The 124,163-nt window shown below is 46.9% G+C and overlaps 4 protein-coding genes across 9 annotated transcripts; 3 read left to right on the top strand and 1 right to left on the bottom strand.

The window, feature by feature from the left end:
• Positions 1-13,032: 13,032 nt before the first annotated feature.
• Positions 13,033-59,402, bottom strand: LOC130204752 (rho GTPase-activating protein 6-like). Of its 2 annotated transcripts, none has more exons than XM_056431699.1 (14): positions 58,899-59,402; positions 24,576-24,735; positions 22,107-22,178; positions 19,669-19,817; positions 19,396-19,524; positions 19,120-19,315; positions 18,937-18,992; positions 18,130-18,280; positions 17,874-18,022; positions 17,447-17,626; positions 16,623-16,714; positions 16,283-16,533; positions 16,096-16,179; positions 13,033-15,672 (listed from the first exon to the last, which is right to left on the bottom strand). In XM_056431699.1, exons 1-14 carry the CDS (start codon positions 59,391-59,393, stop codon positions 15,155-15,157), a joined length of 2,682 nt encoding a protein of 893 aa, XP_056287674.1. In that variant the 5' UTR covers positions 59,394-59,402; the 3' UTR covers positions 13,033-15,154. The 2 variants fall into 2 exon arrangements, with proteins under 2 accessions (XP_056287674.1, XP_056287675.1); XM_056431700.1 differs by lacking the exon at positions 58,899-59,402 and adding an exon at positions 37,874-38,370.
• Positions 58,946-69,789, top strand: LOC130204753 (male-specific lethal 3 homolog). 3 transcript variants are annotated; one of them, XM_056431702.1, is made up of 14 exons: positions 58,946-59,026; positions 63,924-64,006; positions 64,182-64,277; positions 64,624-64,718; positions 64,806-64,903; positions 65,093-65,221; positions 65,326-65,483; positions 65,574-65,732; positions 65,828-66,063; positions 66,192-66,281; positions 66,647-66,756; positions 66,980-67,079; positions 67,238-67,322; positions 69,407-69,789. In XM_056431702.1, coding segments are annotated over exons 3-14 (1,362 nt in total). In that variant the 5' UTR covers positions 58,946-59,026; positions 63,924-64,006; positions 64,182-64,275; the 3' UTR covers positions 69,507-69,789. The 3 variants fall into 3 exon arrangements, with proteins under 3 accessions (XP_056287677.1, XP_056287676.1, XP_056287678.1); XM_056431701.1 differs by lacking the exon at positions 58,946-59,026 and adding an exon at positions 62,400-62,625; XM_056431703.1 differs by lacking the exon at positions 58,946-59,026 and adding an exon at positions 63,571-63,644.
• A 687-nt stretch (positions 69,790-70,476) lies between these two features.
• On the top strand, positions 70,477-112,676 carry LOC130204751 (FERM and PDZ domain-containing protein 4-like). Of its 2 annotated transcripts, none has more exons than XM_056431697.1 (16): positions 70,477-71,756; positions 95,004-95,126; positions 98,616-98,767; positions 98,950-99,052; positions 99,433-99,478; positions 100,085-100,189; positions 100,423-100,530; positions 101,678-101,809; positions 102,717-102,836; positions 103,250-103,386; positions 103,866-103,992; positions 105,451-105,540; positions 105,627-105,809; positions 105,934-106,066; positions 106,459-107,469; positions 108,159-112,676. In XM_056431697.1, exons 1-16 carry the CDS (start codon positions 71,509-71,511, stop codon positions 111,368-111,370), a joined length of 6,030 nt encoding a protein of 2,009 aa, XP_056287672.1. In that variant the 5' UTR covers positions 70,477-71,508; the 3' UTR covers positions 111,371-112,676. The 2 variants fall into 2 exon arrangements, with proteins under 2 accessions (XP_056287672.1, XP_056287673.1); XM_056431698.1 differs by lacking the exon at positions 70,477-71,756 and adding an exon at positions 86,262-86,325.
• Positions 112,677-113,123: 447 nt separating this feature from the next.
• Positions 113,124-116,103, top strand: LOC130204515 (uncharacterized). Of its 2 annotated transcripts, XM_056431297.1 has the most exons (6): positions 113,126-113,291; positions 113,574-113,678; positions 113,866-113,996; positions 114,090-114,251; positions 114,467-114,693; positions 115,405-116,103. In XM_056431297.1, exons 1-6 carry the CDS (start codon positions 113,225-113,227, stop codon positions 115,505-115,507), a joined length of 795 nt encoding a protein of 264 aa, XP_056287272.1. In that variant the 5' UTR covers positions 113,126-113,224; the 3' UTR covers positions 115,508-116,103. The 2 variants fall into 2 exon arrangements, with proteins under 2 accessions (XP_056287271.1, XP_056287272.1); XM_056431296.1 differs by having other exon boundaries at positions 113,124-113,291; positions 113,866-114,251.
• The last annotated feature ends 8,060 nt before the right edge of the window (positions 116,104-124,163 follow it).

Consider the following 124,163-nt stretch of genomic DNA (forward strand, 5'->3'; position numbering starts at 1 on the left):
TGCCTGTGGTCCATGGACCGATGCGTCGGTGACCTATTTGCTCCTATTAGTGCAACATGTCTCCGTTTATTGTATTACGATGAAAACGTTTGAATGCAGTGCCACCATATCGAGTAATTACCCTGAAAGCCTTGAAGGTTTTCACAAAGAGATCGTTGTATTCCAAAGCCGCACATCTTTACTCATAAATTTCCTTTTTAAACTCCAAGGCCATAAACAGAAAAGGATAACTTTGTTAAAAAGAAGTCAAAATGCTTTCAGGCGGTTTAGAAAATAACACGGGCGTCGGCCATGTTGTTTGTCATCTGATTTAGTAAATCTGGTGCCGATAGAAACGTGTCCCGTGGCGCTCGTTGAGCGTAAGTTTGTGATGACATGTCATCAAAGAGCACCTTGTTCCAGTTATTATATTATATTATACGCAATGCGTCCGCCCCGGCTATTCCAACCGTATGAAAATAAATAAAAAGAGGGGCCTTATGTTTTGTTTAACCCTTGTGTTGCCTTCGGGTCATTTTGACCCGATTCAATGTTTAATGTCGGTGTTCTTTCGGGAGTCAACAAACAAACACAAAGTACCTCACACTTAAACTTGGAAAACAATATTAATTCTAATAATTTTCTGGAGATTTTAATAGCTGGGGTCATATTGACCTCAAGGGTAAAATATGTTAGTAAATATAAAGGTAACAGGAGGGTTAAACATTGAATCGGGTCATATTGACCCGAAGGCGACAGGAGGGTGAAACATTGAATCGGGTCAAATTGACCCGAAGGCAACACAAGGGTTAAAAGGCATCGGCAGCATCGCACCCCTCGTCGGCCCCGGTTGTGTTTGTTCACCACGTACTGCCGTTTCATCCTGGTCACATGACATCTATTGCTTCTGTCCATCCGGGGAGAGCCATCCTCCTCCGTTGCTCTCCTGAAGGTTTCTTTCCCCCATTTCCCTGTGGAATTTTTTGTTTCTCTATTTTTTGGGGAGTTTTTCCTGATCCGATGTGAGGTCAAAGGTCAGGGATGTCGTATGCGTACAGATTGTAAAGCCCGCTGAAGCAAATTCGTAATTTTTTAAAAACATTTTAAATCCGATGTGCCGGAACACAGACGCCGGCCCACACACAGAAGACGGTCGCTGTGCTCTCGGTTCCCTCCAGACTAAATCCAGATATTCTAATCGTAAGTGAAGGACTCGGAGGACACTCAAAGACCTACGAGCGTCCCCGTACCTCATTAGATACGGGAGTGAACACTTGCAAGGCTCTGTTTTTTTAAAGGGCCACATCCTACTGCTTCCTCCTTGGAGCTTGCGCAGTGATTTAATTAAGTCCACTGGCTTTTCGAAAGGGCAACTGCTAGAACCAACACAATTAATAAAATGGATGACTCCTCTGCTCTCTGTTGCTCTTTGTTCCCCTTTTCCTCATTTCCGTGCCTCGGAGCAATCCCCCCCCCCCCACCTCCCGACTTGGTTTGCATTTAGAAAAAGTCAAATCTGGCTTCTCCCCAGTAATTATTCATAAACTTTAAGTACAAGGTAAACCGAACATGAAGAAAACCGCGAGTGGAGTTCTGGCAAAACGTCTCTTTTTGTGGAAGAATCATTCGTATGCAAGAGGCAAATGTCCACAAAAAAATTTCTTAACGATGCAACACAAATCATTTTTATTTGCTCGTTTGAGCGGCTCTACGTCCGTTGGCTCGACGACGGGCGACGGCGTAAGTGCCGGGCGTGTCGATGTGTCTCCGGCACAGCCGCGGTCCTCCGGGAGTCGACGTATCCGTCTCGAATGTCAGCGTTAAACTGACGACGTCGCTTCTGAAAACGGTCGCCCCTCTTCGGGATTCGTGTCTCTAAAGCGGAGGGTTATTAGCACGCCGGCTGCGGATCGTCGACGGCTCGGGGGTCCCATAGGACAGTTCAAAGTGTATTGAGGTTAATTAGCACGATTACGACCTAGACTAAAGCAAACTGCTCATAATATAAGATGTGTGAGTTATTCATAACTTGTTAATTTAAGTCAAACAATACAGTTATGATTCCTCTAAAGTAGAGTTTGACTGACATTGTGCTAATAATATTATATTTTGGGGATTTATATTGCTAAATTATATTTGTTGTACTGTATCATAAAAAAAGAACCATATCAAGATCAAATCTGGATCTGATGAAAATGATAGATTACAAGCCAGTCTCTCTTTGATTAAAAAAAAATTAAAAAGGTTTATCTCGTCCATCTTCTGTTGTCCCTATTAGACGTGAATTATTTCACCTTTATTTTCTTCTTGGGCAAAACAATAAACCGAACCTCCTCGTGTCGTATCGGGTGTTTTGAGGATACACTGGCCACGCGGTCCTCAGGAGAAGGTCGGCGTCGAGAGAGAGGCTCGATTTTTTTTCTGCGTGTGTGGTCAGTTATTAACACAAACTGACCACACGTACATTATGTTATTCGTGTTCTGGTCCATTTCATCATCTGGTTTGTGAGTCGATGTGCTGCACATGTGTGGCGCTGTTGACACACATGCTGGGAGGATTATTAGTCTCCCAACCTCGCACCGTAAACCAACATCTGTCTTCCATTTTGTGTCTTCAATTTTGCATCTCCTCTCACCTGCACTCTCGCAGCATGCACAGTACACATGGCAGCGCCTGTGTGTGTGTGTGTGTGTGTTTTACATCGTAGTGCATGAGGAGGTCACTTGTGTTCTCCATTTTGAATTTCCAATTCATTATTTAAAACGACAGCAGCCGTTTCCTCCTTTGAGCTCGTTAATCGGTCCTCGGGAGGTTTCTGAACGCGAGCTGCAGGATTAGTTCAGGTGGCAGCAGCTCCTCTTCCTCCTCCTCTTCCTCCTCCCGCCGCCCCGCTGGGTCCACACAGGGAGCCAACACACCGACATCCACGCTACTGGAGGCCCAGCTGCAGGGAAGGTGGAAGGGGGGGGGGGGGGTAGACTCCGCGGGGTAGAGCGCCAAACCGATTACTGCTCCGGCTCCGGTTCTCGGGAGACACGACTAAAGACAGCCAAAGTCACGCCGGAGTAGCTTCTATATTTACAGATATAATGCTTTTTTTTAAATCGTAACTGCAACTGGTTTACTTCCTTTGATTTATCCCGACATCCAACATTTTGTTTTCTGTTGCAGGTCAACAAAACAAAAAAGGAATTCGGTTGCCACGGCACAAAATAGCATTTCTATATTTGCTTTATCGTCCACCTCTAAATTCCCAATTGAGATGACGTTGAGAGCTTCTCCCATGAAACGCGGACCGCAGCATCCACTTCCCCTCATGTATATTGCAGCTTCTCTGATTCCTGTGCTGTATTTCTACATCTGTAAGGGACTATATTTTTACTCTCACCAAGCAGGTCCTCCGAACAATGCAGCCCGCGGCTCTTAGGAGGCATTAAGGTCTGTCAGATGAATCGGGAAGAAGAAAAAAAAACACACGCTAGGAGAGGGAATGAAAAGCTCTCGAAAGCCACATGAAAACTTAAACACTTTTTCTTTTTCTTCTTCTTCCTCTTTTCATGCGGTGAGCGCCGCTGGCATTGAACCGATCACTCGAAGGTCTCTCTTCGCGTGCGCACAATGCTCCTATTTCCGTTTGTTGCTCGTCTGACTTCAGATCGGCGAGAAGCCGAAGCGCCGTCGCCCCCGTTGACGGTCAAAGTCTGAGCGCAGTTTAGAAGTTGGCGTCGAATGAAAGGATTTTTTCCCCCGGTTTTTTTGGCGCTCGGGGCGCGTGAAAACCAGTGAATGTGCACGGCGGTATGAATAAGTTAAAGATTGGAGTTCACTTTTCTCACATTGATGCCTCGGAGAAATGTCATACCCCTCCTCCCTGTAGAAGGCACTCCAAGTAAATTGATTTCCAAGTCTACTCGTGTGTAAACTGTGCACTTGGAGATCAAAATCAAGCATCACTGTCACATTATTCTCCACCTATCTTCACTTTTGTGCTTGAAAACATCATGTCAGGTTGGATGGTGTCTCACCTGCTTTTTTCCGACTCAGTGGACTTCATGAGGTGGTTAATCTTTTTTGGTCCTGTGCTGTTTTAAGTGCTGCAATTACATATTTGGCCTATTAAACCTGCTGGAAGTTCACGTTGGTCACTTCTTTGTGTATATATTTTGTTTCCTCTGTATATTTAGTATTTTAGTACACTATCAGTATTTAATATTGTTGTGTTTTTTGGGGATTTTTTATTTGTATTAATGCTTTAATGTGCACCCGCTGCGGGACTAATAAAGGAATATCTAATCTAATTTAAAGTTTGTCCTATACCCAATTTTTTTTAGTAAACCACAAAAAAAAGTCGCACCGCTGCAGATGGAAGACGAAACGAGGTAATTCACACACCGTGTTATAATAGTGAGAACGCGTGAGACACATCAAACCTCTTCTACCCGTTAAACCCCTTTGTGTTTTTCTTTTAAAGCTCCATAAACTGAAGGATGTTTACAATGGAACTGATCCGAACGGGCCTTCCTTGAACTCAACGTTCCCACCATAAGCATGAAGCTGTTGAATCCCGAATCCTTTGAAATACTGAGAATATCTCTCAAAACATTCTAACAGGTCATTCAAAGTGCAACTTATTGAAACTTGTCCTAAAATTACTTCCAGGACAAAGTTAGCTCAAAGTCCTCTGGCGAGCGTTGATTTAATGAGCTTATATTTGGTGCGGATATGGAAATGTCTTGGACCGATGTTGCAACCCGCTGCAGTTTCTGCCGGGCATGCAGATCCGGTACCACGTCGCAACGGGCCGTTCCCACCGCTAATGAAGATGTGTACGTGCCACCGGTGAGAGAGGCGTGCCCGTTTGAAGCAAATGCATAACTTTTGTAAATGTGCAACTGATGTTCAGATCTGTCTGGAGAGAGGCAAAAAAACATCTGTTTGTTCCCCTATTGGACCCCGAGGATAGCGCAGAGGATCTCATGCGAAGCGTTATTCCTCAAACGCTTACAATCTGTGAAACATGAAAGGGGAAAATGTCTGAATGAAAGGTAAAACCTTTTAATTATACCTTCAGTGATCAGACACACGCCCATGAAGACATAGGATAATCCTTTTTTTTTTTGGGACTGATCATAATATAGGGTTTTAGATCTTTGGGCAAGACTCAAATAGACACACACACACACACACACACACAGTTAGTCACTTTTTCCACTGGATTTCCAGGAGCCTCTGGCTGTCTTAAGCAGTTAACTATTCACGAACAATCTTCAACAACTTTCCAGGAGGAATATTCTGTCGGAACATGTAGATTCATGAGGGGAATACCCAACCCGTCACCTCCGGACCGTTGGTCAGGACCCTTTGGCGTCACTTATTAATCCACTGGGCTTTTTAAAGTATGTGCCCATGAGCCAATGTCACTCCATAACAGAGGCATGTCCGCTTTGTCATCGTCAGCATACGTCCTCACTGAGCCAGCAGCATAGCTGTAGCCACCTTATGGTCTGGTGTATTGTATCAGAACTCAAAGTAAGCAAAATATATGATCCATAACAGTCGACTTCATGGCCTAGAAAGGAAAAAAAGACTTTTCTGTAATTCTATCCGTGAACGTTTCTCTCGGCACGTATAATTTAAGTAAATAAAAGCTCGAACTATCGCAGGAAAACACAAATTTGCATGGAAGTGCGCCCTGTGTGGGAGTCCAGGAAGATTGTATCGGATTCTTTGGCACTTCAAACAGATACAGAGAGACGGCTGCGATCCGGAGAGGCCTGGATGCTGACGCAGTCGTTTCTGACTCGGTGAAAGACCACAGATGTGGGTCGACACGCCCCGTTTCAAAAAGCCCCAACGCTGGATATTTCCACTCACTGAGGACACAGGAAGAATTTCAACTGGACTACTTCAGGCAAATCCTGAAACAGTAAAGGAGCAGGATTTGATCTAACATTGATCGTACGTCTTTTCCTTCGATGCCGAAGGGGAATAAATAATGCAGGAGTGTTCTTATAATGCTCTTATGGTATTACAAGCTAGGTTTTTTCTAAAAGCAACCTGGTGTAAGGAGAAAAGTATACCTCCACTGAATGGGCCTTCTGCAAACGGGGTTTTCATGCAGTCGGACGATATTCTTCAATCGGCTTTGCTTTGCTGGCGTTCATCATCCGAGGACCAAACGCCTTGCTCAGGAACGTGGCAACGGATATTTAAAAAGTCTGATTATAAACATTAAATCCTTATAAGCTGCATTTCAGGTATGACTGCAGACTGCAGATGTATAACTCCTCGGGCATTTTAGAATAGCCATCATGGGGATTGCGGTCTTATTTTCACGTGAAACCTAAAACAAAAAACTTTTTGGACATAAATCTCGCCCTGCAAGTTCATCCGAGAGGTTTTCGCCTGTTGATGACACACTTTGCTAAGTCAAAAGATCACTAAAGTAATTAGGGTTCATCTTATGGGGACGTAGTTGTTGATCTATTTCCAAACTGTTGGAATGATAGAGAGAATGACCAATTTCGCTTACCACTATCGAGGCTAAAAATAAAAGCAGGCTAATTACAGGCTTCTGCGGCTTCCTTTGGCCGACGGTTGAGTAATTCATGAGGATTCATTTTCTTCTCTTCAGTGAGAAACCTGGAGGAAGACACTTTAATTAAAAGGAAAAGTGGAGGATGGCAAAGATGGAAAAGGTGGAGAAAGGACGACACACAGTGATGCAATGTAATATGAATATTCCCACTGCGTATGGCATCTCTGCACTTTTCTGTCACTCATTTCCTGCTGTAAAAAATGGAAGCCCGCTCATATTGCACTCGATGTACGAATCCGTGAAATGCTTTTCTCACAAACTTTTTTTTCAGTACAGGCACGTACATTTTTGTGCAATTTCCTGACGCTTCGTAAACACCAGGCCTTCTGACTGCGAGACAATGAAAATGTCGGTAAGTTTCCCCTTCCGAAGAAAAGCAACAGGGCAGTGCACTTCCCCCTGGAAAGCCGGCGGTGAATCCGGCAGCCATGTGCGGGAATGTTTGGTGATGCTGGATTTATTCCCTGATATGCTGGGCCCGGCGAGTGGGAGGAATGGGATGACACGGAGGTGGAAGGTGCAGGAATGGAGGATAAGCACAAGTCATGTGTGTTACGGAATGACTATTTTGGACTCTTTCTGATGACGGCTGCGTATGTTGAAGGTGCCATCACTCCGAGACCAAGGAAATGAAGGGGGGAGGAAGGAGGTGTAGAGGAGCATCAGAAGTGACAGCCGGCTTCTCATATCCTGTGATTACAGCTCCCCCCCCCCCCCCCTCGTGACATATTTTAAAAGCAGATATACAACATTCGAAGAAGACATGTTGCTCCTTTTCCTGTTGAAGTCTCGTATCTTGCCTGTTAGTATGGAGCTATTCTTGACGTTAAGGACCCCTTGTGACCTGACTGCGTCAAATAACATCACCATGTGGCGTAATATTGCAATAAATCAAATTCAATGCACCAGTCTGAGTTGTCCAAGTATGTGAAACTTGAGAGAAAAACCAAACAGTGGGTCTATAGTGGTTGAGAAAGAAAGTGAAAACCCGAATGTCAAAAATTTTAAACCAAATACCCAACGGATCATTTTTTTGAGCTCTACCCCTCACAACATCTCCAATGTGTCACTGCTGTTTTGGAGCCATAAACACACCTGCAGCTTCCTCACCTCACCTGAAGTGTGTCAGTCTATCCAGGAAATAAAAGAGCAAAATCTCTCTCCACATCAAGCCCGCCGAACACTCACACAACAAACTTTTCCGGCGTTGAATCAATATTTCACAAAATCTCCAGTGCAGAGGGCCTTCACCAAACAATAGGATCCTGACCTGCATTATTCATCCCTCGATTGTTCTCTCCTCTCTGACTCGGACACGCCGGGGAATTCAACTCCCCCAAACAAAACTTTCAGATGAGAAAACCTCTCAAAACATCTGCCCCCCCATCCTCTGATCTCTGTGGTATTTTGAGTACCCTTCCTAATAATGTTAAAACCACGTTGAATAATGCATCGCTGATTCATTCATGTAAAGCAAACCAAAATCAATAGGATTTTTTTTTTAATCTCCTCAAACAAATCCAATCGTATCAAAAATGGGTAAAAATCCATCTCAGAGATACAGAGCTATATTTAGTAGTCCAATCATCATTAAATCTAACTTTGGGGATCCAATCAGCGTAACTCAGTTCTTACAAAACGGCTGAAATACTGGCAGCAGATTTGTAATGAACTTGACATTAAATGCTTCATGGCTTTTAGTTGCTTTCCGCTAATGTCTTTTCATAATGTGTAATTAGGCACGGACTTTAAATAATGTGTGCGTGCAAAGGCTCCTAACAGAGGAGACGAGGATAGCGGCCTCAATCAGTGTATTATCTCCGGTCCAGACCGGTACCAAAGCCGGCGATCTAATGGGCTCTGAATTAGACGTGGAGCTGATTGCACATTAATTAGAAGTGAAAGAGGGCGATGGGATGTCGATCCACACATCCAAAGGGACTTTAGAAGAGCGCGGGGAGATTTTGTAAATGCAAAGATGTGTCAGGAGGTGTTTTCCCCTTTAAGTTCCGTTGACTCACCCCGTCTCACAATGCTTATTGTACAAGTGAGGTCCGATCACCATCAATTAAAGCACATTATTCCTTGACTGAAGACCTGTCCTTTTCTTCTCCGTCCCAGCCTCCTTGCAAAGCCACCACAGCATGAGCACCACCTGGTGGTGAGACGTCGACACGTGTTGCCATGAGGACTCAAACCAGCTCGGCAACCGCTCTCCGGGGCTGATCCGTTAAAAGCCCTCTTGGAAAATCAGTTCAACGAGATTTTCAAAAGGGCCCTTTTGGAGACTCCAAAAGAAATATCTCTCTGCCTGACAACAGACCAAAAATAAATGTTCTAGAAATTCTCCTGCAAACACAGCCGAAGATAGATTCCGGTAAAAGTGCAATTTTAGGTTAATCAATGAAGACTGTTCATTTGCACCTCTACACATTTTAACGCAGATTTAACTGACTCATTTGAAACCCCCAGAAGCCAACTCCTCATCTGCAATTTATAAACCAAGTGCTTTTATGAATGAGTCACCGGGCAGATTTGACAGGATACAGAGTGAAATTACAGTTGTCGAGGCCGGCAGTGTAATGTCCTTCACATCTGGCTTCCGGCATGCTCCGCCCACATCCTGAGGGTGTGCTAGAGGTAGCACGCCTACTCGACTAGCAGCTGGGACTATGCAGTTTGGGGCTTTTTCATTGGTGGTCTCGGATCTCACTGAGGCTCAGCCAATGGCAGACTCTCAATATGTTTGACGTCCAAAGAAGGCCCGTTTCAACTTTCTGATTGCCTGGTATATTTAATAAATCCTCTCGAATCACGAGTCTGCAAGCGCTGAGGGAGGTTGGTCCGACTGGCGTACCGGAAGGAACGTATGCAACATTTCTTCTTTTCTTTGGCATCGTGCAAAAGCGATGATCAGAATCAACGGCAAAAGAATCATTTGCATGACGAGACCAACGCCGTCAACCGTGAAGCGTGACCTCCTTCGGGATCTGGCGGACTGCAATCAACAAAGTGACATATTCTGGCCCCTTTATGAGGTATATCCACACATGCAGGCCCTGTAGGAGTTAAGTCATAGCACAGTTATTTTTTTATAGTTACGTGTTTGCCATTTGTGTTTTTCTGTCATCTTGATTCATCTGAACGTTTGTAAAAAAAAAAAAATGACATTTGATTGTTATCAATAGATCATCGTTATTTTAAAGTGGGGATCATTTCATTCATTTTAGGTTTCAGTGGCACTCTCAGTGGCACTCCACCAATGAGGTCGTAGTTCGGGTCCCATTTGGTATTTTGCTTTGTTTTAGCGACTGTGTTATCTACAGTAGATCAGACGTACATGACATTAAGTTGACATGTTTTTGTGAGAGCCATTTTGTTTGTTTTTGTTTTGTTGGACCTCCCACCACTAGGTGGCGGAGGGTCGCTGTCAATTAGGTCAGAGGCCAATATAATCGGGAGGCGCACTAGGGCCAGGTGTTGAGAACACACAATGTGTGACGACAAATATGATCTTTTTTCATTCTTTGGGAAAGACACATGAGTTTGGACAGGAACGTATCTTTTGCTTCATGTTGGAAGACGTACAACTTTAGAAATAAATAACCTTTCACATTAAAAACTGGACATTGCATCTGTTTATTGCACACGTCGAAACAAAACCTCCGAGCAACCATGGTGACCTTTATTTGATAGGCAACGCGGTCACGACAGTTTTCTTAAATGTTACACTTCAATGTGCATATAAGAAAGTACCCAATACACACTTTTGCTCCAATTAGGTGTTTGTCTATTTGTGCCTGTGGATTTCTCCCGAGTGTGTATCAAGACACCCGAGTGTGTATCAAGACGTATAACTGAAGTGCAAAACAACCTTTTTGCCCCGCGGTGTCCTGCCTATTAACAAATCACAGGTAAAAAACAATCATGAAAGTAACCTTCTGACATGTATTATGGGATGGGATTGGGGATCAGTGTTGAATACGTTGTGGGGAGATAAAAGTATTGCAAGATGGTTTAGTTTTTTATGGTCATTGAGAACATTTCTACTGAACTACACTATAAAAGCAAACCATATTACCCACAATCCTCTATCAATAAGAGCAGAGCACATTTTGTTTACTGACATGCACGCCTAACTCCCTCCAGGAGTGGGGCTGAACTATTGTCCTGGTAATGACAAGTGTCTCTCCGTGGATGAGTTCATGCATACCTATTGGGCGCATGTACCTTTTTTTTTCTGGCGAATTGCCTTTTTCAGCTCGGCGCCAACTCGTCTCCGGGCCAAGTCATTAGCCGCTTAAATAAGGCGGTTTTGTTTTGCCGTCATGGTCCGCAAATTTCTATTTAAAATCCAGGCTCCCGTCCAGAAAGCTGACAAAAAGGAAGAAGCGCACTCTGAGTATCTTAAACAAAGTGCCTCGGCGCTTTCACTGATCACAATTCATCAGAACCTCCTTGAGCACAACATGACATGCTCGTTTACGTACATCACTGGCACGCGGCACATGGCTTTAATCGGTGTTGTGAGTGATGGACGCTGGAGGGGGGGGGGGGGGTTCCTCTCTGGCTTGGGTAGAAAAGGGTAGCTGACGGAAGAAAAAGGGAAGAATAATGAAACTAATTCAAAAGTCCTGCGCTCTTTCTGTGCACCGCCTGTATCTCATCGTGACATCCAAGAAACGATTCGAATTACTTTCCGAAGTTTCCCACACCTGATCAGAACTCTGATAAGCTGCTCGCAGAGGAACGGCTAAATTGCCTTTTTTTATTCTCATTATCCCCCTCAACCCCCTTCCCCTCGTGCACATCATCTCTATTTCAATTATTAGCTCACTCCCATCTGCCAGTCTCGCAAACTCTCAAGTCCCTGTCCGCCCGCCATCAGGGAGTCGACACCCAAAACGCTCATCCATTACCTTCCTCAATGTGTCTAATGGTCTGCTAGCAGCTAATTCCACTTCTCTGGGGGGTCTGTAAGGGGATTTAATGCGCTATCAGGCAGCGCTGAGAAGAATTGAAACCAAAAGCCATGAAATCTTTTTAATCTGCCTCTTTTTATGTCCCCCATTCTCTTTTCCTTTTAACTCTCCCTCACCGAACGTATTGCTTTAAAAAAACAAAAACTTTGATCACGTCTTACCTGTATTTGTCGCTTCCATAACTAGTTTTGTTTCAGTCGTGATGGCATGAAAAAATGAGGCCTTGATCTCGAAGCTTCGTATCTGCGTCAGAAAGATATTCGTGGCTCTCTACTGACCTCTAGTGGTATGATTGGGTAGTTACACTCAACACATCACATGTTATCTGAGCTTTAAAATATTCCTGGAATTTTTTTTCTTCTCCAGCACGACACACACATTTGATTAAAGACATATGCTCAAGGACTGAAAACAGATACTCCAGTGAGCTGCCAAAAAATCAACACATCCTGTGCAGGACCACCTCCGCAGCTACAGGAGGGTTCTCGGCTTGCAGTTTCCCCGAGTGCCCCTCCAGGACTGTGACATCATTATTCCACGGGAGGCTCTATTAGTAGGAATCTGATTTATGGTTGAAATATGTCCTTTCCTATCCAGGAGTCAAAAAGGACCAGTCCGAGACTAGTTGACTTGCTTTTGGCCCGAGACCTGCGTGTACTTTTCGGCCTCTTTTCTCTCGTTTCTTTCTGGAGATGACTCATCTGACAATGTTGACATTTTCCCGTTCCATACTATTCTTTACCCCAGACGTGTATTTTTTTATGAAGGGCTTTGTGCACTGTCGATTTCTGAAGGTGAAACTGCCTGCGTCACTTCCAGTCGAGTGACTTGCAGCTGAAGCCAGAGACCCCGCCTTCAAGTCTTATAGGGTCAAGAATGACATCACACACACACACACACACGCATCAGGCTTACATTGCTTTTGTCCCCGATCCTAAGGAGCCCTTTATCTCCTCGTCTACCTCCTCCCTCCTAACGATCAGCAGTCTCTATGCGTCGCTCTGATCTTTCCTTGGAGCCAGACGTGGCCAAAATAACGGAGACGAGAGGCACACATGCTGTACAGAAGGGAGTCTTTGAACTCATGAGGCTGGAAATAAAAATACTTCTTCAATCCATAACGTAAAGAACGGCCGGCCGGACTCTCGGTCGTCACGGAGGTCGGAGAAGAAGGAAAAAAAGTACTCAACTGGCGACCTCCGTCTTAAAAAGCTCTAAAAAAGTGGGGAAACGTAAGTTTAAAATAAGATTAAAAATGAGTCTACAGATTAAAAAAACACGGGGCATGTTAATCTAACAGTTCAATATCGTTATCGGGGTTAAAACACATAATGGAGGTGTGCGGTTCAGTTGTGTGTGGATGTGATTTTGTTGGATATCACCTACCGTACAATAACAATATATAATTGTATATATATATAACGTGATGCGGTGTATGCCGTCGTTTACCCAAAGCATTGACTTCAACAGTGTCAACTGTATCATATTTAATTTCACCATATTGAAGATGACACGCGGTACAAAAGCAATTACCAGACATTCCATTACAACGTGGACCCAGTAAACCCCAGAGAAAAAAATATCCACAATAGAACACCATGGGGCTAAGTTTCTCTTAGTTTCATAGTGAGGTCATCAAGACACACATGGTCTTGGTTTTGGGGAGACGAAGCGAGGACCATTCGGTATTTTCTCTTTTTTTTCTTCTTTTTTTCACTCTTTGAATAAAAATTGCTTATACTGTATTTATATATTACAACACTCAACAGAAAACAAAGTAATACAAAGAAATTACAAAAATATGAACCTTGAGCAACGCGGGGAGAACCAACTTTTAAGAGCAAGACCTAGAGAAAGTTGTATTTCCTCACGAGGGTTTACAGATTTTCACGAAAACAAAAAGGTGCATATAATCTCGAGCTAATTGTTTCGGATGGATCCCGTGGAGACGGTGAAGTGTGTGTGAAGCAGCAGCAGCATGCACACGGTCTGACGATAGATGGCGCCGCGAGCACTCGCCTCTCACGCCGGAGGCCTCGGTACAAAAAGACAAAGAAGACATCGAAAAATCGACATAATGCTGACGTGGCTTTGAATATCGGACCGTAATGTTGAGAAAATGTGAAATATTTGCCAGCAAATACCCACTTGACTGACATGTGAGAGTGTTTGGACTGGTGGGTTGTAAGGCGTATGCAAAAAAGTTCAAGTTTATTTTTTTTCTTTTCCTCCAATTAGCCCAAATACTGGAATTTAAACGAGAGAAAATAAGTGAGCAAACCTTCTTTTGATCACTGCAGCGTCATTTCATCTTTTTGAGTTCGATTCCTCAGAAATAGCCGTAAACCTTTTTGTTTTAGTCGGGCTCAGGCGGGACTTCCTGTCGAGCGTGAGAGGCGTAACAACGCGGGTCAGTCGGAGAGTCGCCGGTGTGAATGTCGTGCTGTTATCGCGCCGCTGTATCGGGTTCGTGTTTACACTGAACCTGGGAAATGTAGTTCCAGACTGTAGTTCATACTTTGTTATGATCTAACCAGATGTAATGACACATTCAAATAAGTCTCAGTGAAACCAAATGGACGGAATTTTGCTATGTGCAATCTTTGCGATATGAAAAACATTTTGTACCGGTTTCTCTAAATTCTTCACCTCTCCTTTCAGAAAGGATTTTTAACAGCCCGGGTTTCTCAGAAGTCCTATTTGGCATACATCGGACCCGAACACTGGTTCTTATTTGTACACTTTGTTTGCACATGCTGACGTTTAACACATTTAGATATTTATTGCATGGGCTTAATCTTTCTTGAAGATATATAATGCTGACTTTCCACACTGCGAATGTCACATGAGACTTTGGCACATTGTTCCTGCCGTGCGGCGGCAGCTGGCAAGAGCACAAATTTAGCAAACTTACAGCCAAGTGCTTTATAATCGGGTCGAAGCATTTTTGCCATACGTGAAATACTCTACATTCGATTTGAAAGACAATTCATTTTGACTGGCAGTTAAAGGGCTGGCTTACTTTCAGCAGATTGGCAATTTGTATATTTTTATACGTCAATTTACATATATATCGTTATACGTTGGCATATGTACATAATACGTAATCTGACGGTAAAGTAATCCAACATTTGATCTTTTTAGTGGCTGAACTGCAATACCGGTACGAACACTTACAGCAATTACTAATGGGTCCATGTCTGTACGGTGAACCGTTATGGAAGTATAACAAACTACAGAAACAAAGGGTTTCCTATTGTTCTCCATTGAGATATGAAGACTGAAGTCACTGTGAATAGAAAACAAGGGGCGTGTTGGGAGAGGATCGTTTTGAGGTATTTCTGGTGGGCATCAAATCAAAAACATAATGGGCAAAAAAAACACAAAAGCGACATCCATTTTAAACAAGAAATACTATCGTGGCTCTTGGATGTACAAGTCCGTATAAGGCAGCAGCTGCACACAAACAACAACAACGCCGAGATGCAGGCGAAGCACGGAGGAGGGTTCGTGGAGGGGATGACATCCGGCCACGGATTGATAGGCGGAGCTGGGAGAACTTGTGTTTGATCGAAGCCGTCAGAATCTCTGAGATCACACCAGCGTCTCAGGCAGAGCGTCGGCGTTGTCCGAGGACAGCAGCTGCCAGATCTGCCACCGGTCCCTCTGCCAGTCCCGCCACTCCGAGCCCTGCGGCGCCATTTGGCTCTCTGTCGTCGCCGCCGAGTCACTCGGCCTGCCGGGCTCCGGAGGGGCCGCCGGCGGCGAACTCTGCGAACTCGCCAGCCGATGGTGGGCGCCGTAAGGGGGCGGGCAGCGGCTGTCGTTGAGCGCCGCGGGGCCACCGTCGCTCGGCCCGCCGTGAGGTCGGGGGGTCGGGCTCGCCGCGTGTCCGCACGCTCGACGGCGGCCCCGCGTGCTGTTGGGGGGCGGCGGCGCCGGCTCCGCGTGTGGGCCGGCGCACACCCTGGTGACCGGCGGGTGGGCCCTGCACTCGCCGGTGGCCGTCTGAGTCCGTTTGGGCATCGCCTGCTGCCTGCCGTCGCCATGGAGCCCGTCGAGTCCTTCCTGCGAGCTGCGGGAGCTTCCCTCTGACATGTTGCCATGGGAACCTGGAAACGGAGCATCAACGACATCAGCGGTTTTAATTGTAGTTCGGTGAACACGCGGCACGACTTTGTCCTTGAAGAAATGTTTTACAAAGAAGTGCTCTGATTGACGCACCTTTGGGCAGGCCTTAATGTGTCTCCGATGGAAAGATAAAGAAACACAGCATTCCTAAATGCTCTTTTGTTTTTGTTGCATGAGAAAATATGCCGACAAACTTCTTGGAATGATTTCGGCTGAACACAATTAATTTCTGCAGAAGTTTCCATCGCGCGTGGGAATCAGTTGCCATAGAAACGACCCTCGTCGTTTAACAGTCGCTGGGTGACGCGGTGCGCAAGCTCACGCAGCTCAAAGCGAATCGGAAGTGCTAATAAACGGCACTCGCTGCACCGGCTCCAAGCAAAAAGAAAAAAAGGTCGGTTTACCCGTGTGTGCGTAGTCCTTGAGGGTCGGTTTCAGCGTGGTGTGCCACGTGCCCCAAATGTTGGCGTGCTCCTCTGAAATAGCGTCTGATGAAAAGAAGAAGAGCAACAACAACAACAAATAGTCAGCTTCATCGCGCACAGTCGGCGAAATAAACGCGAGGTCGGAGTCCGTGGGTCCGATGGTCACCTTTGCTGCCCCAGGTGTCGCCCCCGGGCTCGCCGCCCCAGCGAGCCACCTGCCCCACCAGGGTGAACTGTTCCGGGACGCAGAAGAGCGGCCCGCCGCCGGGGCTTCCCGGTTCCCCTCGCCGCTCGCTCATGACCGGGGAGTTGTTGTCGTAAGGGGACACCTCGCCGCTGGACACCTTGTTGGAGTCGCTGGAGGAGCGGCGCTCGCTCGGGGAGAAGGGCTCCTCCGACGGCCGCAGGTCGGGACTCCTGCAGGGCGGACGGCAGAAGAAGATGGCGAAGACGTTGAGAGGAGGCTAACGTGTGTGTGTGTGTGTGTGTGTGTGTGTGAAACTCACTGTGAGGCTTTTCTTCTCAGGAGGTAGTCGACCACATCTGGATCCGTCTCCACCAGATTCATCAAAACCTCGTTCTGCAGGTCAGGAGGCACCTAAGAAGACGAGAACTATTAACAAAAAACGATTTGAGTGAAATAAATTAATCTCTAATTCGTGCTCTACTCCAAAGCCTGTTTTAGATCACGCCGACACATTTACAACAGTTATTTTCCAAAAAGGAAACACCAATCTTTTTCCCCCCCAATAACATAAATTGCATTAGCCCGTACTTGATTTCTAGGAAATAAAACGTACTAGAAATGTGAATCCAACTTCTTATAACCATCATTTCCTGCTCATTAAAATGATGACGAGGACACGGTGTCATCAGCGAGTTTACGAAACAACGTTCGGAGGCCATTCGCAGAACCTGAGCTTCCTAAAAATATGTTTTTACTCGCCAAGAAGTCAGTTCCAATTCACTACCGGCGGTTAATAACTCTCCGTGGGCTTACTGCGGGAATGTGAGCCTCGGTTAAACGGCGGCGGCAGAACTAACAAAACATCACGGTTTAAGGTTTCGGACCGGCAGCGTTTGAGCGAACGGGTACCTCCTCGAGCCCTGAATTATTGCGCTTTTATTTTGAAAATATTAAGCATCGAACATGGCAAACGAAAAGTCCTTGACCGTTATGCCCGGGGGTTTGCTTTCTTCTTAAAGCCACTCGCAAGAATTCAGGCTTGACCGAAAACGCATCTCGTCACCTGTCATCTCGCCCTTTTCTATTTCCTCTCTTCCTTTATTGACCCCGTTGCTGTGTCTTCTTTTAGGAAACACGACTGACCATGAAGAGGGTTTGGGAGCTGGCGATCATCCTCTGCAGCACGGCGATGACGGCCGTGCTCTCCTCGGCCCGGGCCGAGCTCTGGACGCTGAACTCCTTGTCCGAGCTCTTCTGCTTGTGCAGCAGGTTGGGGCCGAAGATGGTGGCGAGGTTCAGGGAGGTCATCTTGTTCCCCGTGATCTGTCGCCGGGCGGAGAAAAAAAACACACACACAAAAAACAAAACAAAACGGTTTGTGCAGCCGCGTGAATGCGAGATCGGCCCGCTGAGACATTCCCTCTCCTCTAGTTCCCACTTCCATCTCCCAGGCCACGATGTCACTTCCTGTGTCTACTATCACAGATTCAAAAGCAACAGTGTTCATAAGCCGTTTACATGTTCCCTCTTTTTATTAAAAAAAAAATTTGATTAAAAAAATGCCACTCACCTCCTCTCTGTGTTTGTCCTGCCTGTCGTGGGCGTGGTCAGCAACGTTGGACAGAAACTCCAGGAGGCGGTGGAGAGTGTCGCTGTTGCATGCTGGGAGCAGGTCGACCAGCAGCTGAGTGGCGTGCTGCTGCTCATCTGGATCCAGCACTGCAGACGCACATGAGCATGGATTGGTTTGAAGAAGAGAAGAAAAAACTACGGAGAATAGAGAGGGTATGTATATATATTTTTATTAAAGGGAGAATGCCGCTCACATGTGGTGTTGATGAAGGCCGTGTAGAGCTCCTTGGTGAGCAGCGGGTCGGGCATGTCCCTGAGGAACTCCTTCAGCAGAGCGGCCACGTCGTGAACGCTGGACTCCTCGTCCAGCTGGACGGCGACGCCGCGGTCGAACTCGTCGCGCAGCTGCAGCCGGGTCAGAAAGAATGGAGGAGGGAGGAAGACGGGGATTCAGAAACATACTCCACACACAGCAATGCGCAGTAGATTCTGGGTAGCGCACACACCAACGTCCTGTTGGTCCTCCAAGTGACCTGGTCGACTCAAACCAGTTGAACCGCACGCATCTTAATCTCAGATCTGACTCTTTTGGATGATATCCAGGGATATATAGGAGTCGTCTGCTCAGCACTTATATATGTGGCAGCTGTGGGGGTGGAGTCGCCAATTTGGCCTCGGCTGCTGGCTGGTTGTTAATCAGTCAGCTGCTGGCAATCAGTCAGCAGCCGACGCTGCACCTATAAAAGTGCAGCAGAGCTGGAGTTTGGGGAGAGTGAGCAGAGGTGCGGTCTGCTGGAGAGAAAATAATGTTGCCCAGTATCTCAAGTGTGTCTGGTAATCCTTGGTGCTTTGGGGGGAAACCCACGGGATGGCCCAAGAGATAAAATATATCTATATATATATTTTATATATATATTGTTGTTCCAAGTGTAAGGGAGATGTGAGGGAGATAATAAATATATATATATATATAAATTTTTTTTTTTTTGCTTGAATGCCCAACACAGCATTAGGTTCACATCTGTCCTATTAGATGAAAATCAGCCAAATGAGCTCCTCACCTGTCGGACTCTCTTCTTGGAGCTTCCCACTCTAAAGATCCCCACTGTCTGCAAACCTGAGTAGAGAAAGTGGGGGAAGACAACCTCAAAACCAGCACACAATAGCTGTCTCGAGCACCCGTCGTAGTCACCTATGGAAGATGACATATGTTTCTGACCACAGGGGGTGGAGTGGGCGCTCACCGTATTTCTCAATGTGCTGACAGCAGCTGTCCACCACCCGGGGCACCTGGCGGTAGATGGGGTTGAGGCTCAGCCGTTTGTCCCGGTGCTTCTCATTCTTATTCGGCGTCTCGAGCGGCAGAGAGAGCTGCAGGGCCTCGAGCAGGCGGGACTGGTTGTCGTCCAGGTCCGTGATGGAGTCCACCGACATGGCGCCCTGCGAGTCAATCGTGCGTTTTTTTCCGTTCAGACGGGGCTCGCGCCGGGGTTCAAAAGTATACGTTTCGTTCGTCTCACCCTGCGGCGCGCTCGGGGCGGCGCCTCGGGCGTGTTGGGCGACGTCGACTCGTTGGCCGTCTCCGATGTGGAACTCAAAGAGGAGTTGCTGCTCGATAACTCCTTCGTCGAGGGCCGCTTGGTGGCAAACTGCAAAACAGGTGATCCAAGAGTTCGATTGTCGGTGTGATGCGTCTTAATCTATAGAGTTTGAGATGTGTGTCCTTTTTAAAAAATGCTTGAAACAAAACGTGAACATGAAACCCCGGGGCGAGGACGATTAAACCGGCGGACCTGCAGAATGGACGAGACGAGGTCGGAGGAGTCTTTGTGCTCCTCGCGCTGCGGCGGGTCCTGGCGATAACCGTCCTGACGCTGCCTGTGCGTTCTGTCATTGGCGATGACCTGGGAGAGCACTATGCTGAAGGCTTGAGAGATGCATTCTGGGGGAGAGAGAGGAAAAAAAGGGAATGAGGGTCAGAAAGGAGAATAAATATAACTGCATTAAATTGAAGTGAGAAGAAGGGAAAACGAGACTATTTAGATACGTCCAAAAACAGCTCTTGGACCATCAAACACAAATCCATTTAAACACATTACTTCTGTTGGAAAGCGTGACCGTGACAGACCACTAATTCTAGTGCTTTTTAACCAAAATAACACGACCCCCGATCGCTCGCTCCCCGCAGGCGACGGCGACGCTCTCGGTTTCTAGAGCACGCGTGTCTGGAAATCGGTTATTTTGTTCCACTTCCACTCGTTTAGATTTGTTTTCTTTTCGAGTAGAATGCCGTTTTAGTTTTGGCTCGGAGTTGCGACAGACGGGTCCTCAATTGAGTTTGAACTCAAATCTGGCGAAACCGTTGCAATGAACTCGATAAACGTGTGCGAGTGCTTGGAAGATACGCTTTGAGAGAGGAACGGTGTCCTGTGTCATCGCAGGCCACATACATATTAAATCATACAGAATCCCAGCAGCTGAGAATAAACCTATCCAGCTGTTCACAGTGTGTGTGTGTGAGAGAGAGAAAGCGAGATGCATTCCACAACCACAAGTGGGGGGCTGTGCTCATGAACAACATGACCGCTAAGGCTGTGACAACGAATTTGTTCTGCAGCCTCAAAGTGTTAACAGGCTTATGTAACCCACACACACACGTACACAATCTGGATCACATCACGTACAGTACTTTTCCAGAGTAATGCAAAGCTCTTCGCGGCGCATCCACTGCCAGACCACATGTCAGATTTTCGTAAATCTACATTGTCCAGGCCTACAGCATCACTGACCGTGTTTACATGCATTCGAATAACTGGCTTAGACGGACTGAAATCGAATGATCCGTTTCATGTAAACACCTTTGTTCGACTATGTGCGGTCCGACTACGATCCGATTAACACCCCTGGATAACTCCATCCGATCCGGTTGATAATTCGACTATCGCGGCATGTCACGGTGAATTGGATTAGGAACTGGACTTTGCGTTTTTGCGCATGCTCGAGATCCCTCCTCCCTCCCTCCCTCCCAGGTCGTGACCCGGAAGTCGAAAGAGACGATAAGTTATCACTGCCGGGAGCCTGGCCGGCAGAAAACAAACAAACAACGCCAATAGCTCCATTTGCATTCGCTGTACTCCTATTAACATCATGCAAGAATAGTAGAGGGATGTAGCTTCACCTCGCTCTCTGTTCGCCATCTTTCTCGAAATGTTGATGTTGTTGTTGGTAGTGGTGAAGAGGTCAAGTGGAAATGGCTGCATCACCACGAGTTGTAATGAAAACAGCGCCACCTATCGTATCGGATATGACATGCTTTCGGCCAATGATTCGAATTACTCACTGCCATGTATATTGGGATAATAGCAGATCCCCCAAAAGATAGCATAGTCTGACTAAAGCAAGATTCAAATTATACCATCATGTAAACGCACTGAGTCTCTCTCTCTTTATTTTTTTAAAGAAGTTTTTCTTATTCATGTCCACGCAGTGTGTTTGGATGTGTTGTAAATGCATGCGGAAATTCACTAAAGTATAGAGAGACCAGTTCGTCGATCTTAACGTTGACTGACAATCGATTACAATCTGAGGCATGAAAAGAAAGATTATACATTACATCTTATTTGCAAACACAGTTTGACTGAGGTCTGGTCACAGCAGCTCAGATTAGTCAGCATGCTTCTCTCTCTCGGTGTGTCTTGCAGAGGAAAAGCTTAGCGCCCGCTTCCCAGTGAAGAGCAGGGCTTTGTATTCAAGGAATATTCGAGAATTTTGAAATGTAAGTCAATCTTCAACCACGTGTAGATCAGAACCACCTGCTTCGGAGGGGTGGAGCCAGGCGACCTGCTACGTATGTGTACGTTCAATCCACTGGTTCTGATTGGCCAATACACGTTTTCTCGTAGAAAGAAGTACATAATTTCCAAAGAAAAACGTCCAATTTTAATAACCCGCTGATGTATTTGTTGCTGGGATCAGCACTCATTTGACAAGAAAAGCCCAAATAAAAGTTTCTTCCAGCTCCTCTTTGACTGATATTCTCGTCCTGCCAAATATGCTTCGCTCGCTGCTCCTCAGAGCCGGTCCCCTTACAAGGAGTCCCTCCACTTACGCTAAATATAAACCGTCAAAGCCCGGTAAACAGAAAGCGTGTTTTCATAACCTCGCCATCCACCTGCCCCCGAGGGTTCGGAGCCCACCGCCGGGGGGAGCGTTCAAATAACTCGGCCTATACCTTTGTCTTTGCTCTTCTCTTTCGCCAGCGAGTCCAACTTCCTCCTCAGCGACTTTTTCCTCTTCTGTCCATCTGCACGCGGGAAAGAAGAAAAAACAAGAAAGTAAATCACCTCGGAAAAAACAAACTGTTTCCCTATCGGCCGCATCTCATCTCGCCGATTGTGTCTAATAAGCTTACGTTAGGAATGCGGGAGATAAATTAGCCACAGAGGGTGATGGGAGGGGGGGGGCTCAATGAACTCAAGACGGGTTGAGGCACGTTATTAGCCGGGCAGGAAAAACAAAAACTATTAAATCACTCGTTTGTTTATCCACGCTGGCTAATATACGTGTGAGGACTTTCCCCCTTTGTGTGTTTGTGTGTGTGTGCGAATGCTTCACATCCGTGCTCTGAAAGGAGGGAAGCCGCTTGTCAGCTGTCGACATGATGGATGTCTCCTGAACTCGCCGACTGACGGGGAAACTCTGGAAACCGTGGCAACTCTAAAGTCTCCCGAGCGCTCGTCCCGGGCCGGGATGTCGGAATCGTGAAAACCCTCCGCGGCTTTTATTCACGCCGTTCCTTCGCTCCCTCTGCTGTCGAGGTTGTTGTTACCTTTGCATTGAAAATGCGGAAGGTTATGTTTTGATCGCCGTGTATTTATTTGTATGCGTGTTATTCGCTTAAGTAAAAAAGTATTAAACCGAATCGCATGAAATTTGGTGGGATGATTGGTTATTATCCGGGGACCATTTGATTCGATTTTGGGAACGATCGGGTCAAAGGTCAAGGTCATGAAAAGGTCAACATCTTCTTTTTACCATAGCGCGGTCAATTTATATCCAATTGGCATGCAACTAATGCCAAAATGTTCATAACTCAATGCCCAATCTTGTGATATGCGAAGGTATGCGCTCTACCGAGTGCCCGTTCTAGTTGTTTATGTTTAAGTTTGTCGGGGGGGCAACCCCGCTTTTGTCTCCCGGTTCCGTGACCTCGGTTTGAACCCTTTCGGCTGCATCAAATAAGTCACTTGAGGCGTTCAGGAAATTTCATCCGGACCCCAAACAACACACCGCGGTGGTCGCCCCCGGTTACGTCAGCGAGCGGCTTCGGTTTCCCCTGCGTGTGTGTGTGTGTCCCGACCGGCTCTGACGGATCTGGACAAGTTGAGCAAGTGCCGGCGTTCTTTGATTATCAAATCATCGCCACCGCGGTGATGTACGAGAAATGTACGTGTCCTTTTAAGACTCTCGGGGAGAAAAAGATCGTAGGGTGTATGACGAAGGAGAGGGGGTGGGGAGAAAGAAAGCAGATGTTGTGATGGAGAGGGAAGGCGGCGCGAGAGAGACGGGAGAAGCAGAGATAGGAAATGGTTTTGATTTTTTTGTGTGGGACAAGACTCCCAAAAGCCGTACGGAAATCCCCCCCCGAACCTCCGAAACCTTCCCGGTCTCACTCCAACACACCGGTTGCGCAACGGAACCAATCTGCGTCTTTGCCGCGTCGGTGCGCCATCATGCCATCCGTCTTTGTCTCTCTCTCTTTTTTTTTACTCGGTTCCATCAATCTGCTTCTCCTTCTTCGGAGAAAACACTAGAAATGTGACCCGTGGGCACTGGGATGAATATGAGAAACAGCAGGGCCCCAGAAAAAAAAGCCCACATTAGCGGCGCTGAAGTAGCGCACGCACAAAAAACTCTTACACACGAGTTGAAATATTTCCCGAGCTTGCGCATGGGGGCTGTTCGGGGCTCTGGAATTCATAAGCAATGCAGACAAGTACGCATTAAATCACGGGAGGGAGAGGTTTAACCTTCAGCAGGAATGCAAGGACCTGGTTAATCCTACGGCAGCCACTCATGTACAGTGCGGGGGGGGGGGGAAATAATGCTGCACATGTGCACAATGTGCATCCGTGCACATGGAGTCTCGAGCTCAAAGAGAAGTTCTGGTTTAATAAAACGTCGGGTCTCATTTTTGGCAATTATGAGAACAGGACTTTGAAGCCAAAGTATTTGCTGAAGTCTGTAAAACGCAACCCGATGACTAATAAAGTCTCGTGGGGCATGAAACAAGTGTTGCTTGTAAAACGAGTCAACTTTTTGAGCCAGATTTTCAAAATCATTGGATCCAAACCTGGGGGTCAGGACCCCCCAAGGGGTCGAAGAGATGGACAGGAATGGACAGCATGGTTTTTTCCTTGACTTTTATCTCCTAATCTGACTAATTGGATCATTTTACCTCCTCAGAAAAATATATATTTCTATAAATTAATTGGAGTGAGGAAAAAATACTTTTCGACAAACGAAGCAAAGAACGGTTGAAACAAATAACCGCGGAAAAACAACGTTTAATTTGGAGCTAAAGTGAGAGGAGAACATGGATGTGGTCACATGTCCAGCAGGTTCTCTCATCCACAACGCCCCGATCCCACCCGTTTGGAACCAACCAGCATTGCAGATTGGATAAAGGCATAACTCTCACCTTTTGGCATGGTAATCTGACACCCCAGGTCATAGTCCTGGTGTAAACGGGTGTAGGCTACTTCCTGCAGCCTGGCCCTCTCCAACTCCGACAGGCTCTGGATGGCAACCGGCGCCAGACGTACGCTCCGCCCCGACAGGCTGCTCCAGGTGAAATCACCCTGAGGAGAAAGGTGGGGGGGGTGAACACAAATGTTAGCCTATCCGAACATAAAACATATGAGTAAAGTGTATTCTATGACCCCCCCTCCCCCCCCCCCCCCGACTGTTTTCCATCTTAAGAAACGTCTTGTTTGCAAACAAAATATAGTTTTTTTTTCATTCATCTTCAGTTGCACACTGAGATTCCCCGGACCCGACGCATGTGAAGCTGAGCCGACCCTTGGCCTCTGCATTCTTTGAGTAATAAAAATTTAAAAAAGAACCGATTTTGATATGATTCTCATAGATGGTGAGAGTAGATTATATTAGATGACATAAAAGATAAAGAGCCCACGTGAAAAGCAGTGCGTAACATGGGCCCAACGTATAAAGCTGAAGTACACAGAGAGAGAGAGAGAGAGAGAGAGACGGAGACGAAGAAGAAAAGAAAAAGGAGCAAGTGAGGACATGAAGTGGCCTCGCGCTGATGGATTTGCCATGCGCTTTTTCCACACACGTAACGCCGTTGAGAATGCATTTGTGGAAGAGGAGGCGAGGGCACGAGGAGGCCGGAGCGTATAGAAAGCAGCTCGAGTCGACAAGCTCGTTTTTCTTCCTCGAGACAGGTTCACGCGGCCGCCTTCGTCTTCAATCCGCCATCACGGAGAGAGAGAGAGAGAGAAAGAGAGAGAGCGCTTTGGCTCTGATGAACATTTGAGTCGTCTGAGTCTCCGGTCATGCATTCCTCTGCGTCTACCGAGAAGAGAGGTCAGGGAGAGGGAGAGGTTAAGAAAGAGGGGGGGGGGGGCAGACCACTGCAATTCATCTAATGCCGTGTCCAGACAGACGGCTTACAAGTGCACTCTAATGTGTCTGTGTTTAAACACACGGTCTCTACTCTCCGCTCCTCGCTGTGTATCTTTAAGAAAACGATAGAATTTCATCACGTCGCTCTCTTGATTGTTTGTCCTTCGCGGATTCTAGAAGAAGAAGATCGAAAAAATTGGGGATTCTCCATCGACACACTTTCTGATAGAGCATTTCACACAGCTGTTTGTGTGTAATTCCTTATCGCTGGGCGAGGGGAAACCCTTTCCCCACGCCGCTTGACCTCACACACAGCTCGAGGGGGCGCACACACACACACACACGCCGCAAAAGCAAAGACAAACAGTTGGAAAAGTGAAATGGGAGGCCCCTCTGCGGTCGAGCTGGTTCTGCCCAGCAGGCTTTCTGAAGGGGATGGATGAGCTTCGGTTCTTGAGTGTGAACCGATGAAACGCCCGTGGCTTTCTATCTGTGGCGAACAACGCAGATCAGTTGTGTTCCAACAACATTAACTCTTCATCGAAGAGCCTGTACTTTAACCCTCATTCGTGAACTTCCTCGCTCAGGGTGGTGACCCACTCCCAATCCAGAGAACCATTGGCCTCATTGGAGGAACAGACTCTCATACACCCCCAGTTCATGTTGAAGGTCCCCCCCCCCCCCCCATGGATGCGCCTTGGAAATCCTGTCCAAAAAAAAGTGCCGTAGGCCGACGCCCACTGTATAGTAGTTTGACTTTGTTCCTACGCGGACACGGCGCTCACTTCGGACATTAAGTCATCTGATGGCTCGTAGCATAGATAGAAAAGCTCCCATGAGCCCTAAATACATCATGAATTAAATGCTTTATTTGCAGCATACTTACACTTCCAAATGACATTCAAGAGGTGGAATCCAGACTTTCTTTGGGTTAAAAGTAGACAAATCTTGAGTCTTAAAATGCTGTCTCTAAAATTCCCACAGGTTGCTAAAAACTCCCGTGTCCCCATATAAAATTGATTAGCTATTAAAGTGGATGAGAACTTAGAAACCAAAGAAAAAAAGGCCCTGTCGAAAAGAGTGACATAAAAAGCAAAGTTTTAGAAATAAATATGATGGAGAGTGATCGGAAAGTTACGAGATTTCAGCTTTGAGTAAACCCTCCTTCCTTTTCACATAATCACGTCACCTAATAAGCAAAAATCTCAAGATTTGAGATTAATTTCCCTCATCATCACCCCCCCCCCCTGTAAGAAAGCTGCTCACATCCAATAACAGCCATCTCATCGGGAGGTCGTTATCTCACCCTTGAGATAATGAGAGTCGGCTACAAGTAAAAAGAAAGAAAGCTCATTTTGCTGGAGTTAATGAGTGATGGCGTTGTCGTGACCAATCTCCTAATATTATTCTCAAACCCATCGTGGTTAATGAGATCACATGTGCAACATACAACCAAAGCATCCGTTACCCGGGACCTCGGGGTGACGTGGACGTTTAGCGAGACGTGACACTGTTTGAATGGCCTCTATAGAGACGGATCTGCCATGCAGCTCCTGTCACGATCCTCGAACTCCCGTTTGTCTGCAAAATACAGTCAGTTGCTATGCCTTTGCATAACTGCCATCATTTGTTTGCCGCTGTATTTATTAGAGCTGTCGAACCCCCCACAGATGTTGTTTGCTGGCCTGGCGGAGCAGATCTAATCAGATAATACCAACTTTAACAAATGGTACTGACGGCCAGTTTGCTTCACTTAATGCAATTTTTGCATGGGCTGAAATAAACCTCTCATAAATCAGGAATCTGCTTTGCAGGAGGTGGAAGAATGCAAAAAGAGTTCATCAAAGGCAAACAGCTCGGAGAGAGGTGTCGTAAAGCAGTTATTACATGTTTAAATAAATGGCCAATAAGGGGGGGGGGGGCTCGGCGCTAATATTACCCGTGCATGTTGTGTAGGTGGAACGGCATGTGTGGCTTCTATCATGGGATTCAGGGCGTTGTGATTGTCGTCGGCGCTTCTGCTTCTGGCAGACGTTAAAAAAAAAGTGGAAAGATGAATGTTGACCGGTCTGGTGCAGTTGGATGACTAATGCCGCTTGGACATACAGGGCACTGCAGCATGTGGTTTCTGTTCTATTTTAGACAACTGGGTGAGGGGGGGGGACAATGGCGCAAAAGGAATATGTCAGTTTCTGTGGCAACGCGGCGTATACAGTCAAAAAAATCAAAAGGGCCAGGAAGTGAGAGGAATATTACCATGGTAACGCACCTGGGACACGCACACAAGCAGTGGGGCACGTGTCGCTGTGCTGCACCGCGAGAATCCATCTCGATGTGATGTGAATAGCGTCACGGAGACGGAGAAAAAAGCCTCTTGGGGAACAGTAAGAGAAAATGTGATTGACCTCTGTGGATCTTCAGAGTCCTCCGCGACTTATTGACGGCGCCGCGTGATGATGTCATCGCAAAGAACACGGCGACCACGCTCACTCTTCCATGTAGATATCAGTGTGGCCATTATTGCTCTCACAGAACTGTGTGTGTGTGTGTGTGTCATCTGATGAGTCCTCAAACGAATATATATGCAGACACACACGCGGTGCCTTCAAGCGCTGTTGGAAAACACGCCTACTCCAAATCCTCTTTAAAGAAAGAAGAATCTCCCGTAGAGCCTTTAATCTACCGGCTTGAGAAGAACGGGGTGAAAAAGGTCAAGATGAGTCTCGACCCCGGCAGAAACCACGTAGGACAAACGCCGAGGCGGAAATAACCCGGTTTAACGGGTTTCATGGTGAGCCTTGTTTTTAATTTAATTTTCCGTTACACTGCCACAGTTGTGTTGACGTCAAGCAGTCCATTGCATCAATCTGACTCTCTCGCTTCTGTTCGACCCTTTTTTTTTTTTACGAATGGAAACGCCTCAACGGCTTTCATACGGATTGCCATGGAGACAGCCCCCCCCCCCCCCGATGACCCCCTGACTTTTCACCAACACAAAGCCTTTCGCACATTCGGTGAAATATTCCGACGTCTCACTGACGGATCCTGCCGACCGATGATAACGGATCTGCCAGCCGGGAGGGAAGAAGAAGAAAAAAACGCATTTACCGATGTGTGTGTGTGTGTGTGTGTGTGTGTACACGTAGTTAAATCATGCCGGCTTTGTATAAACTGCGTGACGTGTCTGGTGATATTCGAGGAAAAGGTAGCGGAGGCCCAGGAAGAGGTCCCCTTGGGGGGGGATGCAGACGCCAAAGGAAGTTTCCAAAAATTCTTCACGTCCCTCTTTTCCTGGGGTTTGTTTTCGTTCCCTTTTGCGTTGCAGCTGGCTTTAAATGGCCCTCGAGCAGAGTTTCTGTCCCACAACACTGATCCAGAGGAATGCGCTGGTATTTTTCAACACTTTTTTTCTTTCTTTTTCTCCTTCTTTTTGTATTTTACAGGTTGGAGCTTCATGCATCCGTGTAATAGATTGCTTTCGCTGACCTGGAACCGCCTTAAGGTTCACACATGCTTGTAATTAGTGACCACCCTCAGTTGTCAGTGTGTGTGTGTGTGTGTGTGTAAGAGTGTTTGTACATCTGCGTATTTGTATCTGCCACCCAGCGATGATTAATAGTCCTTCCCCCACCTGTTTTGGGTTTTTCCCCTACACCGCCTGAGGGGGAAATAACCTCAGAATTTTTATGGATCTGTTTTCCACACACAGGTTACATTACCCGATGCGAAGGTAATTCAGCGATATCAGGCTTATCATTGGTTGTGACATGTGAGGCTATGGGAGGGCATGTTGATGGAGTAATGTGTGTGTGTGTGTGAGAGTCAAATGAGATGCAGTGGTTGTAAATGCAATTATCATACCATCCATTCCAATGCAAAGGAAAGGGCAGATTCAGACTGGCTGCGTGTCAATGCAGCCGTCACACCAATAATATATCCGCTAGTGCTGGAATTATTCATCTGTGCAGTAAAATACATATTCAATCAATTCAAAGAAAATGATTGATGCTATAATGAGTTAGGGTACACGCTGTATGGGAATTAATTCAAGTATGTATGTTATGCTCACATGAATTACATAATGATTACTGGAATAAGAATGCATAAAATCAGTAGAGAAAAAAGTGCACTTGTCAGTTGTGTCTTTCCCAGCATGCAGCGGGGGACGTTTCCATCTGACTTGAAGTGGTGATTAATATGTTTATTTATTTTTTCCCGAAAAATAAACCGAAAGGCAAAATGATGTTTTTGCGTTGGCTTCTTGTGTCGACGCCCGCACGTATAACACGTTACATCACAGCTGTCCCAACAATGGGCAGTTTGATTTTTAGTTCAAATGATATCGTAAATAAATATAATATTACATGTTTTGACTTGACTTTTTGTACGCCCATGACATAGCTCACGCTGGTTCTTCTGGTCACAATGAGGTCAACTTGTCCATCAGGGAACGCCCGGGTGAGGAAGAGGAGAGCACAGCTGTGTTTAACACGCAGGTAATTGGTCCTCAGCCCTACTTTGCCTTGCAGACCGTTGGTTTGCCTACCCGGCGTGTTGGGAAACCTTCACATATGCTTCATCTGTTCTCTGCACTTTCCTCCTCCGTCTCCAAGACGACACCACGGAGCCTCAGCTGAAGAGGTGGATGCAGGACGCGCTGGAAAATACATCATTTGACATCAAGTAGCAGTGAAACTAAATATTGTTTGTGATTGCTTTTGGGTTCAATGAATTAGCCATTCATATAAATACAATGTATAATTCCCCTCTAACAGATCACAAGACCCAATTCCACACAATGTGCTCTGTGTTGGCGTCATAAACTGCTGGGCCGATGTGTCCTCCGGCGTTTCGTTGGACACACAGACACACACACACACACACACAAATCAAGCCTTATTATTCCACTGTATACAACTCTAAGTCTACCAGGCTGTAGCCAGCTGAGCTAATGAAGCTGGTTAATCATCGTTAATCCAGTATGGAGAGTAAGGGCACTCTAGCTGATGAAGGTCACAACTCAGCGGGAGCCTAACCACTGCCAAGCAGAACGGAGCGGATGACAAAGGCCGGCGTTAAAGCCCTCAGAGGTGGAGACGCCTCCAGCTGGGGAAATGGAGGAAGGGAAAACAAGCGGGGGTTTCGTTCTCCATTTATAGTGATGATGGCTATCGGTGGGTGTATTCATCTCTTCATCAATCAGTGTTTAATTCAGATACTGACTTCAGCTGGAGAAATTGCCGACTTATTTGGGAAAAGACCTGAAAAGTGGTTATCTGGTGATGGTTATCAGCTCCGGCCAATCGGGGAATAACACCCGGGGAAGACTCATGCTACCCCGTCCAGATCCCACCACTCTCCACACAGGCAGCCTGCAGGAATCCACCAACAAACACAAAACAAAAGTCTCAATAGCTTCCACTCGTGCATGTGTCTAATTACTGTATCATGACCTTTTGAGACCTTGGGTTGACCTCCACAAGATTATTTTCATCATTAATATATATATATAATATTATATATATAAATATATTTTAAATAATATATTATATATATTCCTATTATTATTACTTGTGTCACATATTATTATATGTATATATTATAATAATATTAATATATGAATTAATATATATACTGTATATTTGGAATAGAATTGTTGAATTCTCGGTCCCTCCATTACCACAGATTGCCGGTCAAGACTAATGTGGTGTGTTTGTGTGTGAGCACTCTCTCTGTCAATCAGTCCAAATGTCTGCGTAAGTATCCCTGTGAGCATTACTTTCCCATCCAACCTAGGTCAGCACCCGTGAGAACAGACACACACACACACAGGCTGCAGAAGAAGAAAAAACACTCCCAGAGAAATATTGTGCCACTCCATTAGATCCCGGAATGTGAAATAGATTTCCGACGTCAGAACCGGCCTCGGTGCCAAAAAGGCCGCGGATGTACAGCGAGAGCGAGACTTGTGATGCGACTCGGCTTCTCTCGTTCCCCTCGAGCGCGAAGAGCGGAGAATTTTTAAAAAAACTTGCATTTGCCATCACAGTTCCCTGAGGTTCCACCCGTCACGCCGATACCCGCCCCCCCCAGCTTTGTGCTGCGACTTCCTGCAGCCCGGACAAGACTCGTGACACCCTGACGACGCCGGGTGAGAGAGAGAGAGAGAGGGGGGGGGGGGGTTATTAAGTGTGACTTTAAAGCAAGCAAAAGACCAAAAGAATGTTTCCAAGATGTCTTCGAAGATGTCCCGAAAGCAGAAAGAACTCATTCATTTCCAATTTCCATGCAACTGGTGTCATTCGTCTCTCGTTTCTGAAACAGCTGAACGTGTCGAATTTCTCATGATTTCACACGTTGAAGTTTCAGTCAAAGGGCAGTTTTGCAACCACAGACCGGGACTCCTCCTCCTCCTCTTCCTCTTCCTCATCCTCCTTGCCCAAGACGATTTCCTCACCGTCAGATGAGTTGCTCCCCTCTTCTCTCTTTTTGAGGAAGCGGGGGTTATAAACTGCCATTTCTCCGATAAGCGCCGTCACCGAGCCACTTCAGGGGCCTTCGAGAACCGGAGAGCTCCGGTTTCCTCTAGCGGTTCCAGAGACACGTTGGTTAGATTAATTACCAACACCCACAGTGAAGGAGTTTAACTGTTTCTCATTATCCGATTGTCATGAACACCTATTACAACCGATCAGAAGCTGGAGTACGTTGACTTAACACATTTCAAATGAATGTAAGCGAGTGCAAGATAAGACGTTGATCCTATTAGGGAATAGTACGTTTAATTTTTACCCCAGTGGCGAGAACATGAGCCAAGTAGAGCACATTCCCTCTCTCTCTCTCTCTCCTCTGTGTGTGTGTGTTTTTCTTCCACCATATCCATGTAACACAGCGGGATCAGAGCAAAGTCTCCATAAGACTCTTTATTTTCCACATGGGTGCAAGACAACCCCCCCCCCAGAGTTAATCCCGCGCGGTAGTTAAAGAGCGGGGATTAGAACCTGCTGGTCCGCTCCTCAGAATCCGCATGATGTTGACGATGAAGATGACCGAAGAGCTGGAGGCGGAGCCCCGGTCGCTTTTCGCGGGGCACATGGCAGATTTCAGTCCAGGAAGTTTTTTTTGCCAAGTGTGACTTCCTGGAGACCCGCGCCATTGCCCCACAATGCTTTGTTCTCTCCAGCACGGTGGATGTGACACTGTGTGTGTGTGTGTGTGTGTGTGTGTGTGTGTGTGTGTGTGTGTGTGTGTGTGTGTGTGTGTGTGTGTGTGTGTGTGTGTGTGTGTGTGTGTGTGTGTGTGTGTGTGTGTGTGTGTGTGTGTGTGTGTGTGTGTGTGTGTGTGCGTGCGTGCGTGCGTGCGTGCGTGGCGGGTCAGTCGGGTCAGCTGGTCTATTATTGACCGCCGACCTGCCAAACACACCCGGCTTCTTGAAACGGTCGAAACGTGTGTGTGTGTGTGTGTGTGTGTGCTCCAGTAAAGAACACTATAATTAAGTGTTAACAATACACGAACGACGAGGTGCAGAGCACTTTAAACACCGGCTGATTAACACGGCAAACTACTTATCGCCTTCCCGCTGGCACTGCGGCGCGAGAAGAAATCAAAACTCAAACAAAGTCCAGTTTTTTCTTTTCTTTTCTCACCGGGTTCCTGTTCAGCGGAGGCCGGATGACTCGGGGAGCGTTTTGGGGAAACTGGATTCCACAAAGCCCCGCGCCCGCCGCAAGGATCTAATCAGGTTCCAGCACTGAAACGTGATGACAGCCGGACGGCGAAGCCCTCGGACCGTGAAACATCTCTTTCCAGGAACTCCTTGTCACCGTTTTCCCAAGCAGTGGACAAAATATTTAAAACCTAACCCTAATCTATCAGATATACCGGGGTTTGTAAAAATATTTTTCACAAAATATAAATCCATCAGTGGAAAACAAAAGCAAAAAAAGTCCCGCTTCACTTTGAGACAATTCCACTTGCGGACGCCAAGTTTCAGTCATGAGCTGTGGGCAAAGGACACAGATGTTTCCCACCTGTTGTGTGGAGTAAACAACAAACACTGCCTCGTGATCACTGACGCCACTTCGAGGGAAACCAGCAACACATTTTCAAACTGAAATTTAAAAAAAATAGGAGACGCTGGCGCTCTGAAACGAATGCTGCCGACTTCCTTCGTTCAGCACGACGTTGACCTTGGACGGAGTCGTTCATCCGGTCATCCGCCAACCTGCAGGTCCTCATCTTACTCATCACTTCACTGACAAACAAGTGTGTCTAATTCATATCTTTGACGTTGCAAAGCCTCCAATGAAAAGGTGCACGGTACAAATGTCCGTGAGCCTTTTTAAAGGCCTTTCGCTGCACATGCGAAGCTCTCCGCCGCTTTCTGAGAGGAGAGGGATAGCCTCAGTTTCAACGAGCCCGCGTTCGTGTATCGTCACCGAGGCGATGTGCTCGATGTGAATGGATAAAGTACAAAACATAAAGCCGTTGGCGCTGGTTTCACGTCGAGCCAATTTCAGCTCTCCTGCTATTGAGAAAATGGTCAGGACGAGAGAGAGGAGTGGAGGGACAAAATAATAGAATAGTTTAAATGGAGTGCAACACGAGTGTGTGTGTGTGGGGGGGGGCGCACGTGTGTGTGTGCGCGTGCGCTGCCACAACAGTCTTGTTGATCCTCACATTCCAGTGGCAGCCTTGAGAGCAGCTAATCCGGTCTTAGTCAAAAGGACCCTTTGAACTCGTGTCACACACACACACAGGCTAATTTAAATGCGTGGACACACACATTAAAAACGGGTTTGTCCCGCGTGCAAATATGTGCATAGCCAGCACATGAGCGCACGTTCACGCCGCAGGCGTAAACAGTGGGTCCAGTGAACCGTGTGTGTGTGTGTGTGTGTCACAGAAAAGCAGTGTTATTTCAGGCTCCATCTGTGTTGTTCCTGGTCTGACTTTGGATGTTTCCGTCATCTGGGCTCTTGACCTTTCCTGGTTGTCTGTCCGTCAGCCCGCTCGCGCTCATCTCGATTCCATCGGTGCGTCCGAGTGTTTTGGTTCCGCTCTCGGGCGCAGAACAAAATACCCCGACGATACTTTTTATTAAAAGCCGCGCGCTAATTTTAACTCGGTCGGCGACTCGTTCGCGCCGGCTCGTCGTGAATAACTTGAGGTGCCTTGAAACCCTCGAAGGTGCACCGAGTCAGCGACGGCCTGCATCTCAAATGACCTCCGCCGCCTCATCTTAGAACTCTTCTGGGGACACCACACAGTCGGTGAGCTTTTAGACAAACGGTATAACTCATGTTCCAAACGGACAGGTCAAATTTAAATTCAAGAGCATATTTTAGCATCTAGTTCTGCTTGCATGTGTCACGATTTCCCCACCTTCATAGTTAAATTCATCCGGCTTGCATGCTTCATGAACTCTCCTGTCCTTCCAGATCCTGTCCTCCTCACCTCGTTAGTCCCTCATTCCCTTCACCTGGTCCTCACGCCCTTCTCAGCTGCAGCCCATCCCCTCATTAGTCCCTCACTATTTAGCTTCTCACTTCCACTTGTTCTCTGCCACATTGTCTTGTGTGTCACCGCCAAACTCTCCAGCGAATTCAGAAGTACTAGTTCTGATCTGCCTGTTACGACCCTGTTTGCCTGTTAACCCGACGTAAGATTGGGGGGGGGGCGTCAACTTAACAACTTAACAAACTTGACATCATGACCTCGCGGCGTTCAGTCGGGAACACTTTCTAACCTTTTCTTGATCCCGCTGGCCGACTCCATGAAGTAATGAGGAAGCCGGGGCTCCGGCTGTAAATCAGACTCCTTAAAGCGTCACATATTTCTGCTCGGGGCCCGGAGACAGACGGCTGTCTCTGGTAGCACCATCTTCCCCTTTTTTTTGTTGCGAAGACAGCGGATCAGATCGGTGCCAGAACTCCCAAGCCCCCCCCCCCCCCCCCCGGCTGCTCTCCGCTCAGCCCCTCGGTCCATCTCCATAAAAAGACAAGTCGCACGCGGGGAAGGGCGGACTTTGACTCTTTCGCTGTTGATGATAAAACAAGTGCCCCCCCACCACCACCACCACCGACGGGGTCGAGAAAGAAGAAGAGAAGGGAGAGAAAAAAAACGAAGCGAAGGGCGCCGTTGTCATGACGAGCCAGAAGTGGCGGCTGTGGAACGCGGTACTTCCACTTGAGAAAAGTGGCACAAGGAGAAGGAAAAAAAAAACATGGCGGGCCGCGACAAGGGGTCCACGACACCCTGCGAACATCACGAAATAGGCTGGGAGCGGAAGACAGCGGATCTAAAAGAGACGTCCCCCCCCCCCCCACATATTGGACCATTCGGTATCTGTGTGCATTCCAGTAACTGTACTCCTGTGGACTAAACATCCACTCCTGTGGACTAAACATCCACTCCTGCTAAGTTCTCCGTCTGGGTCAGGGTGTGCTTCGGGAAACCTTGTGGTCAACGTCAAGAAACTCGCTGTGCTGATGACTAAGAAGCCGCGTGGACGGTTGATGCTCTCTGCCCACACACACACACACACACACACACAGCTGTTCATTACAGATGCCGAGCAATGGCAGCCGATACTTTACGTATTTTGGATAAATCAATGATTTTAAAAAATGTGATTTGCCGTGTGACTAAAAGCCTTCGTGGGTTTCTTTTCGGCCGGGGCTGTTTGCACTGGGAGTGGCAGGGGAGCAAAATAAACACACCTACTGCGACAGAACAAGGTCACAGACACACACACCAGCAGGTAAGAACAAAAGGCCTCTTCTCACTCAGTGTAGAGAGAGAAGAATTAGTGAAAACAATGGAAGAACAATTGGAGCCAAAGATGGTGGAGAGGAGGGGGAGGGGGATTCGGTGCTTGTCTAAACAGGTACCTGCGCTCATGCTGACAGGGAGGGGGGGGGGGGGGGGCTCTGCTTGCTCAGTGATGAGAGACGGAGGTTTTTTGCCCGAGGTTGAGATGTTTGCTGTGTCTCTAATCAAATCGCAGAGCAACGACGGCAACTTTGCAACCGAGTAATTGATAAGTCGGTTTCTCTATTTTCCAAGCAATGCCTGCCTCGCCTTAAATATTGTATTAATCTAGCTTTTAATTAAAGCTTCTAAGAGGAACTTTTTCAGTTTGTGTTGACTTTGGCGACCCCTGTGGTCAAAGGTGGTAGTGTTTAAGCCCCGGAGTTTCTTGTAGAAGAAGTTTAAAGGTTCCTCACAGCAGCGTCACGTCCAATCAAATTTCCCATCTTGAAAACCATAAGTAGGAATTGCCAACATGTATTTATTGTGGTCACCAAGACAACACAAACCAATAAAGAGTCCATAAATATTGAAGATTAAACGCGCACTGTGGTGGCGAACAGTTTGGCAGAGCGCTAAAGCCGCCGTCACCAAACCCAGACCACAACACGCTGCCCAGCCACAGACAATTGTATTGTTTTCCAATCAGCCCTCGCAGCTTTACGAGGGCTCCCAGCCGCAGGAGCATCGCTCGTAAAGAGGAGACGAGACCGCTGGAGCAGTCGGCAGAGGATTCCTCACCGAGTAGAAGGGGGAAAGAGATGGAAACACAAGGGAGATTAAAGAAAAAGAATATGAGCGCGTGTGGATGATTAAAATCTGCGTCCACGAGACAAACCAATCCGATTCCCACATTGGAATGAAGCTGAAATAGCCAAATAACAAGCCGTAAAGAAATGAGGGTTTCGTTTCGAAGGTTCTCATCGGTCCTCGCGGCCTTGACCCTCATGTGTGTGTTTTGCCCTCATGTGGCAGCACCGAGCCCTGAGGTGTAGAGTGTCGGAACACAACACGTGCTGACCTGCAGAAGGCCCAATGTGTCTTCTTCACAGAGCTGATCCCGGAGCGAGCAGCGCGCTCCTCAACCCGGGGCAACATGTGTGGTCTATACATCACATGTCACCGAAAGCGTTCCATCACAGGATAAAAGGACACCCATTTCTTCAGTCACTGAAAGTTTTATCATATTAAAAAGTGTTTCCCTAACAAATGCCAAATCAAAAATAATCCTAAAATGCACCCACGTTTTTTTTTGTTGATTTAATACAGAAAAAAACTATGCGGAATTATGCATAGTATCAGTCACGCAGGGAGACAAAGATATGCTTTTTAATTTGCACATGCAAAAAAAAAAAATCATCACGATCATCTTCATGCAGGAAATAAACAGCTGCTCTTGTCTCATTCCACAATCACGCACCGCGCGTACACGTTGGACTGGTTCTCTCAGACAAGAGAAGATGTGAGCCCTCAGGTCGCCTTATCAGCGCGCGCCCGAGTCGGTCCAATGAATGTATGGCCAATAAACGGAGTACTTACGAGGTAGGAATTGTGCCTTTCGAGGAACACGGAGTCTCCCATAGTCCTGAATAAGTATCCACATATAGTAAACACCGCAAAGTGTAGATGCAGAAAATGATATCCCGTTAGAAGAAAAAAAAGTCCCTCCCCTCCGCTCCAAAAAAAAAAGTGTGCGCGCTTCGGAGCGGAGAAAACAATAGTCTCCACGAATCCCTCGCGCCTTCTCCCCTCTGATATACGTGCAAGACGGGCAGACACCTTGGACTTTATTTTCACTGCAAGTCGCCGCAGCTTTTTACGAGTTGATGTCTTGACGCCAGTCAGAAGCGCGTGTCAGAAAAGCCCCCGTGCCAGGAAGGACACCGTCGTGCGTAATGCGTAACGGGTCCATACTGCGCGCTCCGTGCACTCTGCGAACACAGATGCTGAGCCAAGAGACAGAGAGAGCGATGTGGACAGTAAGTGCAGGGCTTCCGGTCAAGATTTTCAAAATAAAACACGCTTCAGTCAGGGTTATTTCCCCCCCCACAAATATGAGAAAGAAGGATACAAACTATCTATTGCATTGTCATGAACAATTATGTTGATATGAGTACAATAACATGTGTGTTTGCTATAGGAAAACAGTATGAAGAGTATATATATATATGTACGTATATATATGTGTGTATATGTATGTATACATGTATGTTAATGTATGTCTATATGTGTGTGTATATATATGTATATATATATATATGGTGTACACATGTTATTCTGCAAGTCATAACTGGATTAAAGTAATGATAAAATAATGAATTACGTCTCCTTGTATTCTGGACAACTTCTTGTAGAATTTTAAATCCATCAAGACAAAGATTGAATAACAATTAAAGATTGCCATATGAATAACGGGGGTTTTGAGTCTTTTTTTACTACCATTCTCACTGGAAATATCCATAAATGCATCACGCTCTAGCTGAAAACAAATCCATTTATCTTAGCATGTGGAAAGTTGATATTTTGGAGATACGAGTTTTCTACCAGCTGTGACAAATAGCCTGCCTTATAGGCCTAATGACTGTAGCAAATAAATCACAGCGGAGAGAATTTACTGGCCGCAGAACCCAAAACTGTGATCGCTTGCTTCAATTGTAAAAGAAGAAGAAGAAAAAAAGAGAGAAATCTTTTATTTATGAGCATTCCCCATTTTGAAAGAAAGCTCTTAAGAGCGACCATGAAAGGGCCAGTCCACCACGGGAAGATTCAAAACAGGAGGGGGAGGCTTGTCGGGGGTTGTGTAACACTTAATGTGAAACCGGCGTTAGTCAATCCAAGCTGATAAAAAAATGCCAAAAACAAAACGGGCATAGTGGCCAAGGAATATAATCTGACCACACACACACACACACAGGGACAGTTAATGGAAAGCATTTGCTTTGCTCTGCAAACCACATTATTTTCTTATTTTAATAAACAGAATACGTGTGAATGGGTTGAGGGAGGAGGAGACCGTGAGTTCCTCCCTGATCAGATTGGGCCTTAGCCATTCAAAGAATGGCTTCTCTCCGAGACCCGGAGATAACAGGCGGCGGCGCAGAGGGGGGGTGGGGGTCTCACACAGTCGTCAGCCCTGCATGGTTACAGGACACCTGTCGGGTTGGGCGGCTGCTTATCAGATCACATTCTCTTGAGGATGTGCCAACACACACAAAAAAGAAGATATCATTGGATAAAATTTAATTGGGACAGAAGGTGGAGTCCCGCAATTATTTAAGCAGCTGTGTGTGTGTGTGTGGTGTGTGTGTTTCTTATTTGTGAACTATTCTGAACCCGAGAGTCGTATCCAGTCAAGTTCGGAGGTCCTCTTCGTTGGATTTACGCGGTAATAATGACGCACGTCTTGTGCTCAATCGAGAGCTTGAATTTCCTTTTGCTTTGTTTGGATTTTAAATTTACTGGCAAAAATATGGACGTCAGCCCAGTGTCTTTGACGAAATAATCCCGACCTCAGGTCCACTTAATAACATATTCATTGTGTTTTCTGGCTGATTATGTCGTCGTCTTCATCACGTGGGGTTTTAGAAATGACTCCATCCATACAAGCTCAGTGGCGGTTATGGTTTCATCCGTGCACCGTGATCTTTTCTGACTCGGTCAAATGGATGACTATATATTCTATATCCATATTTATAAATATACTTTCAAAATGAAGCACAGCTGCTTCAAAAGCGGCTTCAACCACACACACACATTGATTTCCCGTCACCTCGACCGTTTCTCGTTGCTTCGGTAGACGACGCGAGGCATCCTGAGGAACGCCGAGGGTTCGCGACTGTCTCATTGGCCCATTTTTACTACTTGATCGCTCTAAACAAATCATTTAAACAGCGGTTGTATCGGGCTGTGTTGTCACGAGCTTTTTGAGAGGGTTGATCCCGACAGCTGTGACCGTCGTGAGCAGTTTCCACCGCACTTCTGTGACTCTTCATCAGTGTTAGAACCTTTAGAAATAGCTAAATTACATAATTGGCCAATACAGTCATTTGAAGTGTTCTGTCAATGTTGATAAAAGTAAGTTATTGGGGATAATGTGCAGAGAAGAGGGGGAGGGGGACCTCAAGACGAACATGTTCCCCCTTCAAAACACAGTCGTGAGGTTAGAAGCTGTGTTTTATGGACCTGTAGGCGGAGCCAATTGTCTCCTAAAATTTCAAAGCACGCTCGGGGGATTTTCCGCTGTTGGAATTTGGCTCGGAGGTTCTTTTGTAACGCCTCGTTGTATCTCGTCGACGTGGAAGAGGAGCCCGCTCGGAGTTCACGCAGGTTGAGACTCACCGATGTTGTTTTACAGGGGGAACTCGCGAGGCCGGCGCATAAATCCAGAGCTGCACGGCCGAAGGAGACGCCAATAAGGGAGCAAGCGCCCTCCTTCCACAAGACCTGAAAGTGTTCTGTGGAAGCCGATCCAGTGAGGTGCCTCCATCTGTTCAATGAAACACCCCGATTGCATCGAATACGGCAAAAAAAGAGCGTCTCAACCAGAGGGGGTCAGGAATTGAGTCTCGCTATCGTCAGCCAGGAAGGTTATCCTCGATATAGAGTCGACGGCGGTCACCTCGCGTGTGTTTTGACGTCACCTGACCCGTATAATCGATTAAATGAAGCGAAAATAGTCGACATAAGCTTCGGGAATCAATCAAATGTGCTAAAAAAAATGAAAAAATTGCCGTGCATCTTTTTGCGCCTTTCGTCTGGCTTCCACGATAATCATGACTAAATACGTCGGCGTGATGCGATGTTTTTGGAGTTTTCTTCTGAGCGAGGTATGTAATATGTGATCGTAATCAGATGCAGCTGCTCAAACAAAACAACAACGACAATCGCACCGCTGATTTTTTTTAAAGGGCAAAAGAGCATCACTGTGTTTGCATCCCCTCTTCTTGCATCCGTTGAACTTTGACCTCGATTTTCACAATGCAGAATGAGAGAAGGGGGGAGTGGGGGAGAATGGTTAAAAAACTGGGCACACATAAACGAATTTACAGCAGGAGCTGCACAAAGCAGCTCTGGGGGATGACCTCAGAACAAGGGAATGTGAGTGTGTGTGTGTAAAAAAGGACAGAGAGAGAAAGAAAGCCGGTGCTTCACTCCTTCACTTGGGAGGTAAATACAGAAGACACACACGCGCAAACAAATATATGAAGGAATGATGTCTTGTCAAGGGTCTTGGACCACAGCCGGCCTCCAGAGACGGCGGTCGTGCAGCGGGGGGGAATGTCTTTTTAGAGGAACTGATCACTCAACATCCACCGGCGCACACACACTGACACACACTGACACACACACACTTGACAGACACACACAACGTGACGACAGTGTGCGTCTGGATTCAATCTTGGCGCTTCTATCAACAGGCCAACCCAGTTGTCCTAAATCTCCATACTCTGTCCTGAGGGCCAATCGACAGAGAGCGAGGGGGGGGGGGGGGTGTGTGAGTGAAGGATTCTGGGTACTAGAGCAGTGCCGCTGCATGGCCTTTGTCTTCCATCGGGCCGAGCTCGAGGCGGCGGGCGGGTCGGGGGCTGCCCGGCGCTGACCTGAGGCGTACGACATCGAGAAAATACAGAGACGTATTGGTTTTTTTGCAAAAAAGAGACGTCCGCGATGTCGAACATGTCAAAGTAGAGAGAGCTTCACTTTTCTGCTTGCAATTTGAAAGGAAGCCACTTTCCCGGAATCGGGTTTTCACTTGAAGAGAAAGGAGGCAGACGACCTCCCTGTGTAAAACATGATATTTGGACTTTGCTCCCCGACATGCTTTCTGGGGATTTTAAGTCATTCCTGTGTGCGTCTGCAATATCGGTTCTCGATGTCGTCGATATCATCTGGAGTCGCGTCGGATCAAAGACCCAGAGACCGCCCGCGGTGTTGTCGCAAACACCGTGGCACGTAGAATTTATTCAAATCTGCTTTGAGAAATCTCCCCCTTGAGGAACCTCTGGGCACCGAAATGAATTTAATTATCTCACAACATGTAGATTGAACTCAATTGGTGGTATATATATATATATATGTGTGTTTGGCGAAAGAAAAAAGAGGAAGACTGGGCAAGTCCCTCACAGTTTGTTATTGTCGTTGTTTGCTCCCTCCGTCACACTCTCCTACCACGAGGGACCGTTTGCTGTCATGTGTCAACATTCATTCTCTCGTACAAATGCTTTTGTGTGTTTTTGTTATACTTTTGGGTCACTTCCTGCAGTTGCTTTGCCGTTTGTTGGCTGATCGAAACCTTCACGTTGACTGGAAACAAGAAAAAGGACCCGCCGGTCTCGGTCCAGTTGAAACGTACTTCATTTTATTCTTTTTTTAAACCAGTGTGTTTGTGTGTGTGTGTGTGTGTGTTCATCTACGTCCAGCCTCATTCGCCCGTCTCGCTGTCCGCATGCATGTGTGTTGATCTGACCTTTGACCCTTCCACCCCTCTTTCCATCTTCCGGCATTTTAAATACGAGCTTCACTATTTCATGACTTCGCTGCAAGGGGAAAAAGCTGCGAGGTTCGAAAGCCTGCAGACGGCATCAGACCCCAAAAAACAATATATATATATATATATATAACTCTATTTATTTACCTTCAACAACAAAAACAACAACAACTAGAATGGGCACTCGGTAGAGCGCATACCTTCGCATATCACAAGATTGGGCATTGAATTATGAACATTTTGGCATTAGTTGCATGCCAATTGGACAAAAATGTATCGTGCTATGGTAAAAACAAGATTTTGACCTGTTCATGACCTTTGACCTTGACCTTTGACCCGATCGATCCCAAAATCTAATCAACTGGTCCCCGGATAATAAACAATCATCCCACCAAATTTCATGCGATTCGGTTCAATACTTTTTGAGTTTTGCGAATAACACGCATACAAATAAATAAATAAATAAATACACGGCGATCAAAACATAACCTTCCGGCATTTTCAATGCGAAGGTAACAACAACCTGGTATTAAAGTTCATCAAGGTAACCAGTTTATCTTCAGCACCAACGTATGTGCATGGTATTTAGGTAGAACTCTCTCTCTCTCTATATATATATATATGTGTGTGTTTGTGCCTCAAGTGCAACTGAATGGCTTTGTTGCCTGTACAATAAAGTTAATTAATAGTTAAGTGAAGATAGCACCTCCCTCTTAATGCGCACACACGCACACTGCACACTCGGTGTCCTCCACCTCCCACGCCTCCTTCATGCTTTCTGCCACAACAGTTGCCATGGCGTCTCCACTCGCCAGCCGCGTCGGACGGCACAATAACAAGTGCGTGTGTATTTCTGTGGTCGTGTGCACACCCACGTGTCGGCGTGCCATACGCTGACGGACTTTACATGTAAACCCACTGTGGTCGCCTCAGAGGCCATCACATGTGTGTGCGTGCATACACTGTATATAAGTGTGTGTGTATATATCACATGTGGTCAAATATCAGTCCCACAAACCTGTTGGAACAACATGTCGTGTAATAAATTCAGCAATCGACGTCAAATCCGGGCAAACTGCTGAGGAGACATGGCAAGAGGCCGTGGGAAAAGAAGCCATCGCAGAGATGTCTGTCTTTGCGTGCTGCGCGATGCCTTCGCTGGCAGCGGGGAAAAGCAGAAAATAGCCTTGACTTGTTGCCATAGCGCCGCAGTGGAAAGCGTCTGGATCGTTACGGGGAAGGCGGGGAGATGGACGTGATCGCACGAGGTTAGATTTCGGGGCTCGGGAGCCACTTGTCTGGGCCACTTGAATGTTTACTTCCCACATGTTCCGACACTTTTCTGGAGCCGAGGGTGGCACCGCGGCCTTGTTCCAAAGGACCAGCGGCAACAAGTCCTCCTCACTCCGTCTCCTCTCCCCTGGTCCTGAGCGACTCTCCAGAGACGCCTCGGAGGGCTGGAAGAGCTTGAATTACCGAATAAAATGTCCACTGAATGATATGACGTGTGTGTGTGTGTGTGTGTGCTGACTCAGCCTTCTCTATCTCTCTCTGCACCTTCATATCCAAACACTATCCGTGTGTGTGTGTGTGTGTGTGTGTGTGTGTGTGTCAGTTTGTGCACACCGGCCTCTGTGTGTCTGAATCTGCCATCAAGTATGTTTGGGATCTATTAGCGACCGCTGTGGGAACGAGGCCTCCTCGGCGATGCCTCTGTGTTTAGTTAGTGTGAGTGTGAGTGAGTGTGTGTGAGTGTGTGTGAGAGCGCACAAACGGCTTTTTACATGAACTCGCGCGAACTCGGCCCCGGAGTCCGAGAGGTCGGCTCATGCAGGCGTTAACGTGACGCCAAAGCGGGCAACTGTCCTAGACCCCGAAGATCCTCAAGATTTATTGAACGTCAATTCTCTTATTTTTTTCTTTTCGACGTCACATGGTTTGTTCCCCTTGAGACGAAGCTGACCGGCATGTTGCATTCTGAAGTTTAGTCCACTTCTAAAGGATAAATGTACAGTGGGGGTGTTGTTTTTTTACTAAATTAATCTGATAAAGGATTCTGTGCATTGACAACCAAATTGCCCTATTCTCAGTGACCTGTTGTGGGCGGTGCCAATCGCCTGCTCCCATGCAAACGAGTTTCGCTCGGCGTCGCCAGCACTTTGTCTCGATCCCTCTTCTTTCTTTCTTTTTTTTTCATGCAAATGAGGTTTAAACAAAACGGCTCGAGCACCAGAGGCAAGGAGGACATGTGTCGACAACGTGGGGGAAAAAAGGTGCACGAGTATTACGTTACTCCTCTGCTTTTTTACATTTTTATACTTGATATTTTATTTAGTTATTTTTACATAAATACAACCTTAAGAATGCATAATACAACTAAATAAAAATAAATAAAAAGAATGTACAAAATAATAATGCATCTGGCCAAGAAGGGCCATAAGTAAACACAAAAATAAATAAGAATAAATAAAAATCATGTAAAAATTAAGCATGCATCTGGCCAAGAAGGGCCATAAGTAAACACAAAAATAAATAATAATAAATAATGTAAAAATTAAGCATGCATCTGGCCAAGAAGGGCCATAAGTAATAATGAGCAAATTAACTCGTCTGAAATGGGGGGGTTCAGGCGTTTTCTCAGAGCCACTAGTGATGGAGACAGACGCGATCTTTAGAACGAGCTCATTTGAGGGCCATAACAAAAAACGAGCACCAGTGACATTGCTTGGACATACCCCGTCAACTGTGTTTATAAGTGTGTGTGTGTGTGTGTTTTGGATTCCCCAGATTTTTCCAACGTGTTTTTTGTTTTGTTTTGTTTTTTTATCTTTACGAGTACGCCGGCGTATGCGTGCACAGGGGGTCGGTGCGCATCACAGTCAAACTGAACAGCATCGGTTCCTTCTCGCTTTTTTTCGGGGTGTAAATATTTAGCGTGCGGTATAAACACGTCAGCTTTGGAGGAATGCCGCGTGCACAAACGACGGCCTCTTATCCTTCCGCTGATAACGTGGCCGAGGGACAAAACTGTTGATCTGGCAAGTCCTCGACTGCTCTAGTAAGGACTCCGTGACGTAGCACACGCATGATTTGTGGTCATATTACTAAAAGTCTGTTATTCTTTGTCAAAAGAAGAAGAAAAAATCATCGAAAACCCAGGACAACAATGCGTTGGTGAAACAGTTGTCATGCCTAAGTTAATGATTAAAAAATGTGTCATTTGCAGAAACTCACATATTTCTATTTGGTCTTGAGCAAATGTTCCTCAAATAGGAGTTAGTGGAGCATTGTTTTGGGTCTATTTCCTGCTGTGGATGGATACACATGTCGTGCTCCTGTGAGTCGATGGAGCAGGAGCCACACAGACGATGCTTGTTGTTAGAGGGATCTTTTTTGTTTAGGTTTTTTCAATGTATTGACAATAAGAAACATGAATAATATTGACTTAAACCTGTTAGTTAACCTGCCAGAAAATCTCCACAAAACCTTAATTTAAAACAAACGACCTCAAACGCATCGCTTTTTATGTTTCGAGGAGTTTTTTTATTTTTTATTTCCCACACAGTATTATCATGTGATTTAACTTGAGCTTCACCAGGCCGGCTCAGTGTGTGTGTGTGTGAGCGTGTGTGTGAGTGTGTGGAGGCATGGGCTGATGAGACAAAGAAAAAAAAGAGGTGGAAAGAAGACAGGAGGTGGGAGTTGATGGGTCCATCCCATCCCTTTTATTCTTTTTTCAATCTCTGGAATGCGGCTGGAATCCACGCTTGACTCCCCTGTTGGCTCCACCTACACTCCCACCACCTCATATCATGCTACACACACACACACACACACAAGCTGGGTTGCAGCAGTTTTCACTCAGTTAGGTCATTTTAACCATAAAATAAGTGTGTGTGTGTCTTACAGAGGGAGTAGTTATCCATCCCTAAATGAAAGGAATTCCGAAACTAGGACTTGACAGTCATGTAAACAGTTGGAGGTCAACCAGGCTTGTCATATTTATTTATTTTTAGGAAAAATAAAATCTGTCACAATGAATGAATTTTCGTAGCAAATCCCTTCGGCGTCTGTGGTTCTGTTCCCGTTTAACGCTGCAGCCAGACGTCCATATTTACACGAGCATATCAAGTTCCGCTTCACTTCAATATTTCATTCAACAAATCTGTGATTCTAAACTTTAAAAACCACAACGTGCAGAAACAATCCACTTGCGCATCCATCGAGAAGGTTTTAATGTCTTGAGTTTTTCTGCAACGTCAGCATAAATCATTCATTTCAATTTTCTCGATATCGAGTTTGACGCTGAGCCTTGATATTTCGGGTTTTTTGCCGCACTTGCATTTACCCAAACATTCTCCAAAGCCTGTCACACAGTGGTAAAAAAAAAAAGAGTTAGGATTTGGGCTTTCTTCTTTTATCAGCACGTGCATTGAGTTGCAATATATGATATTTAGAGATCATACTGTTTTGCACAGGAATCATTGCTGAACATTTTACTGAGAAATATAAATGGAAGTGCCACTCCCATCAATCAACCCCGATAAATAATGTTTTTTTACACCTCTCAACATCCTCATTGCTCTATTTCTCAAAATTCTGTGAAGAATTTCGGTCCGCTTTCTTTTTTTTTCCATTGCCACTTTGCCAAGAAACTGCGTCAGAGCCTTTTGAAAGCATCCAAATTATCTCCCGAGTGCTTACACTCGGAGAAGGATGCTCTCTCTCTCCCTCTCTCTCGCTTTGTTCCCGCTCGTGCAGCCGGAGGATCAGTGTTTACATCGCAGAGCGGTTGCCACGGCGACGCTGGATGCTGTTGCATTACGCGCCGCGGGATCTGTTCGCTTCTCCTCTCATACCACATGATTTTCTTTTGTTCATGCGTCATTGTCAGATTTTTAAAAAAGGACGAGTTCACCAGCATCCACTCCAGTAAACGTGGATTCCCGACTAAATCTGGCAAAAACGACCCGATGAACCAAATCCAAACGTCTGTTTTGTGCCGTTGTGTTGTGATGATGTTATGATTGCCCGGCGAGTTTGGCTTCTCCCGCTGGCCGGCTGTCAGCGAGAAAAGCCAAGTGGAAAGATTTAACGACTTCATAAAACGAAGAAGGCACGAGTACGCAGGTACGCATTAAAAAATAGAGAATTCGAGTGCACACACACACACACACACACTCACACTGTATGACCGCGGTAGTCATTTCAGGGCCTATTAAATCTCCATTAACACACAGCCTCCCTGCTAGCCCAAGCTAATCAAACCCAGGTGTGTGTGTGTTATCACGCCATCGCTCCACTGCACCCTCACTCTCTCTCTTTCTCCTTCTTTTGTCTCTCAGTCTCTCCCCCTTTTCTTATCTTTCCTCCAGCGACGTTTATTCCTGTTTCCCACGCTCTTGCCTTTCAACCTGGCGGCGGCGGCGGCGCGACCTCTATCTGAAGAGGTCAACTCACGGTCAAATGTGCAGCTCTCGACGCGATTAGAAACCAGAGCGACACACCTCGCGGGGGGGTCCACAGGTTGTTTTTCTTTAGTCTCAATGCCCACCGCCCACTTCTTCTTCTTCTGTTTATTGCGAACAAGGCGACGCTGAAATTATAAACCGCTTCACTTCCTGCGCTAATGGAAAGTTTCTTCTCTCCAGGGTGAGACCTCCTTGACGCCAGCAGGTGTCCAGAAAGGTAAAAAGAGAAAAACCTTCTCGAGCTGGCATCAGGCTGAAGATGCTCGTTTGTGTTTTTCACGTATAAGAATGTGGAAAATATCAAAAGATATGTATTTCAGTGTCTTTTAGCCTCTTAATTGCGTGCTTAAAACGTTTGACTCAAAACTACACGGCACAACAAAACTGATTTTATTCATGTGGGAGACGACTGATTTTTAAAAACTAATATTGCATGGACACACTCTCTCACTCCTTCTAACACACACACACTCATGTTCTGGGAAGGTGCTCTGCAGGAGGGAATTCTATCTCTGCTTGGAAGTGACGCTGTTCCCTGCTAAAGCAGGACAAACACACATTGTTATGTTTGTGTGCGTGTGAGAGTAAGAGTGTGTGTGTGTGTGTGTGTGTGTGTGTGTGTGTGTGTGTGTGTGTGTGTGTGGACATGTGGGTGTTGGTGACAGTACAAACAACTCCACTCCACTGGAGATGTCTTATGAGAATACTTTTGCAAATGTGTAATCATAACAACATTTACTAGACGCTTTTATTGGTTTAAAATGTTCTCAAAGTATATGGAGGAGGGAGGGGGGATTTTTATGGAGGGGGGGGGGGTGAGCGCCCTGCAGTTCCAGTCCGGTTGCAGTGTAAATGTTTGCGGTCCGCATCACGTTGAAATATCCTTTTAGAGCGAACGCATTCCAGGGGCCCGGGATGAGATTGTTTGGGTTTCTCCTCCCTGCCCGATGCCTTTTTAAACAGTTCCATTTGGCCCCGGCGCTGTGAAGTATGCTCCGCCTGCAGCTGGTATCGGCCATTGTGATGTTTTTGCAAGATACTTGTGACACGGAGAGGCCGGGCAGACAGATGTGCGCAGCTGTGACGGGGCCTCAATGCAGCCCACCCACATTTTTTGTGTAATTGATCATCATTTCGTGTGTGTGTGGGTGTGGGTGGGTGGTTGTGTCCAGAAAGTGTCGAACGTTCTCAATTTAAGGGGGTTTATTTACAACCTACTGGCACCCTCTAGTGGTCAAAACCACTTCCTACATGTACTTTTCTAAATCCTTTCTTGGCTGCCACCAAATTCACTAAAATACAGCACCGTATAGTGTTTTAGTACATTGTATATCAAATAAATATTCATGTTATTATAAATTTACAGTACGCAAACTGGAATAAAAACGGTCAAACCTTCTCCGGGTATTATTACCGTAACATATAGATGACAGTAGGACTACTTTAAAATAATCAATAAGCCACGCGTGCCAGTATTTTGCTATTAATCGACGTGACAATATTTTACAGTTAAATAAATATTGTTTTCGTAATAGCAGCTTCTTCGATATTAAATTGAGAATGTATTGTTATGTGCTTATTATACGTAAAGACGGAGGGTCAAGCAATCAAAGTGTGGTTGTGTTTCAATAATAATAATAAATAAGCGCCATGCCTTTTAATTTGTATATTTACATATAATTTATTTGGAAAATATTTTTGGGGGGTTTGGGTGTAATATAGCATGGTCATATAATTTGGGACGTATGCGCAGCATGATGGGAGAAGTGTTTTTATTTTTCTGTCCACCAGATGGCGATAGAACTTTATTTTGGTACTAACTCTCATTCAGCTCTCTCAATGGCCTCTGATAAGTGGATGCAAATGATCACACACTTTGCACTTTGAAGGTCCCTCTGACCTAAACCACGCATCCTGTTTCAACTGCAGGTACACACACACACACACACACACACACAACTGCAACCGATATGACTCTCCCCGGCATCGCCTCTTGGAACTTGAGTGTTGAGTGCTGAGCTATTTTTCTATTTATAGCCACGGAGCTCCGGCTGTGTCTGAAATGCCTGCTGTCTCGCTCTGTTTTGCTCCCTCGATGGAGCGGGGTGAGCGAGGTCCTCTGCTTTCAATCACTTTGCTTTTCAGGGGCCTGGACTCGTATATCATATGATATATCTGACAAGGAGTTGCTTTCATAAGAGTCTGTCATTTGTCTTGTTTCTATGCTGAACAGATGTTCACGCGGCGGCCCATCCGTTAGACAGTACAGTATCTGCACTCTCCTCGAAACACGCCTCGACTTCTGACCCTTACCCCCCCCGACTGACCTCCTGACCCTTTTGAAGAAACGGGCAGCAGATGGACGCAGCCGACCGAGTCCTCGGTTTTGTCACCGAGCCAGCGGTCATGTCGATAAGAAGCCGGGGAGAAGACGTTTGGTGTGTCCTCGCAACGGGGTCCGGTTGTCTTTCTTTATTCCCATCTGCCTTCCTCTTCCTCATCCTCCTCCATCTCCATATTTGAAGAGATGGGAGTGAGGAATGGTAAATGGACTTGTAAAACATTTTTTTTGTCTTCCGACCACTCAAAGATGCTTTCACACTACATGGCATCATTCATCCATTCATACCCTGGTGGGAGGAGCTAAGGTAACTAACATTCACACATCTACGGGAGATATTTTGGGGTTAAGTGTCTTGCCCAAGGACACATCGACATGGGCTCAAACCCCCGATCCTCTGATTGAAGGACGACCCTGCTCTTCTGAACCGATTCATTTATCCTCGACTCAAGTGTTATGCATGTTGCAACAAACTCAAAGAGATGAATCCTGGGCATTTTGAACACGTCCGGTCAGTGTATACATCAAAATGCCCTCTTGAAGTGCAACTTCTGTCCTGAGAGGTCATGAAAAGATGACGATTCATCCTCGAGGACTATTTTTTGGTGATGGAAATTGAGTTAACTACCAAAACCCTAAAAAAAAAATAGGGAGTTGTATGCAGCAGTTTGAAAGATGACAAGTGACTTGGCCCTCGGCTCCTCCGGGGCAGGTCAGTTCCAAGGGGCCTCCATTGCGTGCTTTCAGTGCCGCCTTCGGGAGGACGAAGCTGGACCCATCCAATAAACTCAGGGATGGGGTCCCAGCTCTAAAGTGAAATTGGTGAAATCGTGCTTTCTTTTCTTTTCTTGGCTCCACTTGCCGCATTAAGCGTTAACATGAGATTATGAAAGAATGGGGGTGGGGGGGGAGTAGCCAGGCTGTCTTTATGGAGTGAGGCAATAAAAGTCCAGAACGGACAGGACTAAACCTCTGTGATGAAAATACAAAACCAGGCAGGAAAAAAAGGACTTTGTGAAGAGGACAGGAAGTTGGGGCGGGGGTGCACTCAGCCACCCCCTTTTTCAATAGGAGCCCTGGGGCCTCGGCATGAAGTTTTGACCTGGAATTCCAAATAAATAATTCCTTAAACCGCCCCGACTGAAGGAGACTCTCGCGCACACAAATGAAGGATGAAAAACGCACAATTAGGCCTACGCCAGAAGCTTTATTTAGACTATTTTTCCAAATATTTGTGGGTACTCTTGATCGACGGGTGTAATTCTGCGAAGGTGGAGTTCATTCTCAAAGCTGAGCTCTCGCAGGAGCATAAATCCAGCGTGTGTGAGCGGGAACATTCTGCTTAATCCTCAGTAAATACAGCATGAAACCGCTTCATTCAGTTCTAAATGAGCAGGCCGAGGGAGGCATGACACCGAGGTCAGAGGCTCCGCGGCATGGCCAAGTAATTAATACACGCAGGACGCAGCGGGCCGTCAGGGGTGAGGAAAAACACCACAGAGGGTTCACGGGGACGCAGGAAGCCAGAATTCATCGGCGGCACTCGGATGCACCGACGGAGAAAAGTGTAGCTCGACAAAATCAGAAAACCCAACATTTTATTTTTTATTTTTTGGGGCTCTTTTTCTCTACTGGGACGAGATTTGGAGGCGGAGCTTCCTCTCGATACTCCCTGTGAAGACGGTTAAACACGGGCCCAAAGTGCTTCAATCACCCCCTGAGCAAAAACTGTTAGGATGGGGGGGGGGGGGGACTCTAGAGATCAGCAGAGAAAAATATGTATTATGTTTGCAATTTTAGCTCCGCCCTCTTTTAAAACTAGATGTCGACTGACAAAAGCCAAGATGGTGACGAACAAAAGCCGAGTCAAAAATACTGGTGACGTCACAGTGATTATGTCCACTTCTTCTGTGGTCGTAATAACCATCCGTTAGAGCACCTCGGATCATATCCAATATGATTATGACATTTTTTATTTTTTCCCCCTCATTGTTTCTTACTAAATGTATGAGAGGGAATTTAACACACTTTTTGTTTCTAGTTTCTATCTTCTTGGTACTTTCCCAAGATGAGACCCAGAGCGGGTGTGTATATCATATCACCAGAGTTTACACTAATTGAGACAAATGCATAAATGTGAAGTTGTCAAGTTACACATACACACACACACACACACACACACAAAGATACACAAGGGGATGGCCTTTGTTGTTGACTTCGAGACTGAAAAATGTACAATTAGATCATCCACCCCACTGCCTTTCGGATTCTCTCTCACACACACACACACACACACACACACACACACACACTGAACGTAACTCGACACTGCTGCTTTCTCACCGGAGGAGCGCTTTAATCTGCACCAGACAGAGAGATTCTGGCTGCGGAAATTAATGTTTACTTTTCAGCCGTCTCCCTTTCCAAGCGCTGTCGCTCTCCTCCTCCGTCGTTGCGAAGAAGAAGACGGGAAAAAAAACATCCCAAAGGAGACGAGAGATATTGCGGAGAAGAAGAAAAAAACACACGGCCAAGCAAACCCCCCCCCCTCCCCCGCTGTTTCATATGGGTTTTTTTCTCAGAGGAATATCACACAAAGTTGTGAGAGCGATTGCCCCCCTGCGAAGGTGTATCGAGACGACGCGCATACGGTACATGAGAGTCCAGAGTGCTCTGGTTGCATCTCATTGGAAGCAAATGTCGACACGATGTTCGTGACGATGCCGCCGCTTCAGCCCGAGAGAGAGCGCGTCACATTAGTCGGGCCTGTCGAGTCGGTCGTCTACGTGTTAACAACCAGGCCCGTTAAACTTAATAAGCACCATAATCCAACTACAGCCCCCATGCAGACCCGCTGCTCCCAGGAGAGGCACTGCTGCAGAGGTCATGTACGCCGTAACTATAGCAACGTCAAGCGGCAGTGGTCCAATGGTGGTTTGTGAGGAAATCCACCTTTTTTCTTAAAAATTGACCCTATACCTCGCGCATGAATGATCGTGAAATCCTGCACGGATGAGAAGGGTCGTGACTTTTAAGACGACAGTGAACAGAACCATGTGGGAAACACGCTGCCGTGAGCCAAGAAAGTCAACCTGCGCTCCATCACAGCTGTTGGTGTTTTGAGCGATGACATCGTACTCCACTCGCTCCGCGATACTGGTTCCTTGAGCTGAGAGAAAAAGTAAAACTCTCTCTAGATGAGCGAGACTTCCACATCTTTGGGCCCGAACCCCCCCCCCCCCCCCCCCCCGAGGTATTGCGTGGATTTTGTTCTCCTTTTCTGTTTGCATTTTTTGGGGGTGAGAGCATTCCGAGGACGTCGAACCGTCAAGGTCTCGTTCCTCCAACGCGGCCTCCTCACCGAGGGAGGAAATCAGGGAGGAAAAGGCTAAATGGATAGCTGTTAGGTTCACAAGTTCAGGCCTATCTGTTTGCTCCAGTAATGGACTATTCCCAGTTCACGACTGGGCTTGGGTTGGTACAGAGAGCACAGATGTGGAGACTCTTTTTTTCCCGCCATGAAAACATCAAATCCCCTTCGTCCGTGAGCGTCTGACAGCCAGGGCGCGATGACCTTTCGTCCACCCTTAAAGGGCCCCCGAGGTTCCTCCCACGTTCCTCCTCCTGCTTTCTGATTGGAGGCTTTTGATGCAGCAGGAGTAATCTTGGACACCCAAATGTAATTTGTCTTAGATATTCCGCATGGCATGTGGGGGGTTCCATCAAGAACAGTATCTCTCAGAAATGTTACACAGGAATTGTCTCCCAAACAGCCAACAAACTGTCAACAGTCAATGTGGTTGTGTAACCGTGCAGAATGTAGTAAATGTTACCCTTTAAAGCAGGGGTCCCCAACCCCCGGGCCGCGGCCCGGTACCGGGGGTTGTAATTTTTTTTTTTTTAATCAGTCGGAAAAATATATTATTTTGAAAAAGGACCGGATCCACCCATGTGTACGTCTGAGCCGCGTTCAGGAGTCTTAAAGTTCGGATTTATCGCTGCAGGCGAGTCTCACGCGCCGAACCCTCTGCTGGCGGCACATTTCAGTGACAAAGAATCTTAAAACATATTCAACCTGCTCAATGAATTCTGTCACTAAAGGGAAATGACAACTGTTTTCAAGTTGGCCGATAAAGTCGCTGCTGTGTGGGCGAGTGAACAGCGGAATATTCTACATGTTTCAGACGTTGACCGGGTGGAAGAGGCTTTTAAAAGAGTTTGAGCGGTACTCCAACCACAAAAGACCCGACTGCAAAAGAACAGACCTGCAACCCATTAGTAAACAAACCCACCCGGTGAATCGAGCCCGTCCGAGCTAGAAGAACATGTGTTCGAGATGCAAATGACGGTGGCCTTAAGGGACATTTCACACAACAACTCTGCCTGTTCTAATGACAGCGACCAGAACTCGGTTAGGAGCAGCGGACCAAACACACGTCTGTGTCGCCGTCTCCATCAGCGGCTCGTTGCAGGTCAACAAGCGCACGGCTCACACTAATTCGGCGTAATGATGAGTTGTAGTTTTGGCACTTTATGCCCTTCGTATAATTGTATGACGTCATATTTATCACGTCATTTATATTGCCGGTCCGTGAAAATAATTTCTGACACGGAACCGGTCCATGGCTCAAAAAAGGTTGGGGACCGCTGCTTTAAAGGGAAAGAGCACGTAGTCCATCGCCTTTGAGGTGAGCGTTCACTGAACCCTCTTCCTCGTGATTGGCCTCACGGTGGCGCTATAGGGGGGAAAAAGGCACGCGGGTTCATCGTCTGGGGCGCCATGAACGTATCACACGTCCAAGAAGGGGAAAAAACAGACACACACACATGAAGGGATCCTAAGAAAGCAAACAGCAGACCGACCTGACGCGGCTCGGCGATGACGCGTGAACACAAATCAACACGGCGGCATCTGGAGAATCCAAAGAATGGCGGCAACATGTCAGCGAGTGTCATTGTGAATGTTTCCACACGAGGATATTCATACTGACTCCATGAACAGGCAAATGATGCCTCTCTCTCTCTCTCTCGCTCTACTCCTCCGACTCCGAACGGTGGCAACGGAGGCCGCTTCGGAGATGGTTTTCTTCACTTTTGGGCCCTTTCTTTCCGAAGCATTAGGGAGAGCGGCTCTAAAAATAGACGGCACAATGTCAACATCGCGGCGCCCCATAAACAACCCGGGATCGAATTAGCCGAGCGCCGCTTCCTCCGCGAGGGCCCGCGTCCGCTCGGCCCTCGGCGAGGAAGCGAAAGGCTTTTTTTGCGCCGTTGTGCAAGAACATACTGATGAAGAGGGCCAACTCCACGAGGTTCCAAAAAACCACCGCGGCCCCCACTCAACCCCCCCCCCCTCCTTCCACGCTGCATTAACGCCGAGGCTGCTCCGACTATCTTGTTTATTTTGCGTCATTCTTCTTTCGACATCCACAAACCGGACCGTGGAAAAAGAAAATGGCTCTGAGGCAATCACGGTCAATAAAACTGTCGGACCGTTTACTTGTGTGTGTGTTTGTGTGTAAACCGTTACGCGTCTCCGCTTTGTCTCATGCCTCTGCCTCGCTGTCCTTAAAAAGGCATACAGCACGAGACGCGTCTGCACAGGTTCACACACACACACACACACACACACACACACACACACACACACACACACACATTCTCTCTCTCTCAGTGGCACACATGCAAATCATTTGTGGGATCTCAACCAGAGCAAAACGTTGGATATAGATTGCGATGCATGGCGTTGCACCTACACTACCGTTCAAAAGTTTGGGGTCATCCAGACAATTTCGTGTCTTCCATGAAAACTCACTTTTATTTATCAAATGAATTGAAAATTGAATAGAAAATATAGTCAAGACATTGACAAGGTTAGAAATAATGATTAATATTTGAAGTATTCATCTTGTTCTTCAAACTTCAAGCTCAAAGGAAGGCCAGTTGTATAGCTTATATCACCAGCATAACTGTTTTCAGCTGTGCTAACATAATTGCACAAGGGTTTTCTAATCAGACATTAGTCTTCTAAGGCGATTAGCAAACACAATGTACCATTAGAACACTGGAGTGATAGTTGATGGAAATGGGCCTCTATACACCTCTGGAGATATTTCATTCGAAACCAGACGTTTCCACCTAGAATAGTCATTTACCACATTAACAATGTATAGTGTGTATTTTTGATTAATGTTATCTTTATCGAAAAAACTGTGCTTTTCTTTGAAAAATAAAGACATTTCTAAGTGACCCCAAACTTTTGAACGGTAGTGTACATGTGAGACCTGTTGATAGAATTCAGACAAGGCCTTTTTCTTCTTTTTACTTTGTTCAATGAAATTGAGTCTGTTCTGGTTGTATAGCTCAAAAAATGTCAAAAGCTGCCCTCATTTAGAAATGAAAGCAGAAATACTGGAGGTTTGGGACCCGCTATAGCTGGAGCACTGTGATCTATGAACGGTTGTAATATTACATTTCCAGAAAGTTTAACAGAAGGACATACCAGATAGATTGTAGACGTATGTGAGGATCACTTTTTTGTATGTTGGAGTGTGGCTCCATGCAACAACAACAAAAGTAATTTAATCATGCTCGTTTTACATCCGACAGCCGACTGGAATGTGAAGTGTCGACGTGCAGTTTCAACACGAGGGACGCGCGCAGTCCCGGTGGGTCGGCCATGTTGAAACTGGGAAGGAGTCTCCATCTCCCCTCCACCTCTGATAATAAACCGTTCAGCTCTTTGACAACAGAGGAAGAAGAATACCAAAGATCATGCACGTGTCCTAATTTTAAGACGCTTAATGCTTGTTTTTGCAGCTTAAAAAAAGAAAGGAAAAAAAGTGCATTGCAAATAAATCAAATTCTGCAACCACCCCCCCCCCCCCCCCCTCCTTCAAAAGAAAAGGGATTACGCCTCGAGTGATGGTCCCCGGCAGAGCAGTAACACATCTCGACTCGGTATGTTTACGAACACTCCGAGGTGCAATAACGTCCCGCTCCAGATTGTACTAATGACTCCAAGCGGATGGCCTCATGTTATCCTCGGTATTGCGGCATAGAAGGGAGGAGGGAGGCGGTTATGGAAAACGGTGCTGCAGCGGTGGGAAACTGCTGAGTGAGAGTTTCTCCACATCTGTGTGTGCTGCAAAAAAAAAAACTCTCTTTGTAAGAGGGGAAATAATGGGAGAGCTGTTTGGTTGGTGGGCCGCGCGGGGTTTTGACCCGGGGACCGCTCGCAGTCGTGAGAACCGAGTCCCGGGCACCATGTGTCCTCAAGTCCCTCGCGCCAGAGCACGCAGGCGCCGCCGCGCGTACACACACTCGGTGTGGAAGGCAGGGTCTACCCAAAAAGTCGAAGGGGGGAGAATTATCATAACTTTCCACCAGTGCATGTGGACTCGAGCCAACTATGCAACCTATAAAGCCCCCCTGCTAAAAGTAAGTCTCCCAAGTATGTTTTGGTAAGCATTTCATGCGCCGCCCTCCCCTCATTCACACTCGATTTAAAGCCGATATGAAGACAAAGGCCCAAGCAGCCCAATGTTGACAACGGAGGAGGGGGGATTGTGTTGGATTTATTTAATCCTCAGATCCCCATAAGAGTTGCTTCAGCTTTCCCAGTGCGTGCTTTTGGTGTGAGGACTGAAAAAGCACAGGGAAACAAATGCAGGTGTATATAGGAGAAGCAAAATGCGAATTGCCCACGTGCCCTTGGGCAAACCCCACAGACAACATGCTCCAGTTGGGCATGGTGGCTCGATGTCCAGGTGCAGAGGGTCAGCGCTGCCATACATCATCCAGTTTGACGCTCCAGCGTCTCCACCACAACAGACACCTCCAGGGCCCCGGTGGACATTCTAGATGCACAATGATGCATTTATGGAAAAAGAAATGTGCATTTTGTAGAGTCTGGCTAGGCGTAAAGGAGATGTTCAGCACATGTTTCTGCTGGCATGCACAGCGGGGCTTGACATAGTCTGCTGAGAGCTTTTCTGCTCCAGCTGTCATGGAGACTTGTTGGATCTAAATTCTGTTTTCTTTTTTTCAATGTATTTATTTGTTTTTACTGATACAGCATTTTAGTATGGCTCCACAATAATGATGAATTTGATGAGAAAGGAACAGGTGGTTGTTTGCCGGATGACAGTATATGTAGCGCAGCACTGGACCTGCACGTGCAAAACAACTGTGCCACCCTGAAATAAAAACCACAGAAGAAGAAACGCAGGCACTGCGCTGAAATCCAAAAACAACAAGTGTTACCTCTGATTTCCACACGACGTAAGCGTGAGAGATGGACGGCTGCGCTTTCCTCTGGAGCCACCTCCGCGGGGAGAACAGCGTGCCGGTGCTCCCGGACGGCGTTGCCCCGGGCCCCCTCACCAGAAACGGTAAATCCCCGGCGGTATTCCTTTTGGCGCGCTTCACAAAGTCATAGTCGAAGTGGAAGTTGGAGGACGGCGAAACCTCGAGAGGGATGGAGGGAGAGGAGAAGGACGGTGCTATGGGCTGCTTAAGTTTCGGGAGCCTGGTGCGTAAAGTGGATTTGGCGGCCAAGCGCTCCGAAGACGCACCTGCGTCCGCGGCCGACACTCCGTAAAACGGCGCGCCGCTTACCCCGTCGGTCCCGGTGTCACAGTCTCTTATGATAGCCGGGTCCAGGCTCCGGGTTTGACGTAGCCTCCGTTTGGTTATGGCTTTGGAGGCAGGAGAAGAGCAAGAGAAGACGCTATTGAGAAGTCCTTGAGCGGAAGACATGTCTCCTTATCTCACGCAAATTGCTGCTCAATGCGTTCCCCCACACTCTCTCTCTCCCCCCCCCCCCCCCCCCACCCTCCCAAAACAATAGACACGAATTCAGTGTTTCCCCATCAAAAAGGAAAGGTCCGAACGCGAGCTGGTGGAGAGCTGGAATGCGCTGCATCCGGTTGCAGGCGCTGCGTAAAGTGGAGAAAGAGCGAGTCTTCTGTTGCTCTCAAGTTGGGCATTCCCAAACTAGAGTAGAGTGAGAACATAGTAAAAGTGTGCACGCGCGCATGTGTGTTTAAGTGTGTGCCTGGGGGGGGGGGGGGGCAGTTTAGATCAGCTCTTGCATAATGTATGTTTTGGTTATAACCCGATTTAATGTCAAAATAGTTTATTATTTACGACTTCGATTTAATGTGGTCAACTCTCGAGACCCCCAAATGGCTCCTCTTTTACTTTGTTGATGTAAAATGTAAACGCCCTCCAGATGATCCGTATCGGTGGGCGTTCACTAATCTCTGAAACTCAATTGTTTTTCTTGATGCTTTTTGGAAAGTAAAATACATGTCTATGATTAATAAGCTTATTTTCATAATTAAGCGAGCAGTCAGTACGCGATCATTGGAGAGGCGGGAGGTCGCGTGCGCAGATAGACAGACATAATTTAGCGCGTGATGAAAATAGGCATATTAATCCATGCCACCCACTAATACACCTCGCAGTCTGTAAATAACGGGCCTGCTGCTGGCTATTATTGGGCGAACATAAGTGAGCCATAGAGGATTCATAATGCCTTTCTGTATACACCTGCGCACGGGGCTGTGCTCCACACAGATGGCACAGATGCTCGTGGAGGAGCGCAGTGATAGAGGCTATCGAGATATGGTCTGCATGAGTGTGTGTTTTTAAGAACTGTGTGTGTGTGTTTGTGTTTGTGAGAAAAAGCTACTCCACCAGAGAGAGAGAGAGAGAGAGAGAGAGAGAGAGAGAGAGAGAGAGAGAGAGAGAGAGAGAGAGAGAGAGAGAGAGAGAGAGAGAGAGAGAGAGAGAGAGAGAGAGAGAGAGAGAGAGAGAGAGAGAGAGAGAGAGAGAGAGAGAGAGAGAGAGAGAGAGAGAGACCATGGAGCCCCTGAGAAGAGGGTGCTGCGCGGCTGATAAAGGAGCTTATGAAGCTTCTCCGCATGACGCGCACACACACACACACGTATGCACACATGACAACGTGACAGCGATAACAGCTGAAATAGATTTGACCCTTCTAAAAACAGTCCTCATGGGGGGGGGGGGGGGGCAAGAATAACAATCATAATAGTGCATATGTAAGAAGATAATGTTCCACAGATGTAGAGGCATAGCCTAGACCTTCGCAGCATCCTTGGCTCTCCATTGTTTCTGCCCTAACGCGTGTGCGTGCGTGTGTGTGTGCGTGCGTGCGTGTGTGTGTGTGTGTGTGTGTGTGTGTGTGTGTGTGTGTGTGTGTGTGTGTGTGTGTGTGTGTGTGTGTGTGTGTGTGTGTGTGTGTGTGTGTGTGTGTGTGTGTGTGTGTGTGTGTGTGTGTGAACCTCGTATTATAACCGCGGAGCACGCTCAATGGGAAACAGTGATCATTTGATGTGACTGTCGAAATACATCAGTGAGAGGAGGAGTCAAATGGAAGGAGAACCAATCAGCTGCCGAAATGAGCCTTGATCCATCTGCAGAGACGTGGTTTCCTGTGGATCGGGGCATGTCATCGTCGAAGTCTGCCGGACAGAGATGAACGAGAATGTCACATCCGGAAATCGAAAGGAAATCCAATCATTTGTTGCGATAGATTGTAAATATGAAACAATAAATCATAGATCATCAATAAGATCATTAATTCCAGCGTTATTCCATAGTATATCACTATATAAAATAAAACAATTGAATTAATCAGATTTCTGAACGTCATTATGGGATATGGGATAGTTTAATTCAGATATTTAATCTGAGAACCAGGAGAGTTGAGGCCATTCGTAGTTTATTACATTCCCTGCAGGTTCCTTATCATTCTCATGTCATGGACCCCTAAATGGACACAGATGATGTGATTATACAGAACATGGTCAAATGTGTGATTATAATTGGGATTAACTAAGGTTAAAGTAACAAATCAGTTTTACATGTTTGTTCGGCCATACATGAAAACTTGTAAAGGGCTAGGATCTTTGAGCATTATCTTCTAAACCTATTCATGACACATGGTCAACACAGACATCGGCTACCCCTAGTTGATGTCACTTTTCTTTGTTATGAAAACGTGATGCATGCTAAAAAAAAGTACTAAGCATATGTATTCATTCTAATTTACCATCTGGATGAAGGCCAATTAGTTGCATGGTAATATTTACATATTGATCTATTGTTATGTTTATTGTTTTATTCTATTGTTATTATTCTATTGTTTCATTCTATGTTTATTGTTATGCACCTTTCACCGAGTGAAATTACTGCTATGTGTATTATGCAATTCTGGTTCTGATTCTGTTTACATTTCTTGTGCCTTACGGACATCTGCTGGCCACTTTCTGAAATTACGCTACCAGTACGGTGTCCGGGAGAGAACATATCAACTTAATGAATTGCGTTTTCCATGCTGCCTTCATTCTCTGTGGAAAGTCGGGGATAGGTGCCTAAATAAATGAAGCAACAAAGCAATACCATGCTACACAGTCGATGATGATATATTCCATTGATGTTTCGGCTGAGATTACCTTTATGCACTCACACGTAATGAGAATAACAATATTCTGATGAACTCTTAAAATATCTTAATAAAACTAACGTCGACATTGTGAGCATTCACACCCAAAAAGTGCATTCGTAATTAGCTTCAAGCTTGGTTTTGCAGTAAAAGTGTACTCCAAAAATAAATGTGTTCTAGTCTATCAAGGCATGCACAACCATATGCAACGACCCAGTGCCGTTGGGTTTGATGGGGCAAATTACGAGGAGTCCGTGAAGGCAGCAAGGAGGATGTTGCATTCATCCCGCAAAAGCGCCATCCCTCCAAAATTGTGTTTTGATGAGAGACCCCTCGCAGGAAAGCGCTTGGCAACGAACGGGTTAAGGAGTTTATAGGGTCCAGATTGATGCCCCCTCTCACACACGTCGCCATGAACAAATGAATCCGCGGGGAATCAAGTTCTCATTTCGCAAAGGAGAAAGAGTCCTGTGCTTTGAACCCGACCCCAGCAAGGCGAAAGTGTTGTATGACGCTAAGGTAATACTTTGCATTCGTAATGTAGCTCTTCTGTTTTTCGATTTTTGGCCAAACACATGCTTATTTTAGGAGGAAGCGGCTCTGTTCGTGTGAAGAGAAACTTGGGCCTCAGTGAAATAACGTTAGCTGTCAGTTTCGTGCACAATGTGCCGCGATATAACATCAATAGTTACTTGCGTTGATTTCCGGGTTCGTTCATTACACAGTTTCCTCTTCAAAACGCGAGATTAAGCTCGTTGATGTCCTATATTATGCTGTTGTAGCCGATAACTATTACCAATACATGCATTATAGACATGTTATAGGACATTAACAGTGAAGTGGTGTTTCACCTAAAGTAGTTTAACGTCGACACCAAATAAACAAATGTACTGTGACATTTTCTGTCTTACTAGTTTCATTTTTATTCCGTGGGAGCAACAAAACAACATTGTGAATGTGCTTAAAGCAGACTGTAGTGTCGCAGCCGGTGTAACGTTTCAACAGGCGACCGTGTTTACTGGCGACTTTTAGCCCATTTCGCCTGTTCTAGTCGTATTTACGACAGCCGTTGAATGCGTTGTTTTGAAACGATAAACAATGAGGCATTCACGAGGGCAGCTACGTGTTCCTGTCCCATTTTTCAACAGCTGTCGTAATTACGTTTACAAACGGCGCATTCGCCTGAGAGTCGCCAGCTAACACGGTCCCTTGTTAAACCGTAACACCGGCTAGCGAGCGAGCTAACGCTAACGGACGGTTTGTTTACATCGACGCATTCTAGCCCGAATTGCATGTCCGTGAGCTGCATCGGTGTGAGAAGCTCCACGTATGTTATTTAAGTATGTAAACAATGTGAAATGATGGTTAAAGTGTCAGGAGTACGAGGAATGCTCTTTATCGTGAATGGTTACGTTAAATCTGCAAGTGTAGTTACAGTGCTAACGCTGGCCCGTTAGCCGCTAACGAGTGATGCGTGCTGTGTGATTGGGTTTGGACGTTTGCTGTATTTAAGGCCAGATTTGGGCTACTTCTTAACGGTAAAGTCCTACCAGTCCCGAGCTAAACTGCAAGTCAGTGATGTAACTAGTAGTTCATGAGGTTATACGCTATTTTACAGATTAGCTATTTTTTTCCAACTCAGAATATCATTTGGAACCAATGTTTTATTTTGTAACGTCGTAATTTGGGAATTACATCAGGTAGCACAACACATGTGTAACAACCAGCTGTTGAAATTGAAGGAACTGAACGTATAAGTCTCATGGCATGTGTTAGTAAGTAGGCACTGTTCTCACTGTGTGTCTGTCACTTCACAGGTCCTCGATGTCTTGATTGGTAAAGATGAACTTGGAAGAAGGATCCCAAAGTTCCTGATTCACTTCGACGGTTGGAACAGGAGGTAAGTGGAGTCGCTGTTGCCTCCCCCACTTACAGATGTCATACTCATTGTTGTGTTTATCATTGCAAAAATCTCATGTTCATTGTGTGTAATGAAATAGATGTGAAACACTGCTGTCAACCCATGCAGGTCTGTGATTTTTTTTATTTTCTAAATGTGTGTGTGTTTTGGGTAGCTGGGATCGTTGGGCTGCAGAGGATCATGTCCTAAGGGACACTGAGGAAAACCGTAAATTGCAACATAAACTGGCACGCAAAGCTCTAGGTCGCATGTAAGTTCATCTTATGTTCATTCATTCAACCACGCAGGTCAACACCATCCAAATGTTTTAACCGCCGAGTGTATTTTCTTGCATGTTTTATCACGTAGGTCCCTCTGCTACTTCTTTATCATCGGGCTTGAAACGTTTTTCTGTTTTCTGACACGCCCCTGCGAACATACTGTACATGACACCTGTAACTCCAGCCGCAAAGCCGGCGCATTGCATGTCGACGTCTGTTCCGTGTCCACGCGCTTTAGGTTTCAACCCTTCTGCTCGTTTGCTCCGTCTGTAGACGAGACTGATGCTGAGACCGTGCTCGTTTTTCTTTTTCTTCTTTTTTCCCCCCTGGCGTTAGGAAGAGAAAGGGATGGGCCAAGAGGCGGCGGCGTCAGTCTGGTACTAAATCGTCTCTGAAGCCTCTCCCCAAGGAGGACGACAGCGATGACGCATGTGAGGAAGCCTTCTCGCCGCTTGTGTTTTTGCGCCCAGCCTCTCGCGAGCGATCAAATTAATCCCTCCGAATTCTTCCGTCTCTAGGTTTGATTTCGTCTTCGGGGAGCAGTGACGGGGACGACTCTGACCCTGATTCTTCGAATAGCGGGGAAAGCACCTTCTCTGAGGATATCAACAAAATGGTGAAGTGAATCAGCTCAGTTTCCATCCAAGACATCTGCATATATACACCAACATTTCTATGTTAGGCCTTTAGCTGATGTTATCTGCCACCAGAAAATTACCTTTTTATTTCCTTCATTCCCCTCGTCGCACATTCCTCTTGATTTCTACAGAGCATTCCCTGAAGGGTCACATTTTGTGTATTTCAGAGGGTTGAGCCCGACATTAATGTCAAAAGGGAATGTGAAGAGAAGATCGTCCACGTTGACATCAGCATCCCCGATGCCCTGAAGAAGAAACTGGAGGACGACTGCTTCTACATCAACAAGAGGAAGAAGGTACATGCAGCCGATGCCAAGCGGGCGTTTACTGGTACATCCGGGAAGATGGGGAAACCTCGCTCGCATTGAACTAACCCGAGGCCATGTCTTTCCACACCTAGCTGGTCATGGTTCCCTGTCAGACGAATGTCGTGCACATCCTCGAGTCCTACGTCAAGCACTTTGCCATCAACAAAGCCTTCATGGCCAACGAGCGGTACCGGCGTCAGCAGACCACCACGCAGAGCAGCAGCCCACAGCCAGTCCCTCCGGAAAAGAGGTGAGCCTGCGCTGGTCCGGCCCAGCTGAGGCAGCACGCATGATTATGCACATCAACTAATCCTTTAGTTTCCTTTTTGTGTCTTTTTAGTGAGGAGCTGTGTAAGGAGATGGTCGACGGCCTGAGGATCACGTTTGACTTCACCTTACCCGTGATCCTCCTCTACCCCTGTGAACAAGCCCAGTTCAAGAAGGTCAGCTCCTCCAGGATTTCCCTGGCCGTCAACGAAAGCTCCCCCTGCTCCAGCAAGTGAGTTCTCTCAGAAAACCCACTCGCCCGCCTGCACGGCCGCGGCGGACTGCGTTTCACTGTTGAGCCTTTGTCTCTCCCGTCCGTATCTACAGCGCCCAGCGGGAGCGCAGCCCGAGCCCGTTGGGGCTCAACCCGCCCACCCCGCAGTCCACGGACAGCCAGCCGGCACTGAGCGACATCTCCGTCACCGCGCCCACCGCCACAGTCCCGACCCCGAAGCGCCGGCGCCACCCTGACATGGACTGCATCTCATTCCAGTCCCAGTCGCTCAGGCGTTCCACCAGGAACACGTCTGGAGGCGACCGGCCCGCTGAAGGAAGCAGTGGAGGTAATGGCTTTATTTAATTTTGTTATGCTTTATTTGTAATATGTGTGATTTTAAAAATGCATATACGTATAATGCTGTTTTGTAAAGCGTGTTGTAACGCTGCATACACAATGTGTGTCGTGATTAAGGTGGAGGCAGTGCTACGGCATCCCCGCAGCTCAAGCGCCGCTTGGTCGACACCACATCCCAGCCCAAGTTCCTCCTCAACCTCGACAGAAGTAAGAAATACCACTTCGAATAATACTTTCCCACCACTAGTTCCACTTTTTTTTTTGGGCCTTCGCTGAAAATTATTGACCTTATTCTTAGTATTTGAGTATGCACAGTCAGAATGATGTCAATGATTCTATAAAACATTCAATGTACTCTTGTAAAGTTTATTAATCTTTAGTAATTGTAGTAACCCGTTCTGCCCAGTAGATGGCGGTGTCCTACTCCTGTGAGTGCCCAAAGAACTATACTTTGTGCTCTCAGAGATTTTGGTTGCTCGCATACCTCTGTCATATGTCAGCAGCGATAAGCAACACCGCGGGAACGTCTCTGTAAGGGTGCCGCTTCTCTGTTCTCTCGACCTTTTACCCAGAAACCCCAGTGCACAGCGGCTCATCTTCCCCGTTGCCCTTGACGCCAAGCAAAGAGCGAAGTGGGCCCTTCTACGGCCTCGAGAGCCGGAGAAACAATGAGCTTAATGAGGTGATGAAATTGTGTTTGTGTGAAAGAGGGAGAGAGAGTGTGTGTGTGTCTGTCTGTGAGTGAGATGAACCTATTATTATCTGGATGGAAAACAATGTCATGCTTAAGGGCACTATAGGAAGAGAAGGGACACAACTGTTCAGTCCGGTTTTGTCAAGAGAAATATGTTGAAACCTCAAAGTTTCTGTTCAAGATGCTTTTTCCTTTCCTCCTTTCCAACCAGGTCCTAAGTTGGAAGCTGACTCCCGATAACTACCCTCTGCATGACCAGCCTCCGCCCCCCTCCTACCTGTACGGCGCACAGCACCTCTTGCGGCTTTTTGGTGGGTGTCTCGTACCCCTTTGCCCGCACCGATTTCACAAATTTACCTTCTTTTTTTTTTTTACGATTTGGATTGAATTCTTGTCCCTTTTTTCGTGGTGCAACTTCTTCATATTCCCATGGTCACTGTCTTACTACTTTCTTTTTTCCTTCTTCCAGTGAAGCTTCCTGACATCCTAGGAAAAATGCTGATTCCAGAGAGGAACCTCCGAGCCCTGGTGAAGCATGTGGAACTCTTTCTCAGGTAAGGCACTGTGTTCAAATGAAATGTATCCGCTTTCCAAAAAAACTTTACATAAAAGAGGTCTTTAAGATGGCTTTAAAGGAAGGGAGGGACAGCCATGATTTAATTATAACGGGTTCAAGAGCTTAAAGCACAGGTTTTCACGTTTCTTTGCGCTGTGCAGATGGAAGTACCAATCTTTAGGTCCCACGGTCATCACGGCTAACAGTCCCTTCACTAAATAACATTCATGGCATAATATTGACACCTCACCCGCTTCTTTAAAAAATGGATCGTGCCATCAGGTGTTAAATAATGCAGCATTTCCAAAAAGGATGAATCATTAGAAAGACAGGTGAGGGCTGCATTCAATTAACGGGACATAAAATAGGAAGCACTTTGACTTGAAATGCTCCTTGGTAATAACCCGCGCGGTCCATTAACCACGGTTTGACCGAGCTAAGCATTAAAGCTCAATGGCGACTGCCGGCGTTGAGCCTCAAGAAGTTCTCATTCTACAAAGAAGCTGCAAGCCATCAATCTCCAGAACAACCTTGTCACACGGTGAACTCCTCCCTCGTAGTGTTTGGTTTGCCGGCGTCACAGAAGCGTAGTAAAAGCAAGATATTAAAAAACGGCGCACTACAACAGAATTCCTAGACGGACAGAGGAAGTGGTTTCCCGGGAAATTATTGATGTACTGAAATAACACGGGGGGTAAAAAAAAAAAAAGCCAAAGCGAGGAAGAGTAACCGAGAAACACGCGGGGATGGCGGGGAGATGGAGTGAGGGGCATGTGTGATGAGTGGGCGTTACACAAGCGCGGGAGTCTAATGTTCTCTAATCAAGCGCCCGCAGTACCGCCTTCGGCCACCAAGCCGTGCTGTGGCGCAACGCCTGGAGTGGGCACGGGGACAAACCTGAGCCGCGATGAACCGAACCATGGATATAAATGAGTAAACGAGCACTCGGTGCCATGAACATCGCGGGGTGGTCCTCCGGAGGTAGCGCGAGCCGGCACTCGTGTCGTGTGCGCTGACGCCGATCGACTGCATCGTGCGATTTTCACAGATTTGAGTCGTTTCCCTGTCGGGGGGCTGCGACGCCTCGCGCTAAACCCGGCGCCAATGACTCGTTCTTTTCAGCGGCATTAGCGGTTCCACTTGGCAACCGCCGATATTGCAGTGTCATCAGTAGTTGGAGTAGAAAGTCTTTTTAATCCACTCCAGTGGCGCCGGGCCACGAATCGCTGGTGCATCCCCTCGCGCCTGAATATTATTCCCTAAAATGGCACAGACAATAACTTCCACGAGGAGCGAAGTGCTTAAAAGTAAATTACTTTTTTGCACTTTCAATCTGCTCTCCAGCTCTGTGATGAAGCATAAGTCGCAAAGACAGGCATCATCTCTCTCTCTCTCTCCCTGTAAGTGATTCATATTTTCACAGAGTGGGAGGCTGCCTGCGGGACACCGGACACAAACCTAAAACATGGATTAGAATTAGTCTTGAATAAACTTCCCATTTATTGAAACCAATTCTCACGAACCTTTTTTTAATTTTAGTATTCATCCATTAGGTCGTGTTGTTTGTTATTCGACGTCAAAGCGTTCTTAAATTCTCCTCTGATGAGGATAATTAGTTTGCATTGAGATTAGGAAGGCCGGTGGAGCTAAAATGAGATGGCGAGATTTAGAGGATTTGGCCGAGTAGTGGATACTAAGAAGATTCCGGATTAGTTTTCGCTGCTACTGATTAGACGGGAGGAGGAGGAGGAGGAGGAGGAAGGGGTGGGGGGATCTTTCACTCTTCCCTCGCTCACTGCTGGTCGGTCATCCTCGTGTTCTCTGTCTTTCTGTCCGAGCGATTGGTTCTCTGATGGTATAGGATGGATGAGAGGGCTTTGTGTCTGACATATGGGGCCACGGGGTCTGGGATTTGTGTGGGATGAGCCAGGGATATCTAGGAAAAACCCAGAAGTCAACCGGGACGAGCGGGTACGCTTCCCTTGTTCTCTGGTTTTTCTTTCTCTTAGCAAATCGTGTCTGACAAACAATCATCTCAGCTGTTCCCCCCCCCCCCCCCCCTGTCCTCTCTTTCCCTCTCAGGTTTCTGGCCGAGTTCCACAAGGACTTTTTCCCCGAGTCGGCGTACGTGTCGGCGTCCGAGGCCCACTACAGCATGAAGCAGCCGAGGCCGGTTAATTGAAAGAGACGCCGGCCGTTTTGTTTTTTCTTTTCTTCTCCCGCTTTGCTCCCCCCCCCCTTGGGGCCGTGTGCAGAGGAATAAACGGCAGCCGTCTGTGCTGTGTTCTCCCGGTCCAACCTTTCGTCCCCTCTGGCCTTAACGCGAAGCCTTGTGGAACTAGTTTCCTCTGTCATGACCCTAACCCCCCCACCCCCAGTCCTCATTGTCGTCCGCCCATATGTCACCGGGCCTACATGCTAATATTCTGACTCTTTGAGGAAAATAAATCTGTAATGTTGTTGTTCCTGTGGGCGTCTCTCACCTTCCTGTGTCCCCTGAGAGGTTGTCTTAGTTCTTGGTCACGTTTTGCTTCTCATGTTGTCCTGTGCATGCCTGATGAATGTCTCTTTGTTTGATTTTGTTGCGCCCGTTCCTCTGACTGTTTTTTCGCGCACAGGATGGTGAAAAAGACGATATCTTGTGTCCGATATACCTGGGAGCGAAGCATGCAGTCTCCTCTTCTATAATGACGGCGATCTTTACTCGAACAGGTCCAAACTAATTGAGCGTACATCACAACGACCGATTTGCAATTTTCTTTTATATTTTGTCAAAATAATTTCAACAAATGCTAGGTATTGCTTGCAACAAAAGCCACCGTCACGACATATAAATACTCGTTGACCAGTATGTTATTTATTTTTCTTGACTTTTCTTGATTTTTGTGTGTGTTGGGGATCACCCCGGTTCCCGTTAGTTGAATTGGTTCCGTGGTAATGAGACGTGAAACGCGCATTATTGACCCGGCGGTGTGTTTCCTGTGGAATGTGTCGACTCTTCTATTCTGTTTACTCGCAGTGATGTCTGTTTGAATAAAAACGTCCATCTTCTTCACACAAGTGTTCATGAAGCACCATTATTGTGTGTGTGCGTGTGCGACTACACTCCCGTAGCTGACTTTAGGAGTTTCAGACGGTGGTTTTGTGCGTAACTCTGCATCTTCTACTGCTTCTGTGCTTCACAAAGCACTCTACGACTAAAGGTTTGACCCCCCCCCCCCCCACACACACACACACTGACTCACATTGTAGCTGATTAAAACTAACCCTGACTGTTTTTAACCTTTTCAGAATAAGTCACTTTCTAAGAAGTTTGCCTCCATTTGTGTAAGACAAAAAGGTCAACGTCGGCATATTTTAGGTTGCGCAAGTATTTTCCCATGCTTCACAACCGCCCTCATTTGAACCCCAAACAAGTCAATGACGAGTCTGATTTGTTGCCCGTGCTTCTGGTGCAGACGACCCACAGGTGTACCACTGTACTTTACCTTTACGGTCTGCAGAACAACTTTTATTCTATATCCCCATAGCGTACCTTCGGGAGGCCGACTAGCCCGGCGTCCCCATTTCAGGGTCCTAATAGGCTTTAGTGGTGAGCCATAATTGCATCTGAACTGGGTCAGACTTCTTGTAATAAACTGCTCATCGCTGCAACCCGAGACGACGCTCTCCATCCTGCCCGCTATATCATATTTGCCACAGAAGCCGCCGGCACAATCCACTCCACGCCTCTCCGATCGATTTCCCCCCCGCCGCGATCCGCTTACCGCGTGATTCGATTGCTGTGGTGGGAAAATGGGACGTTAATGAGATGCGAGCAATCGCCTCGTGAGTGCTGCCCGCCCGCACCTTTCACCCGAATCCTCCTCTTTCGCTTGCGCTCGCCTCCCTATCCATCCGCCGTCGTCGGGTCCTATCTTTCCATCACACCCTCCGGTCTCTCCACGTCTGGCTTCCTCTTTCGGGTCCCCCAAGTGGTTTTATTTTCCCGCCCTCTCATTCATATCGGCGTCTCTTTTTTAAAACGTGTGTCTGGTGTTTCCTCCGATTTGTCTCTCCGCCGCTCTCTTCAGAACTCTTTTGAGGCCGACGAGATGAGAGCGAAGACGTATCTGCTTTCCGTTCCACAATCCAACTTTTGAAGTGTTTCTCTGCTTCCCGTCTCCATTCAAGTCTCCGTCGCCATGGACCTAGGAGATGGATTCCGAAAGGAGAACGTGGACGCCAGCTCCTTCGTCTCCTCGGACTCTTCTTGGTTGTCGTTTGACCTTAGCACTGACCTCACGTCACTCGACTCTGACCGAGTGCCGACTCCCCCGGCAGCTCCCGGCGGCTGGAGACCTCTCGAGGACCAGCACCCGAGGAAGTCCTCTTCTGAACCGCGACACCGGCAGGCTGCGTGGAGGGAGACGTCCTTTCTCGGAAGTGATGAGTAAGCCCGTTTTTTTTCTTATAAGTAGTGCATTCAATCAGGAACAAAGTGAGATGTGCATTGTCTCTACGTGTTGGATAACAGAAAGATGGTTGCATGTCTAAAAGTGTCGTAAACAAGACGCATCATTTCTCATTCTGCTCTTCAATGTCACTTCTGTGTCCTGTATTACTGCCGGAGACTGCAAAGTATCCAGGCGAGTCCCTTGATACAAATCCGAGGTTTCATCAATATGTTTTTGTTAAATCTGCCGATATCAAGATTCATAGTTTTTAAGGTTTGTGACGGCACTCCATTGACATTTGGTCAAGGCGTCAGTGATTAAGGCATCAGCCATTAGAAAGAGTGACGTTGAGAATCCATCAACCAGACAAATAACAGTAACCTGTCCAGAAAACAGCCGAAGAGAAAAGGGGGATTAAAGATCTCTGCCAATAGCACGTGAATACAAAGGGCTCTCACTGAGACTTCGCTTACGGCCCACAGTGGCGGTGATTATCTGTGTTTTTTGGTTTTAATCACCAGCGGCTATAGAATGGGAGTCTGATTCCCAGTAGCAAGACTGCGAGGAGCGAATAAAACCAGCCCTTGCATTAGTTTTGATGGAAATCATAAATCAGCTCTCCTCGAAACCCTTCGGGGAATCTTGGCCTCCGGCAAAAGGGAGAACTCGGGGTGTTGTTCATCAAGCCTCTTCCTTTTCATTCTTTCTTCAACCCACCATGGCCTGAGAAAAAAGTCTGACACACTCGCCATGTCTTTAAATGACCCATAACCCTCCTGTGCAGTGTTCACCATCTTTACACAGACTGATTAAACTTTGTTTGAGGAATATGCCCCAGCTCCATAGCTGAGGAATGGAAATGCATTTTTTGCTCTTTCTATCCACCGCCGTCAGTAGCTGGATTTCCAATTTAAATAGACTTCAATAGAAGTGGCAAATGTCAGTATGTAAAAATACATACCCATACTATTGACATAAGATATTACATCTTTCTAACAATACAAGCATTTTTGTATTTAGCTTTTTTGCAGAGCACACAGAACAAAGAACACTTAGAGTAACTTATAGGCACATTAAAATGTCTTAAAGCAGTGATTATATATATTATATAGATATATTGTATATATATATAATATATTTTATATATATATACAATATAATATATATATATATATATGATTCAGTGTTTTGCTACAATGGGAATTATTGTATTTATATTATTTTATAGGGGTCATAACAAGTGAAAAGTTTGTGCAATGTATATAAAATGATAAACACAACACAATTTTCACATCCTTCAATGATTTGTGTTTAATTTTGTCTATCGTTTTGCCGAGCTCGCTTTCTGCTCCGGCTTGACCCCCCCCCCCTTTATATTTGCCCTCTCCTCTCAACGAGCTGATTTCTGACGGTTAATGTTCTCTTGCCGCATCTCAAAGCCTGAAGAGGTCACGGCGGTCGGCACGCTAAAGCCCTATTGGCCGGCGCGGCGCTGATTGGACCATCTGGAACCAAAATGGAACGCCTCACGTGCGAAAAATGATGATGTCATACAATGAACGTTACATTATGAACGTCTGCTGCGCCGCATTCTGAACTAAAGATGGAAAGACAAGCGAGGGATGGGGAGAGGAGAAAGAAGAAAGGAAAAAAGGCAGCATCATACCACAGAGGGAGCTTTACAGGAAGGGGGAAGATGACTCGAACCGCATTGAAGGACTTTCTACTTGACCCCATCATCCCCAGATCCACACCTTTCTTCTGGTCTCTTCCGTCTCGTTTTGTTTTTTCCACCCCCACTTTCTGTTATTTCAACAGCTTCACAACTGCAATTTCAATTCAATTCAATTAACCGTTTTATCTTCATTCATCAGCCCACCACACCGACCCAAACAGTCATTTTGCAGCATTTGTGGTTATTGTTTATGTTGAAGCCCCCCCCCCCCTTTTTTTGTTGTTGTTGTTTACATCTGAGTGTAAACAACCGACCTATAATTGCCCTTCAATGGACCGCCGTGTGGATGTGTGTGGAAGACTGACTCGGTGTTCCAATGAGAGAAATAACATTTTTTTAAAGTGTATTATTCATGCAAGATTCATTGAAAACCAGAGCAGCGCGACCTCAGATGGCACTTTTAGTCTTTTTGACAAAATGTTGCTCTTTAAGCAGTAAAAAATAAACGTGTGGGTGGGGGGGGGTAGTAACGCTACCCGCTCACGGGTAATTGACCGACCGCATTACATCACTTCTCGGAGGCAACAGTTTTGCTGTCAGTTAATTCACCGATGGGAGAGGGTTTAATTAAAGAGAGGATGAATCTCTCTTCCCTCCCTCGAACAATCGGGGCTCTCGGTCGCCTGGGATGCGAGCCGTCTGTTCCCACACAATCCGCCAGCTGCGAATGAGATGTGAGCGATACGGACGACGTGAATTCCTCAAATTTATCACCCATCCCCTTTCTTTCATTATTATTATTTTTTCTTTCTTTCACAGCGAGTCATCACTGGGATCCTCACTCCCTCATTCCATCTCTCCAATCCCTTTCTTCCTTCTCTTCCTCCCTTGTTATCACCCCTCCCCACTCCCAGTCTCCCCTCCCCCCCCCCCCACAACGTTCAACACAATGCTCCATAAAGCCGAGCTCACTGCAGTAAGAGAATGAAAAGGAATAAATTGCCTTTACTTGGGAGACTAATTTGCTCGCTTGCTTTTCCCGGTAAACAAATACGGTGACATAAAGTCCACAAAGCCTCCAGGTGGACCGGGTGGAGGTGCAGCTATTTTCCCAGCATGCACTGCTTTCACGCGGTTATAGGAGCTTATTGCTATTCCCTAATTCATACTTGTAACCTACGTGTTCTCCTGTGCTTCAGCCTCGCATCGACCTTCACGGTCACCTTGAACTCACTTTAATTCTAAATCCTATAACCTTCAGCCAATGCGCGTATTTTTAAGCAGGGTAGATGTGAAGGAACAACTCTCCTTTAAAATTGTAATTTCTAAAGCTCATCATGACTAAACTGAGGGAGTTAATTTAGGAGAGAAATATGATTTATTTGCAGTTTTTCAGACCGCTTCATGTCGCTGTGCTCGGGGAGGAGCACGGGCACACGGCGTTTAATATTGACACAATGTCGCCTATCAGCAGATGCACGTTTTTTTAAAGTGTATTATTTATTTATGACAACACGGGGGATGAGCATGTACACATCCGTCGACACGGCTACACTTGGCCAAGCCTCCGTGCCAGGTGGCCTCTCAGCAGCCTCCACTGGTCTGGAATGTGCGGCGCTTGCATTATGTCATCATGACCCCACCCCCTTTTTTTCTTTTTTGGACTGTCACGGTTTGAATCTGAAATATGTAGCCGACGAGCGCGTGAGTTAGATGTCGGATCTGACTTTCCACTCACTGATATTTTTGAAATACTTTCTCTCGGCGTGTGGTGGATGCAGTCTGTAGAATCATGGCCGCAGCCCGCTTCCCTGCGGTCCGCTCCTCGACCACGTTTTACCATGGGCATGACTTATAGACTCTCTATGACCTTGAGTTCTCACTTGTCCACATGAGACCATCAGCGATGACCCTCCTGCTCCACCTCTGTTATCGCGGGGGGGGGGGGGGGGGGAACAGTCAGTCAGGGTAGATTTTTACGGGAATTTTTTCACCCCCTTCTCCACAGAGAGAGAGAGAGAAAGAGAGGGAGACGGTGAATGTAGTTTATGTGATGACGTTTGACTTTCCTTCTCCCGACCACACAATCAGATTTTACCGTCACCGGTGTTTGTTTATCTCCTCTCGAGTCAGCAAGGGTCCTTCTTTTATTGTGTGTGCATTGTTGCTGCGTTAATCTCTCCACCCTCCTCTCTCTAACTCTCCCTCTCTCTCCCTCTGCCCGCTGTATGGTCAGAGGGTCACAGCTGACCTCGGCCTGCTCTGACACGAGAGAATCATGTCACAGTTACTGATTCCCATCCGGTCACATACGTACACACACACAGACACACCTACATACACTCTCTCTCTCTCTCCCTTGCTGTGTGGCTTCAGACATCTTTGTGTCTGTGGGACACCGGTGTAAGTATGATGTCTGTGCTTAGTAGCAGCTCTAAAGTTGGCACACATCTGTTCATGCATTGATCCGCCCGCCCAGTGAGCGAGGTGTGTGCGGGGCAGTGTGTGTGTGCGCTTGTGCCGGTGCCTGTACATTTATGCCTGTGTGTGTGTGTGTGAGTGAGTGAGTGAATGGAGTTTATCCCCGCTGGCCCAGATGCCCCAGCTAAATCCATCACCAGCGATGCTAAGCTGGAACATTTGGCACCACGCTAGAAATAGAAATGAAAAAAAGAAGAAAAAACGGAATACACTCAAACACACACGTATGCTCACACACACACACACACACACATAATTGAGTTTGTGGATTTTTAGAGTGTAGAGATTCAGAGGAAGTGGAGTTGGACTCGGGGGGGGACAAGAGCCGTCTCTCTCCGCCGCTCTGAGCCTTTCGGTGGTGGCGGGGCCCGGGGGCGTCCATCCCACTCTCTCTCTCTTCATCCCCCGCGGTCATTCCTTCATCTGTCCGGCGGCCGGCTGACGGGATGGAGCCGTGCCACGACGAGGACAAACTGGGGATGTTAACCGCTTTCCAGTAAGTGTCTGGCGTCCCTCGACTCGTCTTTGTTGTTCGCGGCGCCGTCGTTCAGAGAGCACGTCGCCACGCGGGACTTTTTCATTTAGACGAAGTATCGAATCTCTTTGTGTTCAAGACACGGCCGCCTCTTCCAGTGCTTCCCGATGAGAGCGACGGAGTTCTTGAGCGAGGGCTTTGTGATTAAGCTCCATGGGGGCTTCACACGGAGGCTGTTTTGATTGTTTTGTTTTCTCCTAAACATCGTCGTGCAGATGGAAAGTTTTCAGCATTTTTTAATTTTCTTATCCAATAATAATGTCACTTTAAATGAAGTTTCTACTTTGAATGTTGTATAAAAGGATGTGTTGTATCGTCCCATATATGATCATCATTATTATTGAGAGACGTGCGGTGACCGCCGGTCATCTCCTGGCGGTCACCGCACGTCTCTCTTTTCTCTCGCCCGTCACCGCGGCTAATCGGAGCAAGTCGGTGGATTTGATGGCCGACTCTCTTAACCCTCCTGTTACCGTTACATTTACTAACATATTTTACCCTCGGGGTCAATTTGACCCCAGCAATTAAAACCTCCAGAAAATTATTACAATTAATATTGTTTCCCAAGTTTAAGTGTGAGGTACTTTATGTTTGTTTGTTGACTCCCTAAATAGCCCTTTAAATATATAAAAAAGTTGATATTTCTTATATGTTTGACACAGTGAGAAACAGCCTGGGGTCAAATTGACCCGAAAGAACACCGACATTAAACATTGAATGGGGTCAAATTGACCCTAAAGGTAACAGGAGGGTTAAAGCAGCCGTATTGTCATCTCGCTCGGTGAATCGACGGCACGTGAGAGTCGTCGGTTGCGTACAGGGCCGAGGTGGCTCCAAGAGGACCTTGTAATTACTGAACACACTTAGAAATTACATCATGCATTGAGGGGCTTTAGCTCGCTGGCTGCTGGGGAAATTGTGGGTGTGAGGTGTGAGGTGTGGTCTCATCACATGGTCTCATTTTGCTCATATATTATGCATGTTGCTTCCCACACTGTATGTTCTCATATCGTCCCTTCAGCAGACGGGCGATGTGTTTACTGTGTGTCATTTGGAGTTATAATCCACGTATAACACACACACACACACAAACACATCCCAATCGTGTGATTGATGAACCCCTTGGCTCAATAATAACTTTTCCTTTTGACAGTGTATGATTTGTAATCCCATAAAGATATCCCATAAAGCCCAGCACTGATTCCCGACCAGGGGGCACACGGACACATCGAACAGCTCGACAACAAAATAGTCGACTCAGCTGTGAGCAAATTCAGTCGTCACTCGTGTCTCGTAGTTAAAGACTTTGACTTGATGGATCACACATATCAAACTGTGGAAATACAATAAAACATAATTTTACGCTCAGTTTTTGTGTGTGTGTGTGTTTCCCCTCCTGTCTCGTTTTGTCCTCCTCTTTCTACCTAAACATCACAAACCCATGCAGCTGCTGGTCAGCCGTCGACCGTGTGATTGAGGCAGCGCCAGATCGCAGCATCATTGCCGAAGGATTAGAGAAAACGAGGCGATAGGGAAACATGTGGCCCAGAAAGCAGACAAATGAAATTTGAGGGTTAGGGTTAGGGTTGGACTGATTTTATTCTTCTTCTTTTTTTCAATCGCTCCACCTGCTGTTCACGCTTTCCAAATGACTGATATTCCAAATATTTGAATGTTGACTCGGCAGCTGCAGAATGAGTGACACACGTTGAGGAACTAAGTGGGCCCTGGTTATTAATACAATAGTCTCGTATTGAATTAAAATGTACCAAGACTAAAGGTTAAAAAAAAAAAACAACACTCAACACTTCATGTCGAGAGCCAATTAAATAATTCCCTTCCCAATAAAAATGTTTTTTTTGTCAGTTTCATCTTAAAAGTGCACACTCGTCTCTTTTTCACACGCCCGTGCTGCTCCGTTCGAGACGCGACGCTCAACGGAAATAGGTTTGGGATGCATCAGGAAGAAAAACCACCTGCTCGCCTCCTACGCTTGAGATTTCATCTCTGGGCGATCTGGAAACCCTCAAAACATTTCATTTATTGTGTCTCCTTTCCGGGTGGCGCCTGTAAATCTGTGATATTTCCTAACGTTTATAAAAGGTGATTGTGAATGCTTTTACTCCCCAACCCCTCACCTCGAGCTCAACGTGCGGCTGCAGTTGTGCTGACGTGTGTGTGTGTGTGTGTGTGTGTACGTGTCCTTTTAAAAGAAGAAAAAAAAAGACTTAACAAGACACATTGTTACATAAACAGCTGACCCAACCGTGAACCAACAAGGCAGATCCATCAATACCACATTATGTGTGTGTGTGTGTGTGTGTATAGAGAGCGCTGGCAGGGCATCAGCAGGGCGTTTTGCTTGTTATTCTTGGTCGGTTGGTTGTTGTTGTTGTTGTTGTGCCTATCGAGTGAGTTTGTTTGTGTGTGTCTGGATTTAGGTGGTATAACCCGTACACTAAGTGGGGATTTGTGATGTAAATCCGTCGTCTGTTTCCAAACGGTTGTGGGATCCTTCAGAAAAATTTCCGATGAGCTAATGTATAGAGGCCACGCCCCTTTGAGTGTATTCGAGCGTTGCGTGACGTTGATCTCTGCATGTTGGTCTCTGCATGTTGGTCTCTGCATGTTAATTTCTGCATGTCCACCGGAGGAACTGCGAGGTGGAATCGGCCCATATGCCACGCCGTCCCATCCCGAGTCGTGTCCCGAGTCGTGTCCGCTCGCCAGGTAAACCGTGACAGATGGAGGAGATATGGATTCTAATATTGTGGATAACTGCTTCCACTTTTATGTCAGACGGACTTTCAATTTGTCTTTTCTTGGAAGTCGAGTTGCGCCACATTTTTTATTGGATTTTTCAGCTTTATTGCAGTAATATGCCGAGTGCGGGGAAAAAAAGAATTATGCAATTTCCGTTTCTTTTTCTTTCATAAGCACCACCGCACGAAGCCTGCAGTCTTTTATTATTATTATTATTATCTGAAATGTATTAAGGGGCATTGTGACTCTCAGAACCCGACCTGCTCCTCCTTTCTCTTCGCACCACGCTTGTACTGCGTGAACTTAACGCCACCTCAACCGATATAGAGGCTGACAAGTTGATCTTTATAAAACTAAAAGCTAAATCTCGTGGTAATAAGTCATCCTGCATCTCAATTCTGATTGTCCGGATTAAGGTGGCCTTCCACCTGGAACCTCCAGGGAGATTCTAATTGGTTGTCAACAAGAGCCTCTAGGTGACATCATCCAGCTCCACCTGCTGACCACATCTTACGCTTCAATTCCCTTCATCCCCGATTCGAATGGCGTGAAATAGAAAACAAATGAATGCAATATAACGTGTTCATACGCATGTGTGGCGGAGCCTTCGGGGGGGGGAAATGCACCACAGGAAATATGAGCTCAACAACCCTCATTTCCGGGGAGCACCCTACACCGTAGGAATAGTGTGAATATGAAACGGCATGTCCATCCATTGGTTGAACTCTTTTAGCCCGGACACGTCTTTTCACCCTCGTGGCCAAATATAAATGCTTCGAAAACATAGAGGCCTCTCGGCTTCTGTTCCAGGGACGGAAAAAAATGAATAAATGATGTTTATTACTGTTACTTCTGCCCGGAACATTTCCGCCATGACTCTGGCTTTTGTTTCTCTCATCACTGGGAATCCTGCCCAGTTATGTCCGGCATCATCGGGCCTGCCAATCACACTTAGTCTCCACATCCAGGCGAGCAGTAGTTTTTATATTCCCTCTTAAAATGAACTGGAAACCGGTTGTTAAAAACGTCCGTATCTTCTCATTCCCATTTGATGGATGTGGTTTGGCGTTTGCTCTTTTGGCTCATTCGCCGTCATCTGTTGAAACGGCGTGTACTAAACTGTCGGTCTGCTGGCTGTGAGACCAGAGGAAATAAAAAGGGAAAAACCCACGTCGCTCGTCAGCATTCCAGCTCGGCGAGCGTGGCCGCGATTGGACGTCACGCTGGACTCTGCGAGTGGCCTGATAGCGTTTGATCAATCCCGCGGGCCGTAGTTTGGGGACCACTGGTTTAAGCCCATGTGGTGGTGCGCTCTGCTGGGCCGCAGATAAAAAGCTCTGGGAGATTATTTTAAATATATATATTTTAATTTGAGTTATCGTGGGGTGTGTGGAAGATTTTAAAAGTCGTACTTTATCCACGTCTGGCACGGTGGATTAGATATCATCCAGCAAGCAATCTCATAGCATAAATGTTGTGTTCACATCAATCTTCTCCTCCTCCTCCTCTCTCATCCCGCTGCCTCCTCTCGCCGTAGAATCTCCTCCCCTCTGGCGTCTTGCCTTTTCCCATCTCTCTGGCTCGTTCCATCCTTCAGCCTCCTTCTCTCACGATCCATCATCGCACCTTGTGCTCTAAAACTCCTTAATTTTAAATATCCACCTCCTCCCTCCATCCATTTCTCCTCCCTGACCGTTCTCCTCCGCCCCCCCCCCCCCGTCCTGCGTCCCACCAAGAAAGCCCCTTATCATCTCTCCCTACATACACCTCCTTCGTCACCCCACCCTTGTTTTATCAATCTACTCCTTTTTTCCCTTTTCCTCACGCCCTCCCTCCCTCTCTCCCTCTCCTCCCCTCCCCTCCCTTGCTTTAGGGTAGTCTGCCCTATCAGATTAAGTCTCATAAGGAAAAGAGAGAGAGAGATGAAGAGATTGCCGGTTGGATTAAAGGGGGACGGGAATGAAATTCTAGGATCTCGTTGTTTAGACGAGTCACATAAAGTTGCTGTGTGTGTGTGTGTGGCGTCTGCTTTATCCCCTGTAATGACAGGGAGCTCTTCTTCTTCTTCTTCTTCTTCTTCTTCTTCTTCGGCGCAGAGCTGAGAGACGGTGGAGAGCTGCTAACCTAGAAGTCCATCGACTCTTCTATAAAGATCTCACAGCTGATTTTAACACTCTGGTAGAAACTACTAGGGCTGCTTACTTTAAAAACCTCATTATCTCCAGCAAAAACAACCCCAAAGTGTTATTTAACACCATCAGCAAAATCGTGGCTCGCCCTCTTCCATCGATTCCTGTGTCTTCGGACAGGGAATGTAACACCTTCTTGTTGTCTTTTGTAAACAAGATTGCAGATATTAGAGCCAACATCACCCCTCCCCTGCCCCGGTCCCCAGTCCAGTTTCCGTACCATCAATGAGCAACTTCTCACCTGTTGAGCTGGAGGAGGTGTTGGAGGTAGTAAATGCCATGAAGACCTCCTCTAGTCCCCTAGACATCCTGCCCACCTCCCTGCTAAAGCTATCTCATCTGTTGACCCCAGTCTGGTCAAAATTATACACTTCTCTCTGGTCTCGGGTGTGGTGACTTCTTATTTTAAGCAGGCGGTCCAACCTCTCCTCAAAAAGCCCAACCTGGACCCTCCTCTCCTCTAAACTACAGGCCCATATCTAAGCTACCTTTTATTTCAAAGGTACTGGAGAAAGTATTTAACCTCCACCTGGCCACACACAATATTGGTGACAAGTTTCAAAAACACTCCACCGAGTCTGCCCTTCTTGGAGTATCTAATGACATCATGATGGCCTCCGACTGTGGCAAAGTTCTGTTCTGGTCCTGCTAGACCTGAGTGCAGCTTTTGACACAGTCGACCATAATATTCTCCTAGATAGGCTAAAGAACTGGGTTGGGGTGTCAGGTCTAGCACTAAAATGGTTTGCCTCTTACCTCAGTGAGAGACATTTCTCAGTGTCAGCTGGTCCATATAAATCCGACTCCGCCCCTCTGCACTGCGGGTACCACAAGGCTCGGTGCTGGCCCGTTACTCTTTGCCCTATACCTGATCCCATTGGGTCAGCTGATCAGAACATTCTCTGGCATCACATACCACCTTTATGCTGACGACATCCAGCTGCTTTGCTCTTTAAACCGGAGCATATGCAGTCCTCAGCATCCTGATGGAGTGTTTAGCCGCCATCGGGGTTGGATGGCTAACAACCTCCTGCAATTAAATGCAACCAAGACCGAGGTGTTGGTCATCGCCTCCGATGGCACCAGAGCCAGGGAACTAGAACATCTGGGCCCTCTCAAAACAATGTCCACCCAACCATCAAAAACCTCGGTATTCATTTTGACCAGGCAATGCTGCTGGATAAACACGTCAAGACTCTGAGTTTTCCACCTGCGAAACATCCATCATCGCCCACTCTGAGATGGAAATGGCTATACATGCCTTTGTATCCTCCAGACTGGATTATTGCAACTCACTTTTCACCTGTCTAAACCAGGCATCCATAAACCGCCTCCAACTGGTTCAAAATGCAGCTGCCAGATTACTCACCAGGTCAAAGAAATCGTGTCACATCACCCCTATACTGGCTGCCCTACACTGGTTACCAATCCAGTATAGGATCCAGTACAAAGTGCTTCTCTTTACCTTTAAGTCCATCAGTTATATACATGACCTCATCATACAGCACACCCCAGCCGGTCCTTACGGTCAGCTGACCAGGGCTCCTGGCAGTGCCGCGCACGATTAAAAACAAAGGCGATCGGTCCTTTGCTGCAGTCGCCCACGCCTGTGGAACACACTTCCGCAGGTGTTGAGAGCAGCTCAGTCCAAATCAGCTAAAAACACATCTCTACAAACAGGCATTTCTGGGTTAGGTTTCTGTGTGTTATCGGTTTTCTTCTCTCTATGTTTAATTTATTGTTTGTTGGTTTCTTCTACTGCGTTTGTGACTGCTCAAAAGTCTTGTGTACTGGAGGTAATGCACCCGCAATTTGTGATGTAGCACTGGCTTCAGCACCTTGCTGCTTTGTTTAACATGATGATATTGATGATGTTGTACTGTTTTTACTGTTTTTATTGTTTTTATTGTAAAGCACTCTGTGTATTCGTACTGCGAAGGGCGCTATATAAATAAACTTTTACTTACTTACTTACTTCTTCTTCTTCTTCTTCTTCTTCTTCTTCACTCCAAGAGGAAGCTGTAAGTCAAATTTGAATGGTGAACATGAAATCCGTGTCTATCTTGGAAGTCGTTTTCATCGTAGCACGGGTTCTTTTTTATTTCTTGTTCATGTTATCGAAATATATATATTTTTTTACAGTCACTAAAGTTGCTAATGACATATGTGTCACCAAAACCCCAATTAGCAAAGGCAGCCCCCACCACATGGTGTAGAAGGTCCTCCTCTTTACATCTCCATTAGTATGGGAGGTGGGAGTGGATGTTGCAGAGGAGACGCTGATTCATGCTCCACTGCTCCAAAACTCAGGGGGAGGGCTGGGAGGGGAGGGGGGGGACGTCAAAGTCATCACGGTCCTGCGAAAAGAGACATCGGCTTATCGACCGATCGGCCACATGCTTAGACTGCGTGATGAACTTTCTTGTTCTTTGAAGCAGCCGCTGGTGGAAATACTATTTTGGGATACCTTTATGATGGGTGTTGACGTGAGACGTCCCACTTTTTTAAAAGGAGACAGAAAAAAAAACAGTACACCGGCCGGGAAATGACAACCATCGTAGGGAGGGCAAAGGAGTGCTGAATGCCAATGCGACTCTCTCTCTCTCTCTCTCTTACGCGGCAACCTTGGGCTATATTGTTATTCATTAGTGGACAGAGGCTTATCTCTATGAGTGGCATCCCTATCTATCCCTCAGTGAAGCAAGGATGGGACCAGAGTGTCGAGATCAGGCCTCACACCTTGAGAGATCCTTTCAAAATAAAAGCTCCCGCTTTTCAGATGCTCAACACGTTTGAGGACAGATCTCAGAATTGGGGAAAGGAGAGCGGTGGGTGGGATGGCTTCACATATTTTGCCCATGAGAGCACATTTTTCTAGTCGTCGTGATGATAATCGGCGAGATGCATCAGTGTGGATCTTTTCTCTCCCAATAACATTTGAGGGTTGTTGCTTCCTTCCTTCCTTCCTCCTCGACCCGCCGATCCATTCTCAATGATCCCTGCTTCCCTTTTATTATCCCATCAATTTGAAATGAAGCAATCACTTCATCCAATCTCTTAAACCTTACGGTGCCACTCCCACTCACGCACGGACCAATCGTTAGTCGCCGCATCCTCCGCCGATCCAATCGGCTCCTCCTGAAGCGCACCGCCTCCAGCTCCTCCAGCCGCCGATCCTTCCTCCTCGTGTTCTGTCGGCTTTGTTTTCCTCGTCTGGGGATGAAGGCTGACTTTTACACACGATATTTCAAACGCAATATTGACGGCAGGGGTCTCGAGTTCTTTGCTCTTGCCTCGGGTCACATATCTCGATGGATGAATTGGATCCAAGTCGCTGCAGAGATTGCTCAGTCATTCCCGCCAATTTGGTTGGTTCTGTTGTCTAAGATGTCTAAGAACCTCCCACATCCAGAGACAAACATGACTCATTAAAATGAAAGGATTGGAAACTATTATCTCAAATCTGCCCGGGGATGCGGTATAAATCAGATACCAACTGTAATAGGTTCTGACAGGAAATTGAATGTACCGACGGATGAAAGGGGTCTTCAGTCTGATGTCTCGCCATGAGATGAGAGGGCAACGAGGCCTTTGACACGTTAACGCTCACAGAGTGCGTTTGGCTCATCGCTGTGGTCGGCCACGCTTCGGGCATGTGTGTTTTGGAGGGCGTGGCTACTGGACTTCAGCTTTGCGATCCACCTGTGAATAATGTCTTCATTCTGACAATAAATGGAGAGAAACACACACACACACAGCTCGTCCCAGTCGAGTTGAAATCAGCGGGACGCCAAACATACTTTACGCCCTTCTGCGTTAAATTAAAAATCATAATCGCCGTTTGTGGCGCTGAGCCATCTGTGTGTGCGCGCAGATACACACACACACACACGCCCGAGGCTCTGACTTGTTGTCGGGGGTTGTTTGATGACAGGCCGTGTGTGTGTGTGTGTGTGTGCACGTGCATGCACAACGACCACGAAATGAATACAAATACGAGTCCTTTAATGTTGTCAGAATTAAAAGCCCAAAGGAGGTCTTGAAATTATGGGGATGAAAACGTCATGGGAAAAGAAATGTGTTGGGGGCGATGGCCTTGAGCCTTCACGCTCACAAGCCCACTTAGGAAAACCATGCGGGGGGGGGGGGGGGTCCTTGCCTCCCGTCAGCGCTCCCATACTGCCGAGTCAGCATTTCTCTGCCCATCATCTCTCTCTCTCTCTTTCTCTTTCTCAGTTGCTTCCTCTCTACAACCAAAACACTTGTATCCTCCTTTCATCCTGCTACCCATCCTTCTTCTTCTCCTTCTTCTTCTGCATCCTCTCTTCTCCCACTGTCCTGCGAAAGAGACTCACAGAGCAGATGAACGGACTGAGGGCAAAGCCGGAGACGGAGCGCATCCGTCATCCATTCGCTTTGTGGTCCCTCCCCATCCCGTCCCTTTGCCATTCACCCTCCCTCCCCCTCTCCCTCTCTTCCTCGCCCCCTCCCCCCCCGCTCGCCGCGGCTAGGATCACCGCACTAGTCCGTGCGCCGCGATGGAGAGCACACGCGGGGGGCTCGTCGCAGCCCAACTGAGCCGGGTGGAGAGCGGCAGCGAGGGCTGACTCGTCCCAGAGAGAGCCTGAAGGTGGAGGGGAGGGTGGAGGGGAGGGGAGGGGGGGGGGTCATCACTTTCGGGACGCGGCGTTGTGGACGGACTGTCTGGGGCGACACTGTCCCCACGCCGTCCAGCGGTGAGAGATTGTGAATCGCACGAAGGGCTTTTCGTTGACTCTCGATATGGATCCGGGTTGAAGGCGGGATTGTCTCTGGATGTGGATTAGAATACTGATGTGGAGCGGCTGAGCTGTGGGATACAGAGCGCTGTAGCAGGACCACATGGACATGTTTGGTTTCTCCAAGATGCCAAAGCCGTCAGGGTGAGTGCTCTCTTATTTCTGGCCTCCAAGGGGGAACTATCACATGTTTTGTATTTTTTTTTATTTTTAACTTTTCATCCCCATTTCTTGACAAATGCCACCTTTTCTTCTGTAAGAAAGATGAGATCATTTTCCAGGTGAAGCGGTCTGAGCGCGTTTCACCCCAAAAGTGTTGTGACTCGCGATGAATGAAAGTGTTTCAGTTGAGAAAACTTCAGTGATCAAAGATCTGACTGTTGCACAACAGCAGATGTGCAAGTATTCAGATAATTTACTCAAGTAAAAGTAACAATACCACACTGTGACTACCCGGCAGTGTTTAATTATCCAGACAGACGCCAAAAAATATCTAAATATTCTGCACACAAGATAAGAAACAGAATATATTTCTGGGGTAACTTCTCCCGACTCTCCCAGGGATGTGGGCCTCGCAACAATACGTCATATTTGATAAGTTCATCATTTATTCTATTTGTCAAAATCTGAGAAACTTCTGAAAAATAAATGCAGAGTAGAACAAAGATGCATAACACGGCGCGCAATGGAAGTGAGTTGCCAAGTTTTGGGGATATCAGCAGCAGGGACATCTGCCTTCATGAAATGGGAGTACACACACACACACACACACTCCTCCCCCCGGCTTGTGGTGCTCAAAAACAATTACACGACCTGCTTCCTCGAGATACGAGCAACCGTCTCAGTAAAATGTACTTCGTGGCGATAAAAATAAAAGACAGAGGACGGACGAAGGTTTGGAGAACCCTGTTCCAGAGAAGGAGCGTTGCCCCGAGCGACGCCCTCCGGCCTCCGCGATGCTCAACCAATAGAGGCAACAACATTAACTCAAACGCGTCCATCAGGATTACTTCAAAGTCAAGTGGAATAACACTAGCCGCAGGACCGGAGAAGAGGAGGCCCGCTGAAGAGTCGGAGCGGCGGCGATGAAGAGTTTCGGTGCACGGCAGTCGCCGCATGTTCGCATGACCCCCGACTCATGCCTGGTCACATCTCTAAGCCCTCGGTGGCAAATCTCTTCAACCTACACATTCCAGAGGTTGGCATCTGGAGTTCCATCCTCCTCCGAGGAACGGAAAAGACTTGAACCCACGATCTTTTCACGACATCTAAACGATTTTTGAAGCCAACGCTGAAATGGTTTTCCGGTGGTATTTCAGCGTAAAGTGTTTCCGATAATCATTTGTTTCGATGGACGTGCTAAACTTTTGAACCATTGTGTTTTTGAACTTTTACTTTGACTAAATATTATTTTGAAACTCACTGACATGCTCTGGGATTTTTTTTACGATAGGCTCAATCACGTTGGGGGATTTCAGCTAACGGTCATGTTTTTATGGACATAAAATGGAAGAAAAAACAAACGGATAGGGTTCAGCTGGTTCTGGTGAGACTGCCCCCCCCCCCCCCCACACACACACACACCCTCCTCCCCTCAATGAGAACGATGGCCAATCGGCAGCATTCTTTGGGGCTTTCGTTCGTGCTGCTGCTTACACCTGTCGCCTCGTGGTTTCCGTTAGCATCGCGGCGTCCTCGCGGCCTCTCCTTCGCTCCGCTGTGCTTTAAAGAAGCAGAGGAGCCTTTTTTTTAAACGACCTTTTTCCCCACACCGAAACATTAAAGCTACGTTGCTGTTTTTCCAATCGGGCAAACGTATAGACGAGCAAACCAAAAAGCAGCACGCCGTGCCCTGCGATGCGTTCCATCCCCGCGGCGCTAATCTTTCGGGAAACTCGTGTGTCCATGAGCAATCACAAAGCGGAGCCAGGTGTTGCATATGTCCACACATGTGTCTTTATTCGACTTCTGATTCGAAGACATATCTTCCATTTGTCATAAGAAGGCAGTTCTTTTATTTGACCATCCCCGGGCTGCGGCTTTTTTCCCTTCCGCTTCACCGTTTTGTCGGCCGGTCAAAAACTCCCGCCACGCCAACTCCTCCGGTCTTGGCGCTCGTCTCTTGGCCCTCGTCTCGTTGTTGACAGACTGTGAAATGGGTGGAAATTATATTTTTTTAATAATTCCGTGGCGCCAAGAGAGAAGTTGTTGTTTGACTCTTTTTTTTTGGGGGGGGGGCGGCGGCGCTTTGCCCCGTTCCCAGATGGCCGGTGTGTGTTTCCACGCCACAGTTTCACAGCCGTCTGTTTGCACGCCAGCCAAGTCATCCCCGTGAACTGTGATGAGGAGTTGCGCTTCATTCATCGCCTCCTAATGAATCATTCGTCGTTGCCGTGGGAGATAAAAACCGGCAGCCGCAGGTAAAAGTGGGAGGAGCCGTGTGATCCTTCCTGCTGTGCTTGTGGGTTTTATTCTGACTTTTGTCATCGCACATCTGGCCTTTTCTTTCCCCTCCCCCCCAGCAGGCGAATCTCTCATCAGCGTTCGTAGTCCGGGAACATCTTGGCTTTTTTGTTGTTTTGTGTGTGTGTGTGTGTGTGTCGGTATTTGGCAGTGAAACTAGCCAGCAGGGCTTGTTTGTGTTCTGAATATCAGATTACGGCAGCGCGTGCCAAATTGCCTGTTGCTTTTTTGCCAAACGCATGCTGCTACTTCAGAGGGCAACGCTCCTTTGTACCGGAAAACCATCTGACCGGCCGCGGCGTCCCGGAAGAAATCAACATATTTTGTCATTTTCCATATCGTCGTCAATCGTGGGCACTCGTTAACTTCAAATGCGAGTACGAAGCTACTGCCGGGTCGCAGTTAGTTTAGCATAAAGACTAGGATGAGCTGTGGGGGGGGGGGGGGGGGGAAGAGAGGGGGGCTGGCGAGCCCGGCTCTCCCCGATGCACCACTAATGCAACATTAATGAAAACATCACCTTTTTAATCTGCAGTTACTTCTTGTGGTCTCTGCACTAGACATTTTGATTGTTTGAGGACGTTGAAATTGATTTTAAGGCGGGGTTTAAAAACATTTAAACACGTGGTCAAACAATTGTGCACTGGAGCCACGGATGCAACTTGAATTTAAACCCGGCAGAATAACACGCTTGTTATCTCCCCAAACTCATTCGATGGAACACATCCACTCTGAAAAGGAATATTCCAATCAGTCCTCCTCTTCTCTCCGCACAGTTCATTTCCTGGTGAGCGTCAATATTCTCTTAAGTTATGATTGCCAAATTGTCCTCCCCACACTTCCAGTCATCTCTCACACGAAGAGAATACGGAAAGACTGCAGCGACGCGCTTCCCGCTTCCCGTTTCCCGCTCTCCCCTCTTTATTGACGAGAGTTTAATCAATTATGCAAAATACGGCAACAAAAAAACCCCAAGCATGTTGTTCCTTTTGCTCCGTTCCCATCTCAACTTAACTGCGAGATCTGTGCAGCCTCCCATTTCCTGCTTTAATTCTCAAACCCGAGCGAGCGCGCTGGAATTCAGACCCAATTTGCCAGCTGATCACTGATGCAAGAAGAAGGCGACGCTCCGGCGCTCCCGTCGGGTTTCCGGGAGGCGTCACGTGCTCCGAGAGTGACTTTTAAGTGAGCTCGGCGCGCGGCACGTGTTTTCGGTCCGTTTGCCGCTTTTACGTCTCGTGCATTCTGCAGGGAAAACCTGCTCGGTGCATTATTTAAGAGGCTTTTTTTTTTCTTCCTTTTTTTCAAGAGGATGAAAAAAACACGTTGCGGACGTTCTACTAGAGTTGCTATTTTTTCCTCTTCGTCTTTTGGGTGAGACCACCCTCTCTGCTCCCCATCCTAACCAAGCGTGTAATGCTGTTCGCCCCCACGTTGAACCCCACAGCAGTGCCTGAGAAAAAACAAGAAGAAAGAGAAGAAAAAAACCCAACCACGCGTCCCGAGATGACTCACTCGAGTGACCGATCTTCCCTCCGACGTTTTAACGGCCTCTGCACAATTTGCAGAGTCAGAGTTTTTTTTATTTGACTGAACGTTCTGTCGTGTTCGCCGGTGTGTTCAGGGACTTCGTAACACTTCCCAGGAAATCGACAGAATGAAGAGCGAGTCCTCCACGCGCTCCGTTTGACCTTTTTCCGATAAACGCTCGCGGGCGAAGTTGGCGAAACGCTCCGGACACGTGCGGGATTCTGGCATCTGTGTTCTCATTGGATGACGAGAATCTTGCTCGGCAATCTTGTCTATTTCTCTAAGTGGTGGCCGAGCTTAAAATACGTCACCGCAGTTTTGAACCGGTGTTTAATAATGGATCACCTTGGCATGGTTCTTTCACGACATACAGTAGGAAAGTTAAAAATATCTTTCATTATGTTGCATGCCATAGTCTCTCTCACTCACACACACACACACACAAACACACACAGAGTACTGTGAAATACAGGAATGAAACATGACAAAATATAAATATATGTATATATATTTATATATATGTGTGTGTATATATATATATACTGTATATATATCCATATATGTGTATATATATATGGATATATGTGTATATATATACTGTATATATATCCATATATGTGTATATATATATGGATATATGTATATATATATGTGTGTATATATACGTATGTATATATATATATATATGTGTATGTATATATCTAACTGGCTCTTGTTCAAGTGGTGACTTTGTGTTGTTTGTTTTATGTTGTGTCTTTAGGAGGTGGCTTCGTATGAGTTGTAATTAACTAACATGTGTCCACATTTGCGCGTGCGTTTTCCGGAATTGACGCATTAAGATTGAACTAAATACAATGTGGAAAAAAAAGGCTCATCGGGACTACAGAGTGGCGAGGCGCGGGGTTGGCCGGCTCACACGGACTTCCCGTTGTCCGCTCGCTGTTACATGTGTTTGCCAAAGAGGCTCGTTGAGTGATTAGTTCTGCTCCAAATACTATTGCATAATACTGATGTGTATTGTCAGCCACACACACACACACACATAATGAACTGCAAACCTGCATATACAGGACTGTCTCAGAAAATTAGAATATTGTGATAAAGTTCTTTATTTTCTGTAATGCAATTAAAAAAACAAAAATGTCATGCATTCTGGATTCATTACAAATCAACTGAAATATTGCAAGCCTTTTATTCTTTTAATATTGCTGATTATGGTTTACAGCTTAAGAAAACTCAAATATCCTATTTCTAAATATTAGAATATCATGAAAAAGTATACTAGTAGGGTATTAAACAAATCACTTGAATCGTCTAATTAACTCGAAACACCTGGAAACACATTTTCAAATGTTTGATTTTGTTTTGCTGTTATAAATCTTTTTTTTTACTTGGTCTGAGGAAATATTCAAATTTTATGAGATAGGATTTTAGAGTTTTCTTAAGCTGTAAGCCATAATCAGCAATATTAAAAGAATAAAAGGCTTGCAATATTTCAGTTGATTTGTAATGAATCCAGAATGCATGACATTTTTGTTTTTTTAATTGCATTACAGAAAATAAAGAACTTTATCACAATATTCTAATTTTCTGAGACAGTCCTGTATATGCATCCTTGCACATGCATATATACATTTTCCTCGAATGATTGAGCAAGGCTTTCACTTGCACTAATTATGAGTGTATTATTTATCCAAGTACTTTTCCAAACACTTGTTTTATACCCCCCGTATAAATCGCCATAAAGCGTAGAAATCGCACACTGGATTCTTTTCACACGCTCGCGAGCAGATCCTTCTTCTTTTTTTTTTACCAAGTTATCTATAGTTTCACAATGTAATGGATGAATGAATGACAAGTAAGTTGAGTATATGGCCTTGTTCCCACATTTCAAGTAATCTTCAAACCAGCACGATGTTCATGCGGTGAATTAAAGTCCCGTTGAGAGCCGGGTATGCTTAGGGGCGGGGCTACCTTGTGATTGACGGGTTGCGACCGCGGCGTGAAAGTTAGCTGTTACATTTTGATCACCTGAGAATATATTCTTCAACGTTTTGGTTATACATCAAAATATATAGAAGACGAATGTTCAAAATGTTCCCCTTTTATATTCCATTTATATCTTTAACGTCGTCCAGTGTCAACCAATTTGAGTGCACACGTGCAGTTAACTCCGTAAATCTTTTAACATTTGTCGAGGAGGAGGAGGAGGAGGAGGAGGTTAAATTTGTTTATTACACTGCAATAACTCGACAATCTGTATTCCTGCTCAGTGCTGGGGAATAGAAGGGGAGCTGTCCGCGGTCCTGTAACGAAAACTCAGCCTCAATGTAACAGCCCCCCCTCTCCCCTCGCTCACCTACTTTGATGTCTTTGTGTGCAGCAGAGCATTTATTTTTATGTGAGCTTTTAATTGATTTCATCATCGCAGCGCCTTTGGCAGCAGCCAGTGTTCGACAGGAGTCGGGTCGGTCTGGACTGTGATCTCAGAGGGCCGGTCACACTTTATGACGCACAGCGCGGCACGACATGCGTTCATAAAAGAGCAGGATAGCGGCGACTCCCTGCCTCTGAGTCGGGCGGTGGATTCAGCAACATGGTGGTTGACAGGGGAAATGGTGGAGCCCCGCAGATCGAACCAGATGTGAGCGCTTTGTTTTGTTTTTCTTCACAAAATATCCTTTGGAAATATTCAACTTTTTTTTTCCTTTTTTTTTTTGCCTGCCATTTCAGATTCATGACATGCTGAGCGTGAATCGCGGCAGATGTCTTTTCAGCAAGTCAAATAGTTCTTCTGTTGTGCTCGCTGACGTCCCGGGGGGAAAGAGAGGTGGGGGGGGGAGAGCAACCAACCATTCAGAGCTTTGTTAGTCAAATTAAGGGCGTAGGCGTTCTCTTCCTGACAATAACTGTTGCATTTCTTTCTTCGGGGTGATCTACGGTTCCCGGTGAGCTTCTTCCATTTTGGTCTCCGGCTGCAGCTCTGTCGAGGTGGCTTTTTTCTGGACGTTGGATTGCTCCAACTCCATTGGAATGACTTGATTTTGCCCTAATGAACCCAATCAACGCTCCTCGCACACATGAAATGGGCGACTGAGTGATGATGGCGGCGCGGTCCAATTCTCAGACGTGCAATCATCTCGAATGTGTCGGCTTTGTAAATGACGGCCGCTTTCTAAAAGTATTTCTGACCCCGTGGGCCCATTGGGCTCTTCACCATGGCGTTCATAACCCTGGCGTTCGTCACCACGGCGTTCGTGAAATGAAAGAAGAGACCCAAACCCTGATGTACATACGGCTCCACCCACCACTTCACCTCCGTGTGCCTGCGGACTCGGAGGGGTCCTGAGCCTTTATAGAAAATATGAAAAGAAAGAGTGTAAAGTGGTGAGAATTGGTGGGGGGAGGGGCTTTATGCTCGGCGATCAATACATGTAATGGCCGTCGAGGGACTGGCTGCGACCGATCAATTAGGCGAGGGAGGGTTTCAACGAGCACCGAGAGTCCAATGTGGTCGAAAGCCACTGACGTGAGACTAAGTATGCGCAGAATGTCAGATGTGCAATTAAATCGCTGAAATCTGTCAGTTACATACAACTGTCTTCATTTGCGACACGTTTCCAGTAAAAGGGTTCTCGTCGATCCATTTTTGTCAAAAACATTGATTGTGTGTGTGTCATGAAGTTCGGCTTTTGGGTTGTGTGGATGAGAGAGAGCGAGAGAGTGAGAGAGAGCGAGCGAGAGAGAGAGAGAAAATTGATCGGTTTGGAATAAAAAGTACTCTGAAGTCGATACAGTGGCTTTAAAAAAATTTAAAAAAGCAGCCCAAAGAACGAAGCACCCTGCGGCTTCTTTTTTAAATTCCCTGGTTCGTTGAAGGGAAAATGCATCTAGTTTTAGGGGGAGGCGACATTCACGATGAGTTCTGTCTCTTTGTGCTGTGATCTGTCGACTAAGTTTCTGCACTCAGGGATTCTTTAGTTGCACTTGTAGAAGAAAAATAAAAGCTGGAGAAGAGGAAAGGAGTTGGCACCATCCCAACCGAAGGGGAGAGGGCGTGGCTCCCAGCGCCACTTTCAACGTGCAGCCGTGAAGAAATCCATCTCTAAATGCCTTATTTAATTTACAATCGGGCCTCGAGGAGTATTTCATACCACCAAGGATGGCCATAACGGCCGGCTTCTCACTCCACGATGGTTTTTTTGTCACGCCAGCGGAACCGTTTGCCCTTTTCTGTCTCATAAAACAGAACTTCTTTTCTTCTGCTGGAGGAAGACCAACAGTGAAGAGTAAAACATGAATGTCATCTATTTTATCTTTCTCCACGCGCCCGGAAGCCACGACATGACCGACTGATGTATTCCACCCGTCAACAGCACGCCATGGGAATAAATTCATCTTTTTCACTCTTTTCTTAAAATCGATGACCTTTTGAAATACACAGATGCATGTGCCGTGATGGTTATGCGTGAGTGGATCTCTGTGGATCTTCTCCCTTCGTCTCAGACCTCCAGTCTAAACGTGTGTTCCTGCTCTTAACGGTCCCAAAACAGGAGTTTCATTTACATGTCGAACAGTGCTTGTTTCTTTCAGACGTGACTGTGTGCAGGGGGAATGAGAAGAGGGCTCACTCTGCCGTGACTCGGGGATAATGGCCCTTGCGTATCTATATTTCCCGATACAGCCAAAGGGACGCTAAGGAAGCAGGAATCAAGCGGTTTCACCTCACCTACTTCAATCACCTTCCACGACACACTGATGGAAGCATCTTTTGTGGTTCACATGAGACGATCAAATGCTCATTCCCCCCTCCCCTTTATTTTTTTCAGCCACAAGAACAAAATGTCGGGCTGGCCGCCCCCGGGCCCAGGCTCCTGGGCTGGACTGCAGGGGCCTCCATACAGCTGGGCCAGCATGAACAGCACCAGGGAGGGGCGGGACTCCCTCACCAAGTATGTACCAGCACGATCATAAACATCAGCACATGTTGGTACGATGTACAATCATCACCGTAGAGCGACGGCGCCCATTCCCCCCCAGCGCCTCTCTTTTTTCTCTCCAATCTATTTACCTATTCTCTTTGGCTTCCTCGACCCTTTCTTCTTCTTTCACCCTCGACCTCCTCTTCGCTTTGACCCCCCTCTACATCAATTCCCCACCCTCGGTCTGTGCTCTCCAGAACGCTGGTTTTCGGGGCTTCAGTGGACAGCACTGATAAAAGTAACTCGTTCAACACACTGAGGTTCATTTCATTATCGGCTTTTCTTGTTTCCATTCCCTCTCTTGCTCTCCTGCCCTCTATACCGTATACCCTCTCCATCCTTTTATACATACACTACCGTTCAAAAGTTTGGGATCACTTAGAAATGTCCATATTTTTCAAAGAAAAGCATTGTTTTTTTCAATGAAGATAACATTAAATCAATCAGAAATACACTCTATACATTGTTAATGTGGTAAACGACTATTCTAGGTGGAAACGTCTGGTTTCTAATGAAATATCTCCAGAGGTGTATAGAGGCCCATTTCCAGCAACTATCACTCCAGTGTTCTAATGGTACATTGTGTTTGCTAATCGCCTTAGAAGACTAATGGATGATTAGGAAACCCTTGAAAACCCTTGTGCAATTATGTTAGCACAGCTGAAAACTGTTTTGCTGATGAGAGAAGCTATAAAACTGGCCTTCCTTTGAGCTAGTTGATTATCTGGAGCATCACATTTGTGGGTTCGATAAGACTCTCAAAATGGCCAGAAAAAGAACTTTCATGTGAAATTCGCCAGTCTATTCTTGTTCTTAGAAATGAAGGCTATTCCATGCGTTGCAAAGAAACTGAAAATTTCCTACAGCGGTGTGTACTACTCCCTTCAGAGAACAGCACAAACGGGCTCTAACCAGAGCAGAAAGAGAAGTGGGAGGCACAACTCAGCAAGAAGACAAGTACATTAGAGTCTCTAGTTTGAGAAATAGGCGCCTCCAGGTCCTCAACTGGCAGCTTCTATAAATGGTACCCAAACGCCAGTGTCAACGACAGTGAAGAGGCGACTCGGGATGCTGGCCTTCTAGGCAGAGTGGCAAAGAAAAAGCCATATCTGAAACTGGCCAATAAAAAGAAAAGATTGGTATGGGCAAAAGAACACAGGCATTGGACAGAGGAAGATTGGAAAAAGGTGTTATGGACAGATGAATCGAAGTTTGAGGTGTTTGGATCACACAGAAGAACATTTGTGAGGAACAGGTGAAAAGATGCTGGAAGAGTGCCTGACACCATCTGTCAAGCATGGTGGAGGTCATGTGATGGTCTGGGGCTGCTTTGGTGCTGGTAAAGTGGGAGATTTGTTCCAGGTAAAAGGGATTTTAAATAAGGAAGGCTATCACTCCATTTTGCAACGCCATGCCATACCCTGTTGATTGGAGCCAATGTCCTCCTCCAACAGGACAATGACCCAAAGCACACCTCCAAATTGTGCAAGAACTATTGAGGGAAGAAGCAGGCAGCTGGTATGCTGTCTGTAATGGAGTGGCCAGCACAGTCACCAGATCTCAACCCCATTGAGCTGTTGTGGGAGCAGCTTAATCGTATGGTCCGCAAGAAGTGCCCATCAAGCCAATCCAACTTGTGGAGGTGCTTCAGGAAGCGTGGGGTGACATTTCAACAGATTACCTCAACAAATTAACAGCTAGAATGCCAAAGGTCTGCAATGCTGGAATTGCTGCAAAAGGAGCATTCTTTGAAGTTTGAAGAAAAAAATTAATACTTCAAATACAAATCATTATTTCTAACCTTGTCAATGTCTTGACTATATTTTCTATACATTTTGCAACTCATTTGATAAATAAAAGTGTGAGTTTTCATGGAAAACACGAAATTGTCTGGGTGATCCCAAACTTTTGAACGGTAGTGTATATCTTATTTTTCGATTCTTGCCTCTTCCCCCCCCCCCCCCCCATCCCCATCCCCTCTCCTCATGATGGGAAAGTCAATTATGACTAGTGAGACATCTCTGGACATGTGTCTTTGTTCCCAGAGAGAAGCTGGCGGCTCTAGTGGAGGTGACACAGATCGAGTATCGCGATTGGACAGAAGAAGAAAAGAGAGCGACGGCAATTAAAGCCGATAGTTTATTTAACTATATTGGACAGATACCCCCCAACTTTAACTAACACGATCGAGCAGGCTCGTCATTCTCCACTCGAGTGTCAGTGGATTTGAACTCGCCGTGACATGGCAGCTGGGCTGTGTTTACGTGGAGATGCTGTGTATGAAATGGGCATTTCTTTAGGGTTGGGTTTTATTCTCAAAACCATTTTAAAAATTATAAATCAGTAAGAAATCAGTTTCTCTTGTCGAAAGAACTTTCCCCACTGACATCTAATTCAGCTTTTATATATATATATAAATATATATATATTTATATATAAATATATATATATATATATAAACATATGAATATATATATATATATATAAACATATGAATATATACATATATATATAGTGAAAACTAGATACATATCGATGGGTAAAGCCACATTAAACATGCAAAATCTGAAAACAATAATATCTGATTAATTAAAAGACAGACATGAGTTTAATGCCGTTCCAAAGGAATGAAACGTTTGTGACTTTGCGAAGGTCAGGACGGATGAGGCCCGCATTTATCAACGTGGACAGCAGAGGCAGCCAATACGGAATGGATGTTGGCAACAATGGACGCCCGGAGTGGACTTAATGTGCAGCGAAGGAAGCAACTGCTGCCAAGGGAGCGCTTAAAGCTGTGAAGGTGGGAGGGAGGTGGAAATTGAGACAGAGGGAGAAGAAGTGAGCCCCACTGAAAAGCTTCTATCACCTCATAATTAACAGGCACTCTGCGGTCCCGGCGTCCCGGTCGGAGAGACGCCTGAGGTTCGGCGAGCAGGGAGGTTTAATTTAATACGGGGCATTCACATTTAAGAGGAGCTCTCACCCACATTAACATTGCTTTATTGAATTTAAAGGGTTCTTTCTAGACTTCACCATTTGCATGGTTCTGCGTACATGTGCGTACACTTTAATTTGGAATAGTTTGCAACAAATTGGTTACAGATTGCAGATATTTGGCATTTTACAGACACAGGGCCTTTTATAAATAGCTCTTAAGTATGAAATGTTGTGCTTAATGACCAAACCTGAGCCAGGTCTCTAATTTATTCACGTCCGACCGGATAGCTCAAAGCATTCAATTCGCATTTCATGTTTTCTTTCGGAGCTAAAACTAATTTCCAGTCCGGGAGCGAGTGGTTTGATCGGGTTTTAATGTGCACTGCATCATAATCTCTAAGAGATTCTCCCTTTTATATGCAAGACAGTCATCGAGCCCATTGCCCGCTATATACGTCTCGAAGTGGAATGATCTCCTGACTTCCCCCACCTCCCCTCTCATCTTATTTATTTGTTTTCCAGCCAAGTGTCCCAGTGCAGCTCCCTGGAGGAGGTTCACCTGGACGCGGTCCCCCCCGCCCCCCGCCTGGTGGAGATGAGGCGGGACCCGGTCCTGGGCTTCGGCTTCGTGGCGGGCAGCGAGAAGCCAGTGGTGGTCCGCTCGGTCACACCAGGTAGGCGTTAATGGCTTTAACGATGACCTGCTCGATGTCGCCACTGGGGGTCATGAAGAAATGGTTGAATCCAACACACTGGACCTTTTTAAATGATGTCATTTCATTACCTGTAAACGGGCACATTTTGTACCCAGTTGTCCATTCAGCGGACGCTTATTTTATTTTTTCTGTGCACCTAGGTGGTCCATCGGAGGGGAATCTGTTGCCAGGCGATGAGATCATCATGATCAACCACGAGCCGGTCAGCTCGGCTCCCAGGGAACGAGTCATCGATCTCGTCAGGTGACTACAGAGGCATCGGGGACAACTACCGTTGGACGGTTATGTAAAAAAAAAATACAGGAATCCTGTTCTGAAGGTTACGGATGAGCTCAATTTAAAGCGCCAGTTACCTTGTATAACGGACAGAGTGCATTCTGGGAAGTGAGCCACTAAATGTCCGGTTGAACAAATTGATAACTCGCGGTGTGTTTTCTGTGTTAGTTTTCCGTGAAGCTAATGGGGGGGGGGGGGTGTATTTTACTTGCGGTGGCTTGCCAGAGGCCTCTCATCTCCGTCCAGCCAAGCCGATCGAGTTCCCTCGCACTTTATCTTCCGTCGCTGCTCGTCGCCGATCGTGCTTTCCAGATGTTTCTGTTGACTTTGTGATTCTCTCGCTTCAGGAGCTGCAAAGAATCCATCGTGTTGACCGTCGTCCAACCGTATCCTGTGAGTATATGAGAAAAAGAATGGGGGGGGGAAAGCACCACAAGGGGTTGTATGTTTCAGATGTAGACAAATAAATAAATAAAAATGCCGAAATGTGTTGATTTGTGTCACAATTAATTGAACTTTTATATAATCCACCTTTTCTTAGATAATATGCTCCCCATGAAGGACATGGTGTGCCCTTGTTATCATATTTGGGGATCTATAGCTCAGCAGCTTTTTCCTCCTTGACTCTCCTCTAACACATTCAACTTGTTTTCCTGTAAAGTGGATGCAATAATCTCGTCTTCCTGCGACCGGATACTTTCATCCGTCTCCTCTTAAGTTTGGGGTGTGTTGCGTCAGGGTGTCGTGTTTCTAGAAAATAGCTTTTGCCCCAATTTCAGTCAACTTGAGGTTATTGAATTAAAGTGGTATTGATTTTTTTTTTCCGCCCCGGTATTACATGTGCAGCTAATATGGAAACCTTTTGTTTCTCCCCTTCCTCTTTATTTGTGCTTGTGTTTATTCATGCTCCTCTTTATCTCTCTCCCATTCCATCTGTCTGTCTCTGTCCTCCTCTTTCCCTCCCTTCTCTCTCTCTCTCTTTGGACCGTTGCCTCCTAGTCCCCGAAATCAGCGTTCATCAGTGCAGCCAAAAAAGCCATGCTCAAGTCCAATCCGGTCAAAGTGCGCTTTGCAGAGGAGGTCATTATAAACGGCCAGGTTCCAGTCAGTACCACACACACACACACACACACACACACACACACACACTTGCATATGACCTATATAGGCAATGACAGATGGTTACCAGTTGAATGAATGCCTGATAAATAAGACAAGTCACAAGTGTTATGACATGAAACCCTCTCACGTGTGACACCTCGCCTGTATCCCGTGGGAGGGGCTCGTCCAATGAGACGGGGTGAAACATGGGGCCGGTCATATTTCCTCTGTTGCAGAGCCTGGCGAAGGACAACTCCCTCCTGTTCATGCCAAATGTCCTGAAGGTCTACCTGGAGAACGGGCAGACCAAGTCTTTCCGCTTCGACAGCAGCACTTCCATCAAGGTGCGTGCGCCCCCCCCCCCCACACACACTTTGCTAGATTAACTGCCTCGGATGCCTCTATTATTACAGAGGGAGAGATTCATTCAGAGTGCAAATGAGTGCGGCGTCTCGGTTGCACACACACACACACCCACGTACACACACACATACACACAGGCCGTGGAATTCACTTCCTGGCCGAGGGGCCTGAGAGCGCTTTTCAATCAGTTTGACTTGTAGATTCAGTTATGTTCCATGTTTGCATGATGTTTGCTGGATAGGACGCAAGGAGAGCTGAGTCACTCCTTTCCTCTGGCTGCTGTTGTTTTCACCTAGCGAGCGTGTGCGTGTGTGTGTCAAAATGAACGTTTTATGGTGGATGGTGGTCCGAGCATCCCCCCCACACACACACACACACACGTGCATGGCTGGAGTGATCCAGTCTGTCGTGATTAATACGTTTATCCTCTTAACCCTTCGATGCGCAGGTCACTGGAACACACATTAGTGCATAGGTGGGTCAAAGATGACCTCCATGAGATGATGGCTTACGTCGATGTACGTCAGTGTTTAGTTTGATGAATGAATGAAAAAGAAAGTCTCTCGAAAAAAGACCTGTGTAAGAATGAATCTATTATGTTATATATGGTATACTGTATATGTTATATATGTTATATATGGTGTATATGCTATCAACCTTGCTGACTATACATAAAATAAATAAAAAACATGTGTTTTCTCTTCTATTCCAACGTAGATACTGAAACATTTACTTCTCTTAAAAACTAAAATATGTAAATATATTAGGGCGAATGGGCAGAGAATTCTTTTTTAAGTACACAGGAGACAAAAAGGAAACCATTACTTCTACTGAAGCTCTAAAAAAATGTGGAGTAAGTATTTAAAAACACCGTACTCACGCCCTAATATTGTGAATGTTTGTCACCTCAAAAATGTCCATCTGAATCGAAGAGACGCGTCTAAACTTATACGGATTATCTTTCATGATTAAATCTCTTGATGTTTTCACAAGAATGAGAGAAAAGTCTGTCACTCTTCATAAAAGCATATGCATAGTGTCATTCTGGTGTGTTTTTTCGCGAGTGAATTCTAGAGGCATTTTTCAGACAGTGCTCTAATTAAATCGATGTGTGTGTGTTTACTTCAGGACGTGATCCTGACCCTGCAAGAGAAGCTGTCCATCAAAGGCATCGAGCACTTCTCCCTGGTGTTGGAGCACCGGACGGAGGGCTCTGGAAGCAAACTGCTCCTCCTGCACGAAGAAGAGATGCTTACTCAGGTAGGAGATGTTTCCTCTTCGGCCACACACACACAGACACACACAGACACAAACAAACAAACATCCCTGCTTAGTATTCACACAGCATTTGGAGCCCGGTGCCATTTATCAGCCCTGGCACAGAAGGGGTGACAGCTCCCATTACACTTACACTCCCACAAACACACACACACACACTCCCACTCAGCCACAGTGTCCGTCACGTTCTAATGAGGTTTGCAGGATTACAAGAGGACAACTTTAATATTCCGATGTGGAGCTCTGGACGTGGCACACAGACTGGCGGTTTTAAGAGTCGCTAGATGGATTGAAACGTACACTCTGATACATCTTACGTGGCGGCTGGAGAGGAGGAGGCGGGTAGAGGCCTTGAAACAAAACTCCCTCGACCCCGCCACACTGCCACGGTAAATCATAAGATATAATCAATATTTTACTGATGAGGCTGGTCTTGCGGTTGCCTTCAATATGAAATACTTTACTTGAATGGTATTTTTTTATTGTATTTATACTTTAATACATTTCTGATTTTTTTCAGATATTATTGCTAGTTACTTTGCTTATTGTACATACAAAAAGTATATGATATATATATATATATTTATTATTATTTATTTATTTTAGTTACATTTATTTATCCAAGAAATGACTCATCGAGAATAAAAATATCCTTTAATTATATATATATATATATTTGTTATAGTAATTAATCATCTAAAAATCACTTCACGTCCCGATTAATGGGTCAATGCACACACAACACTGGACCCGACAGTTCCCATAATGCAACGGCGTAATGTCTGCTAAACACAGTTTGTAACACAGGCCTCTTTCTCTCTTTCTCTCTTTCTCTCTCTCTCCATCTCTCCCTCTCTCCTTCATGTTTCCCACCTGTCTGTGACCCCAGGTGACCCAGAGGCCCGGCTGTGACAAGATGAAGTGTTTCTTTCGGCTCAGCTTCGTGCCCCGGGACCCCGTGGAGCTGCTCCGGAGAGACGGCGTGGCATTTGAATACCTCTACGTGCAGGTGAGAGGTTTTCTTTTTTTGGGGGGGGGGGGGGGGATGACTAATGGTAAATAACAAAGTGACAAAGTGGGTCCTGTCGAGACAAATCTTCATTTGAAAATACCGTCCTCAAATAAAACAAAAGAAACACACTCTGGTCTTAACTACTCTCTAAAAGAATAAATTGCCTCCCCACAGGATTAGTTTGATAAATTAGTCAAGTGAAATAGTCCGAGAGAAGGAAAGCTAATCTTCAGTTCAACATTGTATACTTCCGAGGTCTGGGATCTGTATCCCTTTTGCAGGTAACTCAAGTCACGAAGGTTAGAAACAAGTTATCTCCGCTCCACGGGGACACGCCCTCTGCGGCCTGACTTTGGGATTCTCAAGTAACGCCCGCTTCCCGCTTCGTCTTTTTTTTCTCCCCGCCGTAGAGTTGCAACGACGTGGTGTTGGAGCGCTTCGGCGCGGAGCTGAAGTACGACGCCGCGCTGCGACTGGCCGCTCTGCAGATGTACATCCTCACCATGACAACCAGGCAGAGCCAGAAGGTGTCCCTGAAATACATCCAGTGAGTTTGCGGTGTGAAAGGACATGGCGGCGTGTGCTTTTTGACACCACCGACATGAGCTGGAATGTTAAAACTGTTGTACAGCCTGGAGCTGATCCATCAGTTATACATAATTGACTTGACGGAGACGGTTTTCCTCTAAAAGCTGTTTTTCCCTCTTTTTTTTGGTATCTCAGGGATTGTTTCGCCTTTTTCCCCTCGTCCTCTTCTGCAAAACTAAAAGCCTTCTGGTTGGTTAAACAATAAAATAGCATCCAGACATCAGGCCTCATGTAAAAAATACTGATTTGTTCTTAATGTGCACAAACAAGGGGTTTCGGAGTATGTCTGGCATTCACTAATACCTCCAATACAAATTCTCAGTCTGCAGTCAGGAGAGGGAACTCGGTCCGATTCCTCGCTTCCGACTGCCGGTATTGAACCCGGGTCTGTGGCGAGTGGCCGTCCCTGCTGATCAATCGTCAATCTGCTCTCCACAGGAAGGAGTGGGGTCTCCCGCTGTTCCTGCCTCCCGCTGTGCTGTCCAGCATGAAGGAGAAAAACATCAGGAAGGCTCTGACGCACATCCTCAAAACCAACCAGAACCTCGTGCCTCTGGGGGAAAAAGTAAGCCGTCTCCGTTTGTGCCCTTGTTTAACAAACTTCTGACACACACACACACACACAGTCTGCTGTCTTATTCTTTTTTTTTTCCCCGACGCCACATCCTGAAATAGCATCGAACGCCCCCTCTTCGTCCTTGCGAAGGTTCTCACCCTCGTCAACCTAAGACCCTCAGTCGAGGCCGGACCGCGAATGCTAATGTGATGAGACCACGCGGGGCGCTTCATCAAACTGTGTGCATAATGAGATATTCATATTCACGCGCACGTGTTCCACCCGTCTGGGGCCTGCAGATCCCAACGCCGGCTCATCTTTTCGATGATACGTCATGCGACGCGTCGATCTGAGGATGAACCGGCGACGTACGGGCCGTGCAACAGTTGTAACTGAAGCGAGTGATTTGCTCTCAGCTGTCAGGCCGGTAAGGTGAGCTGCAGGGGAGTCTCAGTGAGGCGGTTGGATTACAGGGAGGCGGTAATCTCGGAGCAGACGCAAACTGTATTCCGAGCGCGTGTGGACGAGAGCAAAGAAAGTGCGAGACCGTGATTAAAAACGCAGACGCCCCTCGAGTCGATCCCACTTATGCCGCCGCGACGCCATAAATACTCCCCCCCCCGAATATGGATTCATCCCGGCTGAATGTTATGACTCCTTAAATCTAAGAACTGCAGAGCCCAGCTGTTTTAGAGAAATTACTTAGCCTCTTTTCTTCTTTGAAAAAAGAAAATGAGGGTGGGGGGGGGAGTACAGAGAGGTTAACACAGTTCTGGTTTTGTGCCTTTTTGGGGGGGGGGGGGTGGTGAGATTTATTCGTTGCAATAAAAAAACAAGATAAAGAACAATACGTGTCAATCTAATTTGGGCAGAGTCTTTCTTTTCTTCCGGGCTGCTTTTTTTTGCGATACGGTTTGTGAGAGTTCTTCAACAGACATTTTTTTACAAAGTCAACAATCTCATCCTTCAGTTTTACGTCTCGCATCTCACAAACGCGATTGCAAACGAGAGTATATTTGTAGATGCCGGGCTCCTCTGCGATTGGGGTGAAGAGTTCATTTGTTTCGAAGAATGACGGATGAACAAAAATGATGTCTGGAATCTGAAAATCCACGTCAGCCGACACATTTAGCATTCCATTCAGCTTCCTCTGCGTTTCAAATGAATCTCCGAGTCGATGCTTCTGAAATATAAAGACAGTCAGCACGCCGGTTCGTAGAAACGGCGAATAAAAAAACGCGTGATCTGCTCCGTGAAGAAGGTCGAGGAACACGTGGGTGGAGCCGCGCTTCAGACGATGATCAGATTTTAGAATACCGTGATGGGGCGTAATGGAAAATCAGTGGTCTAGAACCAAATGGCTGGAGAGTGCTTAACATCCTGGCATTATGGAAGACGGATGTGTCCGAGGTTTGAGGTGATTTGGTCTCCGATGCTCACTAATGTGTTTCTGCTCTCTCCGTGCAGCTGACTGGGTTGCAGGCCAAGGTGCATTACCTGAGGTACCTCAGCGAACTCCGGCTCTACGGAGGGAGGGAGTTCATCTCCATACTTTTGGTGAGAGCGTTATTCCCGTTTTTAAAGAAACATAAACCCCCCGCTGACTTCTTTCTGAAGGCGCTTGTCACCCCGCACCGCTTTAGCAAGGGGAGAAACAGACCGAGGTGACGCTGCTCGTGGGCCCACGTTACGGCATCAGTCACGTCATCAACCTGCGGACCAACCTCGTGGCGCTGTTGGCCGACTTCAGCCACGTCAACCGCATCGAGATCCTCACCGAGGACGAGGCCAACGTCCGACTGGAGCTGCACGTTCTGGACGTCAGGGTGAGCAAGAGGGAGGAGAACAGGAAGCGAGCGTTGCGTCGCCCCGTATGAGTGATACCATCTGATGTCTTTCTTCCCTCCGTCCGCCCTTCTTTTCCTTCGCTTTGGTTTTTTTCTTCTCCAGCCCATCACACTGATCATGGAAGCCAGTGATGCAATGAACCTGGCCTGTCTTTCAGCGGGCTACTACCGCCTCCTAGTGGACTCGAGGAGATCTATCTTCAGCATGCCCCACAGCAACAGCACTGAAGACACTGGTGAGTGATGATTGAGAGCGTGTGTGTGTGCGCTCCTGATGGATTTGCTTCCTAATTTCATAAAATGTGTCGAATTTCGTCATTCGCAGTTCTAAGTTTACAGTCGGTATTTAAATTGTTTCTAAAAATGTGTGTTTTGCAGCACAGTTTTACTAATAAGTGGCGAGATATTTGTCCTGGCCGGACTCTCCCCGTGACATTAATAAAACAAGTAAAGAAGGAGATGCTCAAAGTTTTTCTAAATGTGAGCTTCACGGTGCATCATTAAAACCCAAAAGTCCTGAAGTGGAGCACTCAAAGGTCTGGCGAAGAAGAGGAGGCAGCCACTTTCAGATTACATCAATATAAATGCATAAAATAATGAGAGCGTGTATTTCTGCTGCTGTGTGCAGGTCAGGATTGTGTCCTGGAATGGCCGTACAGCACATCTTTGGGGGACAACGAGCAGCCGTCACCCGGCCCCGGAGAGAGCTACAACCGGGACTCTGAGTATTCCAACAACGGGCCGAGAGAAAACAGCGTCTCCCCTTACTTCCATGAGACCCCTGACCCAGACCCTGGGACACGTAGGCGTCCGTTGCCCCCTCCTCTTCCCCCCGCCACCAGACACAAACCTCAAGACTCTCCTCGGAGCGCCAAAGTGTCGTTCATTTTTGGGGGGGACCCGCCCCTGAACAGGCCGAAGAACTTGGGCTATGAAAGACTGTCGGAGAGCCCGGAGGTCCCCGAGCACAGACCGCCCTACATGCACAACAACACAGACTTTCGGCCGCAGGACAGGCTGCCGTTTCAGTTCGGGGGTCTGACGCACGTCTACAGCAACATCATCACCGAGGAAGGTGGGGAGGAGCCGCTGCTCAGGGATCTGTTCTATCGCGGCACGGCGGACGACGCGGAGGACGACGACGACGCCTCCTGCGAGGAAGACTCCGCCGGGGGGACGCCGGTGGGCGACGACGGCGGAGGCGGAGGTGAAAACCGCGGCGACCAGGGAGGGGGGTCGGCCGCGGCGGCCGGCAAGCCTTCCTTCCTGGCGCTTTCCGCTTCCGCCGACGACATCATCGACCTGACGTCGCTGCCCCCTCCCGAGGGAGACGACGGCGTCGGAGAGGACGAGGACGACGCGCTGCTGGAGACGCTGAACCTGGCGATCGCGGCCCCTCCGCCGGGCTTTCGGGACAGCTCGGACGAGGACGCGGCGCCCGAGGGAAGGCCGCTGAGCACGAGCGGCCGCGGCGATATCCCGGCGTCGTCGATCGACGCCGTCCCGACGCAGGCGGAAGGGGGAGGGAGCAGGGGAGCAGAGAGGAGGCTGGAGAATGCAGTCGTCCATACCCTACAAGCCCTGGAGGCTCTGACCGTCTCTGAACAGAGGCCTCCGCCGCCCAACAGGAGGAATCCAGGTCTGTTGAAAATGAGTGCTCACCTTGTCTCACCATCATTTACAGAATGTCTTTGTTTAACTTTCTTACTCACCTCAAAGGACGCCGCGAATAAATCCTGTGTCTCCGTCGATGGTCTTCAGTCTCTCTCATTTTAGATTATTCAGGCCACTATAATGTGGGGGATTTTATTCATGTTAAAATGGTTGTAAGCATTGTACATATTTATTCGTGTCTTTAATGCGTTTTCTTTTAACTCTCAAAACAGATGCATGGCACCAGAACAAAGTCTATTTGTATAATAGGCCATGCAAATATGGACATATCTCTGCGTAATATTATTTGCCATGTAGCAGCTTCAGGAGCGAGCTTAACCCTCCTGTTACCTTTCGGGTCAATTTGACCCCATTCAATGTTTAACGTCGGTGTTCTTTGGGGTCAATTTGACCCCAGGCTGTTTTTCACTGTGTCATACATATAAGAAATATCAACTTTTTTATATATTTAAAGGGCTATTTAGGGAGTCAACAAACAAACATAAAGTACCTCACACTTAAACTTGGGAAACAATATTAATTCTAATAATTTTCTGGAGGTTTTAATTGCTGGGGTCAAATTGACCCCGAGGGTAAAATATGTCAGGAAATGTAAAGGTAACAGGAGAGTTAACTAATTGACCCATATTTCCTTTTGTATCTCTTATCTTCTAGCCGTTTACTCGTCTCGAGGCCTCAGCCCCGAGTCGTCCTCAGATTCTGGCAATGAGACCAACTCCTCGGAGATGACGGAAATCTCCGAACTTGCTGCTTCTCACCGACTCAACGAGAGCCACATGCGCCTCCTGATGGCCACAAGGGAAGGGTACCAACCTTTACTTGAGGAGAAAACGGAATTCCCCGTCTCGCCCGGCGCCGCCGGAACGACACAGAAGAAACCCCGCAGTCCTCAACGGTACCTTCAGCCTCCAGCCATTCCCCCGAGGCGGAGCCCCCTCTTGGACACGGCTTCGTCGTCGGGGTCCGACGGCTTGGTGGCGAGGCCCCAGACGCAGCTCTCGTCCACTCTCCAGCGCCCGAGTTCCACCACGCCGGGAGGCGAGCATCACAAAAAGTCGGCGGATTCCAGTGGCAAATACAACACGTTCAGCACAAGGGAAGGGCATCGAGGCGAGAGCGGCGGCCGGAGCCGCGGCCGTCTTGAAATGGACCAGCGCACTTCGTTCTGCGAGCGAGGCGAAGGTCAAAGGAGGCAGAATTCTTTCTTGTCGGAAAACGCCGCGGCCGAGGGCGTCGGGACGGACGGCCTCCCCGGCGACCGTCCCAGAATCCCCCGTCCGCCCTCCGTCGACTCCGAGCGCCTGTTGGATGTCGTCGACTCGGGGCGCTGCGGCGTCGACGACGGAGCCGCAGCTGTCGAGCGAGACGAGCATCTGGTCGCGGCGGCGTCGCCGGTGTCCCCGAACAAAAAACCCCGATCCGGGGGGTCCGACCAAGCATCGGACGTGCAAAACGACCACCGGCCCGTCTCTCGACAGCAGAGCGCCGCGCGGTTGTGCGAGTACCACCTCGCCAAGCGGGTTTCAAATGTGCACGGGGAAGCCCACAGCTCACAGCGGCGCTCCCTGTGCTCGTCGCTGGATGCCGGCGGCGGCGCCGACAGCAGCGCCTGTGCCCCCCCGACCGACTCGCCCCTTGGCCCCGGCGCGGCCGAATTGAAACGCCACCGTTTGCAAAGGCGCCCGCTCGCCAACTCCTCCTCCTCTTTACTCGGGGCGCTCAACTACGAGGATGGCGAACCCGGAATCCCTCGCGGCGCCCCTGGCCAGAGCTCTCGGGGAAAGGACCTCCGCCCTCACGCAGACCCCGCCCTCCTTCGGAAAATGCTGCCCAACATTCACCCTCCCGCGGCCGAACCAGGCCGTCCCTCCTCGGCCACGTCGTCTCAGCATAAAGAGACAACAGGTACTGGGAGCAAGAGGCCCCACAATGATCTGCATGCGAAACAACAGGCCTGTTTCAAGGGCCGGAGCCAGACGGAAGGCAGTGAGGCCTTCAGGCAACTGATTACCTATCTGACAGTCAGCCAGATGCATCAGGGCGGGAAGCTGCACAGCGCAGGCATGGGAGGGGCCGTGAAAAAGGACACCCGGCGCTTTATCACGAGTAACCCTCAGCTTGTCGAAACGGCCAAGAATAGGGGGAGCGCCATTGCTCGCTGGCCGTGTACGCCCTCCCCCACGTCGTCTCCGTTTCTCAGTCCGAATGTCGTCAGCCCTCACGCGAACACCGCGCAGCCGGCCAGTCGGAATCCCCAGGCGTACCAGTCGGCCACGCTTCCTGCCAAGGGAAGTTCCGACGCGCATGCTCAGACGCGGGACGACAGTCTCGATGTCGCCGGCGAGAGGAGAAGCTCCTTTTCCGGCCCGGAGAGCGAACTAGAGAGGAGCGGCGTGGACCCGGAGCACTTCCCGTGTGAGACGGAGGGATTCATTACGAGCGGAAACCGAGAGGCCGGGGGCGACTCCGACCGCCCCCCGCCTCGGTCGAGAAGCCAGCCGAGTGGCGGCACTGAGGACCGGTTCAGGTCCGACCCGAGGGCGAAGCGTGCAGCGCGTCAGTCTCCGCGTTCTGGCCCTAATGATTCTCTTTGTTTCTCTGCCGCCCCCAGTGTGAGTGGCCAACGAGCGGACCTCAACGCCGGCTCGCTCGGAAGGGGAGACCACCCGTCAGCTTTTGTCAGGCAGACATGTGCTGGCGCTCGGGCTGGCGTTACATCTCCAGCTCCCAACTCGCAATACCCGCCTCCTCCTCCTCCTCCTCCTCCTCCTCCTCCTCCTCCTCCTCCGTGTCCTCCCTCGCAAGCCAGCGTCCAGTCCCGGCCGAATCACAACCACGTCCGACCCCGGACCCTCCCGGATCCCTTCTGCAACGGCCTGCAACGGGGCAGGGAGCTCAAACGCAGCTCCAGCGGCGTGATCGCCGGTTCCGGGAGCGCGGACGCTCTATTCGACAAGCCCGCTCGATGCCGGAGCCAGCAGCCCTTGTCGTCGCCCCCGCAAGGCGACACCAAAGTCCAACGGAGGCCGACCAGTAAGCGTCTCTCCAAGAGCTACTCCCAAGGCTCCGTGTCTTCCCACACATGCTGGTCCGCGGGCTGCCGGGCGTCGGTGGCGTTCCCGTTGCAGAAAGACGGGAAACACGTGAGGGGCTCTCAAAAACTGGACGGCGGTCCGTGGCGATGCGACGGGCCGTTCAGCGACTGCTTCTTCAAACGTAAGCCGGAGGAGGACGAGATCGAGTGGGAGAGGCCCCGACGGAGCCGCGACGTGGACGACGGCTGGTCGGCCGCGGATGTGTCCGGGGAGGTCCTCGCGAACGTGAGCTTCAGCGACCGCCTCTCGCGAATCGACGCGCTCAAGGACCGCGTGCACCGCTTCCCCTCCGGCTTCGTCGACGTCCGCCGCGACGCCGGCGAGCTCATCGCCCTGGTGCGGTCCGGCGTCGGCCGCTGCGACCGCGGCGCCCAGACGCCTCTCCAAGACGTGTCCCGGTTCAAGCGCCTCCTCTCGGTCGAGTCCAAAGAGCTGGGCCGGGCGTGCCGGAGGATGGCGCAGGCCCACGGGAGCCCCGAGGAGATGCTGCTCGCCGTGACGTGCAGCTTCCAGGTGCTGTGCCGCCTCTGCGAAGCCTGCGTGTGTCTGGTCAGGGGCCTCGGGGCCTCGGCCGCGCACCAACAGAGGGAGGTCGCGGCGAAGGTCGACGAGGTCGTCATGAACTACATCTGCTTGCTCAAAGCGGCCGAGGCTGCCGCCGTGGGAGCGCCGGGGGAGCGCAGCGTGAAGGCCCTGGTCCGCCACACCAGCACCATGTCGGCCATTGCGAACGCGCTCACCCGCTCCCTTAAAACGCTGCTCAGCAAGTAGAGGCTCCTCCTCCTCATGCTTTATCGTGTGGCCTACGCAGTCGGCGTTCGTCGATCTTTGAGCATCTCGTTATGGTTGCCTCTGCTGAAGAAGTCGTATATTTTTCATATAAGGTCTGAACGGTCTTCATATCAAAGTCATTGGAGCTGAACAAAGATGAGACGGATGCTGAAAGGTGGTCCCCTCTGACTGCACTTGATAATATTGTAATGTGTATTTCAATAGCCATACTGTCACAGACCTTTGTTATGTGATATGCACCGAATAGATACCCTTTTACCTGTGCATTATGTAACTTATTTAATATAATGTAAATGTATATAATGTACATAAATACAATATAAATATATTATTTGCCGTAGCAGTTTCGAGAAGCCATCGAGTGTTGGGCATGATTTGCTCCAATTGTACAGGGCTGGAGGGAATTTACATTCAGTTCAATCAGTTCATAAAGTGCAGTTTTACTACGGATATTTAGAATTTACCCGTAGAAATAGAAGCAAAAGTATGTCACTGTGCGTCCAGTGAGGAAGTTGTTGCCGTCATTTTATCCACATGATTCAACCTGCTGGATTGGGTTTCTGAATGACTGTCAATGTGATTTCAACACTGTTGTATTACACGTTTGTTTGACATATATACAGGGACACTATCGTTGCACTGCATTTACCACAGCTTCATCATTTACCATGTAGGTTATTGTCAGATAAAAGCAATACAAAGTAAACTAGAACGGGCACTCGGTAGAGCGCATACCTTCGCATATCACAAAATTGGGTATTGAATTATGAACATTTTGGCGTTAGTTGCATGCCAATTGGATAGAAATTGACCGTGCTATGGTAAAAAGAAGATGTTGACCTATGACCCGATTGATCCCACAATCTAATCAAATGGTCCCCGGATAATAACCAATCATCCCACCAAATTTCATGTGATTCGGTTTAAAACTTGTTGTGTTCTGCGAGGAACACGCATACAAATAAATAAATAAATACACGGCGATCAAAACATAACCTTCCGCATTTTCAATGCGAAGGTAAAAATAGACTATCCCTGAAATATAAATATCTATAATAGAGCTATAATTTTGTTATTTCGAGAGAGAAAAAAGTTTTAATATGAAACCCGTCGGATTGATCACTCTGTTAATTTCATCTAATCATGTTTAAGCTTTTGTGTTTTATGATCATCTGTTCTGGACTCATTTCTGTGCTTGAAGGACTCGTTATTCCACACCGCGTATCCAGATGCAGTCATGTCTCTTTCAATAATCCACCAATGTATTAAAAACATTTTACAGATATGTGTACGTCTCCTACCATGTGTCTCTTTGTTTGAATGGTTCACTAACATTAAATAAGCCATGAAGTGAATTAAACTAAATGGCAACCTCCAGTTTTGAATAAAGTTGATGCTTCGTCTGAATGAAAACAAAAGTCTTACAATCCATGTCAAGTGACCGATTTGAAAAAGCAGAACTAATTGAACACCGTTTTTATACCTCATAATGTATGGTGTGTGCGTGGAGGACGTGCACTTCTGTTCAAACGTGCACGTATGTCGTCACGTGACCTTCTAACCGAGCAGCAGGCGTCGGGGGAGGACGGGTGAGGGGACCGACTCCTTTGCATATTTGGGCGCCTGTTCCACACGTGCGGCGAGGTTTACCAATCAGGGCGATACATGCAGCAAACCACGCCTGCGCGGCAACTCGTGTCTCGCGCGCGCGCGCGTGCCTCATCAGCATTGTACTGGCGGCGCCGCGGGGTCTAAAGTTCAGCTAACAGCGTCACCGGCTCCTCGCAGGTAGTTAGCTCCGCGTCTGGAGACGTTCGCCCGCCGGGGGTCTCAATGGCAGCTGTGTGCCAGCCACGACGTGTCCTGGTGGAGATAACTCCTCCACAACCCAAAATTGCAGGTGAGCCCGAAACCCGGACGCTTCTCAAATGTGACGCTGTAACTTTAGTTCTTTTGAGCGGGACGCGCCGCTTGGCTATCGCGCTAATAGCGTCCGCGCGCGCGCGCCCACAGGATAAAGATATAGAGCTCTAAGCGTGAAACACACGTTTTGAGGCTGGCAACTGCGTCCACCGTCTAAAGTTATAATGGCGTACTTTCATATTATCTAATATCCTCTTCCCGCGGTGGGCTTCAGGTTGCAAATGATATTAACAAGAGCCGCTTTGACTTTCTTTTACAGCTCGAATGAGGAGGTCCTATCTGGAGATCCTGAGTGCTCAGTTGGCCCCCTCTCCACTTCCGAGAGGGAGAAACGCAACTGCTAACGTAAAGCGCGGCCACTCACGTAAATACAAGAGCCCACACACACACACCTGTGAGTGTTGCTGTGTTACTAACAGCTTGTAGACCACTGCCACTCAAAGTGATGTTATAAAGCAGCGTTACTTTGGTTTCTCCTGTCGTTTGTTTTATCTTTTTATTCTAATCGTCAACCCCTTTTTTTTTGGTGATTTTTTTATTTTTTATTCCAGTGGACTTATCCATCAGGGGCGTGTGGAGTGGAAGGATCGAGGAGCAATGTGAGAAGATGGATGAGCACCACACCCCTCTCTCTAAACAGCAGCTCGTCCAGCTGATCCGATCCCTCATCTTGGTGGAGCAGGTACCCGTCCTCGCCATTCACGCGAGCGTCGTGACGAGGTTTCGGTCGCCACACGCGCAATGTGATCTGAAATATCGATGCGTTGCATCCCAGAGCCACGAGCCCAGGATCCTGGCCTCCGGCCTGAAGTACCTCCAGGAGGACCTGCAGCTAAAGAAAGCGAATGTGTACCGGTCCATACCGTACTGGCGGCTCGGCTCCAACAGGGACGCCCGCTGCTACAGGAAAGCGTATCCTCACCTGGTGGCGTTCAAAGTGAGTATTGGTGGTGAGGACTTGTTTTTGGAGAACTACATATTTAGTTAACTCGTAATTAACTGACGAGTGATGCAGTTTATTCTAGATGTTTACTCTTCCCTCACTGTGTGTTTATCAAGAGAGGTCTCCCACTGATATATTAACACGCTTCATCGTAATTGTCCTGGCTCTGTGTCATCCTAAACCATTACCTGCTTATCTCACCCCCCTAGGTTTCTTGTCAGGAGTGGGGCCAAGTTCTCCTGAGGAACAAAGAGTGGGACGCTGTGTTGGAGCACACGCTGATGGCGTGGCGCTTCACCAGCGAGCTGCCCCGGTGGGACACGGCGAACCACAACGCTCTCCCAGAACAGTGTTACGGCATTCTGGCCGCTCACAGCCTCGCCGCCCTCCAGCACCTCCACCCGGCACCCGACCGAGGACACGCGCTGCTCCGGAGGTACCGCGTCCGTCGGCGTCGGGGCCCTGTGAACGGTCCACATGCCGATCCTAAACAACGGGTTTATAAATGTAATGCAGCGGTCACCAACCTTTAGGAAGCTGAAGATCCCGACCTCCGCCGTGGTGACAGGCGAGACCTCCCAATTGAGGCGCTGAGAGAGAGAAAGACCAAGAACACACGAAATTACTTCATTTCAGTGCAACAGAAAATAAATTATTTTCTTAACCGCCGCTCGTCAGCCGGCTCCTGGATTTTGATTTGGGGATTTTCTGAACTCCACTTGCGTGGCTTTCGCAACAAATTTGGCATTCGTGAACGTTTCTCATCTGGGATTCATTCTGAACTCCGACCGTTGGTGATGACGTTCACATCAACTCTACAGACGTGTTCAGATTTAAATAATCAGATACACATATTCTCGTATTTCTTATTATACCGATGGAAAGTCTCCTCTGATCGGCGGGTTGGTGACCCCTGATGTCGTGCACGGTGACGCATGTGCATCCTTTGTTAAATAATGTAAATATCACATATACGTCTCAGTTTGGCTCTTTAACCACGTTAAACTCAACTTTTTGGTAAATCCTCCTTTTTTCTGTCGAGCATCTTTGACTTTATCTTGCTTGAAGTTCTGCTTTCTGCGGTAACTTGGCTCTGATTGCTTTGAGTTTGAGTAACTCTTGTGTTTTCTTTTCTTTCTGTCTCCAGGTTGAATATGGCTCAGTTGCACAGCCAATCCATTGTGCCTTGTATTCAGGAGTTGGAGAGGATGATGCGACGTGCCGACGACTCCTCCACGGACACGAAATAGCACGAGATGCGCTCTTCAACCAGCTCAGTGAAAAATGTGCTTTCTAGATGAATAATGTTGGTGGTCCAGGGCCACTGGTCGTATTTGTTTGGAAAAACTTTCCAGTTTTTGTCCAAAGGTCCGAGTAGCAACTTGAAATGTGAAGGTTTTTTCTAAAGGTAATAAAAACCACCCTCTTGTGTTGTCAATGAAACAAAAACTTAATTTAATCACAATGTGACTCTGGATCAACTGTATTGTACCATTTGTGGCATAGTACCACTCCACATGTATTTATTCTGGCTGAACTTTATCTCCATATTTTGCCTTACAAAAAAACAACCAGTCTGTTGCTGCCAGCGATTTATATATTTAAAATGTTTGTATGTTTTTAGAACCTTGTATGAAATCACTTTTGGAATTTTGAAAGTACGGTGTGTGTGTGTGACCGCTCACAATACTTGAAGCCTTTGCCGTCTTTGACTGCAGTTGTTTTATATGTCGTCTTGTCGATGGAGAACGGTCCGTCGCTGATTGTACTGTTGCTGTTTGTCCGGAAAACTTGAAATCTTTGATAAAATAGATACTTTCAATAAAGATGAATTTGTACTTTTGAACAGCTGACTCATCTGTTATGTTGGTTTCTGTATTACTCGTCAACACATTGCAGCAGAAAGGGAGAATTAAAAACAGACGAGCCCTTTCCCTTCCCAAAAGAGGGCGGAGCCAAGGAGGAGTTAACTGAGCACACCTGGGCTAAAGGGAAAACAATCGAGTCACAAAACCAGCATTGAGATCAGGAGCGAGTGGCTGAAGGAGAGGGAAATGTTTCTGGACACCTCTTTTGCAAAAGCTTGCTTATAGTTGAAGTCAGAAAGAGACGGGGAGCAGCGAAGGAACGGAACCGGCTGAGTTTGACCGTCATGGATCCCTGAGGGAGGAGGACGGATCCCGGGAGCAGGCTGTTCAGGAGCAACTTGGAAAGAAAAGACCGGACCCTGATTGGATGCCACAGAGGATCTCCTTCCCTGAATTGGATCCTCAAGATGAGTCCCTACAAACACACACACACAACTGTACTTTCCTGAACTATCCTAAGACACTCATGTAATTCATCTGTTGGATTGAACGGACCTCTAAACTGAAGAATATGGCGTCTATTCCAGAGTTTTGCCTTAATTTGTCTGCATTTAAAACTGAAAAAACAGTAAACTAACATGTATTTTGGTTTGTGTATTATTATGAAACGTGTGGCTGCTGTTCCTTTTTTTAAAAGATGTTTCAGTGCAGTATATAACTAGAACGGGCACTCGGTAGAGCGCATACCTTCGCATATCACAAGATTGGGCATTGGATTATGAACATTTTGGCATTAGTTGCATGCCAAATGGATAACAATTGACCGTGCTTTGGTAAAAAGAAGATGTTTACCTTTCCTTGACCTTTGACCCGATTGATCCCAAAATCGAATCAAATGGTCCCCGGATAATAACCAATCATCCCACCAAATTGCATGCGATTCGGTTTAAAACTTTTTTTTATGCGAAGAACACGCATACAAATAAATAAATAAATACACGGCGATCAAAATATAACCTTCCGCATTTTCAATGCAAAGGTAATGAGATGAATCAATGGGTTGATCCGCTCTGGTTCCAGTGTCGCGAGCTCCCGCTTTGAACCACTAGGTGGAGCTCACGCTGCACCGTTCTCCCCTCTGATGAGGGGGGCATATACCACTGTAGAAACGGCTGTTGCCATGGCACACTGATGAAGAGGGAATCCTAAATATTTTTTTTAATGCCTATTTGGGGTTGGAGATGATGAATGGAGAGAAGCCGGCGTGCTCTCCGATTCTGAAATACAGAATCCACTGGAATACTTTCACAGGGACATCTGTAGTGACATTTTGATCTCTGATGACACTTTTTTTTTAGTGAAATAAGATGAATTGTTCCGTCGTAGATCTCCACCTTTTGGCCCTTTACTCCAGCGTACTGATCTTGAGTACGAAGCAGCTCCGAGGCCCACGGAAAATAAAGCGGAATGTTCTCGTTGTTATAAAAACCACAACAAAACAACCAATTATGTCGTCCTGCCAGCAGCACATTGTCGTCATTTAATTCGGGAGCACTTGTTGGGTTTTAGTTCCAGTCCTTGTAAATACCACGGGTCACATGGTGTCTTCTAATCCGCCGCTCTAGTTCCAGCCTTTATACTGAATATTGAACACACACGAGTAAGCGAGATATCAATCTTTTCATCTCCAGTGTTTCTTCTTTCACAGTCACTGAAGTATCAACACTCTCTTTACTTCCTACTTCACATTCAAATAGTCCGTTTCAGACGTCTCCTCCGGGATGCAATTCACGCTTGAAAATGCGAATTCAACCAGTGGCCTCTCCGTCGGCTGCTCTTCAAAGCTGGACACTTTTTTTTTTTTTAAACGATAATTTACAAAAATTGGTTTACCATTGTGCCAATTTCTCTTTTGAGATTTGTGAGTCGTTGGTGTCAATGTTTTTTCTTAAAACGAGGGTAAAAACACAAACACATTTCCACTTTAACAGTAATTTCGCTTGAGAGCGGTTGATTTCTCTTCTTCTTTTTTTTCTCTCCTTTTCCGTTGCACAAGAGCGAAGCAATCTTTCCGGTGGCCAAAAGGTCAATTGAAGCGAGTGAGTTCCATCAAATCCTGAAAAGTAGTCCAGTTGGAATCAAAACACACAAGGCCTGCTTTTAATCAGGTTTATTTTTGCAATGTGGAGAGGGCGCGGAAAATATGGTCAATTGATAAGAGGCGAGGAATTACAGGTAAAGGTCACAGTCTCATTTGAAGCCTTATTTATTCATATTTATTAATAGGTTAGGTTAACAAACCTGATTTAAATGCGGTTTAATTTCCGTTTTGTTAAAGATGAGTTTTGGCAGTTTTAAATGAGAAAGTAATTTTGTCAGTCGAGCAACAGCAAACACATCAAAAGTAAAAAAATAAAATTCGTAATTTATAGTAACCTTGTATTTATTATAATCCATTATGTCTGTTTATTGTCAGGCATTAATCACCCACGCCAAAATCCTTTCACGTGTAAAGCTACATTGTATAGATTCATGATGCTACATTGTATAGATTCATGATGCTACATTGTATAGATTCATGATGCTACATTGTATAGATTCACGATGCTACATTCTATAGATTATGATGCTACATTCTATAGATTCACGATGCTACATTCTATAGATTCATGATGCTACATTGTATAGATTCATGATGCTACATTGTATAGATTCATGATGCTATATTGTATAGATTCACGATGCTACATTGTATAGATTCATGATGCTACATTCTATAGATTCATGATGCTATATTGTATAGATTCACGATGCTACATTGTATAGATTCATGATGCTACATTGTATAGATTCATGATGCTACATTCTATAGATTCACGATGCTACATTGTATAGATTCATGATGCTACATTCTATAGATCCACGATGCTACATTCTATAGATTCACGATGCTACATTCTATAGATTCACGATGCTACATTGTATAGATTCACGATGCTACATTCTATAGATTCACGATGCTACATTCTATAGATTCACGATGCTACATTCTATAGATTCACGATGCTACATTGTATAGATTCACGATGCTACATTGTATATATTCACGATGCTACATTGTATATATTCATGATGCTACATTCTATAGATTCATGATGCTACATTCTATAGATTCACGATGCTACATTGTATAGATTCATGATGCTACATTCTATAGATTCACGATGCTACATTGTATAGATTCACGATGCTACATTGTATAGATTCACGATGCTACATTCTATAGATTCACGATGCTACATTCTATAGATTCATGATGCTACATTCTATAGATTCACGATGCTACATTCTATAGATCCACGATGCTACCTTGTATCGGTTCAGTACGAGGATACATTGGTGAAGTTATTTTATACAAAAGGGTATTCAAATAAACTGAAATGAATTGAATTGAATATACTTGTCAATAAACAGTTTCTGACTCCGCCCAGGATACTGCTGCGAGAGAAAGGCAAGGGATGCCGTCAACGGAATGGCGGGCGGCTTTTAAAAAATGGCAGGCGGGCTGCTGCCGAGGGGGGGGTCACGTGTCATTAGGTCTCGGCCCCCCCCCCCCTCCCCCCTCCAACCAGCAGAAGACCCCTCCCGCTTCCCTCGGCTGCACAGCCAGATGCTTCTGGAGGAACCCGCGCTCGCCTTACTTATTACTTTTGGGGCCGTCGGGAGACGCCGACATGTCGGACTTTACGAATCGGAGGGTCGCCCCCCCCCCCCCTCGAGTGGAAAGATGATTACGGGCAATTATGCGGCGGTGGCAATTGACCTTTCAAAGGTCAGCTGCAATGGAGGAACACATAATTCCGATTAGCGTCTGCCGTGGAAATAGAATTACCCGCAAGTGTACGATGAGAACCGTCGACGGTCCGGCGGCCGACTCGGCGGATCGTTTACACAGCTCCTCGGCTCAAGTATTTGAATACAGTGCGCAGGATGTCGATTGTTAGTCGAGCTAATCGAATCACAGCGTCCGTAATCATGGAACACTTAGAGGGTCGTTCTGCGTGAGGCTTCTTTCTCTTTCTCAGACGCATAATCGAAATTGCATTCCACACGCACCGACTTCCACTGCACCTTTTTTTTTCCTTCTTCAAAAAGCGTATCGCGTGCCGCAGCCCTCTCTCTCTCTCTCTCTCTCTCTCTCTCTCTCTCTCTCTCTCTCTCTCTCTCTCTCTCTCTCTCTCTCTCTCCGTCATTACACGGGCGCTCACCCCCGTCACAGATGGCCATTTAACACATCGCTGGCGACCGCAAATGACCCGGGAGGAGCAGCCGGCCGGCTCGTCGGGCCGAATGTTTATCTCTCGCCCGCCAGCTGCGAGGGGGGGGGGGCCCTTCCACCTTCGGCTCGAGTCATTTATTTATTTCCCGCGTGTCTGTCACGCCGGAGCCGAAGCCGTAGACTTTGGCATTCTAGCACGGCCCTTGTGACCCTGCGTTAAGATCTGGAACCGTAATATATAAAGATGAAGGCCGTCCTATTTCTGGCATCTGGTTTCCACACATTTTGAGACTGCAGTTGATTCCGAGGTGAGAGGATCATGGTCAGTGTGAGAAGGGGGGGGGGGGGTCGTGTTAATGTCGGCAACTTTAGTCGTCCGCCATCGGCACTCTTTTCTTCACCCTGCCTCACACTAACGATACATCCGCGCTTTGACGCTGGAGAACACGTTGAAAAACAAAAAGAGTAGCCAGAGGTCGTTCCCAAATCTCAATCCACACGTGATTTTTCTCTATGAACATGAGTAATACAACAAAAAAAACCAGTGTTTTCAGTTTTCTGCAGGGTTGCAATCTTTCATTTCCATAAAACACCAGCAAGACTGGCCTCCACTCCCAGCTCTCTTCTCTCTATTTTGTTCTGCCAGCTGTAGATATTGATAGCAGACAGTCGGAGGCCGCTCACAGCCTGGACACTTATTCCAGCGTCCCTCGGCCATATTGCACGTTAAAAGATAGGATGTGCAATATTCTCGAGCCGAGAAATATGAATCCAGCGAGGTCCTCTTTGTGGCTCGTCCAGATAATCCTTTTGGTCTGAGAAAAAAGAAGAAGAAAAAAAAGACCCTTTCTGCTTTTTTCGCTCACGTCGTCGTGGGGGGGGGGGGGGAGATTCTCGTAGGAGGCAGTTTCATTTCAATTGAGGCCGACACAATCGGTGCGCCACGCTCCGATCCAGGTTGGAGATACGGAGAGAATGACTGAGGAGAAAAGCACTCCAGGTGAATCGGCAGGTAATGTCTGTTCGAGGATAACGTTTTTTCTTTGGGGGGGGGGGGGGGGGGGGTCATCGGATTGATATGCTCGGCAGCGTCGGGAAGGCTGTCATTTCAAGCGTCCCCCTCTCCAATTTACCGTCCTGGGATGAGTAAATATCCCTTTTTCATTATTGACGTTCCCTCGGGCCGTCGGCATCCAGAACCACCGAGATTTAAACAAACAAAAAAAATATTGTCCAATGTGGGCTGAATGATGAATAAAAACTGAAACCGTGCGTGTGTGTGTGTGTGTGTGTGTGTGTGTGTGTGTGTACATGGGCATGCATACAGACATGTCTGTGTGTGTGTGTGACAAGGCTTAGAGTTGCTCTCATTCCTCGAAGCCCCCCCCAGGCGGCGGGGAGCATCTGCAGCCCTCTCTTTTCCATATGCCCCGCGCCTCTCGGTGTCACTCAATCATTAATTCAGGGTGATTATGAATAAACAAGCCGCCATTGCTCTTTTCCCCCGTCAGATCAGCCTGATTTGTCATCCCCTTTTTATGATCTCGGCGTCAGAAGAGGGCTTATCCACGCGGCTCAGGTGGACTGTTTGTCTTGCTGATGCCCGCGGATGCAGTTGCTATAGCGATGCAGGAGTTCTTTTTTCTGTTTTTCTAATTAGGAAAAAAAAGTCCTGTATTGCTTAGATTCTCCCTTTTTAATTTTGAAAAGTCCGGGCAGAGTTCAGGGGCCCCACGTCGCTGCGTTGAGTCGACAAGTGGGGGGGGGGGGGGGGAGAAATGAATAGAAAAGTAAAGCCGAGCGTTTATTTCCCCCGACGTGCTGTCCGTTGTACACTCTCATCTTCCCAAAGTTTGTGAGGCTGCGGTAAAACATTTTTAAAAATCCTCTCCAGGTGGCGATTTGAACAGACCTCCCTTGAGCTGGCAGGGGGGAGGGAAGGTGGAGGGGGGGTTCACTCTGTTCTGCACATAAACACCGGACAGATGCTCGCCAACGCAAGGGGCCCCGAGCAGAGCATCCTCCCGCTGAAGGGCGGCCTCCTGAATCACCGTGACACCCTGCTGCTGCACACACAGCAAACCCGATTAGACATGTTCTGTCGGGAGGGAGATTTACAAGCTGGTGTGTGCTTTTATTTTGTTAGGGGGATGGGGGGGGCTGACTCTTGAGTTTCTGAATCATCATCGGATCTAACAATTCTACACACAACCACAGAGAAAACGCACACGTCCAGCCCCTGCAGTCCACTGCATCGAGCCGGCCTCAATGGCTGTTGTTTTGTTTGGGGGGGGGGTAATTTTTTGTATTTGGCTGTCTAAATAAAAATGATACTTGCCAGCAGCCTGTAGGACACCTGTGGACACTAGAGACTGCCCAGCACACAACAAGGCACACACACACACACACACACACACACACACACACACACACACACACACACACACACACACAAGTAGAGGGGAACAATGAAATAAAATCTGTGCAACCAACATCTGCTGATGGGAGCCGGCCCGCCCTGTGCAGACCTCTTTTACCGGGTTTGGATGTTGCCAAAAGGCTCAGAGATGAAGTCGTGTCCATGGTTATGCTTTTCGGTTAATACTTTCCCACAGACCTCAGGACACTCTCTCTCTCTCTCTCTCTCTTTCGCTCTCTTTCAGAATTTGCCCTACAAGCAGTACGAGTACGATTAGAGAGGTTTCACTTTCATTGGTACACACACGTGTGTGTGTGTGTGTGTGTGTGTGTGTAAGTTTACAAGCCAAAGACCTATTTATTAGTTTTTTTACCAATAATTTGAACTGTATTTAAATCTATAAAATGCGGTCACAACAGAAATACTATAAGAGCAGTAATGCATTACCTGCGTAACTACAGAGCTTGTGCCTAGGTATCTTTATAATATTCATTTAGGTTATTCTATCTGTATTATTATGCTTTTATTTCTGTCTACATATAGATGCATATATATGTACTTTTCTGTTTCTTGTTGACAATTTGTGAAATTATGTTCAATTAATACTGATAAGAGCACAGAGGGAACCTAATTAAATAGCTTGTGTGTGTGTGTGGGATGGGGATGAGAGTGATTCATCTCCCGAAGGGCTCAGAATAATATGAAATAGCAAATATTAAATAGCAAATTAAAGGCTTATTCACAATGCATTCTGTTGCAGCTCAAGAGTACTAAAGGGCATTTTGAGGTGACAATTTTTTTTTTTTTTAAGTCATCAATGGGCTGATCTCACTGGACTCTGACTCACTGGACTCCAGCGGTCCAGCGTGTGGTGATGAACTGCAGAGGCTCGACTTGCTGAGCTCGAATGACAAGCCACAGGGAACTGGCCGACCTGAACACGTCGTCTTCTTCCTCCAGTTCTGTGGCCTCGGACGCCCCTCCGCCACGCTCCTCCTCCGGCCCTCTCGTGTCTCGTCGTAACATAATGTCCATAATGATGCGGAGAAAGCCTGATGAAGGCGGTGTTTCTCATATTTCCCCCACTGTATATTGAAGTTTAACTTTAATAAGCCAGCGCCAATGAAGTGCGGGGCATCCAATCTCAATCCCAATATAAAAGTTCTGAGAAGCACGAATAAGGAGCGAGCTGGAGGGAGAGAGAGGGCAACACCGAGGCCACGCGAGGTTATTTAAAATCTTTCCATCATCCAATTTAAAAATGTTTATGGTAATCTGTTGTGATGCACAGACACAGCATATTGTCCCCGTCTTAATCCCACGGCTTTCCAAAAGACCTTTCCAAAAAAAAGAAGCATGATTTGGCTGCAAATGTGTTTGAACGGATGTGTTTTAATCCC

Source organism: Pseudoliparis swirei, chromosome 14 (genome assembly GCF_029220125.1).
Source record: "Pseudoliparis swirei isolate HS2019 ecotype Mariana Trench chromosome 14, NWPU_hadal_v1, whole genome shotgun sequence".
In the NCBI taxonomy this organism is placed as follows: Eukaryota; Metazoa; Chordata; class Actinopteri; order Perciformes; family Liparidae; genus Pseudoliparis; species Pseudoliparis swirei.

Excerpts from the sequence above, each read along its gene's own strand:
- LOC130204753 (XM_056431701.1), top strand. The coding sequence starts at position 62,527 with ATGAATCCGCGGGGAATCAAGTTCTCATTTCGCAAAGGAGAAAGAGTC. Across the intron at positions 65,733-65,827 it reads AGCTCCCCCTGCTCCAGCAA|CGCCCAGCGGGAGCGCAGCC; the intron begins GTGAGTTCTCTC and ends CCGTATCTACAG. Across the intron at positions 67,323-69,406 it reads CATGTGGAACTCTTTCTCAG|GTTTCTGGCCGAGTTCCACA; the intron begins GTAAGGCACTGT and ends TTTCCCTCTCAG.
- LOC130204751 (XM_056431697.1), top strand. The coding sequence starts at position 71,509 with ATGGACCTAGGAGATGGATTCCGAAAGGAGAACGTGGACGCCAGCTCC. Across the intron at positions 100,531-101,677 it reads ACAGCAGCACTTCCATCAAG|GACGTGATCCTGACCCTGCA; the intron begins GTGCGTGCGCCC and ends TGTTTACTTCAG. Across the intron at positions 102,837-103,249 it reads TTGAATACCTCTACGTGCAG|AGTTGCAACGACGTGGTGTT; the intron begins GTGAGAGGTTTT and ends TCCCCGCCGTAG.
- LOC130204515 (XM_056431296.1), top strand. The coding sequence starts at position 113,225 with ATGGCAGCTGTGTGCCAGCCACGACGTGTCCTGGTGGAGATAACTCCT. Across the intron at positions 113,292-113,573 it reads TCCACAACCCAAAATTGCAG|CTCGAATGAGGAGGTCCTAT; the intron begins GTGAGCCCGAAA and ends TTTCTTTTACAG. Across the intron at positions 114,694-115,404 it reads GGACACGCGCTGCTCCGGAG|GTTGAATATGGCTCAGTTGC; the intron begins GTACCGCGTCCG and ends TTCTGTCTCCAG.
- LOC130204752 (XM_056431699.1), bottom strand. The coding sequence starts at position 59,393 with ATGTCTTCCGCTCAAGGACTTCTCAATAGCGTCTTCTCTTGCTCTTCT. Across the intron at positions 18,993-19,119 it reads TCAGCACATTGAGAAATACG|GTTTGCAGACAGTGGGGATC; the intron begins GTGAGCGCCCAC and ends TTCTCTACTCAG. Across the intron at positions 18,281-18,936 it reads CCAAGAAGAGAGTCCGACAG|CTGCGCGACGAGTTCGACCG; the intron begins GTGAGGAGCTCA and ends ACCCGGCTGCAG.